The sequence below is a fragment of the Macrotis lagotis genome, chromosome 2, assembly GCF_037893015.1.
Source record: "Macrotis lagotis isolate mMagLag1 chromosome 2, bilby.v1.9.chrom.fasta, whole genome shotgun sequence".
Classification (NCBI taxonomy): Eukaryota; Metazoa; Chordata; class Mammalia; order Peramelemorphia; family Peramelidae; genus Macrotis; species Macrotis lagotis.
This window is the reverse complement of record NC_133659.1, coordinates 446,313-577,246: the sequence shown is the minus strand read 5'-3', so window position 1 is coordinate 577,246 and position 130,934 is coordinate 446,313. Positions and strand designations below refer to the sequence as shown.

Below are 130,934 nucleotides of genomic sequence, written 5' to 3'. Positions count from 1 at the left end.
TCATTGATGTTCAATTCTATGAGTTTGTCACTATAGTAAAGATTTAAAAATTGTTCCAAAAAAAAGTATACACAAAGGGTAATAAACTATGCATACCATTTGATCCAGCAATGCCACTTCTAGGTCTCTATCCCAGAGAGAGCATAAAAAGGGGAAAGAACCCATAAGTACAAAAAATATAGCAACTCTTTTTGTAATGGCAAGAATAAAAAACTGAGGGATTTTCCATCATTGAAGAAAGACTAAATAAACTATGACATATGATATGGTGTACTATTGCTCTGAAAGAAATCTTGAGTGTCCTGACTGCAGAAAAGCATAGAAAGACTTGAATGAACTGATGCTGAGGGAAGTGAGCAGAACTAGGAGAATGTTGTACACACAGCAACATTGTGAGATGATCAACTATGGTCAAATTAACTGATCAAAGCAGCCCCTCTCAGTAGATCAGTGACCAAGGACAATTCTGAAAGGCCTGCTAAGGAAAATAACATTCACATCCAGAGAAAAGACCTATGAATTCTGAATGCAGAGAAAAACATACTATGTTCACTTTTTAAAGCTTCTTTTATAGTTTTTTCCTTCTCATGTTTTTCTCCCTTTAGTTCTGGTTCTTCTTTCCCAGCTTGACTAATATAGAACTATATTAAACATGATTTTACATGTATAACCTTTGTCAGATTGTTTGCTGCCAAGGGAAGAGGTTGGTAAAATGTGAAACTCAGAAACTTGCAAAAGGATGAATGTTGAAAACTCTCTTTGCATGTAATGGGTAAATAAAAAACTTTTTTTTTTTTAACAAAAGAAATTGTCCCAGGGGCGGCTAGGTGGCGTAGTGGATAAAGCACCGGCCTTGGAGTCAGGAGTACCTGGGTTCAGACAATTAATAATTACCTAGCTGTGTGGTCTTGGGCAAGCCACTTAACCTCATTTGCATTGCAAAAACCTAAAAAAAATTGTTCCAAAATTAGAAGTTCTTACATAGTATAGAAACTTCCATTTTCAATGCCTTGGAAGTTGTTGTTTTAACAAAATGTATATATCATAATTTAAATTAAATGCTTCACAGATGCATGATTAGATTAGGCAAGAGTAGAAGATTTCAAATATCTGGAAATTCTGACCCATCTGTCAATTCAGCGTTTTATTATAAACTTCTATTATACCTATAAAAGAGATGTAGATATTTATTTACTTTCAAAGAACTCGTTCAAACTACTGAAGTTACTTGAGTAATTCAGGCTATAACCCTTGCTTTTCTCTCCCTTTAGTTTTATAAATCTATTCAATGTGTGATGTCACTGAAATTTAATAACATAAGCATTTACCAAAGTTTAAAAGGGGACTCTCTTCTTATTTTGGTTTGTTCATTCCAAGTAGAGAAAGTAAAGCAATGACTTAAGGAGATGAATGAAACCACATCATGCTGAGTGCTGGGAAATTGATGAATGATGATCTCAAGGTATATTAATGATGTCTTACTTTCTCCTCTGGCTTCTCATTTATTTTTTGCAAGGCATGGGTACCCATTTTTCTAGCCTGAAGTCCTTGTATGTATCATTATATGTAAATTTTAGATTATAGTAGGAAAAATTGTAAGTAAACTAATTATGGATCAAGATCATTACATCCTACAATGTATTCCCATTCAGTTCCTGGGCCAAAGGGAAAAAAACCCAAGAAGATAAATTGTCCAATGAATAAATGACTAACAGAAGTCCAAATCAATTATGGGATGGAAGTTCAGTTTGCTTCTAAATGCTTTTTACAGATTTTTTCCCATCATATCTGCAACTTCAATTTATTAAAGTTGTTGATAAAAAAAAATCCAGTGTTTTAAAAGCACATAAAGACATTATGAGGTGCTTGTGTAATGAACATTATTTTAACAAAAAACTCAGGGCAGCTCCAGTGTCCTAATAAATTATGCCTATGGAGACTAAGAGCTCAGGATAGATAAAAATGGAAACAGGCCCTTTTTCTTACTGTTAGAGGATATGATTTCAATGTACTTTCCCTGAGTAGTAGTGTTGAGTAGAGGGGTAATTATAAAAAGATGTTTTACCAACAAAATATTACCTGCAATGAGGAGGAGCATGGCAATTATTTATTTCTCTATCCTCACCAGCATCCAAACCATTTTTAATAGATTGTAAATGGAATGACAAAAAAATACTGAACCATTTTGCAATAGACTTTTCCTCGGATTTCTTTCCTTTTAGCTAGTATCAAATGAATGAAAAGAAAATAACATTGGGAATTGAAGGGTGTGTTCCCTTTTAAGCAAGCTTCAGTTTGATCCCTGCCCCCCCCCCCAAGAATCTCTTCATTGTGTTTATGTGTGTCCTAAGGAAATTCACAGGCATTTCGGGAAGTGCCCTCTTTTTACTACTGTTATTTTCAGTCTAAGCAGGGTTACTTCTGGGATGCATAAAAATGGGCCATGTACCCATCCACTTAGCCCTCAGTGGTTTGGCTATTTCTGTTCTTAGATTAGAATTAGAGTCAAAAATGATTGGGAAAAGGAATGCCATATAAATATGTAAGAGGGCTTGATCGCAGGCATGTCATGCATCACTCTGGACATCTCTCTTTCCTTGTAAAGTTATGCTAACAGGCATATCTGGACAACTGACAACTGAGAGAACAACTGACAACTTTGGATTGGTTTCCAGTCATGAAGGTTTTCTCCTTCTAGAAACGGGCAATGGGAACAACTGGGGCACTGATAAATCTGTCCTGCAGAATCTGATATGTCCAAGTCTGAGAAGGAAGACCATGAACAACACTCTTTAAAATGTTGTTTTTAGTCCACAAAAATCTGCCTTTTCTTTCTTCCAATCCCAGCCCTGGCATTGGTCATGTCCAAAGGGGAAAAAACACATATATGTGTGCACACATGTGTGTAAGTATGTTTGCATGTTTTCTGTAAGCATGTTTGCAACACTTACAAATATCTTCATAGATAATAATCCAACTAAAATCTGCCCAGTAGTCATAATCAAAAATGGACATCTCTTTCAGCCCCCTGAGTTCGTCGGGCAAGCACAATACCTCACCTACTTTAATAAAAGTTTGCTACAACTATTAACAATTACAAAAGGATCATATAGTCCTCTCATACTTGTGGTCTCCTGGACAGTAGGGAAGATTCCTAGGCAAGTTAGGAGTCTGATGAATAGATGTTCTTCTCCTGTCAGTTTGCATCGACTGAGCAGCAACTCCAGGTCTCTTGGCCACTCAAAGCATAGCTTGGTGTCTCAGGTTCTAGAATGAGCCCATCAGTATATTCGAGCTCTCCAATATAGCTGCTTGAATTTAGGAAGATCTGTTTCTTAGAATTGATGATTGCTGACTGTAATCAGGCAACAGTAGAGGCAGCCTGGCCCTGGAGGTCCTGTCTTGGCTCACCCAAGCAAGCTTGTCTGCTTATAGGATTCCAAGCACAGTGAGAAGAAGGAATAGTTCTGTATCAGAAACATCTCTGAGCTACCACCTCACACCTCTCAGACTGGCCAATATGATCAGAAAGGACAATGGTCAATGCTGGAAGGGCTGTGGGAAATCTGGGACACTAATGCATTGTTGTTGAAGCTGTGAATTCATGCAACCTTTCTGGAGAGAAATTTGGAATTATGCCCAAAAGGCAACAAAAATGTGCATCTCCTTTGATCCAGCAATATCACTACTAGTCTATACCCTGAAGAGGTGATGAAAAAGGGTAAAAACATCACCTGTACAAAAATATTCATAGCATCCTTGTTTGTGGTGGCAAAGAATTGGAAATCAAGTAAATGTCTTTCAATTGGGGAATGGCTTAGCAAACTGTGGTATATGTATGTCATGGAACACTATTGTTCTATTAGAAACCAGGAGGGACGGGATTTCAGGGAAGCCTGGACAGATTTGCATGAATTGATGCTGAGTGAGATGAGCAGAACCAGAACATTGTCCACCCTAACAGCAATATGGGGGTGATGATCAGCCTTGATGGACTCACTCATTCCATCAGTGCAACAATCAGGGACAATTTGGGGCTCTCTGCAATGGAGAATACCATCTGTATCCAGAGAAAGAACTGTGGAGTTTGAACAAAGACCAAAGACTATTACCTTTATTTTTTTTAAAGTTATCTTATTATGTAATTCTGCTATATCACATACTATATGTTTCTTCCTTAAGGATATGCTTTCTCTCTCATCCCATTCAACTTAGATCACTGATACTATGGGAATGATGTAAAGACTAACAAAGTGCCTTCTGTGGGGGGTGGGGGAGGGAAGCAAGACTAGGGGAAAAACTGTAAAACTCAAAATAAATAAAACCTTTCTAAAATAAAAAAAAAGAAATAGTAAGAAGACTAGTTTAAATGGGAGGTATAAGATGACAGGAAGGGGCTAAGTCATTTCATTCCCAAACTCAGGAGTTTATAGTTTATCTTTGAGAAAAAGGGGAGCCATTGGGGTGAGGGTGGTATGATGTGGTCAAGCTTGTATTTTGGGAAAACCATTGGGCAACTGTTTGGAGGAGGGATTGGATCAGGGACAGATTTGAGGCAGGAAGACTGATTAGGAGACTGTTACAATAGTCCAGATGGGTGGCTGTCACACTATGGTGTAGACTGTTGAATGAAGAAACAAACCTGGGTGAAGTATGAGAGATGTTCAAATGGAGGCAACAAGATGTAAAATTGATCTAGACATGAAAGAGGGTCAAGGGAAAGGAGGAGGAAAAGATATCAAAGTCAGGCCCAGCCCTGACTGGCTGATCTCATTTTCCTACAAAACCCATTAGTGCTCATAATAGAGCCTGCCAAGTCAGAGAGAAGGACTTCAGAATTCTGGATCTTGGAAGTGGAACTTTTGTGGATATTGAAGACTCCAAGGCTATGGTCACCTTCATCTAAGTCTGAGGAAGAGTGAAGGTGAAAGTCATGCATGGGAATGAGGGAGAATGATGAGTTGGGGGGCCCTCTTGGTTGAACTTCTTGAAATTCATTGAGACTGATCACGATGCATATTGATATCCCCAAGGATAAGTGCAGAGCTAGAAAGACTATGCTGAACTCTTTGAGAAAAGAGGACAAAGGATCTGATGATAAGTGCCAAAAGCATGTGGATAGACAGAAGTGTAAAGGAAAAGAAGATGCTGAATGGAAGGGGAGGGTCTGGGAATGGCAAGGAGGAACAAGAAGCAGGCTTCCTCTTAGCCTGATCTAATTGATCTGCAGATGTGAGAAAGCATCTAATGCTTCTTAGAGGTCTGTGGCCAAGGATGCTGTTGTCTTCTGGAAGGAACCAGATTTCACTGATTGCAAGGAGGAAGGAGAGTGAGAGCAACAGATCATTTAGAAAGGGCCAGATTTCAGAGGAAACAGATAAGGGTGCAGCAGAGGCAATGAAGAGTAATGGCAGGGGAAGTATTCTTTCTTCTAGACAAATTATAAGGATTCAGAAAAGAGAAGGGAGAGAGTTTACTAGCCTAGTGGCCCTTCACCCAGTGACAATTGCACTCACCACCATTGCCATCGCCATCTTCTTCCTCAGGGATGAGGAAGAAAGGGCAGGAGATGAGACCTTGGGTGGGGTCCTGGTCAGCATGTTTGGTGTCTGGGCCCTTTTTTGTCCAATAGTAGATTCACTTAAAATCTCTTTAATCTTGTATGTTCTAGAATTTTTCCAAGAAAGGAAGTCAAGCTCACTGGTCTAGATTGCAGGCTTTCTTCTAGTTGGACTCAAGCCTTTTTGGCTCAGAGTATTTCTTAAGGGCTAGAATCCCAGAATGTGGAACCTTTAAACTGACAGCATTCTAGGAGAACTGGCAGGGAAGATTAGTGTGGTTTCCATTCAAGAAGAGTCCCCATTTCCGTTGAGTTCATTGTGAGTTGAAAATATAGCTTGTTTTGAGGTTAGTGCATTTTGCTTATTTACATATTCTAGATAGGCAAAATTTACATTAAAATTATTTTATATTAAAATGTTTATACTTCAATTATTTTCTTTCCAGTAACAATTCTCAAAACTTCAAGGCAAACCCTTTAAACACCACTCCTATTCTCTTGCTTGTTTTTGAATAAGGATATTTATCCTTCTCCAGTGTGCAGCACTGATGTTTGTCCTTCATTTTTGAATTGGGTGAGGTAGAGAAATGAGGAAAGTCACATGTAAGACCAATTCTGAATGAGATCCTGTAAAGTCCTTCATTTTCTTTTCTTTTCTTTTTTTTTTTTTTTTAGGTTTTTTTGCAAGGCAAACGGGGTTAAGTGGCTTGCCCAAGGCCACACAGCTAGGTAATTATTAAGTGTCTGAGACCGGTTTGAACCCAGGTACTCCTGACTCCAAGGCCAGTGCTTTATCCACTATGCCACCTAGCCGCCCCAAAGTCCTTCATTTTCAAAGAAGACTGTGACATCAGAGAGGTGATGCCATGACAAGCACAAGAATTGGATTGGAGTGGGGTCGGATGGGGCTGTGTTAAGTCACTAGTCTCACTTTGTCCTCCAGAACTATCTAGGTCCTGTGGCCAGATAGGAATCAGGACAACTTAGATATGAACCAGGATATGAGGTAATCAGAGTTAAATGACTTGCCCAAGGTCACACAGCTAGTAAATGTCAAGTTCCTGAGGCTAGATTCAAACTCCTCCTGACCTCAAGGCAAGGGCTCTATCTAGCTGTGCCACCTAGCTGCCCTATGATAGATTAGCACACCATCTACCAATCTTTTTGATCTGTTAGGATGTAATTCATCTGATCCAGGTGACTGGAACTTACTATGAGCAACAAGGGGCTCTCTTGCAGTCTCCTTGTCAATCTCAGATATCAACTTCCTATTAGTCATGTTTGTTCTGTCCTTCCTCAACTATCCAAAGGTCATTATTCTTGGCAAAGAAAACAGAAATCAAACAAGGATTGAGCCACTCCCTCTCTTCTCTGTCCTGCTGTACTAGGCATCTTAGCAACAATCTTTGATCATTTAAAAAAATTTTAATTTATTTATTTTGAATTTTATAATTTTTCCCCTAATCTTGCTTCCCTCCCCCCACCCCCACACAGAAGGCAGTCTGTTAGCCTTTACATTGTTTCCATGGTATACACTGGTCTAAGCTGAGTGTGATGAGAGAAATTTGATCTCCTTTTTTTCCCCAACAGAGCCCAAAATGCCTTTTTTATTCCTTAGCCAACCTCAGCTCACATGTCATTGGTGTCCATCCTGTGACCACTCCTTGCTTCCAACTCCTATGCTTATCTTTTCAGAATTGAAGCTGGTTGGTAGGTTCTCTCTTCTGTCTTATAGCTACAGTCAGTTTCTGCTTTGCCTTTCTCTAATATTCAATTTCAATATAATTGGCTTCCTTTGTAATCCTATATATTTTGTGGGGTTATTTTCCATTAAGTATTATTTTTTCAATCCACAAAAATCCTCCTCTCCTTACCTCCTCTTCTCCCCAATGAAGAAGAAAGAAAAACAAAATCTCTCACAAACATGAATAGTCAAGCAAAACAAATTCCAGTTTTTGGTCATGTCCAAAAACTACCTATAGCCTGAATCGATCACCGAGTGGGTAACAGGTTCCATCATGAGTTCCCTGAAATAGTGTATGATCTTTGCATGGATCAGAGTTCCTAAGTCCTTCAACTGTTATTGTCAGTATATAAACTTCTCTGTTCTACTCACCTATTCATGAATTCAAACAGATCCTCTCAGGTTTTTCTGAAAGAATCCCCTTTATCATTTCTTTTTTTTTCTGATCAATATAAATGTTTTGTTTTTTTATGTTTTATTTTATTTTACTTTTTTATTCTCATTTTGTACAAATTTTTTTTACATTAATAAAATATTATTGTTTAAGAGTAAACAAAATACCCCTCCCCCATGAATATAGATAGACTTGCTTGGGCGATAAAGTAAAGGGGAGAGAAAAAAATTAAAATTAAAAAAAATAATAGTAATAATTGTAGGTATGGCCAGGTGGCACAATGGACGAAGCATAAGCCCTGGAGCCACGAGCACCTGAGACCACATCCATCCCTGAACACCCAACAATCACCCAGCCGTGTGACATGCAAGCCACCCCAACCCCACTGCCCTGCAAAAACCAAAAAGAAGAAAAAAAAAGACCCAAAATAAAATAAAATAGTAATCATAGTAGGGGTGGCTAGGTGGCAGACAGAGCATTGGCCCTTGAGCTAGGAGCACCTGGGTCCAAATCAGGCCTCAGACACCCAAAGATCACCCTGCTATGTGGCCCCAGGCAGGCCACCCAGCCCCATTTACCCTGCACCCTCCCCCAAATACTAATAATAATAAATGTGCTTCAGTCTTTGTTCCAACACCAACAGCTCTGTCATGGGTGGATCGCATTCTTTATGGTAAGTCCATCGCAAAAATTGCTTCCATATTTTTCCACCGTTGCCATTGCTGATCGCAACTCCCTCCTTTCTTATTTCTCTACTACCATGTACTATATTTTCTCTCTCCTTTCACTCTGACTCTGCTGTAGGGTAGCTGAGTGGTGCAGCAGACAGATCCCTGGTCCTGGGGCCAAAAAGCCCTGAGCCCCCATACCACCCCTTAGGTCCAGAATCCACCTGGCCCTATGGTCCTGGACAGGCCTTCCAATCCCAGCCCCTTGCAAGAAGTAAAAAAGAAAATGTGTTATATCTGACCACTCTCCCCCCCATGGTCCATCCTCTTCTCCTTTATTCACATCCCCACCCCTTCCCCCTGCTGCCCCCTCCTTCTTACTCCAGTTGTCTATACCCCATTGAGTATATATGCTGTTTTCTCTCCTAGTCACCTCTGATGAGAGCAAAGGTTCCCTCATTCCCCCTTGCCTCCCCCCTTCCATATCATTGCAATAGCTCATTGTAATAAAGAAAAAAACTTATTATATGAAATATCTTGGTCTATTCCCCCTCTCCTTTTTCTTTCTCCCATTACATTTCCCTTTTTTTTCTATTGACTCCATTTTTACACCATATTTTATCTTCGAATTCAGCTTTCTCCTATGCTTCAACTATAAAAGCTCTACCTGCTCTATTAACTGAGAAGGTTCATATGAATATTATCAATGTCATTTTTCTATGCAGGAATACATGCAGTTCATCATCATGAAGTCCCTCATATTTCCCCCCTCTCCTCCAATCTCCATGCTTCAGCTGAGTCCTGTATCTGAAGATCAAACCTTCTGTTCAGCTCTGGCCATTCCAAAAGGAACATTTGAAATTCCCCTGCTTCATTTAAAGTCCATCTTTTTCCCTGGAAGAGGACATTCAGCCTTGCTGGGTAGTTCATTCTTGGCTGCATTCTAAGCTCTTTTGCCTTCCGGTATATTATATTCCAAGCCCTAGGAGCTTCCAATGTAGTTGCTGCTAAGTCCTGTGTGATCCTGACTGCAGCTCCACGATATTTGAACTGTGTCCTTCTGGCTGCTTGTAATATTTTCTCTTTGACTTGGGAGTTCTGGAACTTGGCTATAATATTCCTAGGGGTTGGTTTTTTGGGATCTCTTTCTCTGGGGGATCGGTGGATTCTCTCCATTTCTATTTTGCCCTCTTCTTCTAGAATATCAGGGCAATTTTCCTGTAGTAATTCTTTGAAAATGATGTCAAGGCTCTTTTCCTGATCATGGCTTTCAGGTATTCCAATAATTTTTAAATTATCTTTCCTAAGTTTGTTTTCCATATCAGTTGTTTTTTTAATGAGACATTTCACATTTTCTTCTAATTTTTTCATTTTTTTGGTTTTGAAGTATTGATTCCTGATTTCTGGTAAATTCATCAATCTCCCTGAATTCTATTCTTTGTCTGAAGGATTTGTTCTCCTCAGAGTTTTCTTATCTCTTTTTCCATCTGGCCAATTTTGCTTTTTAAGGCATTCTTCTCCTCAATAACTTTTTGAACTGTTTTATCCATTTGACCTAAGCTGGTTTTTAGCATGCTATTTTCTTCAGCATTTTTTTGGATTTCCTTGACTAAGCTGCTTACTTCATTTTCATGTTTTTCCTGCATCTCTCTCCTTTCTTTTCCCAGTTTTTCTTCCAACTCCCTCATTTGATTTTCAAAGTCTTTTTTGAGTTCTGTCATAGCCTGAGCCCAATTTCTGTTTTTTCTTGGAGTCTTTAGATGCAGGAGCTTGTGCTTCCTCATCTTCAGACTGAGTATTTCGATCCTTCTTGGACTCATATGCAAAATATTTCTCAATGGTCTTCCTCTTGTTTCTCTGCTTGCTCATTTTTCCAGCCTGGGCCTGGTTTTGGGGTGCTTCCTGAGCTTTTGGGACACTCCCACGAGGGTCCCAGTGTGTGAGGCTCTGTCCTCCCTCCTGGTCTGTGAATGACCAGGTGCACCCCCCTCTGTCACGGGGCCGAGGTGGGGGGGCTGCTGCTGTTCTATGGGGGGCCTAGACTGAGATTAGGATCTGAATGTGGTCAGAGCCCCAGAGTCCTGTTCCAGAGGCAGAGGACAGAGCTCGGCAGTCTCTCTTCACTCCCCTCCCTCAGCTCAATGGGCTCATGCCCTGAGGGTTCCTGCTTACCCGCTCTGCCTGCTTCTGTTTCTGGATCAGGGCTGGGGAAAGACCAAGCTGCTGGCTGTGTGCCCTGAGGGCTGGGCTCCACGTGCTCGCTCTGGCAGAGGTCCCCCGCTGTTCCCCCACTTTGTGCCCAGTGCTCCCCAGGGTGCAGCTCAGGAGACTCCCCTGCTGCTGTGAGCCACGGCTCCCAGCACCCTGGGGCTGCCTCTGGGAGGCTGAAGTTCTTTCACTCTGGCGGGCGACCCCTCTGGCGGGCTGCCCCTCTGTCCCCGGGGAGCAGAGCCTTTCTGCTCTTTTCCAGGTGACCTTGAGTAGGAGAACTGCCTCACTGGGTCCCTTTGTGGGTTCTGTCTCTCGAAAGTTTAGTTAGAGTCCTTAATTTCAAGTTTTATCAGAGAGCGTCTAAGACTTGATACTTTCTTGTCGCCATCTTGGCTCCGCCCCCTATCATTTCTTCTAGTAAAATATTGCCCCATCACAATCCATGCCTCTGAATTCTTCAGTCATTTTTCCTTCATGGGCATCCTCAGTTTCCATTTCTTGCCACTAGGAAAAGATAGTTTTGCTTATTTTAGGTAGAGTTTGTTTTGTTTAAGGTTAATCCCTCCCTTAATTTTCACACACCCATTCTTCCCTTTCTTACTGCCTTAGAAAGTCATCTGAAGCTCTGAGAGGTTGTGAGCTGTCAATGGTCACATAGCTAGGAAGTGTCAGAAATGGGACAGGAACTCATGTTTTGCTAATTCCTAATCCAGCCCTCCAGACACAATGGCCCCCTCCATGCCCTTGCATGGGTCTATCTACCTATCCCCCACTCTCTCTCTCTCTCTCTCTCTCTGTCTCTCTCTCCCTCCATCTATCTATGCATCTATTTCTAGAGTCTCACAATGAGCATGCTGCCTGTAGGCTTCCCTGTAGGCAGGGAATAGAAGCAAAAGTCTTTTGAACCCCAATTATATTTCTGATGTCATTTGCTTCCTGTATGTGTTTTTTATATGTGTCCTACAGGAATAATGCTCAGTCATTTAATAAGTTCCTACTATGTTCCCCAGCTCCTGAACTAAGTGCTGGGGACACAAAAAGATGCAGAAGATAGTCTCTGCCCTCCCTGAGCTCATGCCTAATGAGGGAAACAGCTACCAAAATATCCAAGAGAAAACGATGGAAAACAATGAGCAGAGGCTTAGGCATTAGAACCAGGAGGAATGGGGAAAGGCTTCCTGTAAAAGATGAGATTTTTGTTGGTCCTTAAAGGAAACCAGGGAAGTGACTAGTCAGAGTGGAGGAGGGAGAGCATTTCAGGCATGGGGGGGGGGGGGGGGAGTGCCAGGGAGAACAAGAAATGAGATTCTTGTTCATGGAAAAGCCAGAAAGTGATATCACTGGATCAAAGTTCCTGTGGAGGAAGAAGACTGCGAAAGTAGGAGACCAGGTTATGAAGTGACAAGCAAAGGATTTTGTATTTGCTCATGCAGATGATTGAACAGAGGGTTGAAACAGTCAGGCCTGTGAAAAATCACTTTAGTGACTGAGTAGAGTGCTGAGAAATAGACTGGAATGGTGAGAAACTTGAAAAAGGTGAACCTCCCCTGCCAAGAATAGCAATAATCCAGGTGTGAGCTCAGTGTCAGAAAAGGATTCCATCTGAGGAGGTTCTGAGGCCTTAGCACCATATTGGATATGCGCAATGAGGGTTAGTGAGGAGTGCAAAAGATTCCTAGTTGAGAGCCTGAGGTGCTAGGAGAATGATAATAAACATGGTAGCGGAAGGAGGCTAAAGGAAAAGACAATGAGTTTAGTTTTGGACATGTTGGCCTTAAAATATCTACTGAAAGTCCACTTTGAGAAATCTAAAAGGCAGTTGGAGATGTGAGATTGGAGGTAGAGGAGAAGTTGAGGCAGAATAGAGAAATTAGAGAATTATTGGCCTGGAGATGGTTATTCAATCCGTGGAGCTGATCACCGGGACAGATCCCTGTGGGACATCCAGGGTGAGTGATCTGGCTGAGGATCTGCAAAGGAGGCTGGGATGGCTCGTTAGAGGGGTGGGAGAACCAGGGGAGAAAGGGGTGTGGGGAACCCGTATCAAGGAGGAGAGAAGGATGATGGGTGCCAAAGGCTGCAGAGAGGTGGAGGAGAATCAGGCTGGAGGTCATTGGCTTTGGCACCTGAAACAGTCTTGGGAAATTTGGAGACATCTTTCAGGGGCATAATAAGCTCGAAAGGGTTAAGAGGAAGGAAAGCTGAGGGAAGAAGGGGCCTCTTCCTGGGACTGGCACAAAGGGCAGAAGAGATAAACCCAGGAGCCCAGCCCCTGGGAGCTGCCTGGCCTCTCCTGTAGGAGCAGGTTTTCCTGAGGGACCTGCTGGGAGCATCTTCCCCTGCCCCAGAGGAAGTCCCCCTGCTAGCCCCCCCGCCCCCCCAAATCCCATCTAGATGGGCCCCAAGCCGGGCGACTTCCATCCAGCCCGGCCCCAGGCAGCCTCTCTGGACCCTCAAATTCTTCCTCCAGCTTTATAAACCATGTGCTTTCGCTCAGACCGCCCCCCGAACCTCAGTTTCCTCATCCACAAAACGGGGCTAGGCTTGGCTTGTCTCCCTTCCGCGGGCAGCCTCAGTGGGAGCAAAGGGTGGAGGGGGCTCACGAGGCAGTGGGGGGCAGCCCAGAAGCCAAGGGGCCTCGAGGTTGGAGCCGTCACCCCCAGCCACAAAGGCCTCGGCTCGGCCTCGGGGTCAGGCCTGCCTCCCTTGCCCCCTGGCTCGGTGGTCCTTGTAGGACCCCCGCCCGGCCCCGGGCCGGGATCAGGAAGGCCCTCGGTCGGGCCTCGGGGCCAAGGCTCGTGCGGGCATCTGGGGAGCCTGTGGGGCGCGGTCCGGGGCTAGAAGGAAGCGGGGTGCCCCAGGGCGGGACTGGCTTTGATTAGCGCCTCTTCTGGGGAGGCCGCGTAGACGCGCCCGCCCCCCGCCCGCCCCCCGGGACCCCCTGCCCAGAAGAAGTTTCTCTCTTCCCTCGAGGAGCCCCGCTCCCCGCGGAGGGCCGGCCCCTGTGCAGGCCCCCTCCGCCCTCCCGAGCTTCCCCCCAGTCCCATCCCGCGTCTTCCTCAGGGGCACCCCGGGGGGCGAGGCCCGGCCCGGCTGGGAGGAGGAGGAGGAGGAGGAAGGCTGCCGCTGGGCAGGGGCGGCCCTTCACCTGGGCCGCACCCCGCCCCGGCCGCTGGGCCAAAGTCCGCTCCCGCTCCCGAGCTGCCGCCGCCGCCGCCTGGGTGCGGGTCCGAGAGGCCCCCCGCCGCCCCCCGAGATGCCGCTGGGCCTGCGGGCCAAGAAGAAGGAGCGGCCCCGGGAGCAGGCCCGGCTGCTGGAGGGCGCGGGGGGCGCGGGGGGCGCGGGGGCCCCCGGCCTGGAGGAGCAGCCCAGGCCCCCGCTGCGGTTCCCCACGCAGCTGGCCCACGGCAGCGCCACGGCCACGGTGGAGGGCTTCTCCAACATCCACGAGCTCTACGCCAGGATCGCCCAGGCCTTCGACATCGCTCCCGGCGAGGTGAGGGGGCCTGGGGGGGGCGAGGGCATCCAGGCTCTTGCCCGGCTTCACGCCCCTCTGGGGGGATGCAGCCGCGGGCATCTCCTAGACTTTCCCGGCCTCAGTTTCCTCATCTGCTCCTAAGGGCCGCTGCCAGCGAGGGCAGCAATCCCGTCCTGCCCGGGCCCTTCCCTTCTCTGGGGACCCGGGTGGAGGCCACTTTTGGCCCAGGCTCACTGGGGGCAAGCAGCAGTCCGGCCCAGGCAGGCCTGCCGAGGCAGTCGGGCTGGCCCAGGCAGTCCGGCTGAGACTCCCCAGTGCTTTGGACCCTCTCCCCACTGACCATTGTTGAGGTCCGATTCCCCTCCCCCTTCTACTTATGTATTAGCCAACGACCCCGAAAGGGCTCCAGACTCCCAGCTAAGGCGCTCAGATGCCTTCCTGAGGGTCAGCGTGGGGGCTCTGGCTGCCCTGGGGGGGGCAGGGGGAGACTGGCTAGCTGAGTGACCCCAACCTAGAAGGGAGAGGCCTTTCTGCCTCCCACTGGCCTTTCCTCCACTCCCCAGTGTGTTCCCTGAGAGTTTCAAAATCAATTCGAGGCAGAGCGTGGGAAAGGAAAAAGAAAAGAGACAGAGACCTGCCTGGCACCAAGGCCAACTCCAGCATCCCAGGGCCAAATGCAAGGATGAAAGCTGGAGGTCCTAGGAGGCTCTGGAAGGACCCTTTGTTCCCCAACACACAGCAGCAGGGCCAAGCCTTGGTGGGATAGTGAGGGGTCTGGCTGCCTCTTCTGGCCAAAACTTCTCACTCTTCTTAGATCCTTCTGAAAGGTCCCAGAGAAGAGATTCCAGCTCAGAGAAGAGCCAGCCCTAGAATGCCAGCCCTTCCCTGAGCCTCTGACTCTCCCTCTGTTCTCTGCATTCTCTTCCCTGATAAGGGATCTCAGGGACCTTGGGGTCAATCTAGGCCCTTTGTTCTTTCTATCCTCATTCACTGGTCACAGCTGAAACAGGGATTGAGTACTGAGGAAAAGTGCTGCTGCTCTGGGGCATAACCCTGCTTCTGACACTAAGCTCCTTGGCCAAGTTCCTTTCCTGGGCCTCAAGCTCCTCACCTGTCATCTGATAGCCAGGGAGCTTCCTTCTAGTTCCAGAGTGGAGATCTTGGTCTGGCTCTGAGGCCCGCTGATGGCCTCCAATGGGTCTGTGGTCCCATCCATATCAATCCACAGGCATGCTGTTGAAAGTGCCTACTGGGTGCCACTGTCAGGGAATCACAGAAAGACCAGAGCCTGCCATCGAAGTGGCTGATACAGGCTCCAGAAAGAGGGGGAAGAAGTCTACGTCAGAGAGAGAGCTCCATCCACTGAGAGGGAGGGAAGAGATGCCTTGACTGGGATGACTCTTGTCTGGGGCTTCCCCTCAAGTGGTCACAAAAAGTTTCCCCAAAGCCTTTCCACCTTGATTCTGACCTTTGTAGCAGGGAAACTACAGGCATTATTTAGCTCCCTTTTATAGGTGAGGAAATTGAGGCTCAAATCAAGCCAAGAGGCATTTTAAGTGCCTACTATGTGCTAGACACTGTATTAAACTCATCTGCCCCCCCCCCCCAAATAGTCCCTGCTCTCAAGGAGCTCATGATCTCCTTGGGGAGGCACCATAAAAACACCATCTTAGTGGGAAGATACTAAGATTCAGAAGTAGTGGGGGTCTCAGAGAGCTTGTGATTTGCCCAAGGTCACACGGTCAGTAGGTTGTGATCTGGGCCTGGCATCTTTCAACTCCTCTTGCTCTTTATCTGGTCTTCTTTAGCTCCCTTTCTCTATATTTGTTTACATTTTGTCTGGCCTGATAGATAGTGAGTTTCTTGAGGGCAGGATGGTCTTTTGTCTCCTTTTGAATCTCCAATGCTCAGTTCGAAAACAGACTTGATTGAATGAATGAAAACTCCACAAACTGTTGTTCAAAGGTCCTTGGCCTCGGCAGCCTTGGCACAAGCTCAAGACCTTCCCCAGACAAACTATGCCCAAAGAAAATAAGACGGACTTTTTCAGCTGCTGACTGACCTCTTAGAAACTGGAGCACTCAGCTTTGGGATGGCCCCGATAGAGGGGCTTTGTGATCTGCCTGTACAGGCTACTTGTGCAGGGTGACAGGCAAGGGCAGGAGAAACCTTTGAGCACTTTTTCTTAGTGTTAACCAGGGGGAGCTTATCTCCTCCTGGATTCTAGAAGCCATCCAAAGCTCAGGCAGGTGGCCTTGAACCAGTGAGAAGGTATGCCAGCCCTTTGAGCTGGCCCTGAGAGCATGGCTGCTATCTCTTGGTTCAGATTATTGCTGCAGATTTGCTCAGGAAAAATGAAGGTCAAGGCAAAGTTCCAACAAGAAACATGAAAGGAAACTTTGAGTGTAACAGTTTGGAACTTCTCAGGGCTTGCAGAGTGTCCAGAAGACCCATTATTTTTTGTTTGTGGGGTAGAGAAGGGAGAGAAGGCTCATGGAAGACTAATTTCTGAATGAGATCCTGTAAAATAAGACCTAGGCTCAAATCCCACCTCTGATACTGACTACCTGTGTGACCAGGGGCAAGTCATTTAATGTCTCTTTACTTCCCTTTCCTCATCTATTAAATAATAGGGCAGATGGGATGGCTGTGAGGTCCCTTTAAGTTCTATGATCCTTTGACCTCTGACATGGAGAGGATGTGTGGCAGTGTGGGGAGAGATTTGGCCTGAAAGACCTCTCACCCACTGATTTAGTCTCCAAAATATCAGTTCCAGAATAGTGGTGGATGTTCACACCAGTGGTTTAAAAAGCCTTACCAAATGAGAAACTCAACTTTTAGGTCCCTAATTGATCAGTGGGATCCCTTGGTCTTGCTGAGTTTTTTTTTTTTTAATAGTAAAACTCTCCCTTAGTCTTCATGTTATTATTATTTCAATAGTCACAAAGTTTTGTGTTTCACATTTTCTCCCTTCCCTGCCTGCTCTCCCTGATAGAAAGCAATCTAATAGAGTTTTTCATGTATAACCTTGTAAAACAGAAATCTGTATTAATCAGGTTGTGAAAGAAGAATCAAATCAAACAGGAAAAATATTAGAGAGAAAAATCATACATAAGCCAACTTTTAAAAATTGAAGCCAGTATTTAAACTTTGCGGTTCCTTCTCTGGATATGGATGGTATTTCCCATTGCTAGTCTTTTAGAGTTGTCTTTGATTATTGTGCCGCTAAAATAAACGTCCATCATAACTGATCAGCATCCCATGTTGCTGTTAGTGTGTAAAATGCTCTCCTGGTTCTGCTCACTTCGCTCAGCACCAGATCACGCAAGTCTTTCCAGGCTATTCTGAAGTCTTGTCCCTCATGATTTATTATAGAATGATAGCCTTGCATCACATTCATACACCACACTTTGTTCAACCATTCCACAATTGATGAGCATTCCCTCATTTTCCAGTTCATTGCCACTGCTGTTATTAATATTTTTGTACATATGACGATCTCTTTGGGACTCTTAGGGATACAGACCTAGTAGTGGTACTGCTGGATCAAAGGGTATGCACAGTTTTATTGCCCTTTGGGCATAATTCCAAATTGCTCTCCAGATCAATCATCAGTTCACTACTCCACCAACAATGCATTAATATACCAGTTTTCCCACATTCCCCACCCCCCTTGGATTATTTTCCTTTTTAGTCATATTGACCAATCTGATAGGTGTGAAGTGGTACCTCAGAGTTGTTTTAATTTACATTTCTCAGGGTATGTAGGTGCTACAGTGGATGGAGCACTGTCCCTAGAGTCAGGAGGACCTGAGTTCAAATTTGGCTTCAGACACTTAATAATTACCTAGCTGTGTGACCTTGGGCAAGTTGCTGAACCTCACTGACTTGCAAAAAAACAAAAAAAATTGTACTTCTCTAATCAAGAATTATTTAGAGCATTTTTTCCATATGGTTGTAGGTAGCTTTAATTTTTTTCATATGAGAATTGCCTGCTCATCCTTTGACCATTTTGCAATTGAGGAGTGATTTGTATTCTTATAAATTTGACTCAATTCTCTATATTTGAGAAATGAGTCCTTCGTCAGATACACTAGCTGTAAAAATTGTTTCCCAACTTATTACCTTCTTGGTTGCATTGGTTTTATTTTCAGCAAAACCTTTTCAATTTAATATAATCAAAATTATCCATTTTGCATTTTATAATGATCAGTCTCTTCTTTGGTCATAAACTGCTCTCCTTTCCATGGATCTGACAGATAACTATTCCTGGCTCTCCTAATTGGCTTATGTTTTCACACTTTATGTCTAAATCCTGGATGCACTTCTACCATATCTTGGTATAGGGTGTGAGATGTTGGTCTTTGCCTAATTTCTGCCATCCTTTGTTATGGTTTGTGAGTTCTTATCCCAGAAAGGGAGTCTTTGGGTTTATCAAACAGCAGATTACTGTAGACATTCACTCCTGTTTCTTTTGTATCTAGTCTATTCCACTGGTCCACCACTCTATTTCTTAGCCGGTACCAAACAATTTTGATGACTGATGCTTTATAATGTAATTTTAGATCTGGTATGGTCAGGCCATTTTCCTTTGATTTTTTTCATTAATTCCTTTTATATTCTTTTTCTTTTCTTTTTCTTTTTCAAGGCAATGGGGTTGAGTGACTTGTTTAAGGTCACACAGGTATTTAAATGTCTGAGGCTGGATTTGAATTCAGGTCCTCTTGACTCCAGGGCTAGTGCTCTATTCACCTTATCACCTAGGTGCCCCAATTCCCTTGAAATGCTTAGCTTTTTGTTCCCCCCACATGAATTTAGTTACTATTTTTCCCTTTGCTGAGATTTTTTAGGGACATCCCTACCAAATGCCTAGAACAGAGGAATGAGTGCTGACCTTGGAATAACAGGAGCTGAATCATAGCTGTCATTTTTTTTACCTTTCTAATTTTAGGCAAATCATTTAATGTCTCCAGACTTCACTTTCCTCAACTTTAAAATGAAAGGATTGAATGTGATAGCCTCAGAGATGCCTAGAGTAGTCTTCCACCTCTAGGACCTGTGACCTAGGACTCTGAAAGGAAGGAGACTTCCTAGAACTAGGCATTAGAAGGACCTGGTAGGGAGAGTGTTTAGCTGCAACACTGGACATGCCTCAGTTTGCCCATCTGTAAAATGGGGATAACAATGTTTACAAGATTCCTAAACTGTGAGTCGTTGTTATATCCCTGCTTTAGTAGAGGAGAGCCGGATGGCTGGATGAAGCAGGTTAGTTCTATGAGCAACATTGAAGTTCAGGAATACTTTTGCTTTTTTTTTTTTTTTTTTGATGTGCTCATTTCGCATACTAAGTTCTATCCATATCAATAGGGTTTCAGGTCTAAAAACTTAAAAAAAGATGAAAAAAATCTCCAAGTCTTATAAACTAGATGGATAAAATGAGGCCTGGCAGGGCTCAGGTTAGATTATTGTTCATTCCATCATGAGTTACTCCATTGAAAGCAAAGTAACTTATTAAGAGAGAAGTGCAGGGCAGCACATTCCCTTCCCATTCCACTCCCCCAGAGAGGACGGCAGCATTCTGAGCTTTTGAGAAGTCAGCAGGGTCACCAGAGCCAGAAGCATCGGGAAGAGGCCTGGCCTTTCTGTGGGTGCTGGCCAATGAAGATATAAATAGCTTGGTCTGAAGAATCCTGCTCCCTTTCTTGACTGAGGGAGTAGAGAGGGAAAGAGCAGTTTTGGGAAATGATCTGATGATGTCAGAGTTCATGATTGGTCATCCTGTAGGCTCCTTTTGTAGTTCTATTAAAAATTTCAGAGCAGAAACCTCAGTGGTTGTTTTTAAAACTGTTTATCAACAACTTTTGGTTAATGGCTTCCTTGGTACCAGATCCCATCCAAAGCATTGGGGGATCAAAGACCAGGGAAGCAGTTCCCATAGAAAAAGATCCCATCAAAGCCTCCAGGGACTGGGTTCCTGCATACATTGGGGCAGGGGCTTCTGGCCTTTGAAGGAGCTCATTGATTCTCTGAGTGACTTTGGAAGAAATGTTGACTCATCGGCCAGCATATCAACAGGGTCATGTTTTAGGAGATCACCAAAAGACAGACTCAATTAAAGGAGAGCTGAAAGTAAAAACAAATTTTGTCTAGAGAATATGGGAAATGAAAACCCGAGGCTTCAGCTTTTTGGTAAGAAATGCCCAGCACTGTGCTGGAAGATGGGAAGAATTTCTTCATTAAGTTTCCATCCACTTTTTGTCCTAGAACCAGTCGCATAAAGTTTTCTTGCTGATTTGAAAAGGAAACTACAAGGACAAGAATCGTTGTGCAGACCCGCTTACAATGAACACATATTTTATGGGAGGATCTTTCTTCTTACCCTAATTCTTTGTTTCAAGTGTTTGAAATGTTAAGACCCAATAAGGTGAGGATTCCAAGTGTGACTTTTTAAAAAATGTATTTATTTTTTTACAAGGCAATTGGATTAAGCGACTTGCCCAAGCCACATAGCTAAGTGTCTGAGACCAGATTCAAACTCAGATCCTCCTGACTCTAGGGCCAGTGCTGTTTCTACCACACCACCTAGCTCCTGCCCCCTTTCCCCCCAGTGTGACTTTTAAAAAAAATAAAAATGGTAAATTTGGAGCAGATCCAGTTTGACATTTTCAGAAATTAAAACTGCCATGTATATTTGTTTTTGAATAGATTGAAAATGCTATTACTCTTGACTGGATTGTATGCAGGTCCTTATTTTTGTAAGATGGTGTTTCTTCTAGATAAGAGAATTATAGCTTGGCTACTTGGTACCCATGAAACCTTGGATGGTTCACTTAATTTCCAGGTCTCGATTTACCCATCTGTAAAACAAGGAGGTAGGATAAGATCAGGAGTTGGAAGATGCTTCAAAAACCATCCAATCAAAGACTAAGAATCTCCCCTAGAGCATTTTCCATAAGGGTCCAAAAGAAAACCTCTCATAGAAAGGGAACACTCAACCTCTTAAATCATCCCAGTCTATTCTTGGAAAGCACGGGAAGGGAACTCAGAACTCTCTTTGCAACATAACTGACCTATGTTCATCCAGTCTGAGACAGCCCCCTGGCATGGGTGTTTTGAGCCCTTGGAAGTTCCTCCGCTCCTTGATCCTTCCTCACTTAGCCTCTTCCCCAATACACCACTTTTGGGTGGTATTGCTTGTAAATACTGGATTCTTCTCTCTAGGATTCATGGCCAAAGAAACCAAAATCCGTATTCTTTTCCCTGTCCAGGAGTTGTGTTCATTGCTTTATGGATATGATCAATTTTAACCTGGGGAGGTGGGTGTTCTTATTATCCCCACTTTAGAGTTGGAGAAACTGTGATGGAGAGGTGAATGACTTGCCCAAGGTCACACATCAAGGGAGTGTCCAGGGCTGGATTTTAATTCACATCTTCCTGTCTCTAGGTGTAATGCTTCATCCCCTGTGCCACCAGCTGCCTCAAGGGGCAGAAGCCTGGGATGGCTAGCTGATGTCTGCTAATCCTATCCATTGAGTATTTCTGTTTTCAAGTCTCCCAGTGGACAGGTACTTTTTCACTTTGGTTAGACACACAAGCAGAAAGGAAGTCAGTCCCCCCCCCCCCCCCCCAGAAGCTTGAATTCTAATAAGGGAAGTTGGCAGACTAAAAGGAAGATGAAAAGTGGGGAATGGGGGGGTGAGAAGGGAGAAGGGAGAAGGAGCTACCAGGACAGAGGCAACTTCCTGGGAACTTCCTCAGGGAGATGGAGAAAGTCTCAAGAACCAAGAGAGGGATGAAGCCCTGGCTCAGGAGATGATAGAATCAGAAGGTGGACTTGATGTAAGCACCAAGGTGACCTATGACTTCCGGGAGCCAATGACTTGGGGAAACCTGTCTGGGCTAGAATCTGTGCCTTTAAAAACTGAGCAGGGCCAATTAAGTGGTGCAAAATGGGAAGGGTTGAACCTGGAGTCTGGAAGACTTGAGTTCAAATTTGGCTTGAGGACTCTGGTCATGCTTCTTTAATATGGGTCAGCCTCAGCTTCTCCATTTGTAAAGTAGGCATCATAATAGCACTTCTCTCAGAGGAGCAAAGGAGCTAACATAGCTGAAATGCTTTGAAAAATTTAAAACTCTCCTTAAATCCCTGTTTTTGTTATTATATCTTCACTGAATAGTAGCTGTAGAAGTAAAGTATTTAGAAAATGTGTTTTCTCGGTGCCCCCCTCCCCCATTGTTTAAGTCTCTTCTCAAACTTTAAAGTGGTCTTAAAGGCATCTACTAAGACCTGGGGGGTCCAGGAAAGGGCTCCTGTTTCCCCATCCTTAAAATCATCCATGGCCATTGATGTTAGAGTTGTTGAATTCTCTGCCCAGGGACAGGATCAGGTCACACATCCCAGACTTTAGGGTACATCTCTGGGCATGGTTAAGTAGAACTCTCTGTTCTCTCCTGTCATTTCCCTGCTCATCCTTAATGTAGTTAAATGTGTTCTATTCTTTTGATCCATTTCTATCCTTGATTCTTTGAAAAAAAAAACAAAACTCAAAACATACAATTCCCCTAATCCAGATATTTTGCTGCTATCCTTTGTTTTCATATCACACTCATTTCTGAATTGGACCTTCCCCTTCTTTATACCCAACACGTCTTCCCTCCGAACTCCTTTATTTCTTAAATCACCAATAAAGTGTTCAACGAAACCATCTGAAAGCCTATGTACCATTGCTCCATCCATTAGCCCCCGAACTTCTCATGAAAGGAAGGAGGGCCATATTTTCAATTCTTCTTTTGGGTGAAGATAATTATTATAATGAATCATCATTCCCTTTCATTTTCATTATTCTTTTTATCTTCATTCTTTATATGTTTTCCCAAGTTTCTTTATTTCTCATGATACAGGAATATTAGATGACATCTACTGTAATATGACTTGATTATCCATACTTCAGTCGATAGGCAGTTGAAAAGTATTGCCTTGAATAGTTTCATGTTGGATGGAACCGAGGAAGTGCTGCTGGGTACAGGGTGTAGACTGCTTCTGTGATCACAATATTCCAAAGTGTTTTCCAGGATGTTCTATCCTTTTATTCTTTTTCATTTCATTTTTTTTGGAGGCAATTGGGATTAAGTGACTTGCCCAGGGTCACACAACCAGTAAGTATCTGATGTGAGATTTGAACTCTAGTCCAAATAACTCCAGGTGACTGGTTTGCTACCTAGCTGCCCCTCTACTCCTTTATTCTGGAGGTGACTCTTCACCTTGAGACCCTAGAGAATAAAGGCAATTGAGGAAAAGAATGCAGAAGAGAAAAGTCTAACAGTCTCCTCCTGGAAGGGTGCAGCCCTCTCAGGGATGTAGTCATTGCCCTCCCTAAGTCCATCCCTCCTCTGCTTGCTTCCTCCCCCCCACCCCATTTTGGACACGCTCCCCCAAACATGCTGCTGTCACTCAGCCTACTCTGATCCACTGGCTTGGGTTTCTCTGTGGCATTCCTGGACTCAGCTGTTCCTAACCTTCCCCCAGTCTTCCTTGGGGAGCCTTTAGTCACAGCCTGGCCCTTCCCCTTTCTTTAGATGGCCTCAGCTCCATCCACTCCCCCCACCCCAAATCTCTGCCTTAAAAGGTTTTCTTTTCCTCTCTCCTAGAATCCCAGCATTTCAGAGTCGGAAGAGACCCCAGGGGCCAGATCTTTCCCAACCCTTACTTGGAAAAGAGGCTCACTCTTGTCTTTCTTGAAACTTGATGGAAGCCCTTCCAGGAAGGGCTCTCCACTTGAACAGCCCTAAATGCTGGGGAGTTTTCCTGACTTCAAGTCCACTTTGGCCTCACTGCTCTTTCTGCCCATTTCTCTGAATTCTGGAGCCAAACAGAACCCCCTCTTCTATGTGATGGATCATCTCCCCTCAATCAGCCCCACTGGGCTTTCTTCAACTAATTTTTCTGAGGGAGGGCAGAGACCTCCATGAAACAAAATGTTCCAGAGGTTGCTTTACCAAGGCAGAGCCCAGCAGGACAACAGATCAGATCTCATTGTTAGCACCAAGCTTCTCTCTTTTTTAAAAGGATTTTATTTATTTTGAGTTTTACAAATTTTCCCCTAATCTCACTTCCCTCTCTCCACCCCATATAGAAGTCAATTTGCCAGTCTTTGCATTGTTTCCATGGTGTACATTGATCCAAATTGAATGTGATGAGAGAGAGAAATCACATCCTTAAGGAAGGAACATAAAGTATAAGATAGCGGGAGCAGACAATAAGATATCAGTTTTTTCCCCCTAAATGAAAGGTAATAGTCCTTGGTCTTTGTTCAAACTCCACAGTTCTTTCTCTGATACAGATGGTATTCTCCATCACAGAGAGCCCCAAATTGTCCCTGGTTGTTTCACTGAAGGGATGAGCAAGTCTTTTTTTTTTTTTAGGCTTTTTTTGCAAGGCAAATGGAGTTAAGTGGCTTGCCCAAGGCTACACAGCTAGGTGATTATTAAGTGTCTGAGACTGGATTTGAACCCAGGTACTCTTGACTCCAGGGCCGGTGCTTTATCCACTACACCACCTAGCCACCCCTTGAAGGGATGAGCAAGTCTATCAAGGTTGATCATCACCCCCATGTTGCTGTCAGGGTGTACAGTGTTTTTCTGGTTTTCCTCATCTCACTCAGCATCAGTTCATGCAAATCCCTCCAGGCTTCCCTAAATTCCCATCCCTCCTCGTTTCTAATAGAACAATAGTCTTCCATGACATACATATACCACAGTTTGCTAAACCTTTCCCCAATTGATGGACATTCACTTAATTTCCAATTCTTTGCCACCACAAACAGGGCTGCTATGAATATTTTTGTACGAGGTATGGGTTTACCCTTTTTCATCATCTCTTCAGTGGTATTGCTGCATCAAGCTTCTCTTAATGGATTCTGAGTTCTCACTAGCTTGTTGGGCAAACTCTTCAACTGTTGGCTCACCATGACTGCCCCATCTTATGGGGATTCTTTCCCAATACAAAACACAATCTCCCTTGTCTTAGTCACTGTGGCCTAAAAAGCTCACCCCTCCCCAACTTGGGTTAACCTGGAGATAATGTGAATATTCCACATTTACACAGGAAACATTTTAGGGTTGACAAGCACTCTGCATGAATTCTCACAACCAGGCTGGGAGGTAGGTGCTGTTATGAGGCCCATTTTACAGATGATAAAATGAAGGGAAAAGTGAAGAGTCAGAGAGCTAGGCTGCTTCTCAGACTAGATTCAAACTCAGGTCTTGCTGACTTCAGACTTGGAGTTCCCCTGAGCTACCTGATAGATGACCACAAGATGGGAGTGGCATTTCAAGGTTCTGGGCCACCTGAACCTCACTGTCAGTGAATTCCTATAAACCTCAGTTAATTGGAAGAGATGTGGCTCTCCTTACAAAACCTGGGTTTGAACTCTTCACTAGTGATTCCAAGCAAAGCTGGAGGACCATTTTTTGACAGTGAGTTGTATTTGGGTTTGAACTCCTAAAACCCTGAGACTGTGGAAGACTTGGGTACTAGTCTCAACTCTCCCTGGGCACTTCATCTCAAAGGATTCTGGGCAAATTTTGAAGATGTGCCTAACTTAAATTGGTGGAGGGATTTTCCTCCTCTGGAAGTTCTTTATGCCACTGAAAATACTAGGAGGTGTGGGCATCTTCCTTTTTGTTCCTTAGGTTCTTGGGGTTCTTTACCTGGCATCTGGGAACCTGAGAAGAATTGCAAGGTGTATTTCCCTGGTCATTGTCTGCTTCTGTCACCACTTCCCAGTGACTGGTTGCCCCTAGGGTGGTCCATGTGGTTGACTTAAATGGTCCGTTCAGCTCTATTTTCCCAAGGTGGCACCAAAATGGTTCCTTTTGGGGCTCTTCTGCCTTTTTCCTTATTGTGTGGCCTGTCTGTCCTCCCTCAAAGGGACAGTCAGTTACAGCCCTGCGAGGTGCTTAGACCCAGTGCTAAGCACAAAGGATCCAAAGAAAGCCAAAAGACAAGGCCTGCCCTCAAGAAACCTAGTCTTATGAGAGAGACAACATCCAACCCTGGGTACAAATCAGATCTGCCTAGGTGGGAAGCAGGAAAAAAAAGTTATTTCATTGGATAATGGACACAACTTGGTTACTTGGGTTACTTCCCACAAATCTCAGAGACCTCACTCAGTCCCTTTCCTCTCCCAGTCAATCCAGAAACGTTAATGAAGAATCTGTTAGGTACCAGGCAAGTGGAAGGTGCTGAGATCCTGAGCCTAGAGGTAGCCTTACAACCACCCTGGGAGGAATCAGAGAGGGGCATTTAGGCTGGCTCAGGACCATCATCTTCTCAACCTCTTCCCAGGATACAGGAGAGAGAGAGCGCGAGAGCGAGAGCGAGAGAGAGAGAAAGAGAGAGAGCTTGGAGATCAGTCCCAAATGCCTTCCAGATGAAAGAACCAAGCTGCCTCTCTTTTTCCTTTTGCCTGTGCCCTCTTCCAGTATTTAGTCCTGAAACTGGACTGGTTCATTGGTAATCCTAAAGTGGGGAAGAATTGTTGAAAGGATGTGGGAGGAAAGAGATTTCTTCTTGCAGCGGGATTGGCAGAAGATGTTGGTGCAGTGTCAAAAAGCAGTTGTAGGGTGGCTAGGTGAAGCAGTGGATAGAGCAAGGCTCTGGAGTAAGGAGGACCTGAGTTCAAATCCAACCTCAGACACTTAATAATTACCTAGCTGTGTGGCCTTGGGCAAGTCACTTAACCCCATTGCCTTGTAAAAAAAAAAGATATTTTTAAATAGCAGCTGTATTTGTTTGTATTGAAGAAATGATTGCCTCCTACTTGAGGGCAGGAGACTTCAGGAGTTGCTTAAACAGGGGTCCCTGAACTGGTTTCTAAAGAATTTGGCTAAAGCTATTTCAATGTAACTGGTTTCCTGTGTGATCCTAGATGTTTATTTTTTGCTTTTAAAACATTTTGAGAAAGGTTCCACTGACTGTAGCGGAACATCAAAGGGGTTCATAACCCTAAGAGTCCCTACTAAGAAAAGATTCGACCTCTTTGGGGATCTGACTGCCCAGGTCTTTCAGCCCCCCCCCCCCCCATTAATCCCAGAAGTCCAAGGTCATCTGCAGTGATGGGAGGAAGCTCAGCCCAGGATGACTGTGAAACAGTGGGATGATGGGGAGTCTGAACCTGGAGTTCTTCAATTCTGTTCTCCCTCTGACTTGGAGCTGTGTGACCAATGGCAAAGTAATGATCTTCTCTGAGCCTTGGTGTTCTCATCTGGCAGGTGGAGGTGATAGAGGGTCCCTATCTCACATGGCCCTTGTGAGACAGGAGCATTTTTAAGTCTTCATAGAATCTGAGGTGCAAGCTGGGGGTATTTAATTAAGTATTTGCAAAGTATTTAACAAATGACTCAAAAAAAAATGTACACATGCATAGCTTAAAGCTTAATCTGCATTATGGCCATTCTCTCCACTTTTGAAGAAAACCCAGTAGAATATACCCTTCCAATGAACATTGTGCTTCTGCTGGAGGAAATTGTGAGAGGAGAGACCTTTTGCCTTTGGGACCCAGCTTTAAAATACCTATTTCTAGCTCCTGGTTTTGCCTTGTAGGGTCAGCTAGAAAAGGATTCACCCCTTAAAATAGCCTAGCATAAATGTGGCTAATAGGGTTTTTTAGATTAGAGCTATGATTCACCAGGGTAGAAATATTTTCTCTTCTTTTTTTTGGGGGGGGGGGGCAAGGCAGTGGGGTTAAGTAGCTTGCCCAAGGCCACACAGCTAGGTAATTATTAAGTGTCTGAGGCCAAATTTGAACTCAGGTACTCCTGATTCCAGGGTGGTTGCTATATCCACTGTGCCATGTAGCTGCCCCCAAATCATTATTCTATGTCTCCTTTAGGCTTAGGGAGAGAAAATGGCTTCTTTCCAGTCAGACCATTGTGAGAGGTTTCAGAGTTCAGATCATTTGAGGACTTGGGGACTCTCTGCACAGCCTCTCTGTTGTCATTGTCATCACAATTATTCTTCTGCTGGTGATGTTGAGGATGTGGAACTCTCTGGTTGGAGAGAGTGGGGCTAGAGAAGTCCCCCCCCCCCCCATTTAAGGAGGGAGCCAGGGCAGCCTCCTCTGTTTCCTCCAGGCTAAATTGTCTCCTTTCCCCTCCCCTCCAGTTCTCTTTAATTGATTAGTTGATTTAGTTGATTCCCTGATTAGATTGAGGCCTCCTGGTGTGAACTTGGCCTCCAGTAGGTGCTTGGCAACAACAATAAAAGAAGCAGAAGTTTTGGCTTGACCCCTGACCAGAATAAACACATCCTTGAGTTGGCCATAGCCCAAGGTCAATGGTCCAAGGCCACCGAGGAGGTTACCTTGGCCATACAGGCTGTGAGTTTCCTCAGAGTTGATGAGATGTCCCCATGGGGAAAAAGCGTAAAACCTCCTTGGTGCCCCTGAACTTGTTAAGAAATGATGACTAGTTCTCCAGTTCAGAGTCCTTTCTAGATTCACCTGAAGAAAAGAAACTTTATCAGTTCCTGGTCAGGAAACAATGGGCTCCATTTAAATTCTTTTTTCCCTCCTTTTCATAGGCCTAACCTCTCTTTTCTCTTAGTAAAATTGTAAAGAATCAACAATGAAATCTTGGTGGGGGGATGCCCAACCCCTCATATGTGGGGGGGAGGGGGTCATTGGAGAACATCTGTACCTCACATAGAGTTCTTTTCTTTATCTTTCTCCATACCCTAAAAGGATTTGAGTAAGGAAACACCTAAACATATTCTCTTTTCCATTCTCCTGAAGGAATTAGGGCAGTGATTCTCCAACTTCTTGGTCTCAAGACTTCCTTTGACTTTTCAAAGTTATTGCCCCTAAAAACCTTTTTTTTTTTTTAATGTGAGTTATATGAAGGAGCTTGGTTGTAAATGTTTAACAATAGGCTCTCTCCCAAAACTACTCAGACACGGGGCAGCTAGTGGCATGGTGGATAGAGCACTGGCCCTGGAGTCAGGAGGACCTGAGTTCAAATTTGACCTCAGACACTTAATAATGACCTAGTTGTGTGACCATGAGAAAGTCACTGAACCCTATTGCCTTAAATAAATAGAATGTTAAAAAAAAAAGCACTCAGATGCACTTTGTTTTTGTTTTTGTTTTTTGCAAGGTAATGGGGTTAAGTGGCTTGCCCAAGGCCACACAACTAAGGAATTATTTTCTGAGGCTGGATTTGAACTCAGGTCCTCCTGACTCCAGGGCCAGTGCTTCTCTCCACTGAGCCACCTAGCTGCCCTCAGACACACTTTTAAGTGTAATCTGTTTTAGAGATATTTTCTCCACAACTTTTTTAGAGTCTGGACAATTCATCAAACTATAAATTAAGCCCTGAGCTGTAACTTTCTAATTCCCAAGGTACAAAAGCTCATGCCTGATTCTCCAGCACATCCACGGGTATGTGTCTAAGGATATTTAGTACTGGAAATTAAAATCATCATTCTTTCAAGTTTTTCCCAATTTGTTAAAAACTTACTGCATTTTAACATAAATAACAATGTTAGGAAAATAACTATATTTCGAAAACAGAAATTTGTGAGAAAGGTGGCATCCCTTGTACACATCTTTTTAATGACTGCCTTTCAGGAAATGGCTTGCCAGCTTCTCCCATCTGCTTCTGCCTTCAGTCTGTTGTGCTTGGTTGTTTTGGTTGAAGCATATGCTGAAAAGCTAGCTTTACACAGAGATGGGCTTGGAGTATTTTAATTGGCAACTCATTTTGTCCTCCCAGACTCTGAAAGGACCCTGGGGATTTGCAGGCTCTGGGAAGCCCACTTGCAAAACCCCAAGGTGAGGGTCTTCCCTAAGAGCTTGGAAATCCCTGGTGAACAAGTGGGCCAGGGGAGGAGAATGGTCAGAGGGCTGCCTTGGCATCAGGACAGTGATTCTCCAGGGGCATTTCTGAAAGATTAAGGATGAAAAAATGTCAGCCTAAAACTATGTAATCATGTTTTGTCAGAGTGGGAGATTTTTCTTCCTTCCAGATTCCTGTGAATGTTACTTCCCACGCCTTGGGTGAGACAAATTCTCAAGGTCATGAGGGATCAACTCCATTTGAATCCTTTTTCCCTCTTGCTTGGGTGAGAGGAAGACTCAGTTAATAAGGATTGTTTCTGGGCCACTTGGGTCTACCATTCAGAGCTTGTGGTAGTAATATTTTTGGTGTAGGCAGGAGTAGCCTTCCACTTCCTTTGCCCACAGGGCCATCTCATGTCCATCACTTCATTTCTTTCAGATCAGACTTTTTAAAAAATACCAGACTTTTTAAAAAGAGGCATGGAGCTTGAGTCTTTATTATGCCAGTGTTACTGGGTTTCTTATTACAACTGGTGACTTTCAAGGGCCAAGTCACTCTGCAGCCTCGACTTTCCCAAAAGGACTGCAAACCAGCCTGTTCTGGCAATATGGACAAGGGGTCATCCTCTTCCCTTCTGACCTGGGTTAGGACTTGAGCTTTTGAAGAAGAGATGGGTCATCCCAGGATACCGAAGGCAACACACTTTTTTTTAACTTAACTTGCATCAGGTGTGCTGGAAAGCCCCACCTGGACTGACTTCCTTAATCTCTCTTCATATTGGTGGACTGGGCCCCTCAAGAACTGCTCTTAGGGTGCGGGATCTAGGGAGATCCCAGAAGGCCCAGGCTTCCATTATTATTTATTATTATTCTTCCTGAGCTCCCATTTGTGTGTTTCCTATTTAGTCAGTTGGACTTCAGTTTGCTTTTTTTTTAATAAAAGGAAATTGCTGAAGAGATATGGCTAAAACAGCAGACATTTGGTTAAAAAAATTTCCCTGAAACTGGGGGTACATGATGGTACCCAGAGAGGGGGGGAGTCCAAACGAAAATGAAAAGAGAGTGAATTCCTGGCTGGAGTCTGGAGGTACATTTTTGCCTCCATTTCCAGATGTTCTTTCTCCTCTTTCTGGAGCTTTCCAGAAGTTCTCTTAAAGGTGTAGCTCTCTTCTGAGGTACTTTTCTTGTCCCAGATTCAGTTTGACTGAAGCTGTTTCTCTCTCTCTCTCTCTCTCTCTCTCTCTCTCTCTATCCCTCTGCCCTCTTTGCAGCCTGGAGATGCCCACTCTCTCTGCCCATTTGGGAGTTTCTGCCTAGAACAAATGTCCAGTGGAGAAAGTATCTGGACAGTCATGTTTCTCTCAGCTCTGCTCCTAACTCTCCAGACTGCTCTCCTTGTCCTCTTGCACATACTTTGTCTTCCTCTTTCATTTCACTTTTTCTACATGTTATCTTTTCTCTATTAGACTGTATACTTGAGGGTAAGACTGTCTGTTGTGGGTATTACTGTGTGTATTCTCAACTCTTGGAATAGGGTCTGGGACAGTATAGTGCCTGTCTGTCTCTCTCATCTTGGTCCGGCTGTCTCCCTTTTGCTATCAGGTGTATCTTTATGATCCAGACTGAAGTTCGAGACCACAGAAAATCTGCTCCTCCATCCCCAGAGAGCAGCTCCGGAGTACAGAGGAGACTTCCTTCTAGATGTTTGATCATTTTGTGGGCATCAGTGCAACACTTAAGTCTGTTAATTGTCTACTCTCCCCTTTCTCTTTTTGTTTTCTTCCAATCAAGCTGTTTTATATAACAGAATGAGTTGGAGGAAGATTTGTTCAGTCATCCCAGGCCTTAAGAAGCCCTCACTCTGAGATGCTAGGAGGCCCAGCAGCCATGTCTTCACCCCACCTCACTAAGGGGACTCCTTTCCCCACCATATTTCCTGAATGATCTCATGGACAATTGTATTTTGCTGCAACCTTCTTCCATTTTGGTTCTTCAGGTCTTGGCATTCTCTGATCATAGATTTGGAACTGGAAGTCAGGTTAGAGACCTTGTCTTCCAATCCCATCATTTTACAAATGAGGTCTGGAGAGCTGATAGGTGCCATGTGGTATCAATCTAGCAATATTCATTGCAAAAAGTTTTGTATCAGGGAGGAGGGTAGACTTGAACCAGTGACACTCACTAATGGCCTTCCAGAGCCCAGGGCTCACTGTTTTTATGCTGATAATCTGGCTGATGCTGAGAACCAAAAGGTTGTGGAACCAACCATTTTCTCTGTGGCTTCATCGCTCAGGGAACTGTCTTTGACTTGAGCATACCTTCAGCTCTACTTTGTTTTATTAAGTCAGATGGTTTTAGAATACACAATAAAGACTGAAGACCCAGGGACATCTTTAAGTTGCTTGGTGCCCATAGGGAGATCTGCTGCTGGAGGCCAGTTCTCTGGGGGTGCCTGCCTGGCCAGGCAGCACCACTCCCTGGGGCAGTCATATCACTCCATGGAAGGCAGAGGCCAGATTTTCTTGTTTCTTCCTTTTGAAAGCTTAGTTCTTCACAAATAGAGATTTCCTTCCCCTTCCAGTCTGTCTACTTTGAGGAAAAAGAATGGAGAAAGAAAACTCTTCTGCTTTGATCATGAACAAACACTCCCACATGAAGATATATGTAGCTTTATGTACAGATGTAGACACACACATTTTCCATAGCCAACCATTCCCTCTCTTTTATTTTGGGGTCTTTGCTTAGTAGTGACACCACTGGGCCAATGATGAAAAAGTTTAGTGACCAGGCACAAGTTGCCTTCCACAGTGGCTCCTCTGCCAGGATTCCTGCCTTCCCACAGCCCCTCCAGCATTTGTCCCTCAGTATTTGGGGGAGGTCTCTTAGTTCTCCTAGCTGGATGTTTTCTAAGTGAAGCCTCTGTGACTCTTCATACTGGCTGCTACAGGAGAGCCCATGCCACAACGGGAAGGCGGGTGTTGAATAACCTCAAGATTTAGCATCCCTGAATATTTGGTTGGATGTCTCCGGGATGAAGTCCCATTGGGTTACTGGGCCTGGTATTCTAGGACTCGGCACTCTTCATGGGTTAGTAAATGTCTGGGAGCCTCCTTTCCCCAGGCTTTTGCAATAGCTTCGGGTGGCCATCAGAGGCATGCTGGGTCCCGATGAAGGCCATCTTAATGCCTCACTGCATGATGGAAGCTGAAGGGCAGTCCAGGTACTAACATGTAAAATGATAGGGTCAAAGGAGGGGGTGGCCGGTCACCCTCTGACCGCCTGCCACCAGTCTGTCCTACTCTGCCCAAAGCTCGACTCTATCCTACAGTGAGCTGGGCTCCTGTCCCACTCCTCTTCCAGGATCCCTTCCTTCCTTCCCACCTCCTCCCAGGACCCTTTCTGGATTCTTCTACCTGCTAGGGCCCCCCCCCCCCAACCGCCCTATTTGGATACTTTGTATCTATCCTTTTAGTATCCATGTGTACACACACACACACACACACACACACACACACACACACGGGCACATGCAATGTTTGTGCACTGTATGTATACACTGTATTTGTATAAAAAGTACCATATAGACAACATGCTTATTTCCTCATTAGAATGTCTTTCATTCATTGTGATTTAGCACAGGGCCTGGCATACAGTAGGTGCTTCATAGATGCTTCTTGGTTGTTGATTGTGTTCAGTAGATTACAGCAGGATGCCCACAAATGCCTCATGCATTTGAATATACATTTCCCCATGTTTTATGAAAATGAAATTTTGCCTTCATTATCTTGAGTGGAGAATAAGAGCAGTCTCCTTAAGCCAGGAGAGCCGGAAAAGTGATTCCTATTTTATTTCTGACATGCCGTCGCTGACCCAGGAGAGCTCATTTAGAAGTGATTCATTTATAGAAAGTTCTCTGGTGTTTGAGGTCAAGCTCTGGATACTCTGCTCCCAGAGTTCTAAATAGAGAGCTCTGGCTCATGTTTCCAAATCTCCCATGCTATCTGGTTGCCAATTTTTTTTTTTTCAGAAGCATGAACCTTTTTTCTGGATGGTCATTACTAGTGGAGAAGGTGGAGGCAAGGACATCCCTTCTGTGTGGATTCTCTGTCTCTCTCTCTCTCCCCCATACCTCCCCCCTTCCATGTTTTGAAGCAAGTGCTAGAGGTTTGGTATTTTATTGTTATGGAAACATAACAAATGAGAAAGCATAAACGACTGAGTAAATATTTCTACTACCAAAGCAATGACTCAAATGTTTTAAAATGACTTCCCAATTGTGACTTCCAGTTAGGATAATAGACAAGATCATGATGCATTGTTCTTTTAATATTTGAGCACCTAAGGTGCTGGTCAGCTGAGAGATTTGTTTATTTTTATTGACATTTTTATTGTTATCTCTTGGTGCATCTCTTTCATTTCTGAATATATTTCTCCCCTCTCCTTTATCTAATGAGACATCTCTTGTAATTTAAGAAAAAAAAAAAGGTCAGAAAAAGCAAAAAGAAACATGCCACTGAGTCTGACAGTAATTTGAAATGTTTCCCACTCATCTCTCCAGTGAAGGGGAAGGGAGACAACTTTTGGTTAAATTTTCTTTCACTTTCTTTTGTTTGCTTGTTTCTTCTAGGGCTTTAAATGTAAACATAGCCTTTCTGTATATGTAATCAAGAGGCAGCCTGGCCGAGGGGCTAGGAGGCAGAAAGAGCTGGGCTCACCCCAACTCTCCTTCTGACTCTGTGGCTGCCTGCCTTTAATCTCAGAGGAATAATTTACTCTTCTAGGATAAGTTATTGATGAGCTGCTGATCTGCATGGTGAGGAGTGGGGTGGGGAAGATTTTCCACCCCGGGAGTTTTTTCCCTTAAATCAAAACTCTAGACCTCCCCTCACCTCCATTTCTGGAGTGGATCTACAGTCCACACATGATATGACTGAGGCTGGATGTGTCATGATTGTATATTCAGTAATCTGAATACCTTGGATGATAATGATGGTAGTTCATGCTTACCCATGAACATATGACAAATAGATGTTAGAATCAGGGGCTCCAGGGTTCAAATCTGGCATTGCGTCCTTCACGGTGTGGCTGTGGAGGGAGGAATTGTTCAGTTATTTCAGGCATATCTGATGTCAGAACCCCATTTTCTTGGCAAAGATACCAGAATGGTTTTCCAGTTCCTTCATTAGTTCATTATCCAGATGAGGAAACTGAGGCAAAGGGTCACACAGCTAGTAAGTCTGCAGTCAGATTTGCATGTTGTTGCTGGCACATGGTGGATTTTAATAAATGCTGGTTGATAGAGTTTGGTGCTTAGTCTGCTTGGCCCATAGAGAATGCTTGTTGACTTGATTTCCTTCTCTTTCCCCAAGTTCAGCCAGCCTTTAAAGACGTGAAGGAATTTCTCTTGAAAGTCGCTTCTGTCCTTCCCTTCCCTTCCCTTCCCTTCCCTTCCCTTCCCTTCCCTTCCCTTCCCTTCCCTTCCCTCCCCTTCCCTCCCCTTCCCTTCCCTCCCCTCCCCTCCCCTCCCCTCCCCTCCCCTCCCCTCCCCTCCCCTCCCCTCCCCTCCCCTCCCCTTTCCTGGCATCATTCCTGGGCAGCCACTCACATACATTTTCTTCCAGGTACTCTTTACACTCTGAAAAATGACCCCCACCCAACTTACCCCAGCTTCTATAAGTTAACTAGCTCATTGAAAATGACACTAGTAATCTAGGAATCCCATTAAATATGGACCTAACTCTGTGTGTGTGTGTGTATTTTACAAAACAATCCACTTTGAGACCTGACTTTGGGAGGCTCCAAGCCTGAGTGACTGCAGAATGGAGGGAGGCCCGGAGGCTTTCAGGTTGGGTTCATTCTGTAGAAGATCAGGCATCTGGGAGGAGGGCTTTCCTGGCCAGGCAACTGCTGAAAATTATTTGGTGCAGAGTTTCGAGTCCCATCCCCGGAAGGGGCCCACCCCTAGGGCCCTGTGGGAAAGCAGGAGTGGTGGTGGTGGTGGGGGGTTGCTTCCTGTGCCTCCCAGATGCCTCTCCCCTTTCCCATCTAGATCAGAGTCCTATAATACCCACTCCCTGGTCAGATGCCCCTAGCTTTGATGGGCTCAGATTTCGATGGTGGGGAGTCCAGGGAGACCAGGGAGACCAGGGAAGAGGCAGCTGTTGGCGTGGGTCTGGGGTCAGGAAGACTTAGGTTCAATTTCTATCTCAGATACTTATTAGCTACATGGCGTGGGCAAGTCACTTTACCTCAATGCCTCAGTTTCCTTACCTGTAAAATCAAGATGAGGATATTTGAAGCCTGGATTCTAGTTCTGGCCCCTCCTGGGGCAGCCCTTCAAATGCCTAAATTTTGTCAACCAGTACTTAGGAAGCTCCTATTAGACTCCAGGCCTCATGCTAACATCAAAAGACAGCTCACATGCTCCCCTAGTCTCCTCTCCTTTAGGCTCAGCGCCCTTAGGTCCTGCCTGCAAACAGTCCTGGGGTGACTGGCATCATCCCCAGGCCCCTCGACCTCCTCCAACTTTGCCTTTGCAGTCTGGCTCTCCCCACTTCTCCAGGCTGAAAGTACTGGCTCTGTCCAAATCCTGATCTGGAGGAAAGGCTTCACCTGCTCTACTTTTCTGACCTGGCCCCTTCCTGCCCTTTGGGAGCTCAGTGGTTACCCTCCCCCACCAAGTCCCAGACACCTGCCATTGTGGGTCTTGATCTAGTTCTGATCTGTGTTTGGCTTTTGTCCTCCTGAGACACAGGACTAGTCTCTCACTCCCCACTCCCAACACGAGGGATCACAGGTCTGAGCCCCCATGCCTGGTTCCATTCCCTTGCCTACCTTCTGGACAACTTTCTTGGGAAAACACTTTTGAGTAAGTTTTTCCTGCTTTTAACCTTCTTACATAGAATGGAAATTCTTCATTGTGTTGAGGCAGGGGCCCCTCAAGTGGCTTGGAAGGCTGAATCAACTCCTTATTTGAGAAATGTGTTTCCCTCTTCCATGCTAACCATGCTTTATACTAGAAATCAGGATATTTTTCTCATAGATTTTAGGTGTTTATGAGGCAATGTTTGTCCTTCATTCTCAAGGAAGACTATGATATCAGGGAAGTGATGTCATGACATGCATGTGGATTGAATTTGAGTGAAGGGGGGCTGTGTAAGTCACTAGCCTCATTTTCTCCTCCAGAGTCATCTGGATCCAGGGACCAGAAATGAATCACGATAACCCTGGATATGAGGCATTTGGGGTTTAGTTACATGCCCAAAATCACACAGCTAGTGTCTGAAGTCAGAGAAAGAACAGGAGTTTAAACAAAGACCAAAGACTATTATCTTCCTTTTTTTTTTTTAAAGTTTTTGCAAAGCAAAACTCCAGGGCCAGTGCTCTGTCCACTGTGCCACTTAGCTGCCCCACCTTCAATTTAAAAAAAAAGGGTCTTATGTGCTATATAATTTTGCTATTTCTAATATTTTATTTTTTCTTAAGGATATGATTTTTCTCTCCACACATTCAATTTTGATCATATACATTTTGATCATATACATCATATACATATACACATACATAGCATGGAAACAATGTAAAGATTATCAGTGCGGGGGGAGGTGGGGGAGAGAAGGGAGGGTGAAGGAAAAATTGTAAAATTCAAAACCTTACCAAAAAATAATAGGTAGAAACTACTATTGTATATATTTGGAAAGCAAATAAAATATTTGTATAAAAAAAGGGGATGAAGCTAAATTTGAACTCAGGTCCTCTTGACTTCAGAGCAGGAAAACCCACCACATTACCTATCAGTAAGAATTGTGCCTTGGAGTCAGGAGGACCTGAGTTTAAATGTGGCCTCAGATACTTAATTACCTAGCTATGTGACCTTGGCAAGTCACTTAACCCCATGGACTTGCAAAAAAAAAGTAAAAAAAAAATTGTGGAGGGTGATGGAAGAAAACCCAAAGTTAGAGAAAGGAAATCTTTCAGATATGCTGCCAAGGAGAATGACAATAGGGGTCTAGATCAAAAAGAGGGGGAAACTTTCTGGGACATGGTCACTGCAAACATAGTGGTGAACCTAACATGCTCTCTGTCTGTCTGCCTCTCCATTTCTCTCTCTGTCTCCTCTCCTCTCCTCTCCTCTCCTCTCCTCTCCTCTCCTCTCCTCTCCTCTCCTCTCCTCTCCTCTCCTCTCCTCTCCTCTCCTCTCCTCTCCTCTCCTCTCCTCTCCTCTCCTCTCCTCTCCTCTCCTCTCCTCTCCTCTCCTCTCCTCTCCTCTCCTCTCCTCCTCCTCTCCTCTCCTCTCCTCTCCTCTCCTCTCCTCTCCTCTCCTCTCCTCTCCTCTCCTCTCCTCTCCTCTCCTCTCCTCTCCTCTCCTCTCCTCTCCTCTCCTCTCCTCTCCTCTCCTCTCCTCTCCTCTCCTCTCCTCTCTCCTCTCCTCCTCTCCTCTCCTCTCCTCTCACTCTCCTCTCCTCTCCTCTCCTCTCCTCCTCCTCTCCTCTCCTCTCCTCTCCTCTCCTCTCCTCTCCTCTCCTCTCCTCTCCTCTCCTCTCCTCTCCTCTCCTCTCCTCTCCTCTCCCCTCCCCTCCTCTCCTCTCCCCTCCCCTCCTCTCCCCTCCTCTCCCCCTCCTCTCCCCTCCTCTCCCCTCCTCTCCCCCTCCTCTCCCCTCCCCTCCCCCTCCCCTCCCCTCCCCTCCCCTCCCCTCCCCTCCCCTCCCCTCCCCTCCCCTCCTCTCCCCTCCTCTCCCCTCCTCTCCCCTCCTCTCCCCTCCTCTCCCCTCCCCTCCCCTCCCCTCCCCTCCCCTCCCCTCCCCTCCCCTCCCCTCCCCTCCCCTCCCCTCTCTCTCTCTCTCTCTCTCTCTCTCTCTCTCCACTTTGACCAGCTCAGAGGAGACTGAAATTTAAGGATTTCTGTCCTTGTTGGTATGGATTTCTACTTTTACTCCCCAATTAGGTGAGATAATTTTCTTCATTCTTCCTCTACTGAAACCTCATCCCCCACTGCCCAATCTTTCTATTCTTCTTTTAAGGTCATCAAAACATCATAAAGCCTCTCTTAGGCCCTATGTAACTCCTGATGATGATAGTGTTCTGAGGCATCATCTTGCCATGTTAAAATGTGAATAGTTTTCCTTTTTAGTCTCATATGATCTATCACTTCCTTAGGTTCACCTCTTTAATGTTTCTCTTGACTCCTGTGTTTGAACTTAAGACTTTTTCTATAGCCCTGGACTTTTCATCAGGAATACTTGGAAATCCTCTGTTCATTTTTTTTTTTTATGTTTTTGCAAGGCAATGGGGGTTAAGTGGCTTGCCCAATGCCACTTGCCAAGGCTAGGTAATTATTAAGTGTCTGAGGCCGGATTTGAACTCAGGTACTCCTGACTCCAGAGCCGGTGCTCTATCCACTGCACCACCTAGCTGTCCCCTCCTCTGTTCATTTTTTTTTTTTTTAGATTTTTGGCAAGGCAAATGGGGTTAAGTGGCTTTCCTAAAGCCACACAGCTAGGTAATTATTATTAAGTGTCTGAGACCAGATTTGAACCCAGGTACTCCTGACTCCAGGGCTGGTGCTTTATCCACTGCGCCACCTAGCCGCCCCGCCTCTGTTCATTTTAAAGGACCATTTCTCCCCTGGAAAATATACTCAACTTGGCTGGGTAAGATATCTCTGGCTGTGAGTCCACATATCCTTCTCATTTCAGATCCTCTTCTTCATCTGCCCTGGATCTGTAACCCAGCCTGGGTGAGAGCAACAAACCTGCTAGTTGGCAGCTTCTCTTATGTCCTACACAAGATGCCCCCTAGGCTCTATCTGACACTTCTAGCCTCACCCACCCTAGAAAGTCTTTTCCAGGCTAGACCCTACAGACCTCTCTGCCGATCGCCTGTGATCTTGGGTACCCTGACTATTCTTTTTTCCTGCTGCTCCAACATTTTGGCTCTGCTTTGGCATTTCCTGCTTTGAAGGAGCTTATGTGCTAAATGGAGTTTACCTTCTACTCTAGCCCTGATTCTCAATAATGAATTAGAGAGAAGGCTCCTTGATGGCCATAGTTTTTTTTCACTTCTTGTCTTTGTATTCTCAATGGCTAGCACAATGTCTTTACATTTAGAGATGACATTTATATAACACTTTAAGATTAGTTTTTTCAAAAAGTTGTTGGTGCTTAATAAATGTTGAATTGAATAATACACCTTTCAGCATTTCTGTATTAAAATTTGCTTTTGCTCTTACATTTAGTCTCAAATGAGATCACAAATAGTTAACTTTCTTTAGGGCTCCATAAAGTTTATGGCCCCAACATTGAAGGCAATTCCTTTGCCAGCTTGGATTGCTTACTCCATTATAAGACTGTCTTTTTGGGTTTCTATGAACAAAACTATTTCCTTGGGTAGTCTTCACAAAATGACCCTCAGAATTCAGTGGGCCAGGATAGTTCCCCAAGGAGGGAAATACTCCAATTCTCATGTGGCTCATAGACCAGAACTTTCTAATTTAGTAGAATTGGCACTGGCTTGTACTTCTTTGAAAAAGCCTTCTAAAAGATGGACTTGAGCAGAACTACTGATCTCTTTATTGTATTCTTCTTAGTACCACCTTTTTTCCTGCAGAAAAAAGCATTCAAAATTCTTTGAAGAGATTGGAAAAAGGTGATTAATGTAATAGAGGAAAATCCTTGGCATGGCTACTTTCCAGCCCCTTTTCATTAGTCCACATCCTTCTGCATTCCAAATGAATTCCATGCCCAAACATTATTCTAATGCCAAACATTATTGTTAGAAATGGAGACTCTGTAGGTTAATTTCTTTAACCCTAAACAGAAAAAGGACCAAGGCCTCTCTCCTTCCATGTTGTCTTAGACCTGTTAGGGAAGGAGTCAAACCAAAGAAGAGTAAAGGACATATGACAGGGCCAGCTCAAGCCCCTATGAAGACCCTCTCCCTCAAGGAGGTTGCCACTTGCCATTGGCTAGCAGTTTGTTTATTGATATTCAATGTCTCTTCTAGGTAGTCCTCATATCTCTCTTGAAAGCTGACTGCCCAGCTTCTTCCATGCTTGCTGATGGGTGGGCTCATTCCCAAAGTTTTCTCCCTTGATACTTCCCTCTGCAGCCAAAGAGATACTTCAAAGCAAACCTTCAATGAGCAAGCAATGACCATGAGGATGCCCTTTTCATCAAACTCAGCCCTGGAACTAACCCCCGCTGAATGGCATCATCACTCATTTCTGTCCTTTAAATATTGTCTGGCAATAGTTCTAAGCAACCAAAGGAAGTTCTTTCCCTCAGGGAGCTTGAACTGGAAAGGGAAAGACCACAAGTAAATAGCCAGGAAGGAACATGATCCACCCAGTGTTGAGAGGCAGGAGCACCTTTGTGTGTGTGTGTGTGTGTGTGTGTGTGTGTGTGTGTGTGTGTGTGTGTGAGAGAGAGAGAGAGAGAGAGAAAGAGAGAGAGAGAGAGAGAGAGAGAGAGAGAGAGAGAGATACAGTACAAGAAAGTTCTCCTGAGGTGGGTGGAATTTGAGTTGAGTCCTGAAGGAGGGCCCTGAAACTAAGGGCAAGGCAAGTATGTCCTAGAGAGAGGGACAGTTAGTACAAAGTGATCTAAAAGACTTGAGACTTGCTTATTGGCTAAGGGAGTCAGTCCAGGAGAAAAGAGCTAGCATGAAGACAGCACCTGAAGGTTGACAAAGGAATTTACTAAAAATTAGTCTCTTTTGATTCTCACTTTTGAGGTGGATTCCCATTTCACAGATGAGAAAACTAAGGTGGGCAGAGGTAGAGTGATTTGCCCTCCCATTTTGCATGTACTAAGAGAGGAGAATGGGGAGTTGTGGGATCCCTAAGCCTAAGAAACCCCTAAGATTTCTTTTGCAAAAGAAATAGATTTTTAGTGATTTTAAGTAGATTTAGCCAAATTCACTTCTTGTCTTTGTACTCTCAGTGGCTAGCACAATGTCTTTATGTTTAGAGATGACATTTATATAACACTTTAAGATTTGTCCTGAATGAAATAGCTGGGGGTGGGTAAGTCTTAGGGGTGGGTGTAGGACGTAGCTGTCCTCCAGAGACTTCAGCCCAGTCTCTGTCAGCTCCTTGACTTGTTCCACCAGGTGGTAGACCTCAGCCCCAGGAAACATGCCATTTCCTTGACTGTGGATAAGAAAGGAGTCACACAGCTAGGAAGTATCTGAGGCTGGATTTGAATTCAGGTCTTCTTGACTTTAGGCCCAGTACTCTAACCATTGTACCACCTAAAATGCTTCCTTCTTTCCTTCCTCCCTCCCTTTTTCCCCTCCCAGTCTCCTTAGTCTCCCCTTTCTAAGGATAGCACTTTGGTCATTCCCTTGTTAATGAAGCAGTGGCTTGCCAAATTTAAGTCTTAACAGCTGTTAAGGAGCTCCTTTTACTGGGATGTCTGATGGGGCTCTTCTGCCACATTCTACATTAGGGAGTACACCCTTCTTTGACTGCACAAGCCAGAGGTGACATTTCAGTTCCTGCCTTTTGATGGTCAGAGTTATAAAAAAGCTGACAGTAGGATAGAGAATCTGGCTCTCTGGCTAGGAATGCCCCCTCCCTTCCTCCCCCCACCCCTTCCCACATAGTCCTATGTAATTTTAGATGTAGAAAAATATCAATAAATGTACCGCACTGCAGTCTTGGAAAGCATTTCCATATTAGTCATTTTGTGGAAGAAAACTTGAACAAAAAAGAAGAGAAGGTGAAGCACCGTATGTGTCCGTATGTTTCAGTTCTTCCTCTGGAGGTAGAGAGCATTTTTCATCGTGAGCCCTTTGGGATTGTCTTGGATCACTGCATGGTTGAGAATAGTGAAGTTGCTCATTCTACAGTCTTGCTATTACCATGTGCAGGGTTCTCCTGGTTCTGCTCACTTCACTTGGCATCAGTTCATCAGTTCAAGAGTCCAGGCTCTTCTTGCACAATTGGTGTACAGCAACAATTCTGCTCATTTCTTATAGGACAATAATAGCCCAAGATAATCATATAACCATAGTTTGTTTAGTTATCCTTCAATGGATGGGCCTTCTCTCAATTTCCAATTCTTAATTATCACAAAGAGAGCTGCTAAAAACATTTTTGTCTCTGTGGTTCCTTTTCCCCTTTTTTGGATCTCTTTGGCATTCAAGCCTAACAGTGGTTTTGCTGGATCATAAGGTATACACATAGTTCCAGAATGTAGTCTAAGGACTCTAAATCTTTTTTTTCCCAATAGACCCTTCTGGCAGTTGAGTGAAGATTATGGATCCCTAAGTCTAAGAAATCCCTAAGATTTCTTTTGCAAAAAAAAATAGATTTTTAGTGATTTTAAGTAGATTTAGCTAAATATTATATATATATATATATATATATATATATATTTAATAACCAAATTGTCCTGGGCTGATCTATAAGTTCATATGGTGTGATTATCTCTTTCTCTTTCTCTCTCCCTCTCACTTAACTATCTACTATCAATTATTTATCAATCACCTATCATTATCATCTCTATCCACCTGTCCATCCATTTGTGTGTTGTCTGTCCTATCTTGCTATAACTTCCCTAACCTCCTCTCTTTTCTCTGAGGAGGAGCGTGCGTACACCCACACACCCACACAGAGGGTCTCCCTTTCTCCCTTCTATTTCATGGATCAGAGGACCCAAATTTAAATCTTCTCTCTTCTCCTCCCTATGGGCAGGTAGTTCCACAAATCTGAGCTTCAAGAGCCTGATGTATAGAATGAAGGGACCAGACAGAGGTGTCAAGCTCATGGCCTGCCCCCTCTCCCTCAAGCAGGGTCTGAACCAGATTAAAATGTCATTGGGAAATGTTTCACAAAATAAATAAAAATAGAATACAACCTAAGTAATATTACTTTGTGGTTTTTTCTTGTTTGTGTTTTTGTGACTTGGATCCTTTCCAATTGTCACAGCCAATAAATATATGTGAAATACCTTTGTGCAATGCTCTGGGGACCAGGGAGGATGGAAAAGAAAGGAAAACTCCTCCTTCTCTAGTTAAATAGACTCTTCTAAGGATTTTAGAGTTCAAGAGATAGAATATATGATAATATTATTATATAGTGTAAACATGCTATATTACTTATATGTACATGCATATGGATACCCATCTACATGTGGGCACAGAAACACATGTATGTTTGTACATCTAGACTTTTGGAACAAGCTTCTCCCTCTGAAACTAGGGTATCATTTGTCTTTTCCCAATGAAGGTTAAAATGTTCTTTTCCCCCCTCCATACAGATCTTGTACTGTACTCTATGCACTCCCAAGATTGATATGGAAAGACTCTTAGGAGCACAGATTGGTCTAGAAGATTTCATATTTGCCCACGTGAAAGGAAATCAGAAAGAAGTGAATGTGAATAAAACAGAGGATGCCCTTGGTCTCACTATCACAGACAATGGTGCTGGCTACTCTTTTATAAAGGTAAGCTTTAGCTGGTTCACTTTTACATGAATGCACAACTCTGAGTTATCTTATGACCAGGCTGCTTAGAGAATCATTAAAGGCCTGCCAAAGTTCTTCTCATTCTTCCCAAAGAATGTTGTCCAATTCATAGTCCTTTTATATGAGAGTGTGGGGCTGATACAAGACCTGGTCCACAATGGGAGCTTATTCAGTTCCACTTGACTTGCTGCTCATCACTGGTGAAATGTTGTCACATTCTTAGTTTCTTTTAAATCCCTTTAAAAGATCTTTTCAGTTATGAGGGATATTTAACTCAAGTTTCTTGACTTTATTTTTAGATTAAAGATTTTATTTATTTTGAGTTTTACAATTTTCCCCCTAATTTTACTTCCCCCTCCCCACAGAAAGCAATTTGCCAGTCTTTACATTGTTTCCATGGTATACATTGATCTAAATAGGATGTGATGAGAGAGAAATCATATCCTTAAGGAAGAAACATAAAGTATAAGAGATAGCAGGAGCAGACAATAAGATATCAGTTTTTTTCCCATAAATTAAAGGTAATAGTCCTTGGTCTTTGTTCAAACTCCATGGTTCTTTCTCTGGATACAGATGGTATTCTCCATTGCAGACAGACCCAAATTGTCCCTGATTGTTGCACTGATGGAATGAGCGAGTCCATCAAGGTTGATCATTGCCCTCATATTGCTGCTAGGGTGTACAATGTTCTTCTGGTTCTGCTCATCTTGCTCAGCATCAGTTCATGCAAATCCCTCCAGGCTTCCCTGAATTCCCATCCCTCCTGGTTTCTAATAGAACAATAGTGTTCCATGACATACATAGACCACAGTTTGCTAAGCTGTTCCCCCAATTGAAGGACATTTACTTGATTTCCAATTCTTTGCTACCTCGAACAGGGCTGCTATGAATATTTTTGTACAAGTGATGTTTTTACCCTTTTTCGTGATCTCTTCAGGGTATAGACTCAGTAGTAGTATTGCTGGATCAAAGGGTATGCTCATTTTTGTTGCCCTTTGATCGTAGTTCCAAATTTCTCTCCAGAGAGGTTGGATGAGTTCACAGCTCCACCAACAATGTAATAGTGTCCCAGATTTCCCACAACCCTTCCAACAATGTCATTATCCTTTCTGGTCATGTTGGCCAGTCTGAGAGGTGTGAGGTGGTACCTCAGAGAAACTTTAATTTGCATTTCTTTAATAAGTAATGATTTAGAGCAATTTTTCATATGACTATGGATTGCTTTGATCTCCTCATCTATAAATTGCCTTTGCATATCCTTTGACCATTTGTCAGTTGAGGAATGGCTTTTTTAAAAAATGTGACTCAGTTCTCTGTATATTTTAGAAATGAGTCCTTTGCCAGAAACATTAGTTGTAAGGACCGTTTCCCAATTTACTACATTTCTTTTGATCTTGGTTGCAGTGGTTTTGTCTATGCAAAAGCTTTTTAATTTAACATAATAGAAATCATCTAGGTTGCTTTTAGTGATGTTCTCCATCTCTTCCTTAGTGATAAACTGCTCCCCTTTCCATAGATCTGACAGGTAAACTAGTCCTTGATCTTTTAGTTTGCTTATAGTATTGTTTTTTATGTCTAAATCCTGTATCCATTTGGATCTTATTTTGGAATAGGGTGTGAGGTGTTGGTCTAATCTAAGTTTATTTCATACTAACTTACAATTTTACCGGCAGTTTTTATTGAAGAGAGAGTTTTTATCCCAATAGCTGAACTTTTTGAGTTTGACTTTGTTTTTAGAAATAATTTGAAAACTGTTATTTTGATATATTTAATTCCCTATATCATACTTCTACCATGTTGATCCCCAACCCCCTTTTGTCAGTTCTTGGGAATGGCATAAACTTCCAATCTGGGGACTGGATTATACTGGCCATTCCCCTCCTGACTGGATATCTGCCTGTCTGGACTTTGCTATCATGCTCCCATGTGGTGACATCCTCTTTTCAGCTCCATTTTGTGTTTTGTTTTCCTCTTCTAGAAGGTAAGCATCTTGAGGGCAGGAACTGTCTTTCTTTTTGTTTGTATTATACCCCTGAAGATTAGCATCTGTGATGTGAGGCTTACCAAGACCTTTTCAGGGCTGTTCATACACCTTTAGGATCTACCTTTTGCTAAACTCTCACCTGTGGTCCAAGAAGGTGCAGTGGCTGCACCTCAGAAAACCATCTTGGCAGATGAACTAATCTAATGGATGGGTCTCACACCTTCCAATGAGTTAGTGGGATGTTTCCCCCAAGTGACTAAAGATAAGAAGGAGATGAAGCAGGTTCTGTGGAGGGCTGAGAACTTGGTCAGACATTGAAGATGCTGAGGTCATCCACTGCATCTCCAGTCATTGTCAGTCATTTCTGGACTTTGATGACTCTGAAAAGACAGAGTGAGGTTGACCCCTTTGCACAAGATTGCCTCGATTAAATCCAATTCACACACTAATCATGACATGCCCCATTACCCCCTTCTCTCCCCCTCGCCTCCATGATACTGGTCCTCTTCAAAACCAAAGAACGAACAATAATTTTACCCCTAGTGTTTGTATAGTGCCAGGTAAACAGCAAGCTCTTACTAAATACTTGCTGCATTGTCTAGCCTTTTACACTTGGAAAACCATGATCACCAGTGGGAGCCCATAGACCATACTGTATTGCCCAAGGGGTCCGTGGCATGGGTGGTCAAAAAGCCCTGAATTCTATGGCTTGGTGCTGAACCCAGAGGAGGGCAAGGCCAGCAGGTGAGAGTGAGAATCTTGTCAGAAGTGAGTTAGAAAGCCCCGGTTTTTTTCTTCAGCCATATAGATGAATTCAAAGAGAAAGCCTTTATTCTAAAGTGTGAATAGAGGGAGTTCCTCATGATATCTATTTTGTTTTCCTTTTATCTGAGATCAGGAGTGCTCCTCCTGCCTTTTTTAAAATTTCAGCTGAAGCATGATATATTCTGCTCCAGTCTTTTCCCTTTTACTCTGTGTTTCTCTGTGCTTCAAATGGGTTCCTTGTAAACAACATATTGTAGGACTCTGGCTTTTAATCCACTCTGCTATCTACTTCCTTTTATGGGAGGGTTCATCCCATTCACATTTACAGTTATGATTACTAACTCTGAATTTCCCTCTATGCTATTTTCCCCATTTGTACTTTTCTCTTTTCTTTTCCTTTATCCCTTCTCACCAATGTTATGCTTCTAACTGCTTCCTTTAGATCAGTCCTTTTTTTCCTACCACCCTTTTACTTTCTCCCTTTCCCCCTTTACTTTCTTTTTAATTTTTATTTTGACTTGAACTTTACTTTTGTCCTCCCTTTTATCTGTCCCTTCTTCCTTTTTCTTTCCCTTGTAGGATTTGAATAAATTTAAAAACCCAGTTGGGAATGTATGTTATTCCCTCTTTGGGCCAAATATATTGAGAGTAAAATTTATTTAATGCTCACACCTTCCCTTCTTTCCTCTACTATAATAGGTTTTTGTGCCTCTTCATGAGTTGTTATTTATTCTCTAATGCTCTACCTTCTCCTGGTATAACCCTTCTTTTCATGTCTCAATTGTTTTAAACCTGACTTATACCCACAATCTCTGACAAGATATATTCCTTTTATCTGGCTAATAGAAGTATTTTTCTCAAGGGTTGATTGATTGATAAGCCTCATTGCCTCATACATAGTCACTTCATATCCACAGCCTGTGTCCTAGTACACTCCTCTTGACTGTCCCATTAGAAATGCAATTCTCAAGCGCCACAAAAGTCATCAAATTATAATCAATTTATAGCACTTTAATCACTTCCTTTATGCTGACCCCTTCTAAGTACACTCAGGAAGTTGTTGATCAGAAAAGAGCAGAGCTTGAGTAGGCTGGAGGTCATGGTCCATTCCTTTGGCACCTCTCCAACACCCCAACACCAGCTTTATGACAGGCACTGATACATGACTTTAGATGGCAAAAAAACCCAAAAACTCTCCTGAAGCCTACATCATCCCCAGGGATAAAATCTGCAAACAGATTAAATTCAACAGATAGTTCTGCATATAATCAGTAAATAAAAAGCAATTTTACAATGGAGAAAAGGTCAGTAACTAGGGGATTAGGAAGATAGCTTGAGGAGGGAGAGATCCTAACTGGGGAAATCAGGAAAAGCTTTGAGTAAGAAATGGAGGCTGAGCTGGGTCTGGAAAGACAGGTGAGGAGGAGGCTTCAGGCAAAGAGCTGGAGGCTGGAGACTGTGACCCATGGTTGGGCATGCAGGGAGCCAGACTCTGAAAGCTTTAAAGGCGAAGCATAGAGGTCTGACTTGAGAGACCCAGAAAGCCACCTAATCACAGCCCTGCCAAGGGATGACTCTGCCAGAAATCCTGAGGCTTGATGGAATGGAAAATCCTCGTGATGGGAAAGTCATGCAGGATTATCTCTGGGAATTCAGGCCATATGGCAGAGACAGCCTATCTGAGTGTCGCCAGCCCAGGGGCCTCTCAGATGGGGGGCAGGGGAGGGGCCCTGAAACTGGACAGACTATGGACTGCTGAGCTCTTGGCAGCCAGGGCCTGGCCTCGGGCTTTATTTCTTGGGGTTTGCCCAAGGGTACCCACTTCCCAACACTAGTCACCATCCCTTTGTAGATAGGACAGCCTGTTGTGGGAGTTCAAGAGACTTGAGCCAAAAGTTCAACAGAACTTGAAAGGAAATGAGCATCTAGGATGAAGGAGTTTTACAATCTTCATTTAAAATAATATGGAGGAACAGAGGGGCACGAGATCTTAGAAGTTCAATCTTGATTCTGACACTTTCCAGCTATGGCAATCTGGGAAAACTCATCTTCTGTGTCTCAGGGGACATACCCCAAGAGTTAGGGATCAAATATCCAACAGTTATTGGTGAAGGGCATTTCCGCACTAAGAGTTTACCTCAAAGATGAATCATGGATCCATTGTCTACAGGAATAAATTATGAACAAGGGTATATCTTGTTCAGTCTGGGAAGAGACCTTGGGAAACAGGCCCAGGGATGGTGGCAGGACCGCCTGGCTCCAATCCTCATCAAAGGGCGCCGTGCCTCTGGCTCTGATGCAGCTCCAGTTAGGGGAGAGAAAAAACTACTCAGCCCAGTGTGGGGAACTAGGGGAAGGGAAGAAGTAAAGCTTCTAGAAGGCTTACTATGGGCACTGTGTTGAGTGCAGATGGAGAAGAAATAGCTTTTATTTTATTTTTTTTAATTTCTTTAAAAAAAGACATTAAGTGAATCCTAATTAAAACATCCTGAGCCTTTGCAGGAAGTCTCATTCATTTTCCTTCTCTTTTCCCATCATTTTATTATGAGATGGGTTTTAATCTCTGGTTCTGTGCTTTTCCCTTTGTTATTTCATTCAGATGTTTGCAAGTTGCAGGGATGTTCTTTATACTTCTCAGTTTTAATAGCAATATAAGGTAGGTGCTCCTCTCTGGGAACACTATGGTTAGCATGCAGAGTTTGGAGGGTTTAATGGTTTTTTAAAATTATGTCTTTCATATAATGATGATATGAAAATCTTTGGTACAGTGAGAGTAACACTGAGCCTAGAGACAGGGGATTCTCTGATTCTTACTAACCTGATTTTTATTTTTATTTTTATTTAAGTCAATGGGGCTAAGTGACTTGCCCAAGGTCACAGAGCTAGGTAATTATTAAGTGTCTGAGGCTAGAATTGAACTCAGGTCCTCCTGACTCCAGGTCTGTTGCTGTATCCACTGCACTACCTAGCTGTCCTGATTCTCACTAACCTATGTGAATGTGGAAAAGACAAGCTTCCAGAGCCTCAGTTTCCCCAACCATTAAAAGAGTTAGTTGAACTAAATAGTTTCTGAGGTCCCTTTAATCTCTAAATCTTTGATTCTTTAAACAGAGAAGAATTTATTTTTCTTGGAGGAGGGAGTTTGTTTCTGATTTTACTTTAAAAAAATTTTTTTTGACATAACTTGTTCAAAGTATTCCCCAACAATGGCCTTTGGGGGTTCAAGGCTGTGATTATTTTTGCTGTGATTACTGCGCACTTCCCGAATGCTAGTCCCAAATATTATTCAATAGGAGTGCTTCACCTGAGGGTCTGTGAAATCTAAGATATATTTATATCTGCATATTGATCTGTATTTCAGTAGAAAGGGTTTTCTTTGTAATCTCATGTATTTTTGGTATGCATTTACAAAATAATTCTGAGCTGGGGTTTTGGGTGTCACCAGGCTGTCAAAGGAGAGCAGGACACAGGAATGGTGAAGAACAACTGCTCTCCAGAATGAGCAGCAGTCACTTTTAAATTAAAAATGAGAATAAGATCTGACAACATCAGTTCTTTTTGGAAAGTGAAGGGGTGTGTTTGTGTGTGTGTGTGTGTGTGTGTGTGTGTGTGTGTGTGTGTGTGTGTGTGTGTGTGTGTGTGTGTGTGTGTGTGTGTGTGTGTGTATGTGTGTGTGTGTTTTCTTCTTCATTAAGTGGGGAACTGTTTTATAAATAGCCATTAACCTCATTCTTTTCAGTGCCCCGCTTCTATCTATAGACATTTTAAAGATGAAATGGTACTCTGTTGTAATAGGATTAGAATGACACTGGCTCTGATTCTCTCAATCGGGGGACAGATCCATTTAAATAATTCCTTTGGACCGTGATCTGGTCCAGAGGCCATAGAAAGCCTGTCTTCTTCTTCCTCCTCTTCCTTCTTTCCCTCTTACTTCCCCTTGTACTTTCTCCTGCTCTTCCTTTTCTTCCCCTGTTCCCCTTCCTCTTCTCCCCCCCCATATCATCTTTATTATATTGATCAATTTTCTTTATCCCACTGCCCTGCTCTACAGCCTCTTCCCTTCCCCCCCTTCTCTTTGCTCTCTTCTCCCCCTCCCCCTCCCCTCACTCCTAGTACCCAGGCATATTTTTAGTAATAGTAATAGTAATCAACTCCTTATGCTACCCTTCCCTTTGCAGCATCTTCCCTCTCCTCCTCTCTTCTCTTCCTTCTCCTTTCCCCCCCTCTTTCCCCTTCCCCTTTCTCCCCTCTTCTTTCTCTCCCCTCTTCCCTTTCTCCTCCTCCTCTTCTTCCTTCCTTCCTCCCTTGAACCCAGGCACATCATCTTTAGTAATAGTAATTCTCTCTCTCTCTCTCTCTCTCTCTCTCTCTCTCTCTCTCTCTCTCTCTCTCACATTCCTCTTTGCCTCCACAGATGGGCTCAGGGTCTTTTGCATGGGAAGAGCCCCTCTCTAGAGAGAGAACTTGGGTTCAAATCCCATTTGGGCTTTCCCTGATTGTGGATCATTGCCAAGATACTTTACCCCTCCATGGATGAGGTAGCTCTGAGATTCCCTTCACTCTCACTTGATAACTTTCTTTGGTCTCAGACATTGATACATAAAAGGGGAAAAGAGCAATGTAATCTGCCCCAGGTCCAAGTGGGGAAAGCAGTGCCCATAGGAAGAGGAAATACAAAGGATTTTAGGGAGTGGGGAAAGGTAGAGAATAACTTAGAGGACCAGGACAGACCCTCCTGTAGGGAGGGACCCTGGAGCTGAGGCTTGAAGGAAGCTTGGGATTCTGAGAGGCAGAGCGGAGGGGGTCACACACTCCGGGTAGAGATGTCCCAAAGCAAATAAACTCTCAGCCTTGAGGTAGGGGGTTGGAGGTTGCCCTGTACAGGGCATGAAGGAATATGATGGGAAGTCACACTAGAAAGGTGATGATGACAAGCTTTCTAAGTCAAGAAGACATGTTTAGACAAGAGGGAACCCCTGGAGCTTCACTAGAGGTAGGGGGCTGAGGAGGGGCTGAAGGAGGGACCTAGAAGCCTTAATGGAGGCTTGTCCACTGAAGGACCTCGATAAGAAACCTCAGTCTGACCCAGGATCTTAGCTCAGAATTTTGTTGACCTTTGATGCTTGGATTTTTGGATTCATGGCGATTGTTTTCACAGCCAGGTCTGCCTTTCTATATTTTGACTAGACTGTAAACTCTCTGAGGAGAAGGACCATAGGTGGTTGTTGATTTTTTTTTTTAAACCTGTCTCTTCTGGGATACAGCTTTGAGCTTTGTAGGTTCAGTTCTGTGTATGAAGAATCATTATTGAGATTGGGAAAGTATGGGTGGAAATGAAACAAAAATTTATTAAAAAGGTTACAAGAAATAGGAAGGGCTAGCGGGAGGGAGAGAGATAGAAATAAAAGAACAGCCAAGCAGCTTTGACTGGGCCATTGTCAGAGAAGACTGCAGGCCCTGAGCTGGACTCCAGCTCAGGTTGTTATGCCTTGCTTCTCATCCTGAGGGCAAAAGATGAACTCCTTTCCCCTATACTTGACCCAGAATTAGGTAGAGGGTAAAGCCCAAGGAGATCAGGAGACAAATTTTACGTTTAACAATAATACTTTAAGAATGGGGAGAGTCTCCACCCAAGATTATTTCTGTTACAATCATAATTCTCTACTTCAAGTCAATTTCCATCTCCATCCAAATTCTTTCTGTTACATTCAAATTCTCTTCATCTTCCCCAGCATCAACCCCCAAAACATCTCCAACCAAGTTCTACATTCACACTTCTCTTTATCTTTCCTCTGCATCAGAATGACTTGGCTCCCTAATTTGGGCACCTTCCTAGTGTCTCCTAGTCTTTTACCCATGATCTAGCTGGACATTAGTTTTCTGAAATTTTGGCTCCATCTTCCTCAATTTGCCTTAGAGGGTCATCTCCTTGAGGGGAAAGACTCTCCATTTTCATCTATACTTGCTGAACATTTTTAGAAGGAAATGGACCCCTTAGGAGAACAGGCATCTGTACCTTTGGAGAGCTGATTAGAGCCTTCCGTGGTCCAGCCCCTACCCACCTTTTCAGTCTTTCTATGGACCTTTTTGTTCTCCTCTGTATACTTTGCCTTCCAGTACCACTGGCCGGGACTCCTGGTTCTTTCTCCTTCTCTGACTCCTCCATGCCCTCTGCCATTATCACCCCAATTAAACTGGCTGCTGCTTGAGGGCAGGGACTCCCCCCCCCCCTTTTCTTTGTATCCTCAGTTCTTAGCATTTTATAAAGGTTTACTGACTTGACTTACTATTACTATTACCCTTTCCCCCTATTGTTATTGTGAGGCATTAGGAGGAGCTCTGTTGTGATGGGGCATGTTCCTTTTTCTTTCAGGAAGGAAGTTAACCCAAGTTAACTACCCACAGTGGAGATTTTCTTCAGGCTTTATTCAGATTTTCCACTTTCTATTCTCAACTACTGATTTTCTTCCTTATCTATTTGAATTCTTCTTCTAGACTTTCCCTTTCCTTTTTTATCTTTTCCTTTAATTCCTTTAATTAATTTAATTCTCCCAATTTTTTCCTTTCTCCAGTGATTACTTAGGTGGCTCCTTTCACTTCTGAAATGTAATCATTATTTAGGTCACCTGTTGTGCTCCATGGAATCCAAAGAATGCTAAGGGAAGATAAAAGCTAGGGTTGCTTTTTCCCCCAACTCTTTTTTTATGCTAAACAGGATTAGGTTGAATACAGATGGGGACTGTCTTTAGACTCTATTATTTTCTGAACCATTTATTTTTCCTCTTGTCCCTGGGGTCTTTCTGTTGGTCGGATTTCCTTACCAGTTGGAAGGGATCACCCCAGTTTCTCAGTTTCCAGAGCTGCGGCAGAGGCTTTCCAGTGAAATGCCCATCCTGGCTAGTCTTGTCCAGAGGGAAGGAGAGCTCAGGTTTCCTCTGTTTAATCCTGATCCCCTGGAAGGTGTTAAATGAACTCCATCTAAGCAGACAGGATCAGGTTACTTTCATGAAGGAAGTTAATAAACTCTCAGTTATGTTAGCATGCGACAAACCTGGATTTTATTATGGAGAAGATGAATGGGAAGCCCGAACTGACTTTGGTATTTAACGAACAAAGGAAAGAATGGAAAAAAAAAGCCACCTGGATATCTCAAAATGAAGAATTTTTTTTTTAATAGCAAAATACTGTTCCAGAGACTACTGCTAAGTGGTCTAAGTGTGAAACCAACTTTTCCAACCTAATTTGGTCCAACAAGAATTTATTTAGTGAGTAATGTGTTCCAGGTACTGGGGACCTGAGGTTCACTGTATAAAGCATTGATGGGTGGGTGGATGCTGCTGGTGGAATGGGAGGGAAGGGAACTGATCACATTACCTGGAAACAAATGTATATATACTTGACTATTGTTTTTCATAAGTCTTATTGAAATATTTTATTATTACATTATAGAAGTCTTTCCTTCCCTCTACAAGGAATCTTTCCTTGTAATTCAACAAAGAGTTAAGCAAAATAACATTGACAATGAATGCTACATTCTAACCCTGTAGTGTCCCACCTCTGTTAGGCGGTGGAAGGTGTGCACATTCTTTGAGAGTTATTGTAGTTAGTGAGGACCCAGATTATACTTCTGGGTTCACTTAGCCTCAGTTCATGTGCATCTTCCTTGTTTCTCCTTGTTCTCTCCTTAGAGGGGATTAAAGCCACGGTATTTGGGTGCTTTCCATTACTCTGTGGAATTATGAGATATGAGGCTGGGCAAGTAGGGATGCACTTGGGCTTTTCACCACATTTTTTTTAGGTTTTTGCAAGGCAATGGGGTTAAGTGACTTGCCCAAGGCCACACAGCTAGGTAATCATTAAGTGTCTGAGGCCGGATTTGAACTCAGATCCTCCTGACTCTAGGGCCAGTGCTCAATCCACTGTACCACCTAGCCTCCCCTTTTCACCTTACTTTAATCCTGTAAACCTTACATTGAAATACCTTCCCCTGAGTCCTACCTTAGCAATTCATCATAGCAATAAGGCGGTGGGGGAGGGGGCACCCTCCAAGACTCTAAGGACTCTAACACAGGAGCCTGGGCTGACTGAATTGGTTTACAATCTTTGTGTCTTATCACTGGAAAGAAGGAAGCTGCCTGGGGAGAAATTACTTTACCTGTAGCCATGCTGCAAGTCTCTGTATTGAGCTCAGTAGAGTGGCATTGGGCTTGGGATCAGGAAGACCTAACCCAAATCTGGCCTTAAACACTTCCTAGAAAGTCCCTTAATCTCTGTCTGCCTTGATTTTTCCAGTCTGTAAAATGGGGATAATAACTCCTACCCCCCCCAGCTGTGTGAGGATCAAATGAGATAATACCTGTAAGACTCTTGACAAACTTTCAAAAATCATATATGTTCATTGCTTTTATTGTGACCAGCACCCAGGGATAGGTTGGCACCAGTTGGACCAGTTCCCTAGAGCTGAATGGTATGCTTTCTTTGTGTGCATTTACACTTTGGGAATCAGCCAACACCACACATCGGGGCTTGATTTATGGTTTTGTTGATTTTCTAGACTTAAGAAATTGCTGGAGAAAATGGTAGTAATACAGAATAACCTAAAAGTACAACATACACATTTTTGTTGTTACTTTTTTGGGGAGCCAGCAATTAAACATTCACCAGCACTCCTTTTCCCCCTTCCCCCAGTGAAAGCTGGCACCCACCCTGATGAAATGGGACTGATGTGAGAAGGAAGTGATTTCAGACATGTGATTGAGGCCTATGTTGTAGACCGCCCAGGACTGGCGCAGGCTGAGCCTGCTGTCCTGGGTCAGTTTCATGGGGAGAATTCTCTAGTTAAGGCCATTCCCTCATCCACCAGACAAACTTCCATACTTGGATATGCCCCAATTCTGGTGAGAGAGACTAATGATACGGGGGTCCAGATGCAATGGAACCATGGGAAGGGACCTTGGCAAACTACTTTTGACAGATTAATCACTTGAAAATGTTTGTTACCTGTTTATTGTACCCCCCAGAGAATTAAATATGGCAGTCTGATGGACTCTGTGAAGGATGTCTGTGTGGGAGATCACATCGAAGAGATAAATGGGCAAAACATCGTCGGGTGGCGGCACTATGATGTGGCCAAGATGCTCAAAGACCTCAAGAAGGAACAAATCTTCTCCCTGAAGTTGGTGGAGCCCAAGAAGGCTTTTGGTGAGTGAGCCCTGGGGACTGGACTTCTGTCTCAGAAGGAAGGAAGGAAGGAAGGAAGAAGGGAAGAAGGGAGGGGAGGGAGGGAGGAAAGAATGGAATGGCTTACAGCCCCCTAGGGCCCAGGGACTCTAGGAAGAGCTTCCTTTTGGGGTGACATCCCTCCTGCCCAGTCTTCATCCCTCTCTGTTTGCCCAGAGATGTTTTCTTTCCCTGGGTCTCTTGCCACTTGACAGTATTTGAATGGCTTCCTCCAAATCCTTTGACTTGTCTAAATCAAGTTTTCTGACCTAATTTTATGCCTCTAAAGCCAGTTTTTTTGGGTCACATGCCCCCATTCCACATGGAGTCAGAGTTTAGAGGTCATCTAGTATGACCCATACCCATTTTTACAATTTAGGAAGCAACCCCCCACTTGGGAGGATAGGATTATGAGATAGAGGGACAAGGGACCCCGCTCTGGTCAGAGATGGCCACTGAGGCCCAGGGAGATTAAATGGTTCATCTAAGATCACACAGCAAGTCTAATCAGAGACAAGATTTGAACCCAGGGTTCTGGAAGGCCATGTGGTGGGTACTGGGGATGATTTTAGGTATCACCGATTGCAGGAAGATGCTGATGGCCTCATTGACTCTTAAGGGTCAGGGCATCTGGCCTTTCCCTGCTTTCCTGCCGTAGGATCGTGGCTCCTGGCATGTCTGCTCTTGGGATGCCTTTGGTAGCCTCAGTTTTACCAAATACTTTGTTGGTCTGACCTGTGCTCCCTTCTGTCTGGCCCCTTCTGATATGGGCCAGGAGGTCTGGGCAGCCTGCCTGGCCCTTATCAGGCAGTGACTGGAATGTTGTTTGAGAGAGGGTTTTAAGGGTAGAGGTCATTTCCTTTCCTTCTTTTGCCTTTCCCAAGGACCTCAGCCTCAAGAAATCAGCCTTGTAAAACTGAGCATTTTCCCAAGGCTATGGAATTTGTTCACTCCTTTAAAGGGCTATGACTAGACCTCTTTATACTGTTTTATTAACCCTTTGTGGTTTTTAAAAAAATAAAAGTCATTGCCAAACCCTGGGGGGTGAGGGGGAACCCATTGGCTTAGTCTGGTTGAGTGATGAGGTCAGAAGCCAGACTTATAGTGAGTGAAGAAGAAAGGGAGGGAATAGGAAGTGGAGGCAAAGTTCTAGGAGAGGTGCAGTGATTTGTCCAGGATCACACTGTACTTGCCATCTGAGGTCAAATGTGAAATGGCTTCTTGACTCCAGGTCTAGTGCTTTATCTAACCTCACTGCCTCAGTGATTGTGATGGGACTAGGGAAGAAGAAGGTGAGGGATCCAGAGAGGGAAGGATGGTGTGAAGTTTGCAGAGTGGAGATGGGAAAAAATGGAATGTGAGATAGGAAGATGGGCAAGGAAGGTCCTGGAGGGAAGAGGATAGGTTTAGAGGGATGAAGAGGATGGCAGGTAGTTTAGGTCATGGGATGGCGGGCAGTTTGGATTGGTTAGAGCATCACCAGAGTCAGTTAGAGGGTCACCAAAGAAGGGGAACAGTTGTGGGGAGTGATGAAATCCAGGGTGGGACTGTCATTCATATATGACTGAGGTGGAGTGAGGATGGAAGGAAGCTGAGAAATGGGGAGGTTGGGGAACTTGGAAGGGCAGAACTTGAGAAAGTTGGGAAAAAGGACTTGGGGCTGGCAGACAGCCTCCACCATGATCTGTATGGGGCAGAAATTGTTAATTGAGTGAAGTTCCAAGAAGAAGAGGCGAATGCATAGTGATTGTGGTACAGGGAGTGTCTGGCAAAGGCCATGAGGAGTGAGGAGCATTGGGACTCTCGGCAGGTCTGACTGTGAACTCTTCAGTTCAATAGAATCCAGTCCTGTCTTATTGATCCTAGAATCCTCTGTCCATCTTTATCTCAACTTTTTTGAGTTTTGATTTTTGTTTCTTTGTTTTATAATGAGTACAGTAATTGGCACTCTAGTAGATGTGCATACTTTATAAGTGGTTAAAGATACATCTGTGGGGGGGAGGGGTCTATGACCACATTTTTACACTCATTTTACCTCCAATGTATTCTCAACATAGCTTGTGTGTATGTTGTTTGCAGGATGTCTCCCCATTAGACAGGGAGTCCTCCAGGGCAGGGGCTGACTTTGAACTTCCTTTACATCCCCAGAGCTTAGCTTGGGGGGGGGGTCTGGCACATAGTAGGTGCTTAATTGATGCTCATTGATTGACTGCATGATCCCAAAAGACTGGAGACCCAATTTCCAGAAGACTATTCTTCAACCACCATGGCTTTGGTTTCCAACTTGAGCCCAGTAGCTCTAGGTGGTAAAGAATCTTCTTTTTACTAAATCTGGGCAACCCATGGTGCTTCTCAAAGCTCAGGAAGAAGGAGCCGGGGGTATTCGCCAACAGGAAGGACCGAGCCACTTCTTCTAAGTTGGACATTCATCATGAGGCATCATGGCTGCTTTAGCTTGAATAGAAGGCAGGAAACTTTTCCTATCTGATCAATAATAATTTTTTTTGATGACAATGATGCTGCTTCTGGGTTATTTTCTCCCCTGTAAAATGAGGGGGTTAGATTAAATACAATTCCAAGTTTCCAGGATCCAGGAGATTTTTGCTTTCCCTTTGGTGACACCAAGTGGTCATCTTTGGTCTAGTCTTGTACCAAACTTCTGTGAGCATTGTTTAATGCTCATTTTTTTTTTTTTTTTTTTTTGCTTTAGTAGAATGAGACAGGTTCTTTTCCTCTAATTATTAGGTGTTACCTAAAGATAAGAAATGATTCCCAAAGACAAGAGAGAGAGGAAAAATTCAGGAAGATTTATTTATTTTGTATTATATGGGGAGATTTATAGATTTTTAGATTGAGGACTTTAGATTTGGTAATTTATTTTATGACTTTATATTACTCTCAACCTACTTCTAAAAGGCATGGCCTTAATCTAAGTTCTTGTTTTAAGTTAGTGTAAATGAAAGTAAGAGATTTTGTTTTGAGATATTAAGAATTTCATAGGTATCTCTTGAGATCAGTGAATGAATAAAAATAAATAACAATTTTTCTTTTCATTTTATTTATTCACTTATTCTTGGGAATTTTACAAACTCCTTTTGAAATTATTAGACATCACTTGTGATATCATGAGACTCCTGTTGGGAATTATCACTATAATCTTAGGAATATTGACTAGTTTAAAAAGAATGGTGTCTATCTCATGACTACTCAGTAGTGCGTTAGCATTATTTTATTGTCTACATGTACTTTGCCACACTCTAAGACATGATGTATTAGATTATCTGAATGTGGATTCTACTTTCCACTAGTCTCTGTGAAGGAAGAAGGGAACCAATTTTGCTTAAATATTGGGTTTCTTCCAGTGCCCAGGACAGTGTTCTACACATGGTAGGTGCTTGATAATAAATGGTTTATTTTTTTTGTTTGAATAATAAAGTATAGCCAAGTCTGAATAATCTAAAATGGCAGATAAGCTAAAAAGAGTTTCTGAAATCCTTGAATATAATATTGGAGTGAACCAAAGAGACTCCAGTTCAATTTACTCATCTTATAGACAAGAAAACTGAAACTGAGACCCAGTGATATTAATTTGGTTCAGTGGGAAGGGGTTTGTGGGAAGAAAAGGACCCAGTTTCAAGGAAAAGAGATATTTTGAAGGGGATTTGGAGGTTCGGGAATTGTGAAGATTGTCAGGGATTAAAATTTGGGGAGAAGAAACTTGAGGAAGCAACCTGGGACAATTACTCTCTTTCCCTGCTTCCTATTCCTGACTCTCTCTTTGCTTTTGTATTGATGGATCAAGGTGGCCAGAGCATGAAGGATCAGGGTGACCACTTGGTCTAAGCCACAACTGAAAAAAGATCCTGTCTATACCCATTTCCGTCCCCTTCCCCCATGGTTGGCCAGCTCTGACTTTCTTCTCTAGCCAAGAGCAAACTCTTGCTTATAAGATCAACATGTCATTCCTCCTACAAACCTCCCTATTTCTGGGCAGAGGACCATCAACCACTCTGTTGGACCATTCCTTTTCAGTCTCTTTTGTGGTCACCTAGATTTACAACCTGGAAGTCAGCCTTAACTCTTCCTTTTACTTCCATGCCCCACATCCAAAGAGTTGTGAAGTTCTGTTGATTCTAGCCTTCTGATGACTCCCACATCCATCCTCTTCTCTCCTTTCATGTGGCTACCATAGGAATTTGGGCATTCATCTTTTATTGACTGAATCACTGCAGTAGCCTTCTTCTTCTTCTTCTTTTTTTTTTTTTTGTAAGGCAAACAGGGTTAAGTGGCTTGCCCAAGGCCACACAGCTAGGTAATTATTAAGTGTCTGAGACCGCATTTGAACCCAGGTACTCCTGACTCCAGGGCCGGTGCTTTATCCACTACGCCATCTAGCTGCCCCTGCAGTAGCCTTCTTAATGGAGTCCTTGCTGTCAACCTCTCCCCACTCTTTCCAAAGTGTGACCAGGACACTCTTTTCTCCAATAAGCTTAAATGACTCCCTATGACTTCTAGTATTAAAATACAAAATCCTTTGTCTGGTGCCAATCTGTCCTGGCTTATTGCCTCCCCTTCCCCCTTTTCCCTTCTATTTTTGCGCTCTATATCCCAGATACTCTGATCTGTTTCCTCTTCTAAGCAGATTACATTCCATATTTGCCAGGGGATATACATGTATTCAGAGAGTACAAGTATCTCTGGTATGAGGACTGCCAAGCCCATTTCAGGGCTGCTTTCCCCCCTTTGGGGTCTCTGTCTCACTTAACTCTTATTGGTGACTCCAAGTAGCTGTAGCTTATGAATTGGTCATACCCTGGGAAACCATCTTGGCAGATGGGCTAAACCAGGTTGAGGGTAATTGAAGTATATCAAACCAATCAGTGAGTGGGGAGGTTATCTCCCCCAAGCAAATGAAGACTTTCCCCAGTAGAGTGGATCCATGAGAGCAATTTGCACCAGTAGCCATGAAGGCAGCTGAAGCTAAGTGCTGTGGTCTTAGATCCTGGTCAGAGATTGAAGATGACAGAGTCATCCATTGCATCATGAGGAATGGTCAATTTGGTGTTTGCTGCCCAACAGCTCTAGGAGAACTGGCAGGAACAGAACAGAGGCCTGTATACAAGTGTAGAACTGATGAAGACCCTTGATCTTGTCAGTCATGAGGATTTATGGAAAATTATGTCAAAATGTGGTTGCCCAGAGTAGGTCATCAGGATTGTGTGTCAGTTCCATGACAGCATGCATGCCCGGGTGCTGGATGATAGGTTGCTTTTCCAGTCACCAATGGAGTGAAACAAGGCTGTGTGCTTGCTCCCATAGTTTTTGCACAATGTTTTCAGCAATGTTGTCAGACAATAAGAACAAACATGGTATCAAGGTGGGTTTTCAGACTGATGATAAATCATTTAATTTGAAAATGCTACAAGCCAAGGCTAAAGTAGAGGGAGAGTTGGTACATTTTTTTTTTTGTTTGCAGATGATTGTGTACCCAATGCAGCCTCTGAAGTTGAGATGCAACAAAATTTGAGTTGATACTCTGTGCTAATTTTGGCTTAACAATTAACACCAAGAAAACACAGGTTCTCTACCAACCAGAACCATTAGTTGCAGCAAATGGAGAAATTTTGAATACATTGGATAAGTTGATTTGCCTTGGGCAGTATACTTTCTAGGAAGGTATGAATTGATAATGAGGTTGACACTCACATTGCCAGAGCTACCTCAGTATTTTGGAGGCTCCAAAAGAAAGTGTGGGAGAGAAGAGGTACTAGACTGTGCCTACCCAACTGAAAATCTACAGAGCTGTTGTGCTGACTTCATTGTTATATGCCTGTGAAACCTGGAGAGTCTACCAGCACCCCCCCCATTACTATTATTATATCAAGAATACCTTTATGTAATCTCCTTGAGGGCTAGCATTGTTTCATACTTGTTTTGGAATTCTCAATATGTAGCCAAGTGGCTAGCACAAAGCAAATGACTGGGCACTCATGTGTAGTTGCTGCTTTTGGAGAACAGAAGAATGGGTTGTCATATTCAGGACTGGGTTTCCTGGACTTCAATGAGTGGTGGCAATGATGGCCTTAGCCTCCACTTTTCCAGAACCTGACTCTGCTTGAGAAGCTGGGACCATCACTCTCTTTCCTTGCTTCCTTCCTATTCCTGACTCTCTCTTTGCTTTGGTATTGATGGATCAAGCTGAATTTCCTCTTCTTTTATGACCTCATTCTCCCTGTTCCCTATGCCAGGCTCTGAGACTGTTCCTTCTCTCCCTATAGTTTGGACATCTTTTGGACTTGCTTCTGTTGTCTCTTTCCTTAGGCTCCTTCCCCCAATCTGTCCCTTCCAAATGCTCCTCAGACTTTTCATATAAGGGACCCAGACTGTACTGGTCAGTGATTCCTTTGGAAATGTTGACATATTGTCCTTTAGCGTTGCTTGATGCCAGAGGGTTTAGAACTTGAAGAAACATGTCTTCCCTAAAGCATTTCCTCAGGGACTCTTTGGCCAATGAATGAATCAAAACTCAGGTATTTGTGTAGCATCTGGCACATAGTAGGACTTCTCTTTTGTAACAGATTCTCTCTCTTTAGTGCTTCAAAACTCCCTCTCTAGAACAATGCCGTTAAGTGATTTGCCCAGGTCACATAGCTAGGTAATTATTGTCTGAGTCCAGATTTGAACTCAGGTCCTCCTGACTCCTGGATTGGTGCTCTATTCCCCCTGAATCAAGGTCTCTTGACTCCAAGTCCAGGACACCACCCAAGTCATAGGTCAACACCCAGCAACCTCTATCCTTCAGGGCTTTCTGTAATTGAGGCTGGCAGGCCACAAGCTGTGGAATCTCATGAGCCTTGCTTCCCTTTGATTGTTCATTTTGTTTGTTTCTAGACATCCAGCCAAGGTCAGGGGTTGGAAAGATGACAGATGGAAAAATCACCTCTGGCAAGGGCACCCTCCGACTGAGATCAAAAGGTCCTGCCACTGTGGAAGAGCTGGTAGGTTGGGTCAAAGGTCAGGACTGAAAATCTGCAGAGGGTGGTGACAATCAAGAAAAGCAATCAGGCTACAGGTCCTGCAGCCTCCAGCATTAATTGGCCTTTGTAGTCCGGGTAGAGGCTGGGCCTGCTGAAGGCTGAGGAGGAACCAGAGCAATACCTTTCAGTTTGACCTTCAGGTGGGGTCAAGGGAGAATGGAATCCACAGTGAAACCTGGATCACCCAGAGCCTAAGATTTTTGGGCAGTGACGAGGCAGTCCTCAGGCACCCAGAGGAGGTCTGAGGATCAGAAAGTAGAGGCCACATGTACAAGTGAGTGAATCAGGAGAGGCAAGGGAGCAGTCACATTGGCTGGGCTGTTTCAAAATTTTAAAATTCTTATTAAAAAATTCATTGTTTGGCTTCCTATTTGCAAGTCACTGTCTTAGGTACTAGGGATGTCTGAGACATTGCCCCTCTGGATCAGGCTATCTTTGATTTGGAGCTGTAGAGATGCTTAACTTGGAGAGGTCCCACAACTGGAAAGTGTCTAGGTAGCATTTGAATCCAGGTCTTCCTGGCTTTAGGTCCACTATTCTGGAGGACGCAGCATATATACAGGCTGATAAGTGCAAAATGGATAGCTAGGTATGGCAGTGGGATTGAGTGCTAAGTCTGGAGTCAGGAAGACTCATCTTCCTGAGTTCAAATTTGTCTTCAGACACTGATTTTCCATGTGACTCTGGGTAAGTAACTACACCCTGTTGATCTCAGTTTCCTCATCTGTAAAGGAAAAGGCAAATCACTCCAGGATCTTTGCCAAGAAAACCTCAAAATGGGATCAGAAGGAGTAAAAATGATTGAACAAAAATGCAAAATTTCAAGAGGGACTTGAAATGGTATTACTATCTGGTTGTACTTTGCTTCTTTTTTTATTTATACAAGTATTTATTCATATTAATTCTTTCACCCATTCCTTTATTATTGATTTATCTTTCATCTCTTTCATCTCTATTTTTAATCAATTTTATCCTCTGTCATCTCTCTCTCTCACAAATATATTTATACATCTAGGTATAGATCTAGGCTGTTTCCCCCTCCCCTCAGTAGACTGTAAGCTCTTTGAAGGCAGTAACTAATACAGTTTTGAATTTGGATCCCTGGCCACAGGCGCAGTGCCTGAAACATGGTAGGCATATCACAAATGTTTGCTATGAATATAGAATAATGTGAATAAGAATTGTCGAGACCAGAAAAGGGGTTTGTGTGTGTGTGTGTGTGTGTGTGTGTGTGTGTGTGTGTGTGTGTGTGTGAGTGACCTGAACTGGGCTTGAAATGAGATGGGAGAGGGCAGGGGACCAGCACGAGGCATGCCAAAGGTGCTGAGGTGGGAGACAACAAGAGTAAGCCTTCCATCTCCAAGTCAAGATTCCTTAGAGAAAGAAGAGGAAACAGACTAGAACGAAAGGCCAGTTTTAGAACACTCTTTACTGGTTACAGGGTATTTTCTTCCTAAAGACTCTGTAGGTAGTGCACTGTTTATGTTACTGGTCAGGAAACTGAGATTCTTAGAGAGGTAGGAAGAAAGGAAAGGAAGGAAAGAAGAGAAGGGAGGAAAGAAGGGCAGAGAAAGGAAAGGAAGGAAGGAAGGAAGGAAGGAAGGAAGGAAGGAAGGAAGGAAAAAGGAGAGAAAGAAGGGGGGGTAGTTAGGTGGCACAATGGATGAAGCAGCAGCCCTGGAGTCAGGAGGACATGACTTCAAATCCAGCCTTAGACATGAAATACTTACTTAGCTGTATGATCTTTGTCAAGTCACTTAACCTACTGCCTTGCAAAAATCAAGACCAAAAGAAAAAAGGGAGGTAGGAAAAAAGGAAGGAGGGAGGGGAAAGGAGGGAGGGAAGGAAAGAAGAATAAAGGAAGAAAAGGAGGGAAGGGAGGAGGAAAGGAGGGAGGGAAAGAAAAAAGGAGGGAAGATAGGAAAGAAGGAAAGAAGAAGGAAGGAGGGAGGGAAAGAAGGAAGGGAGGAAAGAAGATTCAAGGAAGGAAGGAAAGAAGGAGGTAGATAAAGAAGGAAGGAAGGAAGGAAAGGAGAGGAGGAAGAAAGGAAAAGATGAAGGTAGAAAAAAAGGAGAGAAGGAAGGGAATAAGTATTTATCAAGCTCTTCCTATGTCCCAAACACTGTGCTAAGTTCTGAGGATACAAATAAAAACACAGAGAAGACAATTTCTGGTTCCAAGGAACTCACATTCCAAATGTGAGAGGGAGAGGAAAGGGAGAGAAGATGGAGGAGGCTGCAGGAGTTGTTGGACATTTCCAAGTGAGGAGGGAAGTACCAAGATGAGGCAGCAACAGAGGCATGCTTTGAAAGTCTGGAAGTTAAGAAAAGGTCCAGGAGGGGAAGGAAGACAGACTTGGGGCCCTCAACTAAATGGAGGTCCAAGGAGGACCTCATCAATGGGAGAAGGGGCCAGGTCTTGAGGAGGGAGGCTTCAGATTGAGGTACCAAGGACTTGTCTAATCCTCAGATTTGAAGTTCACCAGCTGCCTGCAGGAGGGAAGAGAAGGAAGTCAATTTAGTCATGGTGGGGCCAGGGACCAGTGGAAGCAGGGAGTGGCAATGGGTGGGTCCAAAGAAAGCATGGACTGCTTGCTAGAAACAACCTCTTTGGGAGTTTGCACTTGCCAGTCACTCAGTCAAGAAGTATTTATTAAACTCCAGTTGTTTGCCAGGCACTGGACTAAGGGTTATACAGACAAGCTCTGCTCTTGAGGAGCTCAGAGTGTAATGGGGAGACAAAGTCTACACAATGGTGGACAAACAGGATGTCTGCAGGATAATAGTGCACTAGACTAGAAAGTCTAGGTAGTCCTGCAATAAGAAATGACATCACAGAATCTTAGCGTTAGTAGAGGTTCTTCCTTGAAGAACTCTCAGGAACATCCCCAATAAAGGTTATCTCTTCTCCATTTGAACAACTTCCAACAAGGGAACTCATCAACTCTCAAGACCTTTTATGCCATGTTTAGACAGTTCTAACTATTTGGAAATTTTCACAAAATCATAGAATTTTAAAAGTCAGGGTTCTCAGAGTCCTTGGAGTTCAACCTGTATCTGAACAGACCCCAGAAGTGGTTTTATAGCCTTTGTGGAAGTCCTCCAGGGATGGAGTCCCTGCAACCCATCAAGGCCACTCATTTCACTTTTGTCTGGTTCAGGTCTGTTGTGGTCTTGTTCAGCATCTCTGTCTATATTGGCGGAATCTTTGTTATGTTGAAGATCTCATCATGCCCAACATGATAACCTGGGGGTGGGGTGGGGAGCCTTTTTTTCTGCCAAGGATCATTTGGATATTTATAACATCATTTATCCGCTATAATTGGTCAAACATTTAATTAATTCACTCCTAAAAAGCTCCTAGATTTATTGAATTTTGAGTCCTGCCAATGGTTGTCATGGCAGCACCAGACCAAATGCTTTTGTGGACTGGACATTCCTGCCCCTGATCTAGGGCAATTGAGTAAAGTTTATTATTATCTTATATTTATGAAGTTAGGGTAGAACATCATCCCTGTCTTTTCACAGAAAAAATCCAGCCTTTAAAGAGTCATCCCCAAGTCATTTGAGAGCTGAACCCTGGCACCACTGGCCAAGGGTTCTGGTGGAAGCTACTCAGAATTTTAGGTTTTAGATGGAAAAAGGCTGAATGCATTAAAACCAAATGATATTTGTGAAAGTCAGCAGGGTCCCAAGGAAGGCCTGGAGTGGATCTTGTTATAGCTTTGTCAATAAGATAACTCCCTTTTCTCTTGTCTTTAATAAAGCCTTTGAAGTCAGATGAGAAGGCCATTAAGAAGGTGGATTCTCTTCTGGAATTATACATGGGGATCCGAGATAATGACCTAGGTAAGTATTTGCCATCTATAAATAATGACTTTTTATACCTTAGTCCCACAAATTCAATTGTATTTTTTTGCTAATTTGTATTTATATTCAAAGATGTGATTATCAAGATGATAAGAGATGGCCTTGGCAGAGCTAACTCCAAATGGCGGATCAAAATTTGAAAATTATTCAGAGTTTCAGAACACTGATTCATGGGTAATAAAGAATAAATGTTAGAGAAGGAAGGAATGGATTATGAAAGTGAGGTAGAATTCCTCAGTGAAAGAATATGAAGAAAATATAAATCTCCTTTCTCTCTTATATGAATATATAGGTAAATAGCATTTTACTTTTTCCAATTACATGAAGAAAATTTTTGGTATTTTTTAGTTTTTTTTGCAAGGCAAATGGGGTTAAGTGGCTTGTCCAAGGCCACACAGCTAGGTAATTATTAAGTGTCTGAGGCTGGATTTGAACTCAGGTATTCCTGACTCCAGGGCTGGTGCTCTATCCACTGCGCCACCTAGCTGCCCCAAGAAAGTTTTAAACATTCATTTTTTAAAATAAGATTCTGAGTTTTAAAATTTTTCCCTCCTTCCCCTCCTTCCCAAGATTACATGTACAAGCATATAAAATATTTCCATATTAGTCATTTTCTACAAGAAGACTTGAATGAAAGACAAAAATGAAAGTGAAGAACAGCATGCTTCATGTTTTATTCAACAATAACAGTTCTTTCTCTGGAGGAGAGTAATATACTTCATCATGAGTCTTTTTGGATTGTCTTGGATCATGTTATTGCTGAAAATAACTAAATCTTTCATTGTTCTTCAAACACTATTGCTGTTACTGTGTACAGTGTTGTCTTGGTTCTGTTCACTTCACTATGCATCAATTCATGTAAGTCTTTCCAGGTTTTTCTGAAATCATCTTGCTTTTCATTTCTTATAGAATAATAATATTCCATTACAATCATACATCACAACTTGTTTAACCATTCCCCAATTGATAGTATTCATTTGCATTCCAGTTCTTAGCCACCACTAAAAGAACTGCTATAAATAAAATTTTTATACAAATTGGCCCTTCCCCCCCTTTTGGGATGTTTTTGGGATATAGACCTAGCAGTGGTATTGCTGGATCAAAGGGTATGACATTTTATAGTTCTCTTGGACATAGTTCCAAATTGCTCTCCAGAATGGTTGGATCAGTTCACAACTCCACCCATAGTGTATTAATTTCCCCACATCTCCTCCAACATCTAACATTTTCTTTTTTTGTAATATTAGCCAATCTGATAGGTGCATGGTGGTATTTCATAATTGTTTTAAATTTTCTTTTCTTTTCTTTTTTGTTTTTGGTTATTTTTTTGCAAGGCAATGGGGTTAAGTGATTTGCCCAAGACCACAGAGCTAGGTAATTATGAAATGTCTGGGGCTGGGTTTGAATTTAGGTTCTCCTGACTTCAGGGCCTGTGCTCTCTCCATTGTGCAACCCAGCTGCACTGGTTTTAAATTTTCTATTTTTTCTAATCACTGGTGATTTAGAGTATTTTGTGAATTCTCATTTTTGCCTGCCAAAAGACACTGCTGACACATCTTGTGCTTATGGTGCTCTAAGAGCCCCAGAACATTTCATAGAACAGAACACTTGATTAGCTACCCCTCCCCCAATCTACTGAGGTTGAGTTTTGGAAGCTAAGGATGAGAATTCAACCCCTGCTGAATTCACTTTCTGGTTAGTCCAGTGTCCAGTCACTTGACATGCCTAACTTCCCACAGCAGCTATCCACACATTGACCACACTTGACTCTTGTCCCAGGCTCTTCTAAATGCTACCAGTGAGAGGAAAAAAGCGGAAACTTTTATTTTCCAACTTCAAGAAAGAAGGGAGAGACACTGGAAAGAGAGAGTTTGGCAAGGAGCCAACATATACTCTCTCCTAAGATCTTGCCAGTTTTGCTCCTCATTCAAGCATGAAGCAGTGGTTTCCAGTGAGGAGAGCCTTATCACCTATGGACTTTGAGCCTCTGGTTAGAGAGAAGGAGACCCAAGTCAGTGGTTCAAGACTTCATGGTGCTCATAGGCATAGAACTGCAGAATGAGAAGGAAACTTAATGGTTGAGACTTTCTCAAGAATCCCATCCTCAACCTTCATAAGAGACACCACACGGTAACCATGAATAAGAAAAGAATTCAGAAATCTTCAGGACCAGACATATTCCATCCTCCACATGTCTTTTCCCCCTACTCATAGTCAAATTATTTATTTGTTTATAGTTTCAGGTCACCACCATTTCTCATGAAACTCTTCTTGAAAGTTGACTAGTAATCCCCTTAGAAGGCTAATTAGTCATCTGTAGACAATACCTTCTATTGGCCCATTACACAATGATGAGGAATATTGGCCATGGTCTACTTGGGAATCCCTTGAGGTCAGATCAGCCCTACTATAAACCAGACTAAGCAATGGGCAGCTCTAACTTCTTCTTGCCCTCCTAGTAGTTTCCCAGTTGCTAATTTTTCAACCAACAAAGGAATGAAAGACCAAGACACAATCCATGCCACCAGGGAACTGGAAGTTATAAACACAGCAAGGAAATGTGATATGGAATGCAACAGAGGGAAACACATAAGAGAAGGACCTGAACAAGTTTCCCTCCTATCATATCTGGCACCATGGAGAGAGTCCTCATCCTGGAATCATATGATTAGAGCTCCAATCTCTCCTGACATAGCCTATCGTTGTGACCTTGGTCAAGTCATTGCTCTCCCTAGGACTCAGTTTCCTGATTTGTAAAATGACATGCTGGGCTAGATGGGTTTGAGTCTCTTCGAACAAATGGTCCAGGTTCAGCTTCTGCTTGAAGTCTCCAAGGGATGGGTGACTGATTATCTCCTGCAGCAATTCATTCCCATTTGGGGTCACTTATTAGGAGGATTTTTCTTACATTCAGCTGAATTCTTCCCCCCCCCCCCCTTATTCACACTTAGTTTCTGCATCTGGTAGTTATATGTGTGACCTAGCCATCTTCCTCTGGACACTCTCTAGCAGCCTCTGACTCTACTCCCCTTCTTTTCCTTCCCTCCCTCCCTCCTTCGGCCTCCTTATTGACTCCTCTTATCACTATCACTTGGTAGGATTTCAACAGGTAGATGAGGTGGTTGAGGAGGTGAGGGCATTCCTGGCTTAAGTAACAGCACTGGTAAAGGTTGGCAGTAAGATTTCCAAAGGGAATAAGGAGTGAGAAGCATAGAGTCCACAGAAGAGATAAGTCTGGGAAGGTTGGCATAATTATGGATGAGGAAGATGGCTCTGTTATCAATGTAAAATATCCTTTGGAAAGAGGGAAGATCAGAGGTGGGAAGGCTGACTTGTTCCTAGGGCAACTCATTCCGCTCTGGGTCAGGGTTCTTTGTGGGGAGATTCATTCATCCTCATTTGACATTTTCTGACTCTGTCTCTGGATCCATTCCTTGAGAAATTGAAGACATGGAGGGAAGGTCTGCAAATCTCTTGGCTGGTTCACCTGAGGCATGGACTCAATGCCCTTCCTCACACTGGCCATCCTTTTCTGTATACTTTCCAGTTAATGAATGGATTGAAACAGTGTTGTACAGAACTGAACCAGGACTCAAGATGTGGTGTGACCACACTAAGCATTGTCCACATTGTAGTGGCCATTAGGGGCCACTGTGGTGTAGAGTGCTGAACCAGGAGTTAGGAAACCCTGAATTAAAATCCTACCCAGGATCCTAGCTTCATTTCCATTTGCCTCAGTTTCCTCAACAGTAGAATGGCAATAAGACCAGATCAGAGGAGACATGAGCAGCTCCACAGAGCCTGGTGCACACAGTAGGCACAACCTGAATGCTGATTTTACCTTCCTTCCCTCCTCCTCCTGCACACATCCCAAAGTGGAAAGATAGCAGCAAAAGAAGCATTTCCTTAAGATGACTAACAATGAAGACGAGTGGGACAAATTCCTCAGAAGGGTCACCAGAGGGCAGCACTTAGCCATAATTCCTTAAATTCTAGCCTCAGGGTTTTGGAAAGAGACTTCAGGGTTGATCTGGGTCCCTACTCTTATTTGCAGTTGAGGAACCTGAGCCTGAGTCTTAGAGATGATTTTCTGTTTCCATTTTCTTATCTTGACAAAGGGGGCTGTTCAGCCCAGTTCCAGGGACCCCAGGAGCCCAGAGTCTCCATCCTCCCCTTTCTCCTCTTTTTCTGTTCCCATCCCCATCTTTGAGGCTCCAGCCCTCAGTCCAAAGCCCACGAGAAGACAAGTCACCAACTCCAGCAGGCTTTTATTGAGCACCTGCTGTATCAGCCCTGGGCTGGGTGCTCATGGAGAGCTCCTGCCCTGGAGGGGCTTCCCTTCTGGAAGAGGAGAGCCTGAGGAAGGGAGTCAGGCACAATTCCCCTCCAAAGGGGTTTTTCAGGTTCTCTCTGTATTTTGTGTGAGTCTGATTGTTTGGATGAGAATGGTCTTTTTTGGGGGGGGGTGGAGGGATTTCTCTTTTCTAACTTTATTTTTCTTCAGTGAGCATATTTCTCTTCCTCTTCTGTTTTCCTTCCTCCCCCATCAGAATGGAGGCTCCATGAGTATAGCCCTGTCAGAGTAGGTGCTTAGGAAGGAACTTGCTGGTTCATTGATTAGCCTGGAAAAAGGAGTTAAATGGTGAGCTGCAACTGAGGCCGAGGAGGCTGGAGGAGCCTGGCCCAAAGGTTTCCTCTTTGGATAGGCTCCTGAATCAGTCGACATTAGCTCTGTAAGAGCCTTTAACTCTGGGTCAAGCCCTCCACTAAGAATATTTTATTTTATTGTCACAAAGCCCTGGAAGGAGGGCTATTGTTATCCCCATTTTACAGAAGAGGAAACAAAGACAGGCAGAGTTCAAATTATTTGTTCAGGATCACATAGCTAAGTATCTGAATCTGGATTTGAACTCAGGCCTTCCTGACTCTCATGGGTAGCATAGAATGCCAGACCTGGAGATAAGAAGACCAGAGCTCAAATCCAGCCTCAGACACTAGTTGTGTGACGCTAGACAAGTGACTTTATTCTGTTTGCTTTAGGTTCCCCATCTATCAAATGAGCTGGAGAAGGAAATAGCCAACCCCTCCAGTAGCTCTGCCAGGCAAACCCCCAAATGGGGTCCTGAAGAGTTGGACACAACTGAAACCACTGAACAACAACAAACCTTCCTGATTCTATCCACTGTAGTCATTCATCACTTCTCAACTTCAGCTCTTTCTCTCTGTCTCTGTGACTCTCTCGGTCTCTGTTTTCTGCCGCTATGTGTACATCCATACATCCATACATCCATACACACTGATATATGTAATTTCATTTGCTTCTCACACCACTGGGCTAACATGTTTGGTCACTGCCTCACAGGAGGAAATGGAGGCATTGAGAAATGACCCTCTTTGATGGGAGTGCTCTGGTTCCAAGGGGGGTCCTAAGACCCAGCCCCTCACCATGCAAGGTTTGATAAATAAGCTAAGCTGAAAGGATGAGGGACCCAATGAAATGTCCTTGAGCATGAACATAGACTCAGGCAGGGTGAAAAGAAAGAATTTGCTCTTTTCCTAAAGCAAAATCTGAGAGGAGGGAGCTAAAATCCTGCTCATTCTGATATGTGCCTTCAGCAAATGGAGTTCTGCACACCTGGCTGGCTTCCCTATCTCACCACCTGGTGCTTATCTTGTTTTCTCTTCTATGGAGCAGCTAGGTGATTCAATGGCTAGAGTACTGGCCTTGGATTCAGGAGGATGGGGGTTCGAATCCATCCTTAGACACTTGCCACTTACTAGGTGTGTGACCTTGGGCAAGTCACTTTATCCAGATTGCCTTGCATTCAAGATCATCTCTAGTCATCCATATCTAACTATAGGATCCAGATGACTGGAGGAGAAAGTGAGCCTGGTGACATAGCACAGCCCCCTCCCCCCAACTCAAGTCCAATTCATATACTTGTCATGTCATCACCTCCCTGATGTTGTAAAACTGAAGGACAAACATTTCTCCACTATATTCTATGATGGCCTTCCTGCCTTGGAGATCTGAATTCCAGATTTGATGACACACATCTGGCCAGGTCCTGGGCCATGATCTGAACCCAAGCATTCCTGATTCCCAACCCAGTAACCTGACACCTCTTCTCTGTTACCTCCAGGCTTCCCAAATTACGGTCCAGGGACCCCTGGGAGTCTTCAAGACCTTTGTGGGGTATCTGGAAGACTAGAACTGTTTTCATTGGAAGACTAGGATGTTTTAATTTCTAATATAGTAGCTATCATAGTTAGTAATAGAACCAGGCCTGGGCTGGAGCTGGTTTGTACTGGCCAGAGAGCCAGTTATGAAATTTTCAGCAAGGGCTTTGAAATCTCTGAAATCAGCAAATGCTACAAATTGAGGCTGATTTATTGTGTTATTATTGACTTAAGAAAGTGATGCAGATTGAACTTAAAAGTGTGTCCTGGCTTTTTGGAGAGCTGGGTGTTAAATATTTATCAGCACACATAAAGAAAACCTTGTTAGGACCCTCAATCATTTTTAAGAATGGAAAGGGGTAATGAGACCAAAAAGTTTGTGTCCCTGCTCTAGAATAGTAATAGACTAGATGAATGTTCACCCTAATCTAGAACAATAGCAGTGCAGATGACTATCTTGCTCTAGAGCAAGATCACCTCCTCTCCATCATCTAAAGATCCTTTTGTCTCTCTCTCTCTTCTTCACCTCTTATAAACATTAAAAGTGCCCTCTCCAAAGAGACCAGTGATGTCTTAGCTGCCAAGTCCAACAGATTTTTTCAGGCCTCACCCTTCTTCACCTCTCTGCAGCCTTGGATCCTGTCCATCACCCTCTTCTCTTCCCTACTTTCTTATCTCTAGGTTTTCTGGCTTTTACACTTTCCAGGTTCTCCTCCTGCCACCTGAGATCTCTTCAATGTCCTATGTTGAATCTTCATGCAGGTCATACCTGTTAATCAATAGTAATTGTCCCATAGGACTCTGTCCTGGGTCTTCTCTTTTCTCCCTCTGTCCTATTTCAATTAGTGATCTCATTAGCTCCTGTGGATTCAGTGATCATCTCTGTCCTTATGATTCTCAAATCTTCTTATTCAGCCCTAACTTCTCTCTCTACTTTCAGTCTCTTATCCTCAACTGCCTATTGGACATGTCCCACAGCCATTTTAAACTCAACATGTCCAAGGCTGATCTTAGCATCTTTTCCCTTCTTCCTTCACTATTATTATTTAGGGTACTCCATGCTCCCCGACACCCCATATCCAATCAGTTGTCAAGTCCCGTTGTTTTTTACCTTCATGCTATCTCTCAGAGCACTCCCCCTTCTCTCCTCTGCCATGGCCATCCCACTCTATTGGTGCAGGTCATCCTCAGCTCACACCTGGACTAAGGCATTAATCAACTGGTTGATCTTCCTGTCTCAAGTTTCTGCCCATTCCAATCTCTTCTTCACTTGTCTATTGAATTGATTTTCTGGTCTGACCATATCAGTCCCCTTCCCCCAATTCAGTAAACACCAAGGGTTCCCTATTAACTTCAGGATAAAATACAAAATCCTTGGTTTGACTTTTAAAGCTCCTCATAACTCATCCCCTTCCTCCCTTTCCTGTCTTTTTATACTTTATTCCCTTCTATGTATCCTTTGATTCAGTGCCTCTGGCCTCCTTGCTGGTCCATGGACAAGACACTATACCTTTTCACTGCTTGCCCCCATAGCTGGACCCCTCTCCCTCCTCATTTTTTCCTCCTGGCTCCCTTGACTTCCTTTAGACCTCAACTATAATCTCACTACATGAAGCCTTTCCCAGAATTTTTAATCTCATTGCCTTCCTGCAGACTACCTCCTGAATTTATGCTTGTTTGTGAATAATTTGCATGGATATTATCTCTTCCATTGGATTGTGAGCTCCTCCAGGACAGAAACTATTTGAGAAGCCTTTATGTAGCCCAGTAACTGGCACATAGTGGGGATTTCACTTTGGCTGACTTCTGTCTTCTCTAGAGGATTGCCCCACCATCAACCTTCCCCTCTCTCTCCAATTCAATGTCCTCTGATCATTTGGTCCCTTCCCTGCTGACTAGAGACATACCCAAGTCTGCCTGTAGTAAAACAAAATCTTCAACAAGACCTACATTCCTTCATAGCCATTATCCTGATTCTCCATTCCTTAGCTAAGGCTTTGTAAAAAGCTGTCTGCACTTGTAATCTGCCTTCTTCTCCTCTCACTCTCATCCAGCCTCAGTTTTCAATGGACTCTGCTCTCTCCAAGGCTAAAAAGGATTTTGTATTTGCCAGGGGATTTTTCTAGTCCTCAGCCATCATTCTTGAGTTTTTCACACTTGATTCTCTTCTTCTGGGTGCTTTTTGGGATTTGTTTTTGATGAAATCCCCTCTTCCTGTCTGACCATTCCCTCTCAGGCACCTCTGCTGGATCTTCCTTCTTGTCATTCCCCCCAGGGTTCTGTCCCTGGTCTTTCCCCTCCATCCTCTGTCATTCGGTGCTCTCATCAAGTTTAATGGGTCCAGTGAACATCTCTATGCAGAGAATTTGGGGTTCTCTTTACAGAGCTCCAGTTTCTCTTCTGATCTATGATCCCTCTTTATTAACTAACTATATGGAATTTTGAACTGAATGACCCAAATTGACCCCTCTTCCTAACTTCCTTACTTTGAGGGTACTGGTTTCCTTCCAGTCAGCAAGATAGGAAGCTTCAGTGTTTTCCTTCTTACTGTTGTGGTTATTATCTTTTTTCATCATGTCCAACTCAGTATGACCCCATTTGGAGTTTTCTTGTCAAAGATACTGAAGTGGTTTGCTATTTCCTTCTCCAGCTCATTTTACAGATGAGGAAACCAAGGCAGATAGGGTTAAGTGACTTACATAGAGGCTGGATTTGAACTCAGGTCCTCCTGAATCTGGGGCTGGACCTCTAATCACTCCTCCATCTTGTTGCTTTTCTTTGCTCCTACTCACCTTAAGTATTCAATCATCTGCCGAATTTTGTTGCTTCTTTATCTAAAAATCTCCAGAATAACATTCCTTTCTTTCCACTCCCACATCTACACCCCCCCCCCATTTTTGAGCCCTCATTATTATATCTTCCCTGTCTCAAGGCTCTCCCCATTCCCAGCCATCTTCTATAACTATTGTTGTTGACTTGCTATAGTGAATTTGCTGAAGCACAGGTCTGGTCATATCCTTCCCTCCCCAAACCATTAAACTTCAATGGTTCCAGTGGTCCAGCCATAATGGTCTTCTTGCAGTTCTTTACCCCTGCTGCTCCATCTCTCATCTCTATGCCTTTTCCTTGGCTGTTCCCCCAAGCCCTCCCTCCTTACCCCCACCTTGTAGAATCCTTGGTTTCCTGTATAACTCAACTCAAATTCCATCTTAATTTTTTCCAAGGACCATTTTCTTCAAGAAGCTTCTCCCAGTTGCTAGTCCCTTCTTCTCCAAGGTTTCCTTTATCTTCTCTGCATGGATCTTGTATTTACCCACTTCTGGATATGTGGACTTTCTTGTTCCAATGCAAGCTTCTTGAAAATAGATTGTTTTCATTTTTTTTTTTTTTGGTATCCTCAGGGATCAGCACAGTTACTGGATCCCCTGGGAGCAGCATAGTGGGTGCTTAGTGTGTGTTGGCAGATTAATTGATTGGTTGTCTGGTTGGTCCCAGAGGGCGGACCCAGGAGCAATAGAGGGAAGCTGCAAAGAGGTGCCTTCTGATAGCAAGAGTGGGATAGAATGCTTTCCTCATTGCAAGTTTTCAGACTAAGACTGACTTGACTCTTTGTTGACTATGTGATAGGGGTGAGTGGGGGGAGATGGCCGCTCTGAATTTTCAGCAAAAGACAAGAATAATCTTCTGTGTAAACCACCCATATACTTCTCCCATTTCAGCAGAATTTCTGGCTCAGATGATTCATGTTTCCCTTCCTGACTCACTAGCTTAGCAATTCTCACCTCACCTCCTTTGCTTTGGCATATGGTATTTTCCAGTGGAAACTTTGAAAGGATATTCCAGAAACCACATGACACGTTGTCCATTATGATTTATGAAATTTTCACAAACCTTGTTTCTTAGTCTCATTTTTGGAACCTGCAGATGGACAGAGGATGAGAGCGAGATTCTCCTTCAACCTTGTTTTAGGTCTAGGGTTATGAATCTTGATCAGGAGTCCCATCATTTACAGTTGTTCTCTAACTCCCATTCCCTCCCAGGGTCTTTTTAGACGAGCCCAAATGCTGGCTTCATTTCCTGAGCTAGCCAGTTATCCAGGGGTCTTTCTGGCTCTTATCCATTGACCCTAAGACTTAATTAGGGATTTTAATTTTTAAAATGTGCACAGGTGCTATTGCCTGTGCCAAGATTACTTTGCTTATGTCCTTTGTCATTTGTCTACTTAATAAGAGCTACTAAAAAGAGCCAGTATTTACATGGGCAGCTAGGAGCTCCATAGTGCATAGAGCACTAAGCCTGGAATCCAGAAGACTCATCTTCCTTTTTTATTTGCAAGGCAATGGGTTAAGTGGTTTGCCAAAGGTCATACAGCTAAGTAAGTATTAAGTACATGATGCTGAATTTGAACTCAGGTCCTCCTGACTCCAGGGCTGGTGCTCTATCCACTTTGCCACCTAGGTGCCCAAGTCTCATTTTCCAGAGTTCAAATCCAACCTTAGGCACTAGCTCTGGTAATCCTATTTGACTCAATTTCCTCATCTGAAAAATGAGCTAGAAAAGGAATTGGCAAACCATTCCAGGATATTTGCCAAGAAAATCTCAAATGGGGTCATGAAGAATCAGGCATGACTCAAAAAATGACTAAACAACAATAACCCCATTTCTGTAGCACTTACTAGCTAGCAGGCACTGTGGCAAGTCCTTTCCAATTATCTCATTTGAACCTCACAGCATAACTCTGTTATGATCCCCATTTTATGGTTGAGGAAACTAAGGCAGAGAGAGGTTAAGCGACTTCCCAGAGCCATACAGCTAGAAGGTGTCTGAGGCAGAATTTGAATTCAGGTTTTCTTGATTCCAGGTCCAGCACTCTATTTACTGAGCTGCTTGTTAAATCAACAGCAGACACTATAGATCTATGGGAGAGGGACCACTCCTTCCTCTGGGGCTCTCTGGAAAGTCTCTTCATGTCTCTCAGCCTCAGTTTCCCCTTCAATAAAATGAGAAGATGGGCTAGATGTCTCCAAGGTTTCTTCCAGATCTCAGTAGATGATCCTTTTGTTTTAGCTGTAATTTAGGGAAGATGTAGACTAGGGGACCTTTTATTAATTTTTTTTTTGATTTGTGTCACAGACTCCTTTCGTAGTCTGACCAAACCCATGAGACCTTTCTCAGCATTAAAAAAGTAATCAAATTGTAGGCCTTATTCAATTTCAGGTTGCAGTTAGGAAAAATAAAGATATCTTTTTCCCATCTAAGTTCTAGGTTGCTTGGGGACCTGACAAGGTCAGGTAAGATTAGACAAGGAGGATGGGATCAGTTTGAAGGCTACCTCTGAGTATCAGACTGGTGATAGGGCTTTTGTTTGTGATAATTGTGGTTGATTTATTGTGTAACCCCATCACTGAGAACATTAGAGCTGCGAGGCTGGCAGGGACCAGAATAGATGAATTGGGAAGTCTCAGAGGCAGAGAGTAACAAGGGTATACTGTGGAGTTCTGGCCATGAGACTGGAAAGAGACAAAATCCAAAGACCTTGGGGACTCATTGGAGTTCGGGGTGAAGAAGAGGGAGAAGTCAAGATGACTCCAAGATTTCAAGCTGGGGTGTTTGCAAAAATGTGAAAAGAAAAATAACAAAGGAGAGAAGGGAAATGGGAAACTCATGTTGGACATGTGGACCTTGATAAATGTTCATAGGGTCATTGATTTAGAAGTTGAAGACCTAATTTGTTTTATTTATTTATAATTTTTTCTGACCTTGTACATCAAATAAAACCAGCATTTTCATAGATATCATAGAAGATAAACTCTAGGATCATCCCCTTTGTGATTCTTTCTATTCTCTTTGGTGTATTTTTTAAAAGATGACTTGATGGTCCTTTTTTCTTTCTTTACTAATTTGCTATTACACCCTTATCTCTTTTCTTTCTCTACTCCACTGACAACAGGAACAGAAGTATAAAACCCTTGAAACAAATATACAAGCAAAATCAATTCTTACATTGCCCTTAACAAAAACTATGATTTATTCTGTATCTTGGGTACATTAGTTTTCTGTCACTAGTGAAGTGGCATGCTTAATCACCAGACCTCTGATCAGTCTTTTTTACTGATCAGAGTTCTTACGTTTTCATAATTCATTTTTTTTTTAGTTTTTGCAAGGCAATGGGGTTAAGTGGCTTTCCCAGGGCCACACAGCTAGGTAATTATGAAGTGTCTGAGGCCGGATTTGAACTCAGGTACTCCTGACTCCAGAGCCAGTGCTTTATCTACTGTGCCACCTAGCTGCCCCTTCACAATTCATTTTACAGATGAGGAAACTGAAACTGAGATTCAGTGACTTGCCCAGGGTCACCTAGGTAGTAAGTGGCAAAGCAGGAAGGGAACTGACTTCCAATACATTGCTTTGATGAATTTGAACTACTAGCAGGACATCCAGGTTGGGATCTCAGGCCAAAGCTTTATGAACTCACAGGGCCCCGAGAAACCATCAGTGCCAACCCTTTCATTTGACTGCATCCAAGATGACCAAGTGATCTGGACAGTAAATATCAGAGACATGGTGTCCAGAATACAGGTGACAATGTGGATCTGGAGTCTAAGAAAGAAATGAAGGTTAGAGATGGAGATTGGGTATTATTCCCATGGAGAAAATTGTTGAATCCATCAGAATGGCTGAACTCTGCAAAACCTTGAGAAAGAGAAGAAGAGGATGGACCGTGTCATGGGAATGGTGGACAAAGATCTCTCTAACATCAGTTCAAGAAAGAACTTTTTCTGCTCCAGTTTATCTTCGTCTGCCTTTGGAGACCCATTTCTTTCCTGAATGACATTAAAGCCTTTCTTTTGATTGAGCGGTTAGTATTTCTGAACAAACCTGCCAACACAGTCACAGTGAGCATTTTGGTAGCTTTTAAGATCTTTTCATAGGATGACCCTGGGAAGTGGATGGTATAAATATTGTTGACCCCCTTTACAGAAAACATAGAAACAGAGGCAAGGTGATTGACTAGGGTCACCAAGAATATGTGAATGTTCAAGGTGAGATTTGAACTCGGTATCTTCCAAATCTCCCCCACAAGTCTCCTAAATCTCTAGAAATCTCCCCAATCCCTCCAATCCAATTTTTTTTTAATAAAACTGACATCATGCTGAGAGAAGTGAGAGTGCTGCTTTGTTTTCTTCTGTTTGCTTTCCTGTTCCCTCATGAAGTATCCTGAGTTTTATCCCATACACATGGGGGCAGCTAGGTGGAGCACTGGCCTTGGAGTCAAGAGGACAGGAGTTGAATCCACTTCCAGAGACTTTACTCTTACTAGCTGTATGACCATGGGCAAGTCACTTCACCCTGACTTCCCTGCATCCAGGTGTCCTGATTCCCATCTGGCCCCTGGAACCAGATGGCTCCAGAGGAAAAAGTGAGGCTGGTGACTTAGCACCCCCCCCCCCCCAGATTCAATTCAGATGCTTGTCATGACATTCCCTCCTTGATATCATCATCTTTTTTGAAAATTAAGGACAAATATTATCCCATACACCCCCTGGAAGCAATTGAAATACCACCCATTTGCTTATAAGGAAACAATTTTCCTGCGACTTGATTTTTTTTTTTATTGAGTCATTTTCTTTGTGACCTCATTTGGGATTCTCTTGGCAGAGATACTGGAGTGGTTTGCCATTTCCTTTTCCAGCTCATTTTACAGATGAGGATACCGAGGCAAACAGGATTAAGTGACTAGGGCAGGGCCACACAGTCAGTATATGTCTGAGACTGAATTTGAACTCGGCAAGATGAGTCTTTCTGCTTCCGAGCCCTGTGCTCTTCATGGTATCACTTAATTGCCTATTTACAATTAGCTTTATGTTCTTTACAATATGCCTTAACTAAATGTTTTACAATTGGAAAAAAAGTTTTTTTCTTTAGGTCCTCATCATAATCCATAATCCTAAATAATAATAAAAACCAAATAATTCTAATAATCAATCCTAGAATTAGAATGTACCTATTCTGCATTTCATTGTACTTATCATAGCATTGTCCAAACCACCATCTTCCCCCCCCCAATCTTTGATGTTAATTTTTCAAAAGAATGCTTTAAAATTTTTTTCCTTTTCTTCTTTCTCTCTTCACCCGCTCCCCTTTTGGCAGCTACAACAATATTTGAAGCTGGAAAAGACAAGTTGAATCCAGATGAATTTGCTGTGGCACTGGATGAGGCTCTTGGAGACTTTGCATTTCCAGATGAATTTGTCTTTGATGTATGGGGCGCCATTGGTGATGCTAAGCAAGGGCGATTACAATGAGGCCAAAGGCTTTTCTTTGGTGAGCTTATGTTAGTAAAAGCTCCAACTAGCATTTCTTCAATCAACATCTGTGGAGAATGAGATTTCTAATACTTTTGTGAATTCTGCATTGATTGGATGTTATATTTGTGACATTTATTCCTACTGAAAAAGTAAAAAAAAAACAACCACACTGCTTTGGTTTCTGGGTGATTTTTAAGGAACTAGTATGCATTATTAAATTTGTGCTGAATATCACCTGGTAGTCATCATCAGTGGAAACCTCAGCTAGGGTGCCTACAGAGGAAAATTGGAGGTCCATTTCCAGGTAGACAAGCTTCCTCCAGTCTGAACCCTCAGCTTTACTGTTTTCCATAGTAGTCATATAGCTTTTTGTACTTGCTATATGACTCTTTTTGCAGAATTTTAAACTGTAAGAGGAAATTCAGGGACTGAAATTTGTGAAACTTTTTTTAGCACTTCTCTTCTTATTCTTAATTAACTCTAAGAGAGATTCTGGGGCTAAAAGAAGTTCCCAAAAGACCCCCCCAAGAGTCCGATATTTTTTTTTTGAGAAATTAATGTCTCCGGACCCTCATCCCATCTCAAACAGGGGAATAGTTTTTTCTGCTGTTTCTTCTTCACAAGATCCATGGATCATGTGAACTTTGATTGTCTGGGGACCAGGTGATATTTTTTTTGGTTTGTTTTTTGTTATTTGTTGATTGGTAATAGCTAATATTTATTTAGTGCTTGCTATGGGCCAATTATTCTCTTATTTGATTCTTAGAACTACCCTGCCAGGTAGGGGCTATTACTACCTCCATTTATAGATAAGGAAACTAAAGCAATCCTAGGTAGTGTCTGAAATCAGATTTGAACTCAGGTCTTCCTGAGCCGATAGAGCACCTGAATTCAAACCTGGTCTCAGGTAAAAGTTATGCTATCTATCTATCTATCTATCTATCTATCTATCTATCTATCTATCTACATATATATCTTACAAGTTATGTGACCCTGGACAAGTCACTTTGTCTGCCTCAGTTCCTTATCTGTTTAATGAACTGAGAAGGAAACGATAAATCATTCCAGTATATTTGTCAAGAAAACCCCAAATGAACTTATGAAGAATAAGACATGACTGAAAAAATAACAGCCACTCTAGGTCCAGGGCTTTATCCACTGTTGGCTGATTAGTGGAGGTAGGAGACTGGGAAGAAGTAAAAACAGGAAGAAATATCCATTTATACTGTAGACATTTATTTGTTTTTTTTGTTTTGTTTTTGTTTGTTTGTTTTGCAAGGCAATGGGGTTAAGTGGCTTGCCCAAGGCCACAAAGCTAGGTCATTATTAAGTGTCTGAGGTCGGATTTGAACTCAGGTACTCCTGACTCCAGGGCCGGTGCTCTATCCACTGCACCACCTAGCCGCCCGCAACTATAGACATTTAAACAATAACATTTCTCCATCCACCTCCAAACTATTTGAAGCCCTTCAGTTGAGGGTTTATGTTATTTGCAATATCTTTATATTTGAAATATTTACTCAACACGACACTTGAACTCATTTTTTACTGTTCTCAGAGATGGAGTGTAACTTTTTAACCCTCAGGAACTGAGACACTGTCTACAGACTTCTCTATGGAGGTGAAGAAATGGTAGAAAATGGAGACATTATCTGCCATGTTATTTAATGTCTCTAATGTTTTAATACAGTGGTTCCAAAGCCTCATGCTATTGAGAAAATTAGGGATAAATGACTTCCCTCTGAAACTTAGTGGACATTTCACAAATGGGAGATAGAAGGCAAATGAATGGGTTTGGCAGAGATTTAATAAATCAGAGCATGATGTCCACAGACAGTTCTAAGTTGTGGGGGGAAAGATATTCTCTGCTATTACAGTAATCAGAAATAGAAACCTTTAAGAAACAAATTCTAGGAAATTAGGAGTCACTTCTTTGCCAGACTAGGTCATTGCCCAGATAGTCCTGGTTTTCCCTTAGAAATGTCAGCCTCTGACTAGCACCTGCCTGGACTTAATTCTCTGAGTTTGATGGCATCTGAACCCAAATAAAAGTGGAGATTCAAGAATCCTTAGTGTATAAACAGAGGAGCTTCTGGTTGCTATTGAAGGGAATTGTACAAGAAGGCAGCTTCCCCGTCTTCCATTAGTTGGAAGTCTTAGTCCTTTCATTAGGAGTTTTCAAAATGGCACTGGTATTATTTATCTTATCATTAATTGATTAATTAATTAATAAGAACTATCTTATAGAAATATAAAAATAGAGGATTTTTAGGGATTGGATATGCAGGGATCACTTACCATGTGCAAGCAAGAATTGAGAGCAGCCTTCTCACCATGGCAACCTCACTTTTCTCAATTACTTCCCATTCATCCACCAGGACCAGCTTTCTTAAAAGACATTCTTTATTCTCATTAGATATCAGAAATTTAGGAAGTATTACTTGTCATCCACAAATATGAGACTTTCCCCCTCAACCCCAGCTTGGATGTTTTAGATGTGAATATTTTTAATCCTTTGTTTTAAAAACAAAGATGGTCATCTGTAGGACACAAAAACAAGGGATGAAATGCTCAGAGTTAAGGAGGGAGGAAGACACTGAAGAGTGCAGCTCTAAAGGACATCATCAAAGTTCATGCAGAGAATATGCTTAAACTGTTTGCTGAATGGAGTTGGGGTTTATGTTCCCACACCCACGTTCCACCCATAATCGACCAGCCCCAAGATTGTTTGGTTCTCAATGCGCTCTTTTCCCCTTTTTTTATGTTACTTGAGTTCAAGGCCTTCATGTGCTGAAGAAGAACCAAAAACCCCAGACTCACCTGAGTCTCCTAATTTTATTTGTGCCTTTGATAAACAACTGAATAAGCAAGGGGCTTTCATCATTCAACTTTAGAGCTCAAAGGGACCTTGGAGGTGAGTTTGTCTAACCCTTTTTTCCCTTTGACATTTCCAGGCCCTGAACACACGTTCTACCCGCTGCTGACCCTTGTCATGAGGGCCAAGTGAAAGGAGGCTGTTGAACAAAGCATACTCAGGATTCTTCCATCTTCCTACCCTGTTTCTCTACTGAAATTGGGCCCAAGATTAGTCATTTAAAATGAACCCAAACTCACCTGCCTTTTAGGGTTGTCCTGTGTGCATTGTTTTTCTGGTTCTGCCTACTTCCCTTTTTGTTACTTCATACCAGTCTTCCTACATTTCTTTGAATTTCTTTTAGTCATCCTTTGTTATTACACAAAAATATCCCATTCCAGTAATAATCTCTCATTTATCAGCAGTTTATTTTTTATTGATGAGTGAGAGATTCTTTCTCCTCCATCTGGATTGTTAGAGATCAGTTCTCTTAACATACACAGGTTTTTCTTTCAGTCTATATGTATGTTTAATCATTCTCTCATCACTAGACATCCATCTTGCTCATAATACTCTGCTATCACAAATAATACTGTCAGGAATATTTTGCTACCTATGGGAAAGGTCTTTTGTTTTCTGTTTTGTCCTCCCTGAGTTCTAGGCTCAGCAGTGACATTGCTAGGTCAAAGGGCAGCTTCGTGGCATCTTCCCCACATAATTCCAATGTATTTTCAGAACACCTGGACCAGTTCACTGCTCTGCCCACAGTATATGAGTGTGCCCACTTCCTTTATGGGGATTTTATGCAGAGGGTGATGGTTAGTTTGTGCAGAAGAGAAAGATGAAAGGCTAAAACTTGATGCTTGACTTGTATTGCCTAATGGTCTGTGATTTTTTTTCTCCTTTTAAAGACATGCAATCTTGCTGGCACCTCTGAGCATTTTTGGGAGGATCCTTCTCTTTGTTCTTTTATCAGGAGATGGTTTTCTAATCAAGGATGAGGTATTTTCATTTGATTTCCTTTGGAATTCTGTGGCCATTGAAAGCTCTGGTATCATTTATTTTCTTATTGTTAAATGTCTGCATATTTGAAATCTTTTTTGCAAAAGAATTTTGGTTGTTCTGGCCACATCGTCATGTACATTTTTGATGATTATAAATCATCAATCACTGAGTTTGAGGCTGATTCCAAGACCAAAATCCTATAGTGAAAACTGCTCCCAGCCTCAGAAGCCTAGCCCATATTCAGAGTAACCAAGAAGCCAAACCACCCCAATAGGCATGGACAGAGTTCATTTCTCCCCAGAGCTCTCATTTGGGACATTTCCCCCATCCCTAGAACAAACAAACTTTAGCTGAGCTGGGCTGAGTGAATTTTTTCTCCCTTTGGTGCCAGAGAGAGGCTTTATTAAGTCTGAGGAGAGACACCCTGGTCTAAGCCAGTCATTTATTCCAGCCTAACAAAGAAGCCCAATTAATTTCTTCTGTCAAAGGAGTTTTCTAAAGGCTAATGGCTCTATTAAGTCCATCTCTCCTCTCACCCAAAGATCTCAAAGTACTTAGAACGCAGTGATCCCTGTAAGTGCAATGATGTATTATTAGTCTGCTGAAGGTGTTGGGTCAGGAGAGCCATTAGGAGGTGACAGGGACAGGAGGTGGAATTCTGAGCCGCAGTTCCCAGCAGCTTCATTATCCTCTTGCCTAGGGCTATGGCAGCCATTTGAGCTCTGGGCCATCTCCCGCTAATTAAATGTTTCTGGAAATCTGGATGGACAAAATGGCATCGATCGTCCTTGCCTCAAATACCTAAAAGATGAGTTTTCTTTTCTACCAAGGTGAAGATGTGGGCGGCTTCTGGGCTCCCAGGAATTTTCTGGGTGACTGTTTCTTTACTAGGTTGCCACTATATAATTATCGAACTACAACCTCAATGATAAGCCAGCTTCCCAAAAGCAGTTGTAGGAAAATAGTTTATATCTTTCAGAGTTTGCTCTCATGTTATTATCGCCCTTCTCCAACTATTTTCATTTCTCTTTTCAGTGGGCTTCTTCCTCCACCCAGGCCCTGAGAGCAGGGACTGTTTCCTTTTGTGCCAAATTCAGGGACTTGAATGCCACAGATAACTTAATACAAGATTACTGAATTGAATAATAATGATTAAAATAGTTTTCATTTTTGTTGTTCAGTCTTTATGATCCCTTCTTAACAAAGATATGGAATGGCTTTCTATTTCCTTCTTCAGTAGATTAAGGCAAACAGAAGTTAAGTGACTTGCCCAAGGTCACAAAGCTAATAAGTGTCTGAGACCAGATTTGAACTAGGAAGATGAGTCTTCCTGACTCTAGGTCAAAGGTTCTATTCATGATCGTGCTCCAATAGATTTAATTAAAGATGACTAATGCAATGAGGCTGGGTGCACATTTTAGTAGTTTTATAAGATGAAAACAATCATTTCCTTTTACTTTCCCTTTTAAATACCACACATGGCTTTTATTGAGAACCATTGGTCTTGGACAACAAGGGCATCGGGAGTAATGACTTGTGCCTGTTTTGTTTGGACCCTGCTCTCTGTGATGAGTCCACTTCCAGATATCTTCAATGCTGTAATGTTTGATTAGAAGTAAAGTCAATGATTTTGCAGCATTAAGCTTAAATATCTCTTATATTCACAACATGCAAGGGGCTTATGATTTCATTTTACAGTGGAAACATTTTGTTTTGGAGAAAAAGATGTCAATTTAGTTTTTGTCATTTCAAAGAGAAAGAAAGTCAATGTTGTTTTAGGTATGAATTATAGGTAGTTTTCATTATGGAGAAAAATAAATCAGTGACCTACTATTGAAACATCATTTATTGCCAACATAGGGCTAAATGTTGGTGAATTCAAGAAAAAACAAAAATAGTCCCTAACCACAAGGAGCTTACATTCTAATAGGAGAGACAACATGTATGAAAAATACATATAGAGTAGGTGTAAGGTAACCAGAGAGGGGAAGGAACAAATACTGGTGGGTCTGGAAGGGCTACTTGAGAAGGCAATGCCTGAGCCCAATCTTGAAGGAAATGGGGATTTTTAAAGTTGGAGTGGAGGAGGGGGATCACTGGGAAAAGGGCATGGAGGTGGGAGATGGGATGTTGTGTTGGAGGAGCAGGGAGCTCACAAACCAGCTGTCTGGACCCCAGAGTGAGTGGAGGAGAGTAACCGAGGGAAAGACTGGAGAAGGAGTAAGGGGCAAGACTGGCAAGATGCCGTATTGGATCCTTGAAGTATCTCACCGGGAGCCACTGGGGCGAGGCAGTGATGAATGGCATGATACCACCTTACTTGGGAAGATCTCTTCAATAGCTGTGTGGAGGTTATTTTGGAGAGCTCTGGGGTTTGAGGCAGGGTAGCCATTTGGTTTTTCTCTCCTTAAAAGTGTTACTATTTTCACATTCTCCTTTCCTCCTGCCAGTGTCTTCAGAGACCTGTCCAGAAATGGGTTAGGGGGAATATACTGTATGGAAGGCTGAAGTGTAACCCAGGGCGAGGGGTTGTCCTTGGAGAAAACTTTGGCATCATAGAAAAGTTGCAAAGGAGATGGAAGGAGTGAAATGAGTCCAGGAGAGAGAGGGCAGCTCTTCTCTGCCCCTTTCTCCTCCCTACTGGGAGGGGCTTGAGCCCTGGGCCCATAGTGTCCCAGGACCACAGAGGAGGTTCCATCTTGGGTACTGGTGGCTTAGGCCAAAAGATAAGAGGGAACAATAAAATTTTCTTGTCTCTAATCCCGAATTGTGGAAGTGAAAACTGTACTCTAATTATCCCCATTTTAAAGAAAGATCAGAGTTTATATTACTTATCCGGGGTCACCCAGCTCTGATGCATGGAAGGACATTCCAAACATACAAACAGGAAAGCCCAGGTGTGTCTGTGAGGATGGGGTGGTTGGTGATGGGTGGCATGTAGGAGAGGAGATAAATCTGGCTATGGGGGTGGGTGCCATATTGTGGAGGGTCTAGAAGGACAATGATCGTGAAGGTCACAGGGAGTTTCTGAAGATTTTAGGCCAGATACTCTGTTTTTTTTAATGTGATTGTATTCTGCTTTTACCCATAGCTGTTTGAGTGAGTCAGAAAAATAGTGACTGATGTGTCTTGTGATTGAGTATAGGCAAAGTGAAAAACTGAGCATTAGACAAACGTTAGAGATGGTTTTAAAGCCCACTTGTTCCAGTGAACACTGGTAATTCAACTTGGAAAACTCTCTCTCTCTCTCTCTCTCTCTCTCTCTCTCTCTCTCTCTCCTCTCTCTCTCTCTCTTTCTCTCTCTCTCTCTCTCACTGTTTCTTTCTATCTCTCCTCTGTCTCTCTGTCTTTCTCTCTCTTTCTCTCTCACTGTTTCTTTCTTTTTTTTTAGATTTTTGCAAGGCAAATGGGGTTAAGTGGCTTGCTCAAGGCCACACAACTAGGTCATTATTAAGTGTCTGGGACTGGATTTGAACCCAGGTACTCCTGACTCCAGGGCCGGTACTCTATCCACTGTGCCACCTAGCCGCCCTCTCTCACTGTTTCTTTCTGTCTCTCTCCTCTGTCTCTGTCTCTTTCTGTCTCTCTGTCTCTGCCTCATACACATGCATGAACTTTATTTACTTAGGGATGCACGTTCTAGCATATCATGGGGTACATGTAGGTGGGGTGACAATGGATAAGTCCCTCCATCTTCCGAAGAATACGCACTGCAGAGCAGGTGCAATCTACCCTGTCAGAGGGAGTTGCCTCTCTGGGAGTTCTGGTCATAGGGCCTGTCCCTCCTCTTACAATTTCCTCCCTTAAAGAGCTCAAATATTCTATTAGTATCTAAAATCCTGTTGCCCTGGAGGGGCAAAATTAATTTAATTAATTATATTTTTGCTAAATTTTATATATTTTGGGATCAGAAGTCATAACTTATTGATAATTTGAAAATCCAAGGCCTTATTTGTCCTCCCCCACCCCCACCCCATATTCTTTCTCTCCACCAAAAGCCAAGCCCTTTGGAGTGAGACATTGGCTTAGAGAGAACAATTCAGTGGGCTGTTGGACAAAAGCCAGAGCTGTGTGGGCTCCGTAAAGTAGCTCCGTAACTTGGGATCCTGGAAGTTACTCGATGGCCTCAGAAAACCCTAATGGAGGGTGGCTGGGGACCCGTGGTTTCTAGTTCAAGCTGTCTCTGATTATCTGTTCTACCCACTCTGTGGGACTCTTGTGAGGCCCAAGACCCATTCAAAAGGGAGCCCTTGAGGCTACACCAGGCTGACGGCTTTGAGCAGCATCCCAGCCAAACCCTGGCTCGGGAGCCCCCATCTGATGTCAGAGGCCACCATAACAAGTGAGAAGCCTTTGATGGTAGATCACTAGAAAACTGTCTCCTTCTTTCATATCCTTAGAGACTTTCCCTCTACCAGTGATCAAGGGAAAAGGAGTAACTTGGACAACTCTGGCCCCCCAGGGGGCAGCCAGGCTGGGAAACCAAACAGATGGAATTGTGGAGGACCCAACACCTTACAGGCACACGGGCACCAGAGCAACCGGGAGCAGAGAATCACGGGTCTCTTAGGGATCTTGGGACTAACATCATGGGGGATAATGAAGTCATGGGATTGTCTCTCAGACTCCCCTTTGACTGGAATTTGGGGAGTCAGGCACTTGTTGGCTCTGGAGAGTTTCTCTCCCATTCTAGGGGCCATCTTAGGAGCTTCTCTGATGCTTCATGGTTTGAATTTGTTTCTCACACATGGTTTTATGGGAGCCAGAGGAAGCCTGCATGTCTCTAAGGCTCATTTCACACACACAAAAGGAGGTCTGGAAAACCAACATTTTACAAGTTTGTATCTTCCCTGATCCCCAATTGACTAAAATCATCTGCTGAGGCAGATAAAGGATGAGTGTGTTTCTGGGGGAGTGCTATGAATTGTTTCTGAAGACATCCTCCACAACTTCATGAACAGGAGTGTTTTGATTACTTACCTTTTAAAGTCTAGTTTTAATGATTCCATTTATTTTTCCATCATAGTGATTTCTGAACCCAGAGGCCTTCTTCTTCACCCCACCAGCTGTAAATTTCCCTTGTAATTAGGAAAAGCTTTTAAGCCAAAACAGCTGATCCAATGATGCAGTCTAGTAATGTCTACCACAGTCTGCTCCCGTTGGCCCCCACCTCTCTGTCAAAAGTCAGGGTCTGTTTCAGGATCACTCGCCACTACTCCAGGATATTTGAAGCTCTTTCCCTTTTCCAGCCTTCTTTCACTCTCTCCCACTTCTGTTTCTTTGCACTGGCCAGTCCTCCTTCCTGGACTCAGTCTCTTTAGCTCCCATTCTTAGAATACTTGGTTTCCCTTCACACTCAGCTCAAATGTCATCTTCTATGTGAGCCTTTTCCTAATCCTCCCAGATACTTTTGGTATTAATTTATTTTGTTTCTTTCTCATCTAGGTGGGATATGTGGCTCCACTACCAGAATGGAAATTCATCCAAAGGAGGAAAGGTTTCATTTTTACTTTGCATCCCCAGCACCTAAAGGAGTGCACACAGTCAGTCTTTAATAAATGATGATGTCCTTCTCTCTTGAAGAGGACCATGTCATCAGGAAGGAGATGTCATGACAAGCACATCAATTGGATGGGAGTGGGAGGGGCTGGGTTAAGTCCCCAGCCTCACTTTCTCCTCCAGAGCCATCCGAGTCCAGTGGCCAGATAGGAATCAGGATTACTGGAGATGGCTCTGGATGAGAGACAGTCGGGGTTAAATGACTTGTCCAAGGTCACACAGCTAGAAAGGGACAAGTGTCTGAGGCTGGATTCAAACTCCCATTCTCCTGACTCCAAGGCTGGTGCTCTATCCATCGTGCCACCAAGTTTCCCTCTTGTTCAATGCTTATTGAATCCTTGCTTACTCCTCTCTAATCACCATTGGTCATCACAGTTAATCACAGCTAGTCTTTCTTCTCCTGTTCTTTGTGTTCCTGCTATGGTTGCCATTGCTTATGAAGTCATCCCAGGAGCCCCCACCCGATCCAGACCACCTCACACTGTCCTGGGGGGTCCCCAGTACAGGTCCTCTACTTTCCCCTGGGGGTCTGGGAAGACTGCAGGACCTTCTTTCCAACTGCTTGGACTAAGAGGTTCCACCAGTGCCCTCCCTCAAACGATTGGTAGACAGCCCCTCTGCTCTGGGGAGATCAGTCAAATGGGGCTGTGAACACTAGCGAGAGCCATTGGCAGCTGCCCAGCCCACAGGTATCTGCGGAATCTAGATTCTAGTCAAAGCCTGGTCAGGGGATGGTTCACTGTCTGGGCCAGGTTTGGGACCAAAGCTTCACTTTGGAGGAAGCTGTTTCACAGTGATGAAGGACAAGATGATGTCTCTAAACATTCTGGCCTTGGGACTGTGACTGTCAAGCCAGTCAACTTCTGGACAGGTGTATGGTCCTTTCCTGCCAGAGACATAGTTAAACTGTGTTCAAGTCAATCTTTTGAGACATTGTGTAGGACAAGTGGGTTTGGAGTAGGAGTCAAAGGTTCAAATCCTTTTATTCCTGGTGGAACCTCAGGCAGCTTGCTGTTCCTCTCTGAGGCCTGTATGGCTTCTGAAACCCTCTCTACCCCAATTGTAGGAGGCTCCATAAGACAGAGGGTGGTCTTCCTCTTGTGTGGAAGAAAATCAAGCTGATTGTGCAATATTGTTGGCTCTTTCTAGGAGGGCACCATTGAAATCAGACCTTTGCTTGGATGGGGCTCTCCTCAGTTTTCTCATGTCTAAAGTGGGGGTGATGAGCACCTCCCCATAGAGTTTTTGTGAGAATCAAATGAAATAAATGTAAAGTGCTTGAGAAACCTGAAAGTACTCTGGTTGTACAACTTACTGTTGACTTTGAGAATGGGCAGAAGATGTGGAAATGGCAGTGATCATGGAGATGACCCCAAAACAGGATTTAGTGAAGTTCTGAATATTGATGGAGCTGAAGGGAGAGAAAGCCCAAGAATTTCAGTTGAAATTCCCTCTCCAACATGGCAGTACAGCCTCCAAGTTCTGCCCAAAGGGGTCTATCCCTTGGCCATTTGAAGTCTGCACCCTTGCTCCCCAATCTTCCTTTTAGGAATTTCTTCAGGCAAGGTCAGATTGGCTGCAAAGAAGTTCTCAGAGTCTAATGCTACCAGTGGCAGTGGGTCTAAAGGACCCTTGGCAGGAATCCAACTGGGGAGCAGTCCATTGCTCTGTCCCCCACCCCCCAATTGGGGCAGAGGATACCGATGAGGCAGAGAGGCAGGTTTATAGTGGAGACACCTTCCTCCTATGGCCTTCCTGTTTCCCTGTGACCCCCAGGGGAAGCCTCCTTCAGGGAGTCTGAAATGCCCTCCCACCAGCCTCCCAGTGTTTCTGTGAGGATTCTGTGAGTTAAGATGTACAAAACCTTAAACTGTATAAATTTTAATTGTTATAATGACAGAGCAATGTTGTTGTGTCATTTCAGTCATGTCTGACTCTTCATGGCCTCATTTGAGTTTAAACATTTACCCCCCAATTACTTATAAAAATAATTTTTTACCTTCGTTACTGTTTTTAGTTTCGAGTTCCAAATTCTATCCCTCTTTTTCCTCTCCCCTCCTTGTAACAGTAAGCAATCTGATCTCGTTATTCATGTTTAATCACATAAAAATCACATTAGTCATTTTGTGCAAGAAGACTTCAACCACCACCACCACCACAACAAAGAAAGAACAAAAGAAATAAAAGGGGCTGCTAGGTGATGTGATAGAGCACTGATTCTGGAGTCAGGAGGATCTGAGTTCAATACAGCCTCAGATATGAGTTGTGTGACCCTGGGCAAGTCACTTTACCCCGATTGCTTCCAAAGAAAGAAGGTTAAAACTAGTATACTTTAGTGTATATTCAGATATCAGTTCTTCTTCTGGAGGCCAATAACACTTTTTATCTTGAGTCCATTGGGCTGTCTTGCATCACTGCACTGTTGAGGATAGTTCTTCATCATACAATACTGCTATTAATGTGTATGATGTTCTATTGGTTCTACTCACTTCACTTTGCATCAGTTCATGTAATTCTTTCCAGGTTTTTCTGAAGTCATCCTGCTTATCATTTCTTACAGCACAATAATATTCCACATGGGGTTTTCTTGGCAGAGATACCAGAATGGTTAGGCATTTCCTTCTCCAGTTCATTTTATAGATGAGGAAATTGAGACAAACAGGGCGAGGTGACCTGCCCAGGATCACCCAGCTAGTAAGCCTCTAAAGTCCGATCTGAACTAAAGGGGATGAATCTTCCTGATTCTCAGCCCAGTGCTTTGCCTACTTTGGCCCTACAAGGTCATAGCTTAATTCAACTCCTACCCTACCACAAGGGTCAAACAGAATCACTCAGCCCTACAAATCTTTGAAGAGAGTTACCAGGTTCCCCCTGTCTCTTCTCTATAGGTGATGAGCTCAAGCCCCTTGCCATCCTGCCCACTCCAGGTTCACATTGTCCTTAGACTTCCAGAACTGGCAGAGATCAGTGGGACTATCACATCCCTGGTCCTGGATGCTCCTGCCTCCCTTAAGGCATCCTAAGATGGCATAAACTTTGTGGGTTACCAAGTACCTGCCAACTCACAGTGACCTTGAGGTGACCAAACCCCAAGCTCAAGTTGCTGTTAAGGTTTCAAATCTCTGTGACTAGGGTGCTTGTGTCGCTATGCATAGAGATGTCAGAGTCAGGAGAAGATGGAGGAGGAGGAAGAAGAGGAGGAACCAGTTAAGGAAGGAAAAAACCGAGTTCATCATGGATATGTGAAATAAAACTCACAGAGAACTGGAAGGGACTTTAGATATTGTCCAAATTCCTTGTTTTATTGTTGAGAAAAATGAAGTAAATAGAGGTTAAGTGACCTGCCTAAGGTTAAATAGTAAGTGCCTGAGGTTGAATGTGAAGCCAGGTCTTTAGGAATCTTGAAGGATTGTGAACAGGGTGATTAACCTGGGTGGGGGCATGATAGCCATTCAAGAATTGGCTATGGGAGCTGGGGGATTAGATTTATTTTGCTTTGCTCCAGAAGACTGCTTCAAAGAAGCAGATTGCTAGTAGATAGAAGGAAAAACTTCCTAAAGATCTGAGCTTTCCCAAAAGGGAATGAGAGGCTTGGAACCATCAAGTAGAGGCTGAATGATCCTTCATTGGTGTAGTTTTAGAGGGGGTCCTTCTTCAGATATGGATTAGGCTGGGCTCTTACAAGTCATAGATTCTGTCATTCAAAAGAAGGAAACAGAGCATGGAGATGGGAAAATGGTGGCAACTTGGAAATTTAGAAACTTGGCTGTGGGTCTCATGGGAAATGAGGGAATGATGAAAAAGGTGAGGGCTACTGCAGGGGGTTAGACTTTTCCTTTCTTGTCACCTCAGTCTGTCCTCCAATAGTCACCCATTATTCTTTGACTATGTGTCAGACACTATAAAATGCCGAACCAGTCCCTGGCCCATGAGCAACTCAGTCTGATGGGGATAACGACATATGGACAACTTTGTACAGATAAGATGGAGACAGTGGAGGTAGATGAATGGTGGTAATGCCAGAGAGATGGCAGTGTGTGTGTGTGTGTGTGTGTGTGTGAAGAAGGTAGGAATTCAATGGATATTTAGAGGAAATGAAGATGAGGAGGAAGAGCATCCCAGGCATGGAGGATAGCTGGAGAAAATACTTGGAGTTAAACACTGGAGGATAGTGTTCCAAGAACAGCTAGGAGGCCAGAGTCACTGGAGAGAAAAGTGCAGAGGTGGGTGGGGGGATGTGAGGTGGAAGAAAGTTGGAAAGGAAGGAGGTGCAGGTGTGAAGGCCTTTGACTATCAAACCAAGGGCTTGTAGTGATCCTACAGGTTATACAGAACCACTGGAGTTTAATGAGGGGTGTGTGGGGGGGTGATAAGGCCAGACCTATGCTCAGTGCTGCCATAAACTAAATCAGTTCTTGTCTATTTGGTATTAGTAACTCCTTGGCCAAAATCTGCTGGTGGTTTTAGACTTCTAATAGGAAGAACCAGAGGAGGAAAATGAAAGGTCGATAAAGGAGGATTTCGGTTCAATGTGTCTGAAAGACACAAGAGTGTGAAGGAGCATCTAACTCTGGGGAGGACCAGGCATGGGAGAAATGAGTGTCTTCTACTACAGGCTGGAAGGCTCTCAAAGGGGTTTGGTGTGGAGATCTTTAAAACTGGAAAATGTTTGGCTCTGTGTGTGTGTGTGAAAGTTTCAAATGACAACATCTTAGGACAGAAGTTGGTGAATAAATACCAGTTGACTGGAAAATTTTTTACTCCTCCTACCCTTGGGGGAATAGTTTAAAACCTTCAAAGTTTCTTCTAGTCATTGTGGTGCTATGACTCAACTGTTTTTTTTTATAGCCAAATTAATGGAGGCTGTTTTTCATTTGGTAATTATTGTAGCTACACTTTGGAAAACTTGTCAAGATGAAATAGCCATGTCCTTTGAAAAGTATTTCTAATTAAAACAGAGACCTATACATATGAAAATATCATATGTACAATAACATATAAAACACATGTAGCTCATATTCATAACATGTGACATCTAGGAAAAGTTGCAATATGTCTATTCGGGTAAATATACCTACATGTTCTGACTGTGTCTTTAAGCAGGATATACTTATACAAAGAACCAACCTTTATCTAGAAATATGCAAATGTGTAGAGATGGATATGTCTAAATCCCCTGAAGCTTGTTCAGCAATGTCCTGCATCTCAGCTTCCTGTCAATTTTTCCCTTGTAATGGAGAGCAGTGGCTGTAAATCATAATGTTCATATTTGGGGTTGCACGGAGCATGGGATTTCATAATGAACCACTTTATAAAACAGTTCTTGAGTTTCTGAGTGACTAATTGAAAAATTAGATTGCTTCAGAAGATCTCCTTCTGGATACACCACAGGGTTTTTGTCAAGATTATTAGTCCCCTTCAATCCTATCCCTTCTCATAATGGTGATCAGTTTTAATATATTAACTTGTGAGAGGAGGAAGAAGGGACACTTGCAATGGTGAAGGGCTCTCTTAATACCAATCAGATGATTAAAGATGGTGTTTATTACTTGAGTGGTTCTTAAAATGGAATCCCTCAGTTTCTTTCCAAAAGGACCTAGGTTGTGAAGCACTGAGCAAACTTTTGTTTCAGGAAAGATTCTCAGGTGAGTCTGGGAGGTTTGATCCAGATGGGGCCATCTTTCACCCAAATGAATATTTCTAGGTTTAACACTGTGCCCTAACCTTGGGGACACCCTGGAGATGTACTCATCACTCTCCTGCCCCCAAGTTCTCATTGGCTACTTCTTTCCTTTAGAATAAAATGGGAAATCCTGAGCCTGTTGTTTGGAGTGCTCTCTAAACAGCTCCTGCTGCCTTTCCAGACCCCCCAAAGGACTCTGCTCCCTAAGCAGCTGGTTTCACTTAAACTGTTGTCTGCATTTTACATGTCTTCTCTTGGTTCTTTGGGCATAATCCAGTTTTCAGTGTCCCCTCCCTCCTGAATCACAACTTACTTTTTGTGTGAATTTACTAATACCCTGAGTGGCCTCTAAGCTCTTGAGGACAGGCTTTGTTTTCTTTTTGTCTTTGTATGCTCAAGACCCAGCATAGTGCTTTGTCCATAATAAATTGAAATACAGGGTACTGAGCTTTTTACTGAAGCCTGCAGAAGCTTGGAAGATGCTTCAGGAAGCTAGGACCAGGGCTGGTTTTATAGAAAAGTAGTAATAATGTATGCATCCAATGCTTTCAGGTTTATAACAACTCTGAGAGGTCTACAGTAGAGTACCATTATCCTCATTTTATAGATAAAAAGATTGAGGGGTTGAGAGGTCTAGAGTAACTTGCCCAGAGAACCAGGAATCTCAAGATCACAAATAGTAATAGGAATTACTGTTGTTGAAAACCAGTGCTTTGTGGGTACCAGGCTGCCTTTTCAAAAACAGAAGTGGTTTATCTTTCGGCATTTAACTGCAGGCATAGAGCAGCAGCTAGGGTAGATAGGTAGGTGGTGCAGTGGGCAGAGCATTGGCCTTGGAGTCAGTAGGAGGGAATTCATATCCAGCCTCAGACACTTACCAGCTGGGTGACCTTGGGTAAGTCACACACCCCTGAATCTCCTCACACCCAGGGCCATCTCCAGTCATCCTGATCCATATCTGACTACTGGTCCTAGATGACTCTGGAGGAGAATGTGAGGCTGGGGACTCAGCACAGCACCCCTCACTCAAATCCAATTCATGAGCTTGTCACGGCATCACCTCCCTGATGTCATGGTCTTCTTCAAGAATGAAGGACAAACACAGAGCTAGGCAGGAATTATGAGGCGAGTCATATCTCAGGGGTGGAGTGACCCTAGTCTTTCCCCAAATTCAGACAGTGTCAACCGTATTTATACTCTTTCATCCACAATGAAATAACGGGGTTTGGTACCTATTAGCAAGAATCATTATATAGCCAGGTGACTAAGAAATGCTCCAGACATAGAATAGGGTTCCATGGGTCACCAACCTCACTTGTAGCTTGCTCCTCAATTTGCTATTTGACTCATGATTCTAGGGTAATCCAGAGTCAGGTTTGGCTATTTCCACCTTAATTATTATAATTTTCAAGTTTCTTTCAATTAACCAAATAAAGTAAAATACGACATATAATGTATTAGAACAACCTTCTTTCCCAATAGTAAATCCTGCTCTCTCTCCTCTTCTGTCTCTCTTTGTATCTGTCTTTCTGTCTATCTCTTTGGATGTCTGTCTCTCTCTCATCTCACTCTCTCCTAGCATTAAATTATATTAAGATTATTAGATAAATGGTTCATTAACAAAGAAAGCAATAATTAAACAAAGCTATAAACATTTATGAATACATTTTTTTTTTTTTTGCTGTAAGAAAGACAGCCCAGGTTACTGAAGTCCTCATTTTAGCTTCTGAGAACATAGCCCCACCACATCCCTTAGGTCACTAGGATTGCCAATACAATGTCTTTCCAAGGACCTTTTTGTCTTCTTCACAGGATAAAGATAAGAAGCTATTCATTAAGATTTATTTATTTCCTCTTTCTATTTTCATCTTCTCTGCAGCCACGATAGCCTGCTCTAGTTTGTATCTGTATTCTAGGATCAGATGCCATCCCATTTGTTCAGATAATAAAAATGAATTCACTGAGATGAAAACATTCACATTTGTGGCCTGCTATGCTAATTTTGCCATCAGATCTGGATGGAGGTGGGTGTGAAGTGGCCACTTTCTGCATCCTCCTTGCCTTTCTCTGCATCTTTGCAGAGTGGTGAACAGATGTAGCCTTTGGGGCAGCTGGCAGTGCCCAGTGGGCACTTGAGGCATGGATGTGCTTTTTAGGCCAACTGATCCCAAGCCATTTCTTAGAAAGTTGACAATTCCAAATGACTTCTCTGGCTCCCCTCAAAATTTCAGGTGCTGTAGGGGATGACACTAGACTTTTCATGCCATGAATGTGAAGTGTTTGTTGCCTTCCTTAAACAAACTGATTGGGAAACCTACCGTCATGACCAAGACTTTTCTAGACACAGTTTAGAGAAATTAGATAAGAGTTGGTTGAAGAAACATTCCCAGAGCATTTGCCTTAGAAACATTCAGCATCTTTTCCAAATTGGATTTTGAGGTAAGAGTTCCCTATGGAGGAGACTGGGGATTCTGCCTTGTTGAACATAATTACTCATTGAAATGCCTACATTCTTGAGAGCTCTTGAATGAAGGGCTGGTTCAATTACTCTCATGAGAGATTTTCATTGTCTTTTCAAAACTCCATCTAGCACTACGGCATTTCTTTTAATTTTCCCATTTTCAGATATAAAGAAGGATTGGACTTTTAGGAAGTGTCTTATTTGAGTTTCTATGTCTTTCAATTTTCCTTCTTCAATTACATAAAAAAGTAAGGATTTTTCATTTCTTCTTAAATAAATTAGAGATATGGATCAATGTTCTTAGAGACCCTTCCTCGAAGCCAGAAAGACTTGACTTCTGGACCCATCTGGGATCCAGCAGCTCTTTAACCTGGGCAAGTCACTTAACCCTCTGTGTTCCAAATAAGAGACAATTCCCTAAGATTTTTAACTAAGAATTTATTTAAAAAAAATATTTTAGGGGGTGGCTAGGTGGCGCAGTGGGTAGAGCACCGGCCCTGGAGTCAGGAGTACTTGAGTTCAAATCTGACCTCAGACACTTTATAATTACCTAGCTGTGTGACCTTGGACAAGCCACTTAACCCCATTGCCTTAAAAAACCTAAAAAAAATTTTAATAACTGTACTTCAGTGTAGTTGGTTTCCTTTGTAATCCAAAGTATTTTATTCTACACCCTTTAGAATATGGTTCTGAGAAGGGACCCTTAGGCTTTACCAGGCTACTCAGGGATCTGAGATACTATAAAGGGCAAGAACTCTCTTTCTAAAATTCTATTCCTAAAAAAAGTGTTGATCTGTATGGGGTAGAGGAAACTCCTGCCCCAGTGGCATCACCCATCCTAGTGCCATTCTTGGTGATTCAGTTACTTTAAAATGCACCACCACCTGGAGGGCCTCTGCTCTCTGAAATAACTCAGAGAGTTTGAAGAGTTTCCAGGTCAGTCCCTGTTCATAAGGTGCCATGCTTCCTATGACTCCTGCCCTGAAGGGCCATACTCTGAGATAGGAGGGCAAAGCAGCAGTGAATTCTTGCTGCACAAATTCTGTTTTCAAAGGACACACCTCGTTTTCATGTCCATGGTCACCTGGGATCATAATAACACCAAACGATCCCAGTTTTTACTTTTTCTATAAATCCTTGGTCTTCTAATCAGGAGGCTTCATTTTTAGGATTTTTATATTTCCAAATATTCTCTTCTAATGTCATGTTTACTTCCTTCCTGCATTTATTAGGCACTTACTGTGGAACAGGTTCTTCGCAGGACACATTGTCCTTCACACGTATGTCACTTGGGTTGCCAAAGTCCATTTGGAAGAGAGATTGGATTGCTTTTGTCTGGTGTCAGAACTCAGATCTAGGAGCAATGAAGAGAAATTGTAAAGAGGCAAATTTCAACTCAATGTCAGGAGAAAATGTCTAACTTTTTTTAAAGAAAAATGTTATTTATTTTGAGTTTTACAATTTTCCCCCATTCTTGCTTCCATCCCCCACCCCCACAGAAGACAATCTGTTAGTGTTTACATTGGTTCCATGTTATACATTGATCTTGGTTGAATGTGATGACAGAGAAATCATATCCTTAATGAAGAAAAATAAAGTATGAGATAGTAAAATTACATAATAATATACTTTCCCCCCTAGTTTGATGGTAATAGTCTTTGGTCTTTGTTCAAAGTCTGTAATTCTTTCTCTGGATACAGATGGTGTTCTCCATTTCAGACACCCCAAAATTGTCCCTGTTTGTTGCATTGAATGGATGAGAAAGTCCATCAGGGTTGATCATCACCCCCCCATGTTGCTGTTAGGGTATACAGTGTTTTTCTGGTTCTGCTCATCTTGCTCAGCATCAGTTCATGCAAATCCTTCCAGGCTTCCCTGAATTCCCATCCCTCCTGGTTTCTTTTTTTCTTTTTTTTTCTTTTTTAGGCTTTTTTGCAAGGCAAAGGGGGTTAAGTGGCTTGCCCAAGGCCACACAGCTAAGTAATTATTAAGTGTCTGAGACCGGATTTGAACCTGGGTACTCCTGACTCCAGAGCTGAGGCTCTATCCACTGCGCAACCTAGCCACCTCCTCTCCTGGTTTCTAATAGAACAATAGTGTTCCATGACATACCTATACCACAGTTTGTTAAGCCATTCCCCAATGGAAGGACATTTGCTTGTTTTCCAATTCTTTGCCACCACAAACAGGGCTGCTATAAATATTTTTTTTGCAAGTGATGTTTTTACCCTTTTTCATCATCTCTTCAGGGTATAGACCTAGTAGTAGTATTGTTGGGTCAAAGGGTATGGCACATTTTTGTTGCTCTTTGGGCATAGTTCCAAACTGCTCTCCAGAAAGGGTGGATGAGTTCACAGATCCACCAACAATGTATTAGTGTCCCAGATTTCCTGCATCCTTTCCAACATTGATCATTGTCCTTTCTGGTCATATTGGCCAGTCTGAGAGGTGTGAGGTGGTATGTCAGAGATGCTTTAATTTGCATAAAATGTCAAACTCTTGACTCTGAGCTACTTCAACATGGACTGGGCTGCCTCCAAAGGTAATGAGCTCCCCATCCTGGGGGGGGTAGTTCAGGAAGGGCCGATTGACCACATGGTAGTCAGGTTGCCCAAAGCATCCCTTCCACTGACCCTGTCTCTACCCATAGGAACCCTAAGCATCTTTTTTAATTCTACATTCTCTGAAATTTTTTCCTGATCCTTTCTCTTATATGTTCCCATAACACTTGGCATTGCTGCCTTGTATTTTATTTATTTTTATATTCCCTATCATAATAAAGACAATGAGGCAGAGGGTGGCACAGTGGATAGATGGCACTGGACTTGGAGACAGGAAGTTGAGTTTCAATCTAGTCTCAGATGTTTATTAGCCATATGATCCTGAGCAAGTCACTTTAACCTCTGTCTGCATCAGTTCCCCTTCCAGGATTATGGTAAAGATCAAATGCACCAGACACATGGTAGATGCTATATAAATGCTAATTATTATTATTTCTTCTTAATTCTTGTGTTTCTGTTTCTTTGCAAGGCAACATGGTTAAGTGGCTTGCCAAATTCAGCCTCAGAAACTTAGCAGCTGTATGTTTCTAGAAAAGTCACTTGACTCTCTTTGCTTCAGTTTCCTCTTCTGTAAATTGGGGCTGATTAAAAACAACCCCAGAGTTGTTGGGGGTACAAAATAACTTTTATAAAGCACTTTAAAATGGCCTAGTCATTATTATTACATGGGTACTTTATGTTTACTAAGCACTTATTAAGGACTATGTCATTTGGTCTTCTCCACAACCCTTGTGAGGCAGGTAGCATACCTATTACGACCTCCATTCGACAGCTGAGAAAACTTAGGTACAGTGTTGTGCCTTGCTCTTTGCCTCATCTAGAATTGGTACTGTTCTGGCTGTGCCGCTTCCCAGCTGTGAGCCCTTGTCCTCAGTTTCCTCACTTGTAAAAGGAAGGGATTAGATGAGCTGGTTTCTGATAGTCCTCCTAACCATCCCTGCTGTGTGGTCCAACTGATGCTCCTTCCTCCTGAACCCAACTTCCTTCCATTTAGGATAGAAATACTTATCTATATGTCGCTCCCCACATTAGGTTGTGAGGGCAGGGACTAAATTTTTGCCTTTCTTTCTGAGTCTCCCACTTAGTACAGGGTTAAACTCAGTCAACACTTAACAGTTGTAAACTGACTGATTCTCTATAGCAATCAATGATATGTTTGTGGTATTTGAGTTTCTATGAAGCCTAAATGGAGTCTGGTGCCACCTGCTTCTGAGTCATCTTGTTAGTTCTCTGAGTTCTACAAGGCAGTCAAGGGGGCGTTCTGATATTTCCTCATAGGATGACCAAAATGCATAATTTATTTTATTAATCAATCATCAGCTCAGAGTCCCAGTTTAGTTTACCAGAACCAGAGATCCATTTCTTTCCATCAGCTCTTGCTTCCCTCTTTCTATTTGGAACCAACCTCATTTGGGGTTTTCTTGGCAAAGATAATGGAGTGGTTGTCCATTTCCTTCTCATTTCACAGATGAGGAAACTGAGGCAAACAGGGTCAAGACCTGTCTCTTAGGGTTAAATAAATATTACTGATCATGCTTATACAATTCAGTATGACAAACAATATGAACATTTCAACAATGCCTCAGCTTTGCTAAAGATCCAGGCAAAGTATCTCCTCCAACTAGAAACAAAAACTGCTGATTCCTTCTGAACTCTGGAGTTCTTTCAGGAGGGCCCTTCAAATCTTTTAAGAATTACTCACAAGATATCTTCTCCATAGAATGAAAGGAATTCAGTTGGCTTAAAATGTCTCTATTGTCTTTCTCATAACTCCCCCAATTTCCTCCATCCTTTCCCTCTGGCCATGCTAGTTGAGCCTCCCACCTCCTGACATACTAATTGCTTTTGAAGATGTGGTACCAGAAGCATCTGGTGGTGGTGGGGTCCATGCATGTAGAACACACTTTCCAGCCAGACAACTAAGGGATGTGATCATCCAATTGTTTCTGGACAGAAAGAGAAATGGTCAAATTTTCAGTGCACTTTCTACTCAACATGAAGCAGACTCAGAAATAAAGACTTGGAGAAAGCCAGGTGGCCACAATGGTGGGGAAATGCTGCCTGAGAGGCAGGTTAATAACTGGGCCCATGTGCCTTGGGACCAAGCCACTTCTGAGCCCCTGCAGGAGGTTGGAAGAGCAGTTAGAAGACTCTCGTCCATTCAGATGAGATCTTCCAACCCTTTACCTGAGGCTCTAAGAGATTTCTATTAACAAGACCTCTCTCATTCCCCTTGAAATATAGACCTGGACTCCACCGTATTTCCAAGGATCTGTCCCTATCATTCCTGGTGTTCTTTGCCTTCCCAGCATTCTTCACAAGGGTCTGTCCAACATGGGAAGTCGGGATGAGGGAGGTGCTGGTGGATAGGGGAACAAGAAGGACTGGGATTTGGATTCTACCACCAACTCTCACTGGAGGTATGAGCCTCTTAGAGCCTCAGTTTCCTCTTTTGGGAACAGAAGAAACCAGAGTCAAATGGATTGGGGGGAAGCCAATCTGAAAGGCTCCTGTGTCAGCCACCTGCTTCTGTTGTTCTTCATTTCCAAATTACAACTCATGTTTGGCAGAGGATTTCCTCCTTTGAAGATTTCCATATACCACACAGGTCCAGGCCCCATCTTATCCCTAAAATACTTATCTTATGCCTCAAGGCTGGCAAAGCCCCTTTACATAAATTGTCACATCTGAACCCACAACAACTTGATGAGGTATTTCCACATGCCCTAGACAGTTGATGACTTGTCCAGGGTTGCATAATTGGTGAGTCTGTGGCAGAATTTGAACTCATGTACTATGTCATGATGATGCTAGACATTCACATATGGGAGAATTTCTGTTGCCTTAGAGTAGCCCTGAGTGCTCCCTTATGTGGGTGATGAGGGTGTTGGGCTCTGTGGCTTCTAGAGAGAAGTCGATTTTGTGTGTGTGGACCTAGGCACATCATCATCATCATCATTATTCTTCAATGAGGATTTCAAAGGTAACCACAAACTTTCAGCCTTTAAGTTTTCCTATATTATCTTAGGTCTGAACCATTTCTGAAATTATGAAACTCAGATTCTTGAAGGCAAAAGTTTATCCAACTCTTCAAGGAAACCCTGACAAAGAACAGGAAAAGGTGAGGAGGCCGGGTTTCTCCCTCATTATCATGGGATGGTTACTCAGCTTATGTTGAAATAGTCAAAAGGAGCCCAGATCCCGATTTTTTCAGACTTTTCTGAGGAGCTCAGTTGGTCTGACTTAGATGCTCTGCCCATGAGCTGTCCCGGGAGAAGAAGCTCTGGGGGATTTGCCTTCTGAGAGTGATCTCCGTTTGTGGCTGTGCTAGGGTACTTGGCAACAACGACCAGGAAGGGGAGGTTGGGGGATTGCATGAGTCCAGGAGCTTGGAGCTGCAGAGGCCCAAGTCCATTGAGCATTCCTGGTAAGGAAGGAGCTCTCAGGGGTGGGGGGGCCAGCAAACTGGTGCCTGTTGGAGAGGGACCTGGTGCAGGAGGAGCCCCTGCCCTTCCAGTGAGAAGGAGGGATGTGGATGAAGATACAGCATTGGAAAACAGACAAACACGTTTGAAAATGCCATGAAAAAGTTGCTTGGGCAGGGCCAGCCCCTTCCTCCTCCACGCATCGCTTCACACTTGGAATCCTTGACCCTTCCTCCTCCTCCTTGTCTTCAACCACTGCCTCATCTTGACTCTGACCCTTCTGTGCTCTCTGTCCTTCGATTTTACCCCAGAATCCAGGTCACCAATGACTCGGGTGGAGAGGCAGCGACCCTCAGATTTTGGAGGTTGTCTGGTCTGACCTCCTCCTTTAGCAGATCCTTCCGATAAGTGCAGAGAGAGCCTACCTCAACACAGAAAGACCTGGCTTCAAGTCCTGCCTCTGAATGTGGTGTCTCCACACTGGTCGTCATACAACCTGGCTTCTCTGTGGAGGTGAGACTAGGGGCATTGTCAGAAGGATGCCCATTGCTCTCCTTGTTCAGAGAAGGGAACAGGGTTTATGCATCACACTAAGGACACAGAAATTCTTGTGTGTGTGTGTGTGTGTGTGTGTGTGTGTGTGTGTGTGTATGTATGTCCAGGGTCATCATGACATAGAGCATGGAATAGGAAAGCCCGGGGTTCAGATGCTGCCACAGCTATGTGACTCTGGGCAAGTTACTGTCACTAACGCTGTCTGAGGTGGTTTCCACATCTCTAAATGGGAGGTAATAGCACATGCTTCATAGGATTCTTGCAGGCTCTAATGAGATAATGTACAGAAAAGGGTTTTGCAAGTCTTGAGGAATTAGAGAAGTTGAATACCTTATGGACTGGGAGCTTCTTGAGGGATCATCTTTTGCCCCAATTAACATAATGCCTGGCCCATTGTTGTAGTTTAGTCATTTCAGCTATGCCCAGCTCTTTGGGCTTCCATTTGGGGTTTTCTTGGCAAAGATACTGGAGTGGTTTGACATCTTACAATTGAGGAAACTGAGGTAAACAGGGTAAAGTGACTTGCCCAGGGTCCCATAGCTAGTGTCTGAGGGTGGATTGCAGCTCAGTCTTCCAGACTCCTGGACGGGTGCTCTATCCACTGAGCATCCTGGCCATCCCTGGCTTGTAGTGGGGTTACTAGTCTTTTTTGCCTGGCCATGTTCTTTTCTTTTGCTGGTAGTGTTCCTAGCCTGGCAGCCAGGAAGTATATACCTATATAAGTGTTTGGTGGAGGGAGTCATGTGGCAGTTTGGCTGCAGAAGAGAATTCTGAAGGAAGAGACCCCCTGCATTCTGGCTCTCTCCCACTGAGGTTGTTGCCACTGCCCTCAGCTCGACCCTTTCCAAGGGCTTGGTTCTAGACAACAGTAAAAAGACTGACTCATTTTAGTCTATGACAAAAGGAAAACATCCCCATATTAAGTTTAATTCTGTAGTGTAAGAATATCAAGAATTACTAATAGAAAAACATTGAGGTTCTCTCTGGCTCGGGCCCTTAGGGAAGGGAAAACCACCAACTTTTGGCCTTTTTTTTGGGTACAATTATGTACAAATTAGTTACTCACATTGTCCAGTTCCTTCTCCTTGGAGAGGGGCATGGCACAGACAGGCAAGGCAGAGCACAAAATCATAGTGTTGGACCACCTTGGTTTTGGGGTCTCCTTCCTGGAGCATAAGGTCAGCTCCAGCCCAAACTCGGCACCTGCTGCCGGCAGTGTCTCAGAAATGGCACTCCCAGCAATCCCAAGGCCCCATCTTGGGTTCAGACATTCCAGTCCAGCCTCTTCCCCTCCGGAGTCAAGCAAGCCTTTTCCTGGGGTCAGTCAGTCAGTTAACCAGCATTTATTAACTCCCTAGAGCAGCTAGCCCTGGAGCCAGGAGAACCTGAGTTCAAATGTGGCCTCAGACATTTGACTCTTACTAGGTATGTGCCCTTCGGTAAGTCATTTAACCCTACTTGCCTCGCATCCAGGGCCATCTCCAGTTATCTTGATTCCTATCTGGCCACTGGCTTTGGAGGTCAGATGGCTTTGGAGGAGAAAGTGAAATTAGAGACTTAGCACAACCCCCCTCACTCAGATCCAATTCACATGCTTGTCATGGCATCTCTTCCCTGATGGCAGAGTCTTCTTTGAGAATGAAGGACAACCATCATCATCATCATCATCAAGCAGCCACTCTGGGCTGGTTGCTGTGGTACAAGCTGGGAGATATAAAGAAAGGCAAAGATAGACCCTGCCCTCAGGAGCTCCCAGTTTTAAGGGTGGGGAGAAAACAAGATTCCTGTCTAGGATCCAACTCCTCAGAGTTGGGCACTTCAGTCTCTTCCAGTATGGGGAGAAAAACCAGTCAGACCTTTGAGGACACCTCACCTCACCCCACAGCCTCCCTGCTCACTGGATCCCATCTATGTAAAGAGCCATTCTTATGGAAAGCCTGAGTGATAGGGGCCAGTTTGTGGCTGAGTTGGGGGGCCAGTCAGAACTGGCTAAATGACTGAAGCCAGAGTTTAGGCAGGTTAGCTTTGGGTCAAGCTAGGGTCTCCAGGGGAGTGTCCATGGGATCCTGGCCTGGCCCTGGGCTGGTCAACATCAGGTCAGTGACTTGGATCAAGCTGTATGATGTCAAAGCAATAGCAATTTCTCATAACCATGTTGTGATAAAAGATTGTTAGGCTTTAGAGAATATTAGGCTTTAGATCAGGGCAGCTCGCCTTACTAGTTAGAAATTGTTATAAATGCCCATGATAATGAAACTTAGCCTGGAGTGGTTGAAGGGTTTATTGACATCCTTCCTAGTGGGGAGTGCCCCAATTATGACAATGACCAGTCTTATGTATAATCTGACAGGCTTTGCCTTCCCCTTTGAGTTCTGATAGGCCCTCATCATTAGGGGAACAATCTAAAAGATATACCTACCTCATGACACCCCTAAACATGTTTTCTCCCCCTAAGTCATGTTATGCTAATGAATCTCAATCACCACAGGGAGAGTAGATATTAATATGCATGGACCTTATTTAGCAAGCACCCTTGCAAAAGGTCAGACACCTTAGGTCAACTCTTGATTAGTATTAGCTGTTTTTTAGCCTTCCTGTGACTGAGACCCCTTCCAATTCAGTGATTGGTTGAGGTCATTTCTTTGATTACCCTTCCCTTTGTTTCATCTCCATATTCCTGATGTGACCTAATCAGTAATCAGAAACTGGAGCCTTTGTTCTGGGGGGTACCTGTGAGGTCTTCTAACTAACCTCTTATATCCTATGGAAAACAAACACTTAACAATTTCTCAAGATTAAGGCCTTGGTGTGGTAATCACAACATCTAGGAGAAACAATGCTCAGAATGCAAGGAGACCACCCTTCCAGGAAGAGACAAGAATTCAGGAAGAGATACAAAAATGGTCATCTTTGTAGTTTAGTTTTGGCTAGAGATATTGAGCAAATTCCACTGCATAGGCCATTAAGGATTTTTTTTTCCATTTCCCAAATGATGTAAGAATCTGCTTACTTTCCCAACAGTTTTGTGACCATCTTTAGATGGTCTCTACCCATATAGGTTTTGGTTGATAAATCTCAGAGGATAAAACTTCTTGCGTAATCTTTATTATTCTGTTATATTGTTTTAATCCCATGTTTTTGAGGTTCTTATAATTTTAGGGTTCACAATATAGACAGCAAACTTTTCAATATGGCAAAGCTGGGATAGACAGCGAACTTCCTGGGTAAGTTGTGGAAAGAACCCCAAAGACCTCTGCTAGTGAAAAGCTGGGACAATGGGAGCTATAGTTGAACAAATTATGAAGCTCCTCATTAGAGCTGAAATTCCTCTCTGAAGAAAGGGGCCAAGAAAGGGGTGGTTAGAAGGTAGAGTCTGGGAAATGAGCCTGGGGACCTATATGAGCCAAGAATGTGGGGGGCTAGCTCACAGTCAGTGCTTAAGACATGCTTGGCAGTATGAAGAGAGCCTGCCTGGGCTCTGGGCAAGAACCTTCTGTGGTACTGTCTTTCCCAATGGGCCTCACGATTTAAGTAGGACCTTGAGCAGTTGGGGCTTGTACAGAAGAAGGTGGGGGAATGAGAGACCAAGGCATCTGAGAAGGGTCTGAGATGGTTGTCTTCAAGGACTCTATGTCCTCTTGTTCAAATGAAGAGGCCCAGGAAGCTGAGTTACCTGTCAGAGTAAGACCAACAGTAGCAAAGCTCCTTTCCCACCTGGAATCAATCAATTAGCCATCAATCAGCCCCCTAGTGTCTTTCTGTCTTCTTCCCTCCCAAACCTCCCCCCACTAGCACCAGCCCCAGGTTCAGCCTCCTCACTTCCTTCCCTAGTGTTTGGTCCTGCTGGGCTCCGATCAAAACACTCTCAAAACGTTCCAGGCTTTGCTTCCCATTCCAGTCAGGGCTCTCCACAGATGGGGAGGGGTACACTATTCTACAGGGTTCCTGTGTCTCTCTAGGGCCTCTAAAGACCTGATTTGTTTTCCTCATGTTCCCTGACTGCCCTTGCTAAGGCAGCTGTGTCCACTTGGGAAATTTGGCTTTCTTTCCTATCTTGTGGGCTTGGACAGAGTCTTCCTCAACCTCTGGAAACTTTGGGAAAGAACAGAAAGACCATCCTGTGTATAAGAGACTTGATCTTGGCCTTGAAGGAAGAACCAGGAGCCAGAGATGGAAGATACAAAGAAACAGACTTGATTTAAGGAAAATCTTCCTAACGACTTGAGCCGCCCCAAAGACAGGACGTTATTGGTTGATGAGATCTGGATGACCACCTTCCAGCTGTGTCATAGGAGAGGTTATTTTCCAGGTACAGGCTGAATGAGATGTTTTCTGAGCAAGCCCTTCCAGCTTTGACATTCTCCATCAGCAAGGTCTGTGTTCAAATCCTACCTCTGACCCTTGCCTGCTCTGCAGCCCTGGACAAGTCATTTAAGAGAAATTCCTTGAACTTTGTTATATTCTCATTACACACCAGATTCTGTGTTAGGCATTATGGAACAAAGACAAGAAGGAAACAGCCTCTGCCCTCAAGGTTTATATTCTATGGGGCCTTAGATATTTAAGTACAAATGATTTATAAAATGCAAAGAACATGGAAGGCCTCCTGGAGGAGGTGGCAAGTGTCTCAGTCACTGAAATGGAGAAAATAAGGGCAAACCCCTCATAGGGTTGTTGGGAGGACCAAGACATATTGATGTAAAGACATCTCAAAGGCCAAAAGAGATCTTCAGTTCTCCCAAAAGTTGGTGAGTCAGAACTTGGTGGTTAACTTTCTAAGGGGAGTGGGGGGGGGCGGCTCTGGTGATCTTCATTTCATTCTCAGATTGCTCTCTAATGATCATGAGACAGTTGCTCAGCTGGGGCTGATTTAAGACAGTTCCCAGATTCCTAATGTTTCTTATTTTGAAGTAGTACAGCAAGTCTTCAAAGAGGTAGTTCTGTAGCTTCCAGAGAGCCTGCCCCTTTGGTGAGGCCATTCCTTTCCAAAAGGGATTCCAGACATTGTCAGGGTCCCTTTGGCATCCACCTGAAGCCTGCAGACAGCCTCCTGGGCAGCTTTGGATTGGTTGTCTGCATTCAGAATTGACGCTTAGGGAAAATCAAGAGATCATTTTTTTCCCATCCAAGTTCATGGACTCCTTGAAATCCATGGACCCTAGATTAAGAACTTATGTTAAAGAAGGAAAAATGCTCATAGAAGTACATTGCTTCAGGAAGATTTGCTTTGCTTCTTCTTCTAAGCGTCATGATCAGTCTAGCATCTCTTCATCCCCTCTCCCTCCCCTGCCTCCAGCACCTCCCCATCCTCTCTTGCATAGCTCTGAAGTTTGGGGAGGTTGCTTTCCCCCAGAGTCCAGGTTGTGGATGCTTAGGACTCTCTTCAGATGAGTCTTTAAATCATTGATGCTGGAGCTCAAAGGCTCCTTGGAGATTCCCTCACCAGCGCTTCATTTGATAGACAATACAGTCATTCTTGTTAGCTTCACAGCACATAACTGAAATTTTCCTTTTTCCCCCAGTAAAGTCTTTCTTTTCTCTTCTTTTTTTGCCACAGAGAAAAATGCAGACTCTTTTGAAAAAGAACGTTTCTGCTATTCACTCAAATATTAGATAATCTGTTAACTGCTTCAGACAAGGTGGTTCACTGGGCTGGGACTCATTTTCTTCATTTGTGAAATGAAAGCATTGGTCTAGGATCATGGAATCATGAGTTTAGAATTAGAAGGGACATCAGCCACTATCACATCTACCTTTTACTCTCATTTTACAGATGAAGAAATGGATTTATGGACCAATGACTTGTCCAGTTTCACACAATTAAGGAATCCCTGAGGTGGGACTAAAACTTCTCTCCCTTCCCTCACTTGGAGTGGTAGACTTGATCTCCAGAGGAGCTACATCTTCTCTGAGTTCCAGAGTATCTCCCCCTAGGGTCAGAGGTAGTTCTTTAATTTTTTTTTTTTTTTTTGCTAGGCAATGGGGTTAAGTGGCTTGCCCAAGGCCACACAGCTAGGTAAATTATTAAGTGTCTGAGACCGGATTTGAACCCAGGTATTCCTGACTCCAGGGCCGAAGCTCTATCCACTGCGCCACCTAGCCGCCCCCTGTTCTTTAATTTTCTAACTCCTGAGTCCCCATTGGTGTGCTTTCCCCCTTTCTTATCGGTTGATATCACAAGTCATTCAAATAGCTGACTTTTCAGAAACATGTATTTCTGTGGAGATAGGATTGCTACAAAACCTTGAATTCCAGACTAGTTTGATGATTTCATCAAAGCCCCACAAGTCCTCAATGAATTTGAACAGATATTGGTCACACTTAGTTCAGACTGGTTTCCAGTCTCTTCTGTGGACGTATTCTAACTTTTCAGTATGCCTAGGTAGTTTGTAATACTTTAATTGTATTTATAACAGAGCTAGAGTATAGCATGGATATTCTAACAACCTTGTGAGATAGGTAGTAAAAGTAGAATATTCCTAATTTAGAGACCAGAGATATTAAGGGACTTTCTCATGATCACAAAATGAGTCAAAGGGACTCAGGATTCAGGATCCAAACCCCAATCTTTCAGGATTTTTTGGACATGCTCTTTATTCAACTGGTGACTTATTGGTGGGGGAGAAGAGATTCCTTTGTTGAGAATTAGGAGTCCTGGATGTTGTAACTTTTAAACCTATTTGACTGTGGTCAAATCAGGTCATCTCTATGGGCTTTAGTTTCCTCATATTTGATGATTTTTTGGTGGTCTTTCATGCTCTGGAATTCTAAGGTCATATTGAGATTGCCCATGACCCCTTAGATGAGCACTGGCTTTGAAAATGGCATTCTTAGAGAATCCTAGTTCCAGGATAGACTAGTGACCCTGAGCAGATGAGATTCCCTGTTTGTAAAATGGGAATCTGAGTCAGTAGATAGAGCTTCCACACAAAGAGTTTCCCAACCTGATGAAATTACAGGCAAAGTGTCCAAAAATAAAAGACTCATCAGTCTTTATTAAGAAGGTTTTCTGTAAAATCCTTTGCATTTCTTTGGGTGCTATGTGAATGCCAGCTGTCATTATTGTAGTGTCAGCCTGGCCCAGTGGATAAAAGACTGGCCTTGGAATTAACCTAAAAAGACCTGGGTTCAAGGCCTGCTTCTGAGACCAGCTGAGTCTGGGACTTGGAGACAGTCAACAATCCAGGATGCTTTCTACCAGAAGATGCTGAACTGCCTCCTCCCTGCCTTGTCTTGGCAGATTGGAGTCTCAGCAATGAAGTTCATCTTGGCCTAATCATTTTATTCTCAGAGTTAGACAGAAGTGACATTGTGCAGAGCTAGGACCTGAAAGAAATTCTTTCCAGGCAGGCTAAGAAATTAGATCTGGGCATGGAATAAGGAAGACTTATTAGGGTCTTCATGCTCTCTGACACCAAATCCATCACATTCTCATGTAGAGGCTGATAGGGCACAGTGGGCAACACCCTGATCCTGATGTCAACTCTGGTCACAGACACTTAGCTGTGTGACCCTGGACAAGCCCCTTCAGCTCTCTCTCCCTCAGTTTCCTCAACTTTAAAAATGGAAATGATAATGTGCTCATCTCTCATAATTGTTAGGTGTGGAAGCTCTATCTACTGACTCAGATTCCCATTTTACAAAGGAAGATCAGATGAGATTAATTGTAAAATGTTTGGCACGGGACTGAAGAAGCACTATATTATTTCCAGAAAATGCTTTTGCCTAAGGCTTTTCAGCTTTACTATAGCAATTCTAACATGCATTATGATTTGTAATTAGAAATGTTATTTTAATTGAAAGCATTATGATATTTCAATTATTTTTAACCACCATGTAAAATTTGAAGGTTTTTTGGGAATTAATCAGCCACTCTTGTACACAGGTAATAAAGGGATTAAAAATGACTTGTAAGCCACTTGAATCTGAAGTGTTTTGGTAGTTCAATAAGAATAGTTGTTCTTTTTCTTTTTCTTTTCTTTCTTTTTTTGAAAAGCAAACATTTTATGTTAAGTTTAATGAATCAATCCACAATATTTAGAAAAGTGTTAATAACAATAGATTTTGTGGAGTATGAAAATGCATAGTTTCCTGGTAGCTTCTCTAGCTCTGAAAGTACAAGAGTGTGATGATGGTTGCAAGATCTAACCACCAAGAAGAGAGTAATGGGAAAGGGATGCCCCAATTCAAAATGAAACATGAGGTAGCCCCTTGACTCTGGGACCCTATGGGTGGGACTCAGTGAGTGAAGTTTTGGCAGAAGACTACTTGTGTCAATTTTCTAAGAACCAATAAATTGAGACCCAATCTCCCAGGTTTTCCATAGATTTATGACTAGATATGTCAATTGCTAAGGTGCAGAACATCAGGTTTTTCAGAGGCTTTGAAAAGAGACATTTTGAAGGAAATCGGACCAAATCAGACCAGGATTATACTTGGGAACCAAGAATCTATTTATATTGAAATGGATATTGGATAATATAGAAATATAATTTGCAACTGAAGGATCAAGAACAGTTCTAAGTATATAGTAAGAACATTAGTCTTTTCTTTTTACAGCTTTACTTCAGAGAAGTTCCATTTGCCTAATTCTCAAACTGTTAAAGAATGGTACATTCCTTTACAACCAATTCAAAAATCCCCTTTAAGTTAGTCTTATGTTCGACTGTCTGGTTCAGTATTCTCTTAGATTAGTTTTTTTCCTTATTATCATTTTAAAAAACTGAAATATGTCAAGTAAACATGGGTGCTGGTCAATAAAATCAAGGGAAATCTTGAAGTTCAGTTCTATTACTTCTGTCACTGCTTGCTACCAAAAAGGTTGTGGAGGCCACATTGTCCCATTAATCTGTTTAGACACTCTTCTTTGTTGGGAATAATGTGCATCACACTGCACGACAAGTGTAAGTTTCTGCCTTGTTTCCTCAGTCTGGATTAGTATCAGCCTCTGTACTGGTGCAGGGTGGTATTTGGTTGAAGGAAAAGTGTCAGAACCAATTTGGTGATTTATTAATCACAAAATAATTATAAATTTTTAGCTTTTAGCAAAAAACTTTGACACAGTAGCTGGCATAGAAGCACTTAATAGAGGCTTCTTTCCTTTTATCCTGTTTGCTAGGTAGGGGCAAGTGGGGGGAGACTGGTTGTGGGTTGTTTGATTTTTCTCTACTATCCCAAAAGACCTTGGAGTCCTGAAGCACATCTGATTTTTTCTGCTTGGTAAGGTAACATGTAAGGAACATTTGGAAGCATGGCATCCTCTCCTGACCACTCTTCAGCTAACTAATTGGTGGTAGGGACAGCCAGTCCTCATAGAAGGAACAGAAAAGAAGACCATTTACTCCTTCTTTAGATCACATCCCTTTGCTACAAAGAGGTATCCAAGAGAGGAACCTCATCTCTGTCCCCATTCACCACAATCTTCCTCTTTTTCCAGTGTCTTTTAAATTGTGAATCATTGGGTGGCATGGTCAGCCCTTGACTGGACAACCTCCTCATTTCATCAAAGTCAATGGTCAGTCTCAACAAATGGTCATGAAGCCTGGGTTGGAAGACCTTGTAGGATGGGGAAATCACTACCTCCAAGGACAATTTAAAGCAAGGATATTTCCATCAGATATCATTTAAAGCACAGGCATTTCCATGAAATAATAGTCTGAACACAGCATGCCCTGTATTCAGTAGGTGTTTCATTGAAGGGCATGACTGGGTGAATGTCTTACTAATACAAGTTGCTGAAGTCATTGATTCTAAATGAAAAACAGCCTTGTGTGAAGAAAATTGGACTCAGAAATCAGATTTCACTTATTTCCAATACATCTTCCTTTCAATAGAGAATCAAATATTTGGATATTGTCTATTTGGGTATAGAGGCACAAACTTGGAGAGAGGGCTGGGCCCTTCTCCTTGCACAAGGGGAATGTACCATTTTCTCCCCTTCCCTCAAGGACTGGCAGGTATAAGGAACACCTGACTGGGTATATCCCAGGTAAGCTCTTTAGACCCTCAGTCACTAGGGAGGCAGGGAGTTGGACCTAATTCTCCCTAGGAGTCGGACCCTTCTAGTTCCAAAGAAAAAACCTTGGCCAGAAGCAAAATCCCATTCTTTATTTTATTTTCTTGGCTGGTTTTGACCTCTCTGCTGGCAAGGCTGTGATTTTCATTCAAGGGAAACCTTTGGCACTCTTTCCTGCAAGAAGCTGATGTCTTCCCTTGGTTATAAGCTCCTTTGAGGATAAGACTCAAATTCTGTGAAACTTTCACATTGAGATTCCAAAGGGCTCCCTGTTTCTTGATTAGGGACAAGGCTTTGAGTCAAAATCACCCTGCCAGCTGAGTTTAATGCTTCACTGCCTTCCTTGTTTCTTGTCCTTGGATCTGGGTTACTATTTTGGCTGCTGATTGCCTGAGTTTTCATCTATTTGTGTAGGAGACCAGCCTCTTCCCTCAAGGCCAACTGATCATTCCAAAGCATCTTATCCCTGTCCCCCAGCTCAAAACCTCCAGGGGCTAGTACTTGGAGGCTGAAATCTGTCTTTGGGTTGGCTTCTCTTAGGACTCCCCCCCACCCCAATCATCCTTCATCTACTTTTCATCTCCTTCTCAGGCTTTCCATCCTCACCTTGCCTGTTGGCCATTTCCCACTGATTTCCACCCTGCATGCTCTAGGGAGCTGCCTTATGTGATGCATTCTCCCTACACCTCTGCTTCACCGTAGCTTCCTTCTGGAGCACTTCGGTATTTCCTGCCTTATTCTGAACACTCTCTCCTTTTGGAAATTGCTTTGGATTAGTTTGTATGGACTCTGGACTTTCTTACTTGTGAGGGTCCTGCCTCCTTCCATGAAGATTCAAGTTTCCTGAGGACAGGGAGTGTCTTGTTTTGTCTATGGATCCTCAGTGCTCTGTGCAGGGACGGAGCATAATCAATGTTTACTTACTAAGGTGAATGGTGGCATGGCTGGATTACATTTTATTTCTTTGATTCCTTTCCTTTTAAATGCAAAGAGAATTAGGAACTAGCTCCTAGCATCTAGAAACCCAGTCTTTTGGCATGTAAGCCAAGTACTGCAGCAACCTGGCTCTATCAGCTTGGATCAAAGGGAACTGGATTTGAGTACTGAGCTGAATGGGATTGTTGTGAAAGTCTGATAAAAGTCTGTGAGAGTCAAACCTGAGAGACTTGCAGTGAACCATATTCAACAGACTCATGAAATTAGGATTGTAAAGAATGTAAGGACAGCAGAGCCCAACTCACTCACTCGACCCACCAGGAAACTGAGGCACAGAGGTTATTGAGAACTAGGCAGGCACAGATCCTATTAGGGGCTGCTGAAAAATATGATTTAAAAAAATTAAATGTTTTATTATTGCTCATTTTTATTGCCTTAAAGCCACTTCTCGCTGACCTCTTTCTTCCTTGCCCTCAGTGCTTCTGAACAATCTGGGACAAGCCAACAGGAGGCAGGGTGCATTTAGGGCTTGCTTCATTGCTAGTTTTTGGATTCTTCACTGGTTTTAGAAACTCAGAGCCTAGGCTGGCTTTATGGATTCTCAAGAATCAAATGCCCATTTCCAAGTTTAGATGAAAAGATGTAGCTTCTACTTCTCCTCAGTAATCGGGAGCATTCTGAGAAGCCAAGTATGTTGAGGGTTAGACCCAGGCTTAACCTGAAATGAGTTTTAAAAAAAAAAGCCAAAACCTTTGGTCAAACAATTAGGGCCAGGGTTATGGAGCTCAGGAATGCCTTAAATATTGTCTTCAGGTTAGATCTCTCTCTCTCTCTCTCCCTCCCTCCCTCTCTCTCCCCCTCTCCCCCCCCCCCCCCATCATTCTGGGTTCTTTTCCCTTTTCTCTCTTCCAATCCCTTATGTGCCTATGGCTAAATTATCAATGAAAACATGAATTTGTCCTTCACTTGGAATCCTTTTGCTTTGCTCTCTCTGGTCAGTAGCTATAGTTGTCACTGCTATGGTATCCTTGTCCTAGGGCCTTGGGGCCTCACCCTCTGACCTCTAATGCATTATCTTCTCTCCAGACCAACTCTCCATGAAGCTGTCAGCTTGACCTAGCTCCTCTGAAGTCCCTCGGTTTGTGAGAGAGCTTCTTAAGGGCTAAGGTTATATAGAAATCTTGGGATCCATGAGCTCAGGATCACTCAAGAATTACTTAGGAAATGAGTGAAGGAGATTGAATGATGGCACTCAGTTTTGTCGGCTCTATTAGTAACTGCATAAACCAGTTGTTTTTGCTGATCCTTGAGAGATCTCTTTTATTTAGTGAATTTAAAGGAAGACCACATTGCTTAACTGGGGATATTCAAGGGAGCACTTCAATAAGAGGAGGGCTACAGGGAAGTAGACCAGGGCAGCATCTACCTCCCACCCTGGGCATCTGGTAACCTCTCTCCTCCTGTAGCTTGGTGAAGGACTTGAAGATCTAGAGTTTGGAATGTTTCCAGATAGATTTGGGCATGGTAGACTTCAAAATGTGGGAGGAGGAGGGAGTCCTTGATGGTCTTGTATGAAGGTGCTCTTGAGACTTGGGGCATCGTCAAGCCAACTTGATGGGTTGGGCAACATGAATGCCTGAATCAAAGTTCAGAGAAGATGAACAAGATCAGGTGTGTTACAGGGATGGGTGGGGCTTCATTCAGGTGCAGCTGATTTGAAGCTCAACTCTGACATCATAGAGAGGTAAGTGTCAATTAGTTAGGAAGTTAGAAGCTCCTAGATCAGAAGTTTCCACGTACAAGAGATCTCACTTATGGGAGGGAGGCATGTTTCCAGAATTGGGACTATGTAGGGTTCACAGAGTGGAAGAGAGGATGACTTTAGAGCAGGAATTCCTAACCTGGGTCTGTGAACTGATTTTTTTTTTTTTAGGTTTTTGCAAGGCAATGGGGTTAAGTGGCTTGTCCAAGACCATAGAACTAGGTAATTATGAAGTGTCTGAGGCTGGATTTGAACTCAGGTACTCCTGACTCTAGGGCGGGTGCTCTTATCCACTGTGCCACCTAACCTCTCTACTGTGAACTGACTTTGATAACTATTTCAACATAGTCTTATGTATTTTTTTTGCCTATAAAAGATGATTCTGAGAAGGGATCCATAGGCTTCACCAGGCTGCCAGAGGCATCTGTGCTCACACCAGAGATTTTCTTCAACACCTGACTCTTCCCCCATATTTCATCTTTCAGACAATTTCCTTGAAATGCCTCTAGTAGAAAGTGGACTCAGAAAAGGTCTGATAAAATCATTCATGCTCAGGGGCCCATGACTAATAGGCCTGAAGGAGAGGCCGGATGATCATGTGTTCAAGACCTGGCAGAAGAAATTCCTTTTCCATGATTGGTTGGATGAGTTGACTCTTGAGGTCCTTCTCACATCTTGAGCCTGTGATTTTGTTGAAGGGTCACCTCTTCCTAAAGGATGCTTTCATGGAAACAAAGCCTCCCTTTTGGTTTCTCTATTTGGAAAATGTCAGGCAGGTGGAAGTCTTTAGGTTGTGCTTGTGAATGGACCAGGAAGGTAGAAACTCTTTCCGTTCTGGGTAGGATAGGGAAAGCCTGTCAATAGTACACTGGTGGAGAGAAGACAAACTAGGATTGATGTGTTTGTTCTTCTAGAAAAAGCCATTGATCATGACTTTGAGATGTTCATATTTTATCTCTCAGACCTTTGCCCAGTCCTACCGGCCTGACTCATGTGGTGATGAGTGAAAACTTCACCCGCATTTTAGTTAGGACACTGTGACATTCTGGGAGACCTCAGAGAAAACACTGCTTTGCAAACTAGTGATAAAATTGAAGGAAAACAAAAATTTGGAATAAGAGATTTTTTAATACCATTTTTATTGCTACAATAAAAGTAAAATGTTAGGGAGGTGGAGGCAGATGGATTTAGAAGAAACAAGAAAACAGATGATGAATTTTCTGAGTGAAAAGTACATTGGAGACCATCAGGTCCCATTTCTGAGTTTATGGCAGAGGCCTGGAGAGGTTCAGTGAATCATTGGAGCAAGTGACTAAGCTGGGTTGAGAATGAAATTTCCTGCTCCTTGTCCCAGGAATGGTGTGTGGAACTGAGCACTTTTGTGGAAATTCTGGGGTTTACCTCAGGGAGTTGGACACATTTTTAGTGTTTTTTAATGCTACTTTAAAATTATACCTAAAATGCCTGACTTTTCTTTTCCTAGGTAATGATCAATATTTTTGCTAGGGAAGATCAGTATTTGAATTAGCCTCTGGTCCCTCTTGGATATGGGGGGAAGCTGCAGCAAGGATTCCCCCAGGGACAGGGATTCCTCGGTTCCCATGGGGGCTGCCCTCTGGGTGGTCATCTCCTGAGCCTAGAGCCAGCCAGCTTATGGGCTGAACTGAGCCCCTGTTCTGACTTCACCACCAGGTTGTTTCCGGCTCAGGTTGGCCTCACCTCTCAGAGCTCTGAAAAGTGCTCTTCTCCTATGACCTCCACCTGGGTGGAGCCAGTGAGTGTGGAGTTTGGGAATGTTCTTTGGATGCTAGTGATGATTGTCTCCAATCTGTTGACACCCCTACCCTCCATCCTTCTAGCCTGCTTCCTGGAGCAACCCTGCTTGAAGAACACGTTTCTGAACACCCCCTTCCCTCGTTTGGGGCTCTGCAAACAAATGACTGGAAAGATTTTCTTTTCCGAGGTGGCCACTGTCTGTACAAGGGACAGGACTTTTCAAACAAAGTTTATTTTACCGTTGATTAAGAAGAGACAAGTTCCTGCAAGCCAGTCATGCCTCAAAGGGACACACCATTCAACGGCATGTTGGCAGCCATGGTCACTCATCAGTTACTCTGCAGATGCTGATAGAACATGCCTGAGCCTGCCCAGGTGTCAGTCAGGTTCCAGATGAAGCTGCAGAGTCTGTGAGAAAATCATCAGAATCAGTGATTGCTTTAATGCCCACAATGTAATGTCAAATATGAGCCTACATTTCTTTTCTTTTTTTTTAAGGTTTTTGCAAGGCAAATGGGGTTAAGTGGCTTGTCCAAGGCCACACAGCTAGGGAATTATTAAGTGTCTGAGGCCTCATTTGAACTCAGGTCCTCCTGGCTCCAGGGCCCGTGCTCTATGCTCTGTGCCACCTAGCTGCCCCTGAGCCTATAGCTCTGGATGAGAGGCAGGAGCATCCACATGAGAAGATAGCACACACAACTTGGTCTAGGACAGAATTGGATTAAACCCAGACTTCCTGGAAGACTGTCAGTCAAGTCTGTTGAGTTATAAGATTAAGCCCAGAGAGATATGGGAACACTGAGTTGGAGGGGGGAAGGTGGATGAGATCAGAGTCAGGAAAGACTATGGAAGAGATGAGTCTGGGGCAGGGAAGGGAGCTGACTTGAAGGGAATAGGTGGGGGGTGGAATACTTATGTTCATCTGGTGAATGGGATTCAATAAGCAACTCTCCCGTGACTAGAGAAATGAAAGACTCAACTGGAAAGTGAGATGAGGACAATCACATGGGGGAGGGATGGGTGCTGGAGATGTGGGGGGTGGGCAGGACACCAAGGGCAATGAGCCTCTCTCTCTCTTTTTTCTTAAGGTTTTTACAAGGCAATGGGATTAAGTGGTTTGCCCAAGACCACACAGCTAGGTAATTATTAAGTATCTGAGACTGGATTTGAACTCAGGTACTCCTGACTCCAGGGACAGTGCCCTATCCACTGTACAACCTAGCCACCCCCTGTATCTCTTTCTTAAAGGCAATGGACTTTACTAGAAAATGCTTTGTCCTTGGAGTCCACGGTGAACTGATTTCAAAGAGCCTGCCAACACTTGCTGTGTGTCCATGGTCAGTTCTCTGAGGCTACTTCTGCTTCTGCAAAATGGAGGTCCTAAGAGCTGGAGTAGCCAACTTTAAGACTTCCTGGGGAGGTCAGATGCCTGGAGGCATCTTGTTTGTCGGGTGAAGCCTGTGGGTGTACTCTCTGGCCAACTCCCCAAGCAGAGCTTGCCATTCTTTTCTCTAGATAGAGCTGAAGGGAGATGCTTTCTCTGGTGAGCTCTACTGTAAATGCACATGACACCAGAGAGCAAATTCTGTTGGGTGCTTCTTTGTGCTCCTCATTCTTCCCATTGTCTTGGATCAAGGGTTTTCAACATCATAATCACACAGGTTCTAGCAGAGCTAGAAAAAATCCTAATCCATTGGCTTCCATTTCATCCTTGTTCAGTTCAGAAATTTAGAACAACAGCAACAGTAAGCAACCACACCTCACATGGCTTTAGGAACTGGCTTGTTCATTTCCCAACTTTTGTGGTGACCCCAGACCCTAGTTCAGATCCTAGGTTGAATTCTTTTTTGTTTGTATTGATTGTCTAGACAAAGTGATGGAGAAAATGTGAATAATATAGAGTTGATTGTCAAACCTTTCCCAGTAAACGCTTCCCTTGAAGTACCAAAAAAGAACTTCACAGGTATAAGATGGAAAAGAAATGTACACTAGGTGTGAAGCACTTAGGATAGTGCCTGCCTCACAGTTAAGCTTAGTCCCCTTCCCTTCCCCTGGAAGCTTCATTTCAATCACCTGTGTGACCACCCAATAAATTAATTCAGTATTGGACTACGTGGGGGGGGGCAGAGCTTCTAGGTATGGGGAGATGATGGTCCCCATGTGCTCTGCCCCATCAAACCTCATGGGAAGATTTGCTTTGGTTCCCAACACTATGAGTTGCTAAGCTGGACAGTACCCAGAGGAGGGTTACCAGCATGACAAGTCTATGACATAGAAGGATGGCTACGGAAAGAGCTGGACTTGTTTACCTTGGAGAAAAGATGACTTGGGGACCTGGAGAGTTGTCTTCAAGTTTTAAAGAGCTCTTAAGTAGAACCGAAATTAGTCTTGCTGTGTTTGATCCAGAAGGTAGAACCAGAAGAAATGAGTCATTCCGGTGAAGCCCAAGGGCAGCTAGGTGACCCAGGGAACTGGAGGCAGGAAGAATTAAATTCAAATTAAGTCTAGGACACCCTCCAGCTATGAAACCCGGGGCAAGCCACTTATTCCTGTTTGCCTCAGTTTCCTCATCTGTAAAATGAGCTGGAGAAAGAAATTCCAGCAGGCTATTCCAGTATCTTTGTCAGGAAAACCCCAAATGGGGTAACAAAGAGTTGGACATGACTAAAGAAAATAAGGATTGAAGCGGTGAGGAAACTAGAGTACAGAAGCTGAGGAAACAAGTGGTAAGAAACCTGGGCATGATGATGATGATGATTATATATATATATATATATATATATATATATATATATATACACACATATGTAATTTTATAGTGTTTGACTTCCTATCTCAAATTCTTAGAAGGTGTCTGAGCCTGGTCAAGTCACTTCATTTTTGTTGTCCTTGGCTTTCTGGTCAGTAAAATGATAATAGGAATGTCTAGCATTCTCACCTCACAGGGCCATGAGATGAGGTTCCTTGCCAACCTTAAAGGGTCATAGAAATGCCAGTGACCTTTGTCATCCTTTTCATAGTTATAGTCAGGGCAGTCCCCCTAGGCCTCTTGGACTTGGAACCATTGGGTGTGTCCCCAGTGCTATTTTATGTGTGGGGGGAGGAAGGGTCCACACTCAGGCTCCAGGAGCAAATGTTTGGCAGACTCTTGGACAGGTGGATAGGAGGAGAGTGTCTGGTTTTCTTAGGGTTGAATTGAATGAAAGGATTGGGGTGTCAACGCATCTTCTGTAGGCTCAAGGAAAACTGCTCCAGGCAATTCTAATGCTTTCTCTGGTGAGGGTGAGGGAGATGGGCAGGATTTCCAGTTTTCTAGGTATTATTACTCATTATTAACCATTTTGTTAGTCTTATTTATGATTATTTTCCTACAAAAATGGTTCTAGGGTAAGCTGCCATCTTTCCCTTTTAAGCCATTATAGTGTTCTATGGACTCGGTAAATAAAATAACCCCTTTTGGGTGAGTTTTGGTCAAGGCTGTGCTGAGTCAGCTTCTTTTCCTTACTGTGTGTTCTTCAGGTCCAACCTCTGTTCTTGTCTGGGAGAAAACGAGGCCAAAGCTAAAGTCACTAGACAGCTTCCTCATCCGCCTAAATTTATTAGGTTCCTTCTGAAGAATAAGCAGTGATGCACACTGGCTTCTTTGGTGACCTCCCCCAGACCCATAGCTCTTCTTTGGGAACAGGAAAAGTAACACCTCTGCTCCCAACAACCTACTCTCTTGCTTTCTCACTGCAGCTCTTATGAGGGCAAGAGTTGTTGAGAAACTCTTTGTACTGAAGCATCTCTGGAGGTTGGCTCCTCCCAGTTGATGGTGCTCTTGGAACCACTCCTCAAATTGACTCTCCTTTGGAAATACTGCATTTTAGAGTAAACACCATTATTTGGCATGCTTGGAGCTTGGGCTGTTCTAGCTCCAAGAAAAAATTGTCAGGGTGGGAACTCCCTCTAGCAAAATGGATTGTAATCTGCATGATTCTTGGCCACATTTCACCAAAATCCTACAAATTGAGGGAGGACCTACTCAACAAATTGGAAGTCTCCTTTTTATTCTTTTAGTTTAAGATAGAGTGAGAGATAAAAAGAATGAAGGGTGTAATGAGATACCTTCACTTTTTTAAATGATAGAGAATTTTTATTTCTTCTATTCTTTTTTTACATTCTATACTTTTTATTTTTTAAACTTTTATTTATTTATTTTTGAATTTTACAATTTTCCCCCTAATCTCGCTTCCCTCCCCCCACCCCACAGGAGGCAGTCTGATAGTCTTTACATTGTTTCCATGCTATACCTTGATCTAAATTGAATATGTTGAGAGAGAAATCATATCCTTAAGGAAAAAAATAAAATATGAGATAGCAAAATTACATAACAAGTTAATGTGTTTTTTTTTAAATTAAAGGTAATAGTCTTTGGTCTTTGTTCAAACTCCCATAATTCTTTCTCTGGATATAGATAGATGGTATTCTCCATCACAGAAAGCCCCAAATTGTCCCCGATTATTGCAATGATGCAAAGACCTCATGTTGCTGTTAGGGTGGACAATGTTTTTCTGGTTCTGCTCATCTCGCTCAGCATCAGTTCATTCAAATCCTTCGAATCTTCCCTGAATTCCCATCCCTTTTGGTTTCTAAAAGAACAATAGTGTTCCATAACATACAAATACCACAATTTGTTCAGTCATTCCCCAACTGATAATACCTTAACTTTTAGCAGATGAGGAAACTGAGGTATAGAAAGGTTGGACCTACAGCAATGGAACCATTTGATTTGCTATATGTTCCTTTCTTCCCTCCCCTATCAGCCAAGACTTAACTTGAACGGGATCAAAATCGAATCTCTTCTCAAATATGAACTCATCAAGAAGGCAATGGAAGTGCTAAGTATGAAGAAAACAGCAAATGAATGTCATCTCTACATGAATGGACAGAATGGAAAAAGAAAGCTCACAGGAAGCACAACTTCCCTTAGGGTAGTTTTGGGGTAGAGACAGTTTGTGTAGGGACTATAAAGGTCAGGAAGACCTGGGTTTGAGTCCCGCCTCTTGACACAGACTGACTAGGAACCCTTCCCAAGTCACCTATTTAGTTTTTGAGATAACTTTCTAAGCCAAAGTTACAAGGCAGGAAACTGTGTGCTTTGATAGAAGAAAATTTCTCAGAGTGCTTTCTGATCATATTTTTGTTTTTGCATCTAATGCTTTTCATTGTATATTGATATGTGATTTCTTCTTAGAGACAGTAATTTGTGATGGGATTCAACCTATATGTTTGAATCAAGATAGACCCTGTAACTCTTACATTAACTAATGGACCTGCAGCAGATGACAATTGGTAAGAGGACCTTGTCTTCATTTGCTACTCTTCTGCTCCATAAAGACTCACCTATGGCTAGTGAGGCTTTCAGTGCTATAAGCTTGTAGGTAGTCCATTGTTGGGAATGGCCTGGAGCAATTGAGTATCCTTCCAGTTTAGTCCTCTGTGGCTTCACTCATTATTCCTGCCAATGTCCAGCCCTGATCCCCATCCCTGACTGCCATTTTTCTGAGCCTTGCCTCCTGAGGGTGAGGACTAGCTTTTTTCTTTGCATTTGTGTGCCCAAGTAATAGTACAGGACTTGGCCACTGGGATTTAATAAAAACTTTTAAATTTTTTCTCATGCATTCTTTCATGCCATTGTCTTTGGTGTCATCTGTAAGCAATATGGGGTTGCCATGTGAAAGAGGAAAGAGACTTTTCCTTCTTGGCTAGGGAGAAGAACCAGAAGCGATGAGTCCAGAGGCAGCAGCTATAAACACACATAGATGGATAAGCAGTAATGCCAACCCGCTCCTCTAGTGACCTCCCTCCAGGCCCCAAACTCTTCTTGGGGGGGAGTGGGACAAGCATCACATCTGCTCCCAGCAGCCCAGTGCCCTGCCTTCTCCTTGGAGCCATTATGAGGACAAGAGCATGCGCACACACACACACACACACACACACACACACACACATGCACATGTTCTGTCATGAGCCTTGGCCCTCCAGGCTTTTTAGTCTCTTCATATCCTCACTTCACCATGAACAATGCCCATCCCCTGCTGTTACCACCTTCTCACTTTTCATCTACTTATCATGTATCTTGTCAGTACAGCTAATTTGCTCTTTGAGGGCAGAATCTTTCACTATATCTCTAGGACTTAGCATAGTGCTTGTGTCCAGTAAGAGATGAGTAAATGCATATTGCCTGACTGGTAGGACCTTTCAGAGCTGATACTGCACTGTTCACAACCTTGGAGAACTCTGGCCCATGACCTCATTGTGCTGAAGAGTCAGAGGGAACAAATGGAGAAAAACTCCAAACCAACCCTGAACTCCTTAACCCCAATTTCAGGTCAGGATGATTTTCTGACTGAATTGAAGCAGTGCAGGATTTCTCTGTCATCATGGGAACATCTGGGGGGCTTCATTTCCTTTTTCTTTTTTTGAGATAATGGGGTTTTTTTAGATGGGGACTGGATGGATCACTTAGGATGAAGTTAGAGGAAGTGAGGAAAATGACATGGGAGAGATAGAGATAGACAGCGTGAGATGGCACTGGGCTAGAGGCTAGATATGATGATCCCCACTCTTGAGATTGAAGAGGGTCTTCCCAGGACTTGACTTTGTCGCAATGTAAAGCTGGGGAGGTGGAAGTTAATGCTTAGTGTCCCCAGACAACTCAGGGAGTAGAAATTAGTAGGAGTGAGGATGGGTTGGGGCATTATATGCTTCCTTCATCTGATGATTGGTACCTCCATGCTTTTCCTAATTGAATTCAAGTGTTTTGCTGTTGGTTACACTCTGAGGTCTAAGTGATTTTCCATGGTAGGATTTAAGAAGATGGAATTTCCAGTGGGACAGAGGTGAAGTCAATACAGAGAATATTGAAAGCAGAACTTTAATAAACTCTCTGAGAGTAACCATAAAGGGGTATTGATCTTAAATTCCTGAGGAGTTTATAAAGAACCTCTTAAGAAGAAATGGAAAGAAATGTACTTGAATTTCCCATCGATTAAGGGCAAGAGTGTACTTTAAAGGTTGAGGGAACAAGGGAGTTAGAAATACAGAGAGGTAATTGCAGGATTAACTTTTTAGGATTTTATTCATTAAAAATAAGTTTTTTGTTCATATTTTCTGTTTCTTACATCATCAGTGATACATATATTTTTTCTCTCCCCTTCTGTAAGAGTCTGCCCATATGAGAAATAGTATTTATTAAAGAGGAAAAAGGTCCCATAGCTGATGATACCTTGAAAAAGACTGAAAACTTACCTAATGTGGACCTCCCACTTCAACTAAAGGCTGACCTGGGGGCATCCTCTGATATTTATTCATTCAAGACTTGATTGTTCTTTATAATTTCATTGCATTCACTTAGGATGTTTTGGTGTTTTGATTTAAAATTTTATTGTCTTTAGATCTGGAGCATTTTATATAATTATGAATGCTTAGCAATTCTTTTGAGAACGGTTGGCTCAGTATCCTTTGACAATTTATATATTGAGAAATGGATATTTGTCAGGATTTAAAAAGTTAAATATTTAAGAGTCCATTATTTGATTTTGCTTTTTTTTCCTGTTCCTTTTTAGAAATAGGTATGAATTTGCATCTGGCATTGATTATTCAACCAATCAATCATCAAGTATTAGCATTTACATGTAGGTGACTATAAATGAATGATGAATGCATTTATTAATTGTTTCCTATAAGCAAAGTATATCCCCAAATGGGGGCGGGATATGGATTAAAAAAGACAAGCCCATTTGCAAGGAAGCTTGCATTCTAAGACAATAAATCAATAGGAAAAGACAATTTTTGGGATGACCATCCTCAGTTTATGACAAAACCTAGCAATTTCTCAGACTCAAAACACTGAAGATGCCACCCTTCTAGGGTTTCAAGTTAATAATCCACAATTCAAAGAATTAGGTGGAAAGAGAAAATGAAGTAACTGATAACAAACTTTAGAAAAATCAGAGATCCATATACATACAAGTCCCTACCTTCCCTCTCCTCCACCAGTACTAAACTACAATGTCTTTTCTCCTCTCATCTAAGAATATATCTTTTTTTTTTTAGGTTTTTGCAAGGCAAATGGGGTTAAGTGGCTTGCCCAAGGCCACACAGCTAGGTAATTATAAAGTGTCTGAGATCGGATTTGAACCAAGGTTCTCCTGACTCCAGGGCCGGTGCTTTATCCACTACGCCACCTAGCCTCCCCAGAATATATGTCTTGAAATGTTCAATTTATACCTGATTCCTCCCTTTTAAAAATGTTGGAGGAGAAATCCATACATTGTGAGATGTTCCATTCAACACTGCCATGGGACTGAACAACCCTAGAAATGAACAATGTTAATTAGCTTTCCACTTGTTGAGAAGAGAGTGTAGGTTGGCAGAGCTGCAAAAGAAAGGATTAATTTTTCAACTAAGAATGTTATTGAAGAGAAAGTGTTTGGGAGACAATGCAACCTCCAAAGTTTTGGTGAAGGGACAGAGAGGTGTTGCAGTGGATAGAGATTGGCCCTAGAATCAGCTGGACCTGAGTTCAAATCCGAACTCTGACACACCTAGCTGTGTGACCTTGGGCAAGTCACTTAACCCATTGCCTTACCCCCCAAAAATGAGAACAAAGTTTTGGTGAATAGAGTTTGTTGGGTCTAAGTTGTAATTCAAATCAGTTAACAAAAAGAAAGCAATATGCCCTAACAACTTGGTATTGCTCATTGGGAATTATCAAATTAGGATAAATTCATCTATAAGCTCCTTTCCCCAGGTCTGATCAGCATTTAAACAATTTGTCAATCTTAGAGCAGGATCACTGGATACTTCCTTCAGGAACTGACTCTGCTCTGGCTTCAGTCTCCTCAAGGATATAAGGAATAAGTGTGTGTGTGTGTGTGTGTGCGCGTGATTTCATGATTTACAATTTTAAAGATTCTTCTAAGGGTCAGCTAGGTGGCATAGTGGATAGAGCACCGGCCCTGGAGTCAGGAGTACCTGGGTTCAAATCCGGTCTCAGACACTTGATAATTACCTAGCTGTGTGGCCTTGAGCAAGTCACTTAACCCCATTACCTTGCAAAAACCTAAAAAAAAAAAGATTCTTGTAAAGAAGTGAACATTAAGATAAAACGTTATCCACAACAAAACTTGTAAACTAGGTTAGAATATCCTTGTATAGAGGATGAACCCATTCTCACACAGCTGGGTTTCTCATCAGTTTTGGGGGGCTCCTCCTAGTCTATCCTCTCTTTGTTCACTAATCTGCTATCGGATGTCTGACTTTCTTTGTTTTTTCACATCATCTTCATTCCCAAATCCATCTCTCCTCCACCTAAGACAACAACCCAAAAACCTCACCACTATGCTTTCTGCATTCATTACGTTCCCTGCCTAAAAGTACAAAATTCATCCAAATCCAGGTGAATGACCTTGGTTACTTTGGGAGCCTGACCCTGATTGTAATGGAAGACATTATAAAAATAATTTATTCCTTAATTTTGAGCTAGCTGATCCTGACAACTATTCATATGTATTCCTTCCTTTCTTCTTCCTTTAGCATTTTCTTTTGCTTTTTTAGCTGAAGAGTAACCAGAATGTAACAGTCAATGTAGCATGAATGAATGAGAAACTGAATTTATGGCTTCTGGGACCTCTTCCTGGGCTGGCAAGAAATGACTCCTAAAGGATAGTTTGGGAATGAATTTCCTGGAAAAGGGAGTCAGGGATGGGTGCCTTTGAGGTCATGAGGAGGGTCCCTTTGGGCCTCATTCAGAATTGTGAAAGTGTCTCATTTGAGACAGAGAACTAAGTCTAACCCTCTTTCTTCCTTCAGGCAAAGCCCATCCTCTCAATCTTTTCTTGAAAAAGACAATGAGGGTCCTCCAGTCCAATGGTTCTGTCAGGATGAAACCTGAACTAATCCTGAGTCAGACTACCAGAATCATTTTCATTAGCAGTTCAGTCTATGCCCCACTGGTTTTGGAAGTCCCTTTTACCACCTCCAATCTATCCCCAGAGTGGGCCTTCCTTGGCTTCAGTCAAAAACAAGACAAGAAATGATGAGGAACAGAACCTGTTTCTCTCTAAGTGTTTGTGCCTAAACTGGAGAATGCCATGAGATGTTTATCTCTTTTTCCTATCTGAAATTTTATTTAAAATGTTTCCCAGCTCCCTCTGTGCCTCTTCTACCTTTGGTTGGATGTTTCCTGTAAACTTTGGCCATCTGGATATAATCAGTCTTTTACAGTGAAATGGGGCAGGTCTGTTGCTCTATAAAAATCCCTAATTAATTCAGGGAGTGATTCTCTGGCTTGAAAGCTGTATAAGAGAATCAGAACCACAGAATTGGGACCTGGAGGCCACCCAGACACCTTGTATCTACATGAGAGTGTCTCCTACTACACACCCAACAAGTGAGTCTCCAATCTTGCTGACTTTCAGTGGTAGGGGCTTCAGACCCTATTGAGGCAGCCCATTTTACATCTGGATAGTAATAATGGTGAGGAAGGAAGCTGTCTGATGCTGCACCTAAATTTACCCATTGACAACTTCTCAGACTCACCCGCTGGTCCTGATGCTTATTCCCTCTATGGC

The 130,934-nt window shown here is 43.1% G+C and overlaps 1 protein-coding gene across 1 annotated transcript; it reads left to right on the top strand.

Annotated features, from left to right (window-relative positions):
• The first annotated feature begins 13,824 nt into the window (after window positions 1–13,824).
• Window positions 13,825–81,901, top strand: GIPC2 (GIPC PDZ domain containing family member 2). The gene is made up of 6 exons (XM_074220301.1): window positions 13,825–14,073; window positions 44,153–44,338; window positions 56,129–56,309; window positions 63,219–63,325; window positions 67,132–67,213; window positions 81,566–81,901. Exons 1-6 carry the CDS (start codon window positions 13,834–13,836, stop codon window positions 81,718–81,720), a joined length of 951 nt encoding a protein of 316 aa, XP_074076402.1. The 5' UTR covers window positions 13,825–13,833; the 3' UTR covers window positions 81,721–81,901.
• Window positions 81,902–130,934: the final 49,033 nt, after the last annotated feature.

What these genes read in the sequence shown, in the direction of transcription:
- GIPC2 (XM_074220301.1), top strand. Translation starts at nt 13,834, where the DNA reads ATGCCGCTGGGCCTGCGGGCCAAGAAGAAGGAGCGGCCCCGGGAGCAG. An exon ending in CTGGCTACTCTTTTATAAAG is followed by an intron (nt 44,339 to 56,128) that starts GTAAGCTTTAGC and finishes TGTACCCCCCAG; the next exon opens with AGAATTAAATATGGCAGTCT. An exon ending in GATCCGAGATAATGACCTAG is followed by an intron (nt 67,214 to 81,565) that starts GTAAGTATTTGC and finishes CCCTTTTGGCAG; the next exon opens with CTACAACAATATTTGAAGCT.